The sequence below is a fragment of the Electrona antarctica genome (genome assembly GCF_951216825.1).
Source record: "Electrona antarctica genome assembly, chromosome: 11".
NCBI lineage: Eukaryota > Metazoa > Chordata > Actinopteri > Myctophiformes > Myctophidae > Electrona > Electrona antarctica.
The window spans coordinates 15205309-15310104 of record NC_136792.1 but is presented as its reverse complement, the minus strand read 5'-3'; the positions used below and the strand labels follow the sequence as shown (position 1 = coordinate 15310104).

Below are 104796 nucleotides of genomic sequence, written 5' to 3'. Positions count from 1 at the left end.
CAATACTGACAGCAGGTCAGCAAGTGGATTCGTGAATGTATGTATATAGACAATATTTTAGGCCAATAAAAAAAAGACTATACCAAATTTCGCACCCGTCCACCTCGGCTGCCGGACTATCCCTCGTTTGTGCCGAATTTGGGTTGCACATGGTTTGTTGAACTCCCTCTACTAGTGGTGTGGACTTCTTTGACATTAAGGAAGTATTTAGACAGGTACATGGGATTGATTAAATTGTTTTTATTTCAGTATGTAGAATGGGTACATTTCAAAAGAAAGCACAAGTCCATACAAAAAGTGCTACTTTGAGGACAAAACCATGAAAAGCAAGACTTGTTTACATCAGGATCCTTTTAGAGTCTATGGTCTAACGGAATGAATCGCTGCCTTATCAATGCAGACAATCTTGTATTTTGTATTCTTTATTGTAATCCCTGCTTGATTGTTTCCTTGGCCAGGACTTTTGAATGTGTGTACTACAAATGAAACCAAACAGACGTTCAAGTACTGCATGGTTCTGGAGTTATCCTTGAAATAAAATAAAAAGCTTGATAACCATTATCACACTGTTCACACACATGCACTGCAGCTTCACCAGATTTTCAGATAGTTTTATTTCAAGGTTTCAACACTAAAAAGGACAAACCTGTTCATCTGGGAGTGAGATGACATTCAGGATCATTTCCCAGTGAAGGACTTGTAACCCAGCACTGTCATAGACCAGCTGGCTCATATTAAGTTCTCCGGACCATTACATACTGTACACATTCCAATTCATTATGTGAATGATCCATCATCAACGTATTGAACACCTTTTGTAAGTGTCAAAAAGGACAATTCACGAAAATAAAACTCTGTATCTTTGATCTGGCATTCACACATCTTGATAACAGTAAATAGATTAAAAACATGTTGAATTGTGTCAGTAAGAATACTTAGACAATGTGACATTATATGGAGGCATTGCATGTCATCAATAAAGGCTCCATAGACGGTTTGATAGCACTTTTATAGTGATTATTGCCAGTCACTGAACAAGCAAAGAGGACACATCACATCCTTCTAGCATGAAGGACAGCAATCCTCCATTTCCCAAGCATCCCAGAACACAGCATATACTGTTTACATCCCCACTGTACGGCTGTGTCACTGGCCGACAAAGAACTGATCTGCAAGCTGAAGTGTGGCGTAAATCAGACAAAAAAAAGGCACTGCGGTGGATCTATAGGCTGAACCTCCCCCAAGGGAATCAGTGGCTCTGAACTTCATCATGTGCAAACATGTAAATACGTCATTTTAACAACTTGCAACCTGATGACATGTACTGTAGCAGAATATTGTAAAGTATTATGCTCTGTGAAAATAGCATATTATTTTATCTGGGCGAAAACCTGGCAAAAACATATTTGATCTACAAACTCATGCTTGTAGATCTGCAATTTCCGCTATTTCTGAAATAGGGCTTACGTGGTTAACACAGTTCCTAACCAGGTCTTAGTGAAGGAAGCAAATACGACAAACTCATCGGCAAATTCATCCTAATGCTAAAAGTAATTTTGCCTAAAATTATCCGACATACCGACAACCCAGAACAATATCTTTAATAATCAACTATGATATGAATATCGAGGATAGCCTTTATATAGAGGTTGTGCGACGTTGTGCACCTGATCACTGAAGCAAAAAGTTACACTATTATGAATCTATAAAAGGTCTCTGGAGTCACAGCTTTCAGATCAGTTCAAGTTTACTGACTCTCACCCACTGCCATTGTGCTTCCTGAACATCAACTGTTCCCATAGCAGCTCAAGTCTAATTCATACATCCCATCCCTAGTACAACACGGTCGCTTGCAAGCGACAATACCATATCGTTCCTGTCAGGCAGAAACCTCTATCTCCATATTTATACTTTTGTGTTTATTAATGCTGTACTGGATTCACAGACCCTTAGGTGAGAACCATGTATAAGCCCTTTATGGGCTTTATATTTTTCTCTTTAAATAAGGTTATCTTTTTGTACTGTTTTTATTGTGCAAATAAATAAAACAAAAACTACTTGATCACCCTACAGCGTCCCACAAAATTATCAAAAATAGCAGATCTGAAACCTCGAAGCGTGGTGCGAAGCGACACGTTTTAAGATTGTAGATCTGCCACTTTTGTCGTCCTGAAAAGTAACAGTTTTGGACATAAAACGAGGTTTCCACCCGACAGACAATATTAGGAAGCATAAATTAAAACTGACCCAGATGATGGCCATTCGGTGAGGTCAGGTGACTGCAGTAGTCGAGGCATTAATTATTAATTATTATTATTATTATAGAAACCCCGTCAAAATGACAAACAGAAATCCCATTGCACTTGGGTGTGTTGTGTTCACAACAGAAGTCAACCATACATTTCCAAATATGTATAACATATTTTCAAATGTATGTAAAACATAAAATAAAATAAAAAACATCAATGTTGTGGTGATGCTAATCATGCTATCTGTCTAAAGTAAAAAAAGAAAAGTAAAAATGTCCCAAACGTTTGCAGCAAACTAATGCTATGTTCACACCGGCAGCTCTAATCTGATTCTTGGCGTATATCCAGATTGTCATCCGAAATTGAACAGCAATAAGCCACATGGAAAGAAAATCTTTGTGAATCACATTTGAAATGCATTCCTACCGGGTGGTTTGAAATGCCATTCAAATGTGATTTCCAAAAGATGTCTCACTCTGGACAATCTGGACACGGAAGCCCGATTTCTATTTTGTCGCATGGCGGTGTCACTCGTCGCCGACGGTAGCGGTCTACGAACTCACAGAGTTGCGAGCGTCAGTATAAATGAACCCTCACCGACGACGACTATTAATCGGCACGTCATTACCACAGCAACAATAGGTGGCTGACGTCCGAATACACACGTCTGATCTGACCACTTGCAAAGAACAGTGTGGACAGTTAGCCTTAAAGATGGTGCATGCAGTTCTGAACAAGGCCTTAGATCAGTGGTTCTCAAACTTTTTAATTTCAAGGACCCCCATAGTAAGGGCATTTTATCAGGTATTTGACCAATCTGGGAACTACATCGTTACCAAGAAATTTCTTCACCAATGTGTTTCTAAAGGTGTCTAATAACATGTACTAAAAGTTTGAAATTCAACTCCCGTGGGAAATTTGAGTTATTAGCATAATATGTGACCATACCCTTAACATCCTATATAAGGCAAAAAAGTCCACATTTCATCATTCTTTAAGTAACATGTGACATATGCAACTAGGGTGATTTCATGATTCTGAATCCATTCCAAGCATTAGTTTTGCACAAAAAACACTCCTTGGGCTAAATTAGGCCATATCCACTTGACCAAATGTGCTGACCTCATCACGTTTGTGTGGCCGTTTTCCTCCCAAGGAGTGTTTTTTGTGCAAAACTAATGCTTGGAATGAATTCAGAATCATGCAAACACCCTAGTTTCATATGTCACATGTTACTTAAAGAATGATGAAATGTGGACTTTTTTGCCTTATATAGGATGTTAAGGGTATGGTCACATATTATGCTAATAACTCAAATTTCCCACGGGAGTTGAATTTCAAACTTTTAGTACATGTTATTAGACACCTTTAGAAACACATTGGTGAAGTAATTTCTTGGTAACGATTTAGTTCCCAGATTTTCATAGATTTCTCTTACTACCAGTCCAACCCATTCGATAGAAATGTCTATCTCTTGGACCGCAATCTAGACTATAAAATCCTAACTGAGTGTACAGAATGGAACCAAACTCCTCAAGGACCCCAGTTTGAGAAGCACTGCCTTAGATGATTAGAACAAAACAGAGAGAATCGTTTTAACAGCCGTATAGTCAAAATCACACCACAGGTTAATATCCTGGTTATAAAGTTGTTAAAGGAACACTGAGAAGACACTGTGCACCATAACTGGTATTAAAGGAGTATTTCATAACTGGTATTAAAGCTGCATTTCAGCCATACAGTAGTACATACATAGAAATAGCTATTATTGGTCTAAGTGTATTGCATGTACACGTACACTACAGTACAGTGTATGTATCCTTGTGATGTCACAGAGAGGGACTCGTCTCATATACTACTGTCCAGAGAAATGAGCTCATAATGTAGGATTCTTTGTGAAAGTGAGCTTCAACCGGTCTATACCGTAGGGGGTTCTTTGTGAAATTGTGACCAGTGTTGAAATGCAGTAGCAGCAGTCTGGTCTCATCAGACATCAACAGTCAAAAATCGCTGGAGCACACCCAGCCCCATATGGAACCTCTCTCTCCGAGATGAGGTCCCACGGCCTTACCATTCCTCCGCGTTTCAGAAACAGCGCATGTGTTCCACTGTACACAGAGTCTTACCCTTTTCCGCAAATCGTATCCAAAAAGTAAAGGTCGGCCCCAACGCTCTCAGATGTTTTGTTTATTAGCAGACAAGAACATCTAAGTGACGGGTTGAAACAGACGTTTACATCGCTTATTTAGTCAGCCGAGGAAGTTGTGGCAGCAGAGGCAACATTACTGCCTCCCCTGGTCAGATATTTCACCTGCATGTTCTTGGAAAATCCAGTAAGAATTGTGTATAGTGGAAAACATGCGCTGGTTCTGAAACACAGCGGAATGGTAAGCCGGTGGAACCTCATCTCGGAGCTACAGTATGAGGGACTGAGGTCCCATATGGGGCACACCTTGTCCTCACAATGTTAGAGGCGTCTGTATGTCTGTCTCTAGACACCTGGTCTGTCTCTAGACACCTGGTCTGTCTACTGTGTTCTGTCTCTCCACAGAACACAGTCCAGCCTCACAGTAACTTGAAGAGAAAACCCCACTTTGACTCGCTAGGCAGCAGCCAGTTGTTTCAGTCCAAAACGTTTTGTCGTTTCCAGCAGAAAACTTCATGTAGTTTTTTTGTGTGCCGTTTGTGTCCGAAAAACGACCTTAAGGCTGTGATGTTCGCCTCGTTTCCAGCTGAAACTTGTCACCTTTTCAGGCTGAAAGATTTTGCTCTTTCAGGCCGAGATGTGTTACGTAGTTTCACGTGTCGCACGATGGTGGCACGAAAATCGCACGAAAATATGCCACCTACAAGCAGCAGGTCGGTTATTGGGCCGCGACGCCGAGCGCAAACGTATCGTCGGTTCAGGCCGAAACGTTGATGGCGGCGGTCGCAGCAGCGGTGGTGGTGGTGGGCTGCGGCGGGGAGGGGGAGGGGAGCGTCTCGGGGGACGAAGGCGTGGATGAGGGGGGCGGGGTGTCGGGAGGCGGCGGCGGGTTGTTGTGATTGGCCGCGGCGGTGGGGGTGGCCTGGAACAGGATGTGATGCAGGGTGCGTCGGAGGTTGGGGTGGAGCCTGTCCTGTGTCTGGTAGAAGGTCTCCACGGCAACCGACCTCATGGGTCCGGCGACCAGGTCCTCGTACAGCGGCACCGTGTACATCCTGGAGGTCTGGACATTAGCAATCAATACGTCAATATCATATCAATACCAGGTCCTCGTACAGCGGCACCGTGTACATCCTGGAGGTCTGGACATTAGCAATCAATACGTCAATATCATATCAATACCAGGTCCTCGTACAGCGGCACCGTGTACATCCTGGAGGTCTGGACATTAGCAATCAATACGTCAATATCATATCAATACCAGGTCCTCGTACAGCGGCACCGTGTACATCCTGGAGGTCTGGACATTAGCAATCAATACGTCAATATCATATCAATACCAGTGGTGAAAACGCTACTCAATTGTTTTACTTCAGTAAAGTATCAATACCACAATGTAGAAATACTCCGTTGAAAGTAAAAGTCCAGAACTCAAAAATTGACATGAGTAAAAGTAAAAAAGGATTGGCAATTTTGCATCAAAATGTACTTAAAGTACCAAAAGTAAAAGTACTCATTATGCAGAATGTCTCCTTTCAAGTTTTCAAATGTATCTTCTGAAAATAGCCCATCTACAAGCTCACAATGGGTCGCCATGCGACACATTGTGAGCTTGTACATCGGCTATTTTCAAATGGCCGAAATGTATAGGGCTGAAGTGGATAATGTATGTTTTGTAATGATAATCTACATCAGTAACTAGTAACTAAAGTTAGTAACTAATGTAACTAATGTAGTGGAGTAAGTACAATATTTGCACTACAAGCATACAACGTGTCGCACCTTATACTGTAGATTGGCTTCTATGCAATCCAAATAACTAGTCGTGGCGAATGAGAACTTTAGTCAATGAGTGCATCCTCAGAGTTGATCTGTGGCTGTATTGGTATATAGCCACACAGGTGGTGTCAAACTGTCAATATAGGTGATATATATATCAGATGGTAATGGAAGCTGATAAACTGTGTGTGTTACGGTTGTGCTGTTTTACAGTTTAACCCGAGTTACTCGAGTTAATTGACTGTAAAACACTTCCCCTCCCGTTCGCGAGTTGTCCGAGTTATGTTTTCATTGATTAATCCGCGTTTTTAATCAGTTTTAAGTCATACGGGCAATCCACCGGACAGAGTGGGATAGGAGACGCGTTTTGATGACGTCATCCAGTCTGGCAGTGTGCCGTGGGTTCGACTCCCGATCTCGACGGCCTTTACTGCATGTCTTCGCCCCATTTCCTGTCAGCCTACTGTCTGTCCCTCCATAAAAAATATAAAATAAAGGCGAAAGCCAAAAAACAAAATCATTAAAAAACAAAACATCCATGTTTCCTATTTTACAGAATAAATAAATTAATAAATAGTAAATACTCCCCTGTCCGCCCACTAGAAAAGTGACATTGTGTGGCAGCGAACTCACACACGTGTGTGTGTGTGTGTGTGTGTGTGTGTGTGTGTGTGTGTGTATTAATTCCCAGTGACCAACAGTAGAAGACTGTGGTTGTACTGGTCAGTTCAGATGTGCGGTGTGTTGGTTTAGAAGGACAGAGGTCTTACGTGTTTGTGGAGGAAGGCTCGAACCCGTGGCAGTTCAGGATAGAAACCGTTCCTGACGATAATCTGGAGCCATCGGATCTGAACCTCAGCATTCAGACCATCAAACAGACCAGAATAAGAACCTGTGAGACCCACCATGACCTCTACACACGCACACACACACACACACACACACACACACACACACTTCAGCATTATGTTTCACGTTTCACTTTACAGTCACAACATGGCTCTATGGAGAAATATGACAGGATTTGATGGAGGGGCTGCCATCATGCAGCCATCCAGCTTTCCATCAGAGGAGAAAAACAGCATTGATTTGTTTTCCGTTTTCTCAACTCGCCGTTTCTCTGACATTACACTATAAGCCATATCCCCAAAACTGGTGGGTCAAACTGAACAACCAATATAATATGTCAATTTGAAGCTAGGATTGCCTGCTTTCATATGACATGACGAAAAAAAACATAAAAAACAATCAAAGAATCCAATGACTTAGTGTTTGTCAAGGTGGGTCACAAATAGTCTGCCCACAACTGGTCTAACAGTAGAGTAGTACTAGTACTACTACTAGTAATAGACTAGTGGAATAAGAGTACTACATTAATATTTACCATGAATGAGGGGGGAGTGGTCCAACAGTCGGTCCAGGAACAGGACTGTTTGGAAGGTGCTCCAGGAGGACAGGTCAAAGGTGACCAGGTGGTGGGGGTCAGGGGGGTTGGCGCCCCCCCACAGCTCACACAGAGCGCTGACGGGCTGCGTCAGAGCGCCCCCTGCTGACACGTCGGGCTCACACAGGGGAGGACCGCACTCGTTTAACCACCGCTCAAACTCCAGACCTGAAGACACACATGCACACACACATAAGCACGTAGTTAATTTACGTAATTTACTAAGCATAAGCACAGCAGGAAAGGGCCCTGGATGGAGTCTACACAATAGGAAAGGGCCCTGGATGGAGTCTACACAAGAATGCTATGATACGAATGGCACAAGGGGTCACTGGGATGGACCACATCAGAAATGTTTACTTCAGTTAAACACTTAGAACAGACCTATCAGCTATTTTTGACGAATGTTCCCCCCAGAGTGGTTAAACGTCTTAACCTGCCCTAATGTAAACTGATATGATTTCCACATGACATACCGTATCTTAGGGGTAAAAGATTTATATATTTACGTACCATAATATGACATAACTGTCGTGTTCTATGAGTAAGTAAGTCACAATGTTATTCAAGGCTGCTCTGGATGAAAAGGTTAACCCATTTTGTGCGGGAACCCCTTTTGGTGTTAGCATTATGTTATGCTTTAGCTATTGAAAAATAGCAGATCTACAAGCTCATAGCGCACCACCGAGTGGCGCGCTACGAGCTTGTAGGTCTGCTATTTTTGAAAAATCAAAGAACCACTGACATAGAAACATAGCTTTTTCAGAAAACTGTCAGGATGTAGAAGACATTTTTAGAATCTGATCTCAGGTCAAAGTGGGTTAATTACAGAGGCTGGGCAACGTCAGACAACAAAGTTTGAGAACCCCTGCTCTACTGTACCCACAGGTCACAGACAAGGTCAGAGAGAGAAGGATGAGGCTGGCACTACGGGAGCCAACCAAGGACAGGCAAGAAGCGCACCACCTACGTAGGTAGAAGCACTGCGGCATGACAGCTTAACCCATTTTGACCTGAGATCAGATTCTAAAAATGTCTTCTACATCCTGACAGTTTTCTGAAAAAGCTATGTTTCTATGTCAGTCGTTCTTCGATTTTTCAAAAATAGCAGACCTGGCCTGAAGAGGGTATTAAATACCTAGGGATTTTTATTCCCCCATCTTTGGACAAATTATATGAGACCAATTACGAAAAATTAATTCAGACTATTAGTGAAGACTTAAACCGATGGTCAGCACTTCCCCTTTCTCTATTGGGTCGAATTGAGAGTATACGTATGAATGTTCTTCCCAGGCTGCTCTATCCATTTCAGATGCTACCTGTAGATATTCCTAAGATTATATTCGACAAATTGGACAGACTTATTTCTAAATTCATATGGCAAGGGAAGCGACCGAGAGTGAGGCTAAAAACGTTACAGCTATCTAAGGAGGATGGAGGACTGAAACTCCCAAACCTGAGACACTATTTTTGGGCGGCACAGCTGAAACCGTTAACAATTTGGCTTCAGGAAACTGAGGATACTAGATGGTTAAATATTGAAAAAAGCCTTTGTTCGCAACCCCTTCATGTTGTGCCCTTCCTAGATACCCCACTGAAAGAGATCCAAATGAGTGAGTGGACTAGAGTCACTTTAAAAATATGGAGAAAAATAAAAACTTCCTTTGGATTACCTAAACAGATCTCCTCGCTAACACATATTGGCTACATAAAGGAGTTCATACCAGCTCGATTGGATGTAGGATTCAGGAATTGGACAGAATTCGGCCTAACTAGCATACACCAATTAGTTAATAAGGATGGTCTTAAATCATTTGAACAAATACAGACTGAATTCGGGCTCCCAAGGACAAACTTTTTCAGATATCTGCAACTGAGAGACTTTCTAACAAAACATAAGGACTGGGAGAGAGCCATGAAACCCACTCCTATCGAGGAGTTGTTGCTCAAATTTGAATTTGGTGATGGCAAGGTAATCAGGGAATTCTACCAAGTCTTCTTGGACCTTTGCCCGAATAATACACTGTATATAAAAGAGAAATGGGAGGCTGAATTAGGTATAGAAGTAATGACGGATACGTGGCAGGAGGTATGTAGTGAAGCGCACCTGGTAACCAACTCGAATACATGGAGAGAATTTAAATGGAAAGTAATATCTAGATTTTTCAGGACGCCTCAAATAGTGGCCAAAATGGGTCCAAATCACTCGAATAGATGCTGGAGGGACTGTGGAGCACATATTGGGAATCATGCTCATATATTCTGGACATGCCCCAAATTGAGACCATTCTGGAGAGAGGTATCTGAAGCATTAAAAGAAGTTTTCGGTCAAAACATTCCAGAGGATCCCATAGTAATGTTGTTAGGAATGTTGCCGGAAGGTCTGGAGGGTAGAGCCAAAATATATTTATTGCATGTGCTGCTTACAGCGGCCATCAAATGCATTACAATTAAATGGCTAAAACCAGCACCGCCAACATACAGTATGTGGGTGGAAAAGGTATGGGACATTTACCAGATGGAACAAATTACTTATGCCCTGAGGCTTCAACCAAACATATTTAGTAAAAGATGGAGTCCTGTACTGCCTCTACTAATGAGGTAGCAGGTTTCGGAATCTCGAGTAACGACTCACTGAATACACTTCTCCCCAGACCTTCTGATGTGCTCATACTCTTTCCTCTGTCTCCAGTCATGTCTGTTCTCGGTTTTGTTCACTTCCCATTGTGGTCGACGCTCTGTTGTTTTTGTCTCGCTACTTATTTCCTTGTTTTATGGTGAATACTTGTAGTATTTTATTTCCTTGTTTTATTGTGAATACTTAATTGTAAATGTATGTGAAGTTGTTTGTGTGTATAAGTGTATAATATATATATATAAATAGAAGGTTGTGAAGGTATGAAACAGCTGAGGTTGTGTAAAAAAAGAAAAAAAGCAGTTGTAAGAAAAATGTATGCTTTTAATTCTGTGAAGTTGCCTAAACTGAAATAAAAACAAAGTTAAAAAAAAATAAAAAATAGCAGACCTACAAGCTCATAGCGCGCCACTCGGTGGCGCGCTATGAGCTTGTAGATCTGCTATTTTTCAATAGCTAAAGCATAACATAATGCTAACACCAAAAGGGGTTCCCGCCCAAAATGGGTTAACCAACGAGAGTGTGGAAGACAGCGATTCAGGAGTCCCAAGTTGGTGTCTCACATCGCAGATCGCACTATACATTTTTTGTTGTTGCAACTTTTAGCAATTAATAAACCTAGCCCGAAATTAGTCGGTCACAGTACACCATGCAACAAAGTATAAATCAGGCAGTAGTAAATATTACCTCTACATGTCTAATCTTAAACCGAACCTGAATGTTTTCCTAATTGTAAGCAACCCAAATGGATCAGGAAAACTGTCCTCAACCCTCATAAGGTATTTTTCTCAAATTACATTTGGCCCCAAATATAATAATGCGCGCACGCACACACACAAACCTTGGGAGCGTAAGTGGGGGAAGTAATCCAGGTAGTAGTCTATTAGATCCTGAGCCAAAACACTGCTGAACTTAAACTCTGAGATATATGCCTGTTCACACAACACACACACACACACACACACACACACACACACACACACACACACACACACACACACACACACACACACACACACACACACACACACACACACACACACACACACACACACACACACACACACACACACACACACACACACACACACACACACACACACCAGCCGTTAACATAAGGCTAAGGACAGTCTTTGTATATATAATTTGTTTGCATTTCCTTCAGTGTGTGTATTATTAATAAAACAAGCACTATCTCCATTGTGCATATCTGCCCCCATTTTGTTAGTTTTTTTTCCTAACGTTTCCTTTTTTTTGGTAACGTGCATGTTTCTCTGTCACAACCTCGCGGACGTTGTTTTCATTGCAACGTTCTTTTGTTGGTTAAATCACTGTGTTTTGTTATGGCTTTTCTGCTCTACAGTTAGCCCATAATTAACATTAGCCGCTGGCCCGCTGTTGTCAGCTGCTCCGGTCAGCGTTGCAGTGACTTCCGCGGCAGCGGCAGCCAATCATGACTAGGTCGCTACTACGCGATTGGCTACACGAGTGGTTCAGACTCCCATTGGCTTAGGCAGTATGGGGTCAGACTCCCATTGGCTTAGGGGGCAGTCAATCATGACTAGATCGCTAATAAAAATGGGCCTGTTGTATGTCAGGTATCACCTGACAAAAATGTATTGTTGTTATATTGTAATATTTTTTTGGGGGGAGGGGGACTATGGATGGAATTAAGCTTTTGCTAAAACCGACATATTTACACTTGACCAAATAAAATAAAGAAATGAAGTAAAGTTAAATTAAATGTGACTCCTATTGTTAAGATATCGTGTGTGTGTGTGTGTGTGTGTGTGTGTGTGTGTGTGTGTGTGTGTGTGTGTGTGTGTGTGTGTGTGTGTGTGTGTGTGTGTGTGTGTCACCCTGAGGAAGCTGTCAAATCGTTTGGTGTCTCCACAGAGCTGGGACAGATAGTAGACAAAACAAAATCCCTTCTCGTATGTAAACAAATTCATCAGACTGCTGGGATTTGTACCTGGGGAGAGGAGAGGAGAGGAAAGGAGAAGAGAGGAAAGGAGAGGAGAGGAGACAAAACGGGGGGAGAGGAAAGGAGAGGGTACGTGTTAGGGCTGGGACGACGGGCAGGACTTGACGAAGGGTCAAGAAAGAATACCACCTCTGAGAGCCAAAACCCTTTCGGCTAAGATGATGTGCATCCTCACGCCTTTGTGTGTGCGTGTGTGTGTGTGTGTGTATGTGTGTGTGTGTGTGTAATAGGTATTTACCTGGCTCAAATTTGACCTGTAGTTTACTGACAGGGTTGTTGTCTCCTAGGAGGCGGAGCTGTCTGTGGAGAGCGTCCAATCGAAAGACAGTTTCCAGACATGTAAACGGCTCACCTGGAGAGGGCAGAGTCAGTCAGTGTTAACTTTAAGGCTGTCAAATAAATGTATTGAGCCTCATTATTCCAGCCTTTTCCTCCAGCCTGGAGGGTACATCCATGCTGTATTCTTGACTAGAAACACTTAGCAGGATAAATGACTGTACCTGCACAGTAGACCACACGACAAGCAGAACTGCCAGGTGTAACTCAGGTCAAATAAAGACATGATACTCAGTTAAACTCTGAGACATGAGACTTAAGTTCTTGAGAATTGGTGGCACGCGCCCTCTTGTGGACATACCAGTACTTACCAGTTCTAACATTACATACAGTACATAGTATGTGCATTATTTTCTGTGTAAAATATAATAACAGTCAAGGTTCCAACTTCCAAGAATCTAGAACGGAACCAGTTCTAGAACCAAAGTTCTTTTGGTGGACCACAGCGTGATGCCTTCACTGTTCCAACCTATGAACCATATGTGTTATTAGCACAAATAGCTTAGCTGAAACAATGTACAATATGGACTTCTCATGGCTGTAGTAACAATTTGGCGTTGGGTCGTCACATACAATCAGGAGGATTAAATGACCGGCGCTCCTTTCCAAAAGTTGAACCGTTTCCAGCTTGAAGCGCCCAGGGTGCTGCACCAAAAACCACTGGGATCCAGTTTGAAGACTTAACTCATTTACTGCATCTGCATCCGACATCTTTTCAAAGCAGGCTCTTATTTTGAAGACCAAAATCTCACGGGCCATTAATTGGAAGTAAAAACCGGCTGTGTAACGTGTCCCGCGATCTTACTTTAATTCACCCAAAACATACAGTTTGTAACCGCGACCAGCGGCGCTTTAGTTAGGAGCTGTGAAAAAAAAAAGCTTGTTTTGATCAAAAACACAATCTGGGAAAAGAATCCGAGATAAATTAATTAAAACAAGAATGACTCAGGTCATAACTGTCAGGTGCAGCAAGCTCACTATGGGTTTTTATCTCCCATTGGCTTAGAGCAGCGGTTACCAAACCTTTTGGGCCGTGCACCCCGTTACCTCCCGACCTAGCTGACGCACCCCCTTAGACGGAAAGGAAATATATGAACATATTTACAAGGACGTATATAAGCTATATACGAGACATATTTCATATCCATATGCACATATATGGCATGTATGCAGCATATATTCTGTTACTGTATATACTTGCCATATATTGGCAGATATGTTCATATATTTAAAATATTACCATAGCACCACTCAGGGGCCACTCAGTGGCCTTGTGGTTAGAGTGTCCGCCCTGAGACTGGGAGGTCGGGGTTCAATCCCCGGCCGGGTCATACCAAAGACTCTAAAAAATGGGACCCAGTGCCTCCCTGCTTGACACTCAACATCAAGGGTTGGATTGGGGGTAAGTCCCTGCGACATACTAGCGTCATGTCCAGGGGGTGTACTTGTACATCAAGCTGCCTCACGCTACAGAAACAGGAGATAGGCTCCTGCCCTATCGGCAAGGCTACTTACTTACCACCATTAGCCTTTTTATGTCACAGTTCACACTGAAGGGGGCGGACTTTTTAACCTCCTACCGTAGGCCTCAGTAGTGATCCTCCTCTGTGCGTAGGTGGCCAGGCCCTCGCTCAGCCACATGTCCTCCCAGGTGGCGTTGGTGACGGCGTTCCCGAACCAGCCGTGAGCGATCTCGTGGATGACGTCGATGAGCAGGAACTCACTGCTCTCCAGGATGGAGGCGATGATGAACGTCAGGCACGGGTTCTCCATGGCCACGATGGGGAAGGACGGCGGCAGGAAGACCATGTCACACCTGAGGGCACATCAATTACACTAATTAAGAAGACTGTTTTGGGGGGCACGGTGGCACAGTGTTTGCGTGTGTCGTCCACACGCAAACGCGTTTTTGTCCACTCAGTCACCTTCCCCAGAGGTACGGTCCAAACAGGTCCTCAGCCACAGTTAGCCAGCGCTCCACACTGCCCCCTAGCTTGTTCACCGCACACGACAACAGACACGGCTCCGCCCACACACGGCTCCTGGAAACCAATCAGACGAGAGAATGCGGGACATTAAAAATAAAATTGGACAATTATTAAAGCATAATAAAAATTTGAAATGTTTGCAATGTTTGAATGGTTTTCAATGGTACCCCAACATTCAACCCCTGAATTTACCATGATCCACAATTTATATAATCAATTTTTAATATGTTATTTGGGTGACCCTAAGGATCATAAAAAAGAAGACGTATGCTAGTATAATCCATAGTACAATGGTGTTTCCTGCCGAAAGCTCACATGATCACACAACAAAGTACAAATCTGGCTTTACGCCTCCAATCAATTCAAACTTAATGTGCATGTTAGAGCAGTGTTTCCCATTAGGCTTTCTGAGCTCAATTGCACCCAAAAAACCTGAACTTTTAACATTCAGTAGATTTTCTGTGGTCTGGGGTTTTCTGGCTTAGTGCTCTGGCTTGTGGACTGTGATGTAACAGTCCACAAATCCCACATAATGACATAACAATTTGCCAGGAGATGTCACTGTTGAGGGATTTTGCCCGTTTTCATTGCAGCTCAAAAGGTTTCAGAACACAGAGAAAACCAAAATGGGATATATTAAGCCTACTTGATTGAGTAGGCTTGATTTTACAATATTAAATTGGGGGTCCCAGAGATAGAAATGCTATTAAATGGGGGTCCGTAGACTAATACATGTCAAACTGGGGGTCCTTGAAATTAAACGGGTTGAAAATCACTGCTAGAGCCATAAAGATTTTCTCTTATGGGGCGTCCCTGGCCTATATTTTCAAATTTGGGGGTCCTTGAAAATGAAAGAGTTTGGGAACCACTGGCCTATGGTGTGGTATCTCAGAATCCATGTGGTATCTCAGAATCCCCCCCCCCCCCTAGAGGTGTGAGATTTGCATGCCCTATTGCGGTCATAAAACCTAAAAGAAAAACAATAAATAAGTAGTGAGAACACAGAGCTTGTAGATCTTCTATTTTCACTAAGTTGGGTCCCGGGGGGGAATGTATAATAATTTCTCTTTTGGGTCAGAACGTTTGGGGACCACTGTGTTAGAGAAGCAGACCTGGGTCCGATGTCTGCGTGCTTCAGGTCTCCTGCTACCAAGGCCACCAGGTAGGAGGGCACAGGATGCTCCATGGAGAACTGGAACACCCGCTCACTCTTAGAATAACAGCTCCGAGTGGCACTCATCAGCACCGTCACTCCTTCTGGGACCTACAACAATAACGACGACGACGACAACAACAGTGTTATTTACTATCATATTATGGATTAAAGCTAAATAAAATCATTTAATCCTGGTCTCTAAACTACCTCCCCCTGGCCTGATGGAGGGGAAGGAAGTGGTCAGAATAACGTGTTCCTTCTACGCGCTATGTCCGGCCGGGGAAACTCCCCCGTCAGGTGAAAAGAAGCAGCTTGGACTCCTCATGCATAGAAGGAAGCATGAGGTCAGCCCCCCCCCCCCCCAGGTTGGCAGAGGAAGCCCAGGATTACATTTGATAATTGACAACCCGAAAAAATTGGTTGCAAAATCGTGGGATAAAAATGTAATTAAAAAAAAAAGCTAAATAAAATCTCACAACTGAAGTTTTTCTAAGTGGTAGAAGCAACTAACAACTGCGCAAACTGCCGTTTACAATGACAACTAGAAATGAACTGTCGAGGTGCCAACTTGCGCCTTGCACACAAGTAGGCCATGTATGGCCTACTTGTACGCAAGCAGAGTGCGCCATGAGGTGCGCTCACCACTGCCAGTACGACTGCTGCTCTGAGTCCTAAAGCGCTCTGCTGCTGTCTGGGTACAACTGCTGCTCTGAGTCCGAAAGCTCCCTGCTGTCTGTGTACGACTGCTGCTCTGAGTAATAGAGCTCTCTGCTGTCTGTCTGGGTACGACTGCTGCTCTGAGTAATACTCTCTGCTGTCTGTCTGGGTACGACTGCTGCTCTGAGTAATAGAGCTCTCTGCTGTCTGTCTGGGTACAACTGCTGCTCTGAGTAATACTATCTGCTGTCAGTCTGGGTACATCTGCTGCTCTGAGTAATAGAGCTCTCTGCTGTCTGTCTGGGTACGACTGCTGCTCTGAGTAATAGAGCTCTCTGCTGTCTGTCTGGGTACGACTGCTGCTCCGAGTCCTGGAGCTCTCTGCTATTCTAAATCCTTTAGACCCGCTATTGACCTTATACCAACCTTGAAACGTACCTTAGTTACGTCATCAACCGACCGACCGAAGGACAAAAATAGATGATTTGCTCAAACACTATATTTAAAATTGTCCATTCATTATCAATGGGAATTTCATTTTTGTGTAGGACAAAAATACACACTAAGCCGATTTGCTCAGACATGACGTAATTTCTCCATTCATTGTAATGGGAATTTAATCTTTGAGTAAGACGAACAGTAGCGAAACTATCGACGGTGCAACCGGTGCGATGCACCGGGGCCCAGCGCCCCCAAGGGGCCCATGAAGGGGAAGAAAAAGGAAAAAAAAGAGTCAGGACGACGGTGAAAGCCTGGTTTCAGGGGCTATCGGTCGCAGGAAGAGTAACACCAAGGATTCGTCAGTGATGTCACTGATTGCTTGTTTATAAACAGCTTCAAGTCCATACTACTTCCGTGTTGCATAACAGTGACATCACTGTCCACTCCTTCTTGGTATTTTTACCACCTTGTTTCAACGTGTGTGTTTGTGTTCATGCGCTGCCTGTCAGCAGCACAACATAGCTCAGCTGTAGCCTATTCTGTCACGTTCTGTCGCGCTAATGAAACACTAGATGGGATTATTATGTCATGTCAGCACTATCAGAAGATGTAACCCAGGTAAAGTAATGTCACTCTGCAAGTTTAACTAAAGTTTTTTCCATCTGTCCAAAGTCATTTCTGATAGCCTGTAGGCTGCAGCCCTGCAGTCCTACAGATACACAGATACAGAATGATTGAAAGTGAAACATGCAAATTGATTGAATATTTTACTATCAGATCGCTTAGGTACAGTTCAAAGACGCATTTGGTACAATGAAGCGCTACGCATCATTTTACATCGCATCGCACCCCCCCCCCCCCCCCCCCCCCGCAGCACATTATTAGTATTATTATTATATTTTAGGGGGCCCACAAAAAATATTTGCACCGGGGCCCACTGCCAGGTAGTTTCGCTACTGAAGACGAAAATAGCCAATTAGGTCATCCACATATGACATATATTCTCCATTCATTGTCAATAGGAATTTAATGTTTGTGTAAGACGAAAATCTACACAGCAAAAAAGGTTATACTCACTCTGACAGTGGCAGTGTAGGTGCTCTTGACGGCAGGCGTGTCGAAACAGGGGAAGAAGGATCGGTTGCACACGGAATGTCCCTGAGTGAAGACCAGAGGTCTGGTCTGTCCACATGTCAACTCAGATTCCAGCCACCACATCTGCAACACACACGCGCGCGTGCACACACACACACACACACAGATGTTTTCACTTTAAGATCAGTGAAATTGTGCAAAATATGCTGCACAGAATATTTGCAAATTTTCTGTCAGTCAACAGACATACACTTGAGTCAAACCAGTGCTACCAGCGCAGACACATCATGCTAATTTATAAAACGGTTTGCCTAAAATTAAATGCCCAGAATAGAAAATCCAGGGTTAAAGTGTACAAATGTAATTCCTTGGGTATGTGACAGTAGCTTACTGGAATGTCACTTCAACTAGTGTTTAGGTGTGGTTTTTATGGCGTGGCTCTGCAGGAGCCATCTATAAGAGGGTCCATCTGTCGGTCTGTATACTGTCTGTCTATGTGCCTGAGCAAATTTCTTGGTTTACCTAAAGGTAAATGTAGCTTGATATGATATGTGCTTAATATCGCTATGGGCTACTGTATTTCCCTATTTACACGAATAAAAGGTCAACCCTTTTGCGGCCAGGGTCCAGCTAAGTACTAGGTTTTGAACTAGTCTTGTTCCTTCTGTTGTGCATTGAACATCTGTTGTTGCAAAAAATAAAGCCAAGGTGAAGAGAGAGGGGTTCTTTTAAGAATTTCTTTTTTAACAAGGAATCTTAAAAAAGCATTTGTATCTCTGCCACCAAAAAAAAGGAGGTATGAAAAGTATATAAAGTCAGGTGTCTTACCGCGGGTCCGTCCGTCGTGGTGTAGCGCACGGTGATCTGGAAGGTTCTGTCGGGCTTCATGGCGGCGGGGGGCAGGCTGATGCTCAGAGACGACCCGTAGTCCGTGAACGGGTCGAGCCGGTACGTCAGCGACACCGGGGTGGCATCGGGCCCCGAGTCGGGCAGCTTACAGTCGACGGAGTGGATGAGCAGAGACGGGTGGCTGTCCAGGACCAGAGTCTGTGTCCCTCCAGGATGAATCGAGCTCAGATCCAACACCTGCCAGTAGGAATGCTAATGATTAACCCATTTAGACCTGAAGCCAGATTGTACAAATGTCTTCTAAATCAGTGTTCTGAAAAACCTATGTTTCTATGTCAGTGGTGCTCAAACTATTTCATGTCAAGGACCCCCAGAATGATATGTATTTGGCCACCAACCCCTATCTCAAAATATTTTGTTCCAGGGACCTCCCAGAAGCAAGGATTTGAGTTAAAAACATTCACTGGGAAAGAATATATATATTCAAAGATTTGAGCCACATTTAACGGTTTTACGAAAATAGCAGATATACAAGCTCACTCTGTGCCGTGCTATGAGCTATAAAGTGGCACTCAGCAGCATCAAGGGGGGTAAGTCCCTGCGACATACTAGCGTCATGTCCAGAGGGTGTACTTCTACATCAAGCCGCCTCACACTACAGAAACAGGAGATATGCTTGGGCCTCATGGCTCGGCAAGGCTTACTTATTTCTCAAAGTGGGTGCCGTGAGTGCCATGATGCCAGTACAGAGGATTGGCAGAACACTAAGTTGTATAATTTGTTCATGTATAATATGTCCAGATGGAAGGAGGCCACGGGGCAGGCACACCAACGACCAGATGGGAGGAATTAAATCTCCATGTTGGCCTTGGAACGCCTCGGCATCCTCAGTTGGAAGCAGCTAATGGCCAAGGAAAGGGAAGTCTCGTCTGGCATTCTCTGCTGGGCCTGGGAATGTTAGCTCCATGATCAGACTCCAGATAAACTGATGGATTTCTTTTAAACTAAGGCCTATTATCTATTGCATAAGAAATCTACACAATTAGAGAATGTAGACAAATTATTTTGATCAACATTTGCCTGTTATCTCTCCTATTTTACAACACATCAATACACCATGGACACATGGACCAAACTATGGTCTTGGGCTGAAAGGCTGCCAAAATCGGGGACAGAGTGGCATTCTGACACACCACCATTCCGAATACGTGGCTTCCGCGTGCGGTTAGGTTTCTGGGTTAAGGACTTCAGTGTTCTGTACCTGGCTGGCAGTGTGTCGGAATAGCAGGCTTCGGAATGCCGTTGTGTAACCGCCTAAATCTCATCAAACATTGGTCCATGGCTCAAATGCCGAATAAATAATGGACCTTGATATGTATTAAAGGGTTGAAAACCAGTGCTTTGAAGTGATGGTTTTGAGCATGATGCCTATAGCATACCTGCCAGGCTGACATCTCCTTCATGGCGAAGTTGATCCTCAGGTCCAGGTGGAAGTGCCTCAGGGTGAAACAGCGGAAGTTGGAGGCCGAGGCCACGTCCACAAAGGGACACTTGTCCCCCGTCCCCGAACGGAACCCTCCGCCGCCACTGGGGACCGACACCACCTTGCGACAGCAGCACAGTGTGGCGGGGCGGTGGTGATGGACATCTGTCTGTCTGTTGTCCATCGTGCGGCATGCGGACAGACAGAGACTGCCGGCAGACAGACAGGCTCTCTCAGCCTCAAACCTCAACACAAGAGGGAATGAAAGGTTTAAGGGTATAACTGTTAAACTAATTGATGTAATCGTTATATGTATCGTTGATGTCGGGCAGAAACCTCTTATCTCCATATTTTAACTTTGTGTTTTTTATCGTACTACAGTGTCACACAAAAGCATAATAAGTTCTGCAAGAGGTTTCCAACAGACAGAGACGATATAATATAATGGCTTATTGCGATCGAAGGTTGCCGTTAACTATGGAATCGAGCATTTCCCGCCAGTGTGTCGGGCTGCGGGCACCAGTGTGTGTCGGCCCAGGTCTCGTGACATCATGTGACATCATCAGGGATGGAGATGTGGAGAACCTGATGTCATAGTAAATGCCTTCTGTCGCAGTTAAGCCCATATATGGAGATCCCTGATGTTTATTGGCCAGCAAATTGACATCTGACCTCAAACCCTTACATCTCTCCATGGTCCATATATGCACCTTTTGACGTCCATTAAAACTCTAGACGGGCCTGCCCCAAAGTTATTAGTGCAGCCGCGCCCGGCAGCCGGCGAAAACAGGCCCGAAAATAAAGGCCCGGCCCTACCTGGGCCCTCGTCAAACCCTGTAGCCTAGACTCAAGAGAATGTCCCCGCTACCACCCTTGAATCTCCATACTGTATGGAGCTGACTTGTTCTGACATTCCATATGTTGATCTGACCTCATCAAACCCTGTACACTCAACTCAAGACATGATTCTTATATGGTCAGTATAGAATTCATTCCATGTTGATCTGACCCCCCATGGCAAAGCGCAAGTGCTCGCCCAGCAGTCTGCCGTCAACGAGGCGGATGTGTGCACGTGACCTCGCCCTAAAAATGAGTATTATTATATTTGTAATTTTGTATAGGCAACACAAATTTTCCAAAAATAATGAAAATAGCTGATCTACTCTACTCTCAGATGTATTTTATCGATTTTAACATTTCCATATAGATAGATAGATAGATAGATAGATAGATAGATAGATAGATAGATAGATAGATAGATAGATAGGAATGGAAAAGCCAGACTCGGGAAAATACATCTATGATAGTCCTGATCCAAGGCCAACATGTGTGTGCATATTTTCTTCTGTGACTTTACTTTTGTTGTTAGTGTGAGCACCCTTTGAACCTGATCTGGGCTAACTAAAACAGCAAAACACATTAAAAACACAAGCAGTCTCCATTTCCGTGTATAATCTATCAATAGTGCATGTTGTCTACTGGTGTTTACTGCTGTGTAAAAAAAACTGTTTACCTGTTAACAAGGACGATGTTGACCAGATAATTAGCTGGTTAGCAGGTGGCTAATTAGCAGCTGCAGCAGATGTGGGCTTTATACTTTCTTGGTATAGTTAAGTTCTCCATAAGGAACGGAATTGATGAACCAAATACCAATTAATCAAACTAATCAGTACGCACTCTATGTAAAATCCATCGGGTTCCAAGTTAAACTATGCCCCCTTTCTTCTCCGAATTGAAAACAACAAAAAACTATAAACAAACTAAATGTTAGCGTCCACGCTCAACGTAGCCAGACTATAGTCCCGTCCCGTGTGTCCTTCAGACACTGACAGACAGCAGAGAGAAACAACAACAGAGTAACCTCGCCTCACCAGGCTTTTCACAGAGGGATGAAAAACAGAGGTAGAATGGAGTAAAAATGTAAATGAAAGACACACAGGTTATCTCCTAAACAGGAAGTAACTCAGCAAAGTTTTTACATAGGGTGCTTTTTTTGCCCTCGATCATGTGTTCTGGCAGGCAGCGGTCCCCTTTGCAATACTTTGCAATCAAATCGTTTTTTTGTCTTTTATAAATATTTTACATTTATGTATTCATTAATAAAATCAACACTATAGCCTAATAGATTTGTGTGTTTCTTTTTTTTTTTTTTTTTTTTTACTATTAAAATCTAAATAAAAATATACTCGATAAACATTGTAGGCTATAAATCAATGAAGCCCATGCCTTAGACTCTCTTAGATGTATTTATCGATTCAAAATGTCAGAATCGATAAATAAATCTACGAGACTCAGTCTAAATCTTAGGCTAAAATCAATGCATATTAAAGGGTAGGCGATGTAGCATTTTGGTGTTCTGTTCTGTTAGTCTAGGACCTGGCTAAAATATGTATGCACTTCATTTAGGAGAGAATATCTCAATTGTTCTTGGCTAATATGACCCCCGCGAACAACTTGGGAACTGTGAAAAATTCTCTATCCAGGGCGAAATACCCGAAATACCCCTTTTTAAAATGACCGCTAGTTCAAACATGGCTCTATTTTCTAAACTGTTGGAGCTACAGATTTTCTGAGGTGCTCAAAATGTTCAGAAAACTCATGTTTGTTGAATCCGTGCCCGAGCCAGCAACCCTGCAGGTCATCATAGTGGCCAAATCCAATATGGCCGCCAGTCCGCCACCTGGAAAAGGTTTTGTATACAACTTTTGAACCAGATGAGCTATGAATGCAAACTTGGTGTCTAAATCATGTTTTTTGACAATTAGAAACATTTTGGAATGCTTATCAGTATGACTGGGTGTGGCTGAACCTCTATTTTACCAGAGGTGGACAGAGTACTCGACCCCAGTACTTGAGTACAAATACGACCTGTTCAGATTTACTCCACTACACGTAAAAGTAGTTCAGTTAAAATGTTACTTGAGTAAGGCCTCACTCAGACCTTTACTGCATTGCTGTATGCTTGTTGGATGGATGTTGTGTAGTGTCATGGCCGCCCCAATGCATTTCCAATGGGAGTCACATGGTTTGACACAACATTTGTGTTGTATGAGGGGGAGGGGCGCAGTTGGAAATGCATTGGGGCGGCCATGACACTCACAGCATTCATACAACAAGCATGCAGCAATGCTACAAAGGTCTGAGTGAGGCCGGACATGCGCGGCTGTCGACCGTTTTGCGCTTAGGTGTGGAAACAGTGTCACACGGACAAAAACTGGAGTGTCAAGCAACGTTTAATTTGCACACGCAAGTGTGATAGCCTCGGTCCCAGGCATGCTCATCTCTCTGCGAAGAGAAAAGTGCAAGTGGGAACCCATCGTAATTTTTACTCGAGTCCAGATGTTTCCACCGACGGGCAAAGCCTGCATGGTGACGCGAGGTTAGTCCAGTTCAACGTGATCTAGTATGAGAGTGACCGTAGTGACGACACCCTAGCGTTGAGTCAAAGCCGTTGACTTCCATTGTAACAATGGAATGCGGATTCAGTGCCCATCGACTCGAGATCAAAGCGTGTCGCCACTCTCTTCGGTCCAGTTATGTAGCAGTCTTGCCAGCAGGTGTCAGTATTGGTCAATTACCACAATATCACAACTTTAAAATCAACATTACTTTTGATAATGGTTATAATCTGCTTTAGCCTTAGATTATTATCACTTCCATGACCCCCAGTTCTGTATGGGTGATTAGGCCACGGACCCCCATAGAGCCTATACTATAAACTACATGTATTGCTATAATGTTGGCAGCAAGTCTCTCACAACTCGCTGACGCACTGGACCAGGGCTAACTTCAAACCTAGAACACTAAACCCGGGTGATTTTCACCCAGATGATTATGTTTATATGATTTTCATAATGTTGTCTGAGGTGGGTTGATTGATTGATTGCTTGAAAATTGTATTCACATTTCACAGTATAGAATGGGTATATTTCAAACAAAGGCAATACAAAAACTGCTACGAGGATGAAACCAAAAGCACTTGACTTTAATTCATAGGGTCCTCCATTGGGGGGGGGGGGTCCTTGGGTGAGGATGGTCAGTGACATAAGGTATAGGTGTGTCCCTAGACTCCCTACCGTTGTAGTTTTCTTTCTTTTCTTTTTTTTTCTACAGGCAGTGTTCGGGTGAATTTCACCCGGGTTTAGTGATAGAGGGTGTCTATCACTAATAGGCATTTTTCTTTTTCACTGGACCATTCTCACATGTCCCAGGAATGGGTGGACCAAAGGATAAGTTCCCAGCTCCATCATTTTTTTAGGAATATTTACGCGCACACGCACGCACGCACGCACGCACACACGCACACACACACACACACACACACACACACACACACACACACACACACACACACACACACACACACACACACACACACACACACACACACACACACACACACACACACACACACACACACACACACACACACACACACACACACACACACACACACACACACACACACACACACACACACACACACACACACACACACACAGAGAGAGAGAGAGAGAAAGACAGACTCAACTGTAATCTTAAAATAGTTTTATTAACATTGTTTCAAAGCAGTATTACCTCCCTCCCCTGGCAGTTAGGACCTCATGCTAAGGCTTTTATAAAAATACTACAAATTACTGACAGGCAGGCAGACAGGCTGACAGACAGACAAACATGCTAACAGGCCTGTTAGGAGGTAACGTGTTTTCATTACAGAAACTTGGCCGGAGACTGAAGAAGACTAATTTATCTAATTTATCGCCAAACGGCGGTGTCACGCACTGCAAAACATCCGATATCGTTGTGGATGCTACATACTGTGATCTTGTATGTTCAATGTGTGACACCGGCGTACAGCTATAAGCATACATCGGTCTTAACTTTGACATTCTTATTCTGGTCCGTCTACTCTAAATACACTTTTTTACCAGCCTGCTAAAATATTTACAGTATAGGATTCGCAAATGATGGCTAGTTACCAGTTCAAGTATAGTGTACACAAAACAGCATTACTCAAGAGGTAATGTTGGACTCTGTACCTGTTCCATGTTAACTCCACTATTTGCCTTATATTTTGTCTCTGTCAGGTGGAAACCTCATATGTCTAAATGTTACTGTACTGTGATCGATCAAGTAGGGCATTCATTTACAAGTCAAGTTTAAAAGTTAGAACGTGGAGATAGGAGGTTTCTGCCCGACAGCACAGCAATGATTTACAACTTGAAACTCAACAGAAATGCATGTATGTTAATGTTATGTTGCTACACAGTAGAAACACGAGACCTGACATATAGACTAGATTCACTGATGGAACTGTTGTATCAACAGTTTAGTGACACACAGGAAGCACACATGTGTCATGTCACAACTGTCATTTAGAATGAAGCAGCTGTTGTTGGTCCTGGGTGGGTGGGTTTGTTTTTATTTTTCTTATTTCTTTGACACTATGTACTGTATATTCATGTCGTGTATCCTGTTTTTGTTTTACAAATATAGTGCGCATGGTTTAAGGTGTTTTTCCACACATTTTAACCACTTAAAGATGAGCTGAAAAAAATTGAACTGGGACCACCCAAAATAATCATATTTGAACGGAGTACTCCACACCCTGACAAGCACCTGAGCCATTACATGTTTGACTCTGTTTCACAGATATGAAAATAGCAGATCTACAAGCTCAAATTGTGAGCTTGTGGGTCGGCGTTGTGTTTCTATCTGACAAGTGTGGGTTCCAACTTTGGGCATGTCATTCTACCGAGGTGAAAAGCTTAAAAAGAAGTTGTATAGTGAAGTTTTGCACAACATACAACACAGTTGTGTGATTAAGATGAGATAATGCTCAAGTGGTTAATTGATTATTTGATATTTACATTTTCTTTACCATAAGAAAACGCACTACTCGACAATTCAATTAATCGTAAAAGTAATCGACAGAAGAATCACTAAGAAAATAGTTCATAGCTGCAGCCCTATGGTTCAGGGTTATCATTACATAAACATCATTAACATGCATGGATTATACATGTATATTTTCATGAAAAAGTGAAATTATTTAAACACTACAGCAAAATACCTTCAGTAATAATCTTAATCAAAATAAGATAACATTCGTGCTAGGCTTAGCAATTAATAAATGAAACAAAATATTGCAAAAAATATAAATAAAACGTAATTCAGTGTATGTCAACGAGAGATAAGGTAGGGACAAACAGCAGTCACTAGGGAGGGACAAACAAAATTACCATCCGATTTCGACTGGATTCATATATCACTTTAAAAAACAATCCTTTTATAAAAAGGAGGCTCTGTCTCCTTTATGGAAAAACACCACACAGACAAAAATATATTACACATATTTCACATGAAAATATATTTTGGACCGTAAAAATATACTTTGGCCGGTCAAGACATATTTTCACTGAATTTTTTTTTTGTTTTGTTTCATTTGACAGTTTTTGTATATTTAGAAACTGTACGACATCAAGTTCCTGATTCCTTCACGAGTAAGAAAGCAAAATAATGATAATTGGAGCTAGAACTACAATATGCACACTCGGTTTATATACACACTCTACTAGGGTTACATGTAAGACCAGTTTATAAGACCAGGTTATACTGCACTATAGGGTTATATCATGGTAAGACCAGCTTTATGGTATATAATAAACAGACTATACTGGATTTATCTACAGATTAGGTTTATATATCTCTGCTGTCGGGAAGAAACCACCTGACTCCAAAATGTAATTTTTTTAGGAAATGAAAAATATATTTTTTTCAGGAAATGAAGAAAACCTTATATTTTTAAAACAAAGCAATACCGCCTCATCAAAGTTGGTTTTGTGACTTTATGAATTGTCAATTACTTGCATGAGAGGGGGAGAGGTGGTGGAGTTAGTTGCTTTAGCACTACAGACAGTTTGAGCCGAGGGTCCAATGGAGTTAAGAGGTTTTGTCCGAAGCACGTTTTACTACTTTTTTTATTACATTGGTTTTATATTGTTTTAACCAACACACAGACGTAAAGGGTGTTCAATAGGACTGATTTATGCAAAAATAATAATAATCAAGAATCTCAAAAATGGAGTTAGGTCGTTTCCTCCCGACAGCAATGAAAATATACAGTACAAAGGTTTATATACCTACAGTACTAAGGTTTATACAATACTAGGTTTATATCCTGTATAGACTAGGTTAACATGAAGACCAGACGTACATACAGATTAGGTTTATAGAATAGGTTTTTATTGACTGTGTTTGCATACTAGGTTTACTTTATATACAGCCTATGTTTATGCTGTATAGGTTTATACTGTATAGACTAGGTTTATACAGTATGTAGACTAAGTTTATATTGTGTATATATAGACTAGGTTTAGGCAGATAGTTTATTTTCTATTTCCTTTTATGAATGCTCAATTCTGAATGGTCAACCACTTTCTTTAGCTGAAGCAATGAGATATTTTGAAACCCACAAAATATTTTTTGTTGTTACACTTTGTGTCAAGTTATTGATTGTTGTACTTAAGTACCATGTAATAAGCAGTATGAACAGTGTGGTCATTATTGAGAATTATTACATGGCTTGGTTGAATGCTTGATTCTGATTGGTCAATCGCTGAATTCAGCGGTGTGTTATTTCTTGATAACAGACCGCTCCGCTCTATAACAGACCGCTGCCTAATCAAACCCTCTGAGCACCAGCTGCGTGGCTGCGCCCACTTGATTTACTGCCGTTTCCAACATGACAGCCATGTAAACACACACACACACAAACTGTGACACACAATGTAATTTACAGCTAAACATTGCTCTCAAAAATGTTTTTGAAAACATTTGAGCGAGAAATAGACAAAGCAGTACCCGAAAATGGATTCTATTTGATCAACTTACTTCCTTGTTTTCTGACAGTGCTCCAGCCCTGCAGCTGGGTAGACACAGCCAGCGTGAACTTATGGAATACTTTTTTTGTTTTTGTTTGTTTTGGGTCAATTTATTAATTTATGTTAGGTAGCCATGTAATAAGCGGGATAATATCTGGCTAGGTGGTCATTGTCCGGATATAATTCACCTTCAGGGTCAATTATCTCCCGACAATGACCACCTAGCCAGATATTATCCCTTACATAATGTACAGTGCATATGCTCTAAGTATAAAGTGGTGTGGATATATGGTAATTATGATAAATGAAACTGAATACTGACGTGTGTGGATGTCTTCACATCACAGCTCTGGTGGCTTCAGGTTCCACTGTCTGTCATCGCCTCGTTCATACTGGACACTCCATCCTTGTTCTCCTCCTCCTCCTCCTCATCCTCATCCTCTGACAGATATCTTGTTCTCCACAGCAGCCATCATGGCACACAGTCTGGAGTTCTCATTGGCCAGCAGCTTAGCGGGCTCGTCAAACTCCACCACCTGAGCCAATCAGATAAGGAGACAGGACATACATTTTAAATTACCTTTATGCAATTTGGTCTACATCTACATCCTACTATACATACGTGTGTAAATGGCGCATTTATATAGCGCCTTTATCCAAGGCACTTTACATAGATTACTTTCACCCATTCATACACCAATGACTTCGACACTAACTCTGGGGAAGCCCGGGATCGAACTTCCAGCTGCTCTTCCGGTCACTCTACCCCTGAATCAATGCCACTTGTTTGTTTTAACTCCTGCAACCCCTTATGCTATACCTTATGATGCTACTGAGTTTTATTCCAATATGTATTATACTGTATGTAATGTAAATGTATGTATGTATGTATTACTGATTAATTGAGTACAATGGACCACAATGTTAACATTATGTGTTGTTAACCTTTTCAAAAAAGGTTATTGAACTTGTGTGACATTGAATTTACAGCACCCTGACCTGTCCCTGGCTGAGGACGATGATTCTATCTGAGTTGAGCACGGTGTGGAGGCGGTGGGCGATGGTCAGAGTGGTGACGTCCTCAAAAGACGTCCTTATTGTCTCCTGAATCAGAGCGTCCGTCTCTGCGTCCATTGCTGCCGTGGCCTCGTCAACAATCAGAACCTGGGAGGAACAGTTACAACAGGGGTGGGTAACTTTGACGATGGAGTGGGCCACTATATTTCCACCGCATATTACTCCCCAGGCCGCCAGTTGCCCAAGGATGAGTTACAATACACCTTGTATACACCTTATTTACCTGATGTACTGTAAGTAAAGTTATATCTATGTTAAACTGAAACTGTCTACCCTAACCATATGGCTCAGGGTAGAAGACTGGGTTAAGGTGTGTAGGAGGCTTAACCATGACTAACAATAACCTAATCTAAAGCCCAAACCACACCAAAGGGTCGGGTCTTTTAAGGTCAACCACTCCAATGCAACTCCTTGCAACTCAATGAGTTGCATTGGCATGGTATACCTTAAAAAAACGTTTTGTCCCGACCCGGCCATTTGGTGTGGTTTGGGCTTAAACATGACTGAATATGGGAAACCATCAGCAAAAAAAAAGGAAAAAACAGCACCATCTGCTGTTTGTTGTTAACAGGACGTTGGCCCATTTGGTACCCCTTGAGCCCTCCTCGCATTTCATTCCTTCTAACAACAATGTACACGCATTCTCAATGCCCCTGCCGACAGACTCAATAGCTGTTCTTGAGAGATTAACCATGACCTATGACTTACCTAATGATTACTTAGCCATAACCTACCAAAACGTAACCTACCAGAGCTGCAGGTTAAAGCTCATCCTACCTTACACTGTCTGAGCAGAGTTCTGGCCACACACAGCAGCTGTCTCTCTCCAACAGAGAAGTTCTCTCCATTCTCCACCACTTCAGAGTCCAACTTCAGAGGCAGCTGAGACACCTAGGACACAAGGATAGGAGACAGACCATATAGGCAGGTAATAGGACACAAGGATACAGAGACAGACCATATAGGCAGGTAATAGGACACATGGATAGAAAACAGTCCATAAGGGCAGGACTGTCTACCTCCCCCCATCATGTTTCCACCACTTTTAAGTACCAGTTGTACTGTATATCTACCCCCCCGTGATGTCGGACATCACACAAGTGTCATTTTCTTTTTTTATGTTAAAAAAGGTTCCCCTCCTATGTTAGCCTCGGTCCCAGGCTTACTTATCTGCGAAAAGAAAAGCCTGGTCACAACGTAAGGCAGAGAAGCTATCGGCGGATGTATCCTCCGGAACATCCGTCAGATGTATTTCCCCCGGGTACGATATTTTCCCGACCAATCACAACACTTGTTTAATTCGCGGAGAATGTAAACTCATTTTCTAAAGCATCAACGTCATTTCCTTGGGCGATACTTCCGCTAAAATCCCGCAACTTCCGCCCAAACAAATGATAGTCTTTTACAGCATAGGTCTTGCCCAGGGTGCTCCTGTGTCCAGCTATGAAACATTGTCCTAACACAAACATTGAATTCCATTGACAATGAATGGCCAACATTGAAGACAAAAGTGAGGATGCAAATTGTGATTGGCCGGAATGGGATGATGAATAATGATGAATGATGATAAGAGCGCCCCTCACTTCTCACAGGTGTGATTTTTCGCCTATATCCAGCTTTTGGTGTGTGTGCACAAACTTTGTCCTACACAAACTAACTAACACAAATTAAATTCCCTTTGACAATGAATGGACAATTTTACGTCATAGTGTCTGAGAAAAAAGACATACAGCTACTGTATATCTTGCACCACCCCTTACCCCTTATCCCATAACGTATTTGCCATTTTTTACTATTTTAAAACATTTTAAAATAGTTAAAATAGCTGATCTACAAGCTCACACTGTCGAGTTGAACAATTTTCAAATGTTTTAAAATTGTAAAAAAAAAAAAGAAAAGGCAAATAAGTTAAATAATCTTTTTTGCCGACAGCGGTATTTGCGCCTAGAGGTGTGGTCATGGGCGTGTTGGCACGCTTTCCCCTAAATTGCTATTTTGGTCAAACACATTTGACCGTATGCCAAATTAGTTTGGTAAAGAGCGGCGTGCACCGCGCCTCAATGGAGATGTCCGCGGAGTGCAGGGCAGGCTGCGTCATCTCTCCTTATTCTCCTATGCATCTCTTTGTAATTTTCCTATAATCAGCAGAATTGAGTGCCTGCCACTTCCTTGTGTCCATTGTGTTTATATAATTGTATAGTCAAATAAGTTATTTGTGCCAGGCGTGGGCGTGCGCGATTCCATTTGCTCATTCAGTTCATCACCCCATAGCAGCAAATGGGGTTTAATGATGTCTAAATCCGAACTTTCCGAACTTTCCTTTTCGCTTCATACCGTTCCGTAGAGACGGTCTACACGCAAGATTTGAGCGAGTTGTGATTCAATGAAAAGACGAGTGTTCTTGGCTCTGTGCGGGTGGAGAACAGGGGGGGTACAGCACAAGTGAGACTTCAAGGCAGCAGCGGGCTTAGGCTATGAAGCAATAGAGCACTAACGGGCAACGCATAAGGGATCTATTAAAGGCAATGGGACGTGGACTGGTGATTGGTCTAATTGTGTAACGCCCAAACCACACCTATGCATAATATAACGGGTAACGGAGGTGTTTAAGGGATTTAGACAGGTTACCAAAATACCAACTTTAGTGGGGGAACACCCTTTCCCTACTCCTAAATCCCCAAATAGTGGCTTTAGGAAGATGAGACAAAAATGGAGCCCATTGTTCCTGATCTCTGAGTGTAGGAGTGAAGCCAGCAGCAGGGGGAATTATCAGGGTGGAGATAGCAGCTCTGAGCGTGCTGCTTAGGCACTAGGACTAGGACTGGATAAACAGAACATTAAGAGATTAAAAAAGCATTACACATTGACCACGTTTATACCCTGCATGAAATGATATGGACAGAATGCATGCAGCAAAGTAGGCTGAACATATTTATGGTTCTGTGTGATGTTCTGATCGCTTGTAGGGGGTCAGCTGTACAGTCAGATGTGCAGTGTTCGTCGTCATATAATAAACAGTGAATCTTCAGTGAGTATAATGAGCATTGTATAACGTGCGTGCGTGCGTGCGAGCGTGCGTGCGTGCGTGCGTGTTTTACTCACACACTCTTTCATGTGTGTTCTCTCCAGCGCATCCCAGATCTTGTCTTCCTGGTATTGGTTAGAAGGGTCCAGATTTGACCTAAAAAACAAACGAGCCAGTTTGTTTTGAAATGCTAGCCTTTCAAAACATAACATATTCATCTATGAATAATCTAATTCAGTCATTATATCCGGGACCCCAATCTGTAAAAAATAAAACCCTGTAGAGAGCAATCATTTTAGCGGGGGACCTCCTGGAAGTGGTGGTTCCCAAACCTTTTAGCCTGTGACCCAAAAGACAAATGTTATGTCTCCCCGTAACCCAAAATAGTGAAAATAGCAGATCTACAAGCTATTGAACTTGTAGATCGCTGTGAAAAAAGAAATTGAAACTGTTTTAAATTCATGAAACGTTTTTTGAAAATGTTTCGAAATTATAATAACAAATGGGTCCCGACCCACCGTTTGGGAAACGTTTGCTCTAGGACACCACGTTGAGAACCAGCCCCAACCCCTGCATACCTGATGGTTCCGCTGAAGAGGATTGGCTCCTGCGGGATGATTGACAGCTTGCTGCGAAGGTCGGCCAGGCCGATGTCACAGATGTTGATGCCGTCGATCTTTATGGAACCTCCGCAAGGCTCGACCAGACGAAACAGCACCACGCCCAGAGACGATTTACCTAGAGAGAGAGAGAGAGAGACATGGTTTATCAAGGACCTTTTTGAGGGGCGCTAGCCCCAACTATATCCAGCTTTTGGTGTCTGTCCACAAACTTTGTCCTACACAAACATTACATTCCCATTGACAATGAATGGAGAATTTTACGTCATAGTGTCTGAGCAAATATTTTACGTCATGATGATGTACGATGATAAGAGCGCCCCTCACTTCACACAGGTGTGATTTTTAATTTCTCAACCTATATCCAGCCACTAAAGGCCTATTCATACTCCAGTTTCAGGTGATAAGGTGAGCACCGAAACAGTGGTTACACTGGTTAGTAAAAACAGAGAGATGTGTTTGAGTAAGCGGTGAAGTGCTTACAGTGACGCCATGTTGTAGTTTTCGGTGGTCACCTTATCACCTAAAACTGGAGTATGAATAGGCTTTAAGCCCCCACCCTCCCATCCTTCAAAACCACCACCTCTTCAATGTTGCTTTCCCTAGCTAACTTGCCTGTTTTACTGTTCCACTGTTTTAATTGATTGATTGATTTAATTGATTCTATAGACATACCCTCGTAATAGAGTTGATTATTTTTGTAAAGCGTCTTTGGGTACTTATTATCTTCATATAATTGGTCCTCACTAATGCTCATTATAAGATTTCTGTCTACTCGCTCTGTGTCTCATAGGAGGGCTGTGTCCTGCCAGGGACATCATCTCTGTGTCTCATAGGAGGGCTGTGTCCTGCCAGGGACATCATCGTTAGGCACAATAGGCAGGTCTCGCTCTGTGTCTCATAGGAGGGCTGTGTCCTGCCAGGGACATCATCGTTAGGCACAATAGGCAGGTTTGGTGATTTCAAACAAGATTTCAAACTTGTTTTAATGCTTTTTTAATGCAAGAACACTGGATATTCTATTTCAGCAAGTAAATTGTCCAGGAATCTCCACCGATGCACCTCGCAAACAAGTATAAATCAGGTACAATGCTCGCTGTGTATTTTTGTACTTTTTCTGTCTTCCCTGTGTATTTTGGGTTTCTTCCTGAAAGCTGAAAGCCTTTGAGGCAAAAGGTCCAATGGAAATACACTGTATAGAGTGTATAGTATACCTGAGCCGGTGCGTCCGACAATGCCGACCTTCTCTTTGGGTTTGATCCTACAGGACAGTCTCTTCAGGACCAGGGGCAGGTTGTCACGGTAACGCATCTCCGTGTCCTCAAACACCAGCTCCCCCTGCTGGGGCCAGTCACAGGGCGGGGCGCGGTTCTTTATGCGAGCAGGAGCCTCCAAAGACAACGACTGAAAACACATACATACATTACATGCATACACTTCTTAGAGCTGTAAAATGATTCATCTTTAAAGTCACAATAATCTTTAACCCATTTAGACCTGAGGACGATAAAAAAAAAAGTATTCTAAATCCTAACAGTTTTCAGAAAAACCTATGTTTCTGTCAGTGGTGCTCAACCCTTTTTCATGTCAAGGACCCCCAGAATTATCTGTATTTGGCCACAGACGCCCATCTGAAAATGAAAATATGTTGTTCCAGGGACCTCCCAGAAGCTGCAGGTACAGTGCTGTACCTGTATATAGTGGTGTATTCTCTCTACGGAAGTGAAGCGAGCTTCTGTCTCTGATGCCAGCCTCACAGTGAACTGGAACAGTCCTGTCAACTATACACGCACGCACGCACGCGCGCGCACACGCACGCACGCACGCACGCACGCACACAAACACACAAGAATTGCTATCATAACCAACACATGACATTTTTATTGGCTTTTTCTTTTTCCTATACCACATGAAGCCAATGGCAAAATTCCACATCAACTTTTCTATTCCACTGTACTCTGTTATATTGATTCCTATTGTGCTGTTTACTTTCTATGTAGTTTACCTTTAAGCCTTGCATGTGTAATGGAGACCAATGTTCCTTTGCCTAATTAGTAACTCTCCTCACCTGGTAGCCTCACCAGGGTATTTCATAGGTGATTAGTTTGGTCAGAGTCAGTTCAGTTCAAGCCAGCACACTGTCAAGAGCTCACTCACTGGCAGTGAGTCACTGCATGTTGAGTTAACCCTTTCTCTCAGGCCTTGGACAGGATAAGTCTGTAAGTTTGTGTTAATTGTTAAACTTTATGGCTCTTAAAGCATATCTTAGCTCTTAAAACAATATGCTTGTAAGTTGGTTTGATCATTTCTAAAAGGTTTTGTAATTTGATTCATTGAATGCAATTAGTACAGTGAGTACATGTTATTTTTGTAAGCTTGTGTGATGCATAAAAAGGACTAATGTTTTGGGTTATGATTGTACTGTATTTGACACAATTGTCTGTTTTCTGTTTTTCTGTATTGCAGTTTTACAAATTTAAGTTATCACCAGTAAAGAACCTAAGCCAAGTCACTGCTTTTTGGAGCTTTATTGGGAACTTTGTTAGCTGTCTGCCAAGCCATACAGACTGTACACCAAACGTATAGTAAGGGCAGAACACCTATCACATAACATATCCAGACGGTATTTGTCGTCGGTTAGGGGACTGACAAACTGTAAATAAATTAAATCATCTCGGGGCTCTAATTGCAACTCTTTCACTCTCATGTATAATGTTAAATTCTTAAAAAGGTGGTTCCATTTTCGGGTACTGCTTCGTCTATTTCTCGCTCAATGTTTAGCTGTAAATGACATTGTGTGGCCGTTTACATGGCTGTCATTTTGGATTGGAAACCGCAGTAAATCAGCGGAGCGCAGCCGCGCAAGCTGGTGCTCCGAGGGTTTGATTAGGCATCGGTCTGTTATAGAGCGGAGCGGTCATTATCCAGAAATAACAGACCAATCAGAATCAAGCATTCAACCAAGCCATGTAATATTATAACATGGTGTATGACAGTAGTGACCTGTACAGCGTAGGATATTATAACATGGTGTATGACAGTAGTGACCTGTACAGCGTAGGATATTATAACATAGTGTATGACAGTAGTGACCTGTACAGCGTAGGATATTATAACATAGTGTATGGCAGTAGTGACCTGTACAGCGTAGGATATTATAACATGGTGTATGACAGTAGTGACCTCTACAGCGTAGGATATTATAACATAGTGTATGACAGTAGTGACCTGTACAGCGTAGGATATTATAACATAGTGTATGGCAGTAGTGACCTGTACAGTGTAGGATATTATAACATAGTGTATGACAGTAGTGACCTGTACAGCGTAGGATATTATAACATGGTGTATGACAGTAGTGACCTGTACAGCGTAGGATATTATAACATAGTGTATGACAGTAGTGACCTGTACAGCGTAGGATATTATAACATAGTGTATGACAGTAGTGACCTGTACAGCGTAGGTGTCATATCTGTCTGTTGTATACTTTTATTATGTAGTCATGTCCTAGTGTTTCCTGTTTTCCCTAGTTACTGTTTCCTGTGTTGTCTCACCTCCCTGTGATTACTAGTTTTCTCCACCTGTGTCCTGTTAGTCTCCCAGCCTATCCCAGTGTTGATTGTAGTTCTGTTGCACCTGTGTTTAGTCTATTTAAACCTCCCTGTGTTCAGTGTTTCCTTGCTAGATTATAAATTTATGTTATGGTGTGTCCAGCCCGTGTATGTCCTGTGTTAGTCAATAAATATCAATTGAACTTCATCTGCCTGCCTTCCTGTGTGGTTCTGCACTTGGGTCCAACACTTGTCTCATGCCGTGACAGTAGGATATTATAACATAGTGTATGGCAGTAGTGACCTGTACAGCGTAGGATATGGCCAGGCCGGCGTATGGCGGGGCCACGCGGCCGTGCATCAGCAGCACCAGCACACCTGTGATGCAGATGAGAGACACGCTGATCACATCCAGCCTGACGGCGAGCCAACGCACCGCACAGCTCCACACGTACAACACCGACTGGTTCACATCCAGCAGCTCCTGGTACCTGAGATACACACACGCATGCACGCACACATCAAACCATCAGGTCAAAATATAGAGGGTATGCGTGTGATCACCATACCCGGAAGTTATGCGCGAACGCCTACTGAGTGGCAAACAACTACGTTCTGGCCTTGACGGCCCATATGTCCAAACAGAAATCTGATTGCATACCCTCTATTGTTAGTTGTGATGAATCCTACAGATCTATTCCACAACCATCCCTACAGACCAAATTACAAATAATGGGAGCTCGTACAACTTTCACCCAATTCATATTTTATAATTTTTCTTTTTTCCTTGACCACAAAGTTAAATGTAATTTACATAGCATGTTATTTAGACAGACGTCTAAATCTACAGACGGTTCATTGTTTACCTGGTATCCTATAGTTTCAATATACCTGTCAAGCTATCTAGTGTATTTTGCAGTTTCCCTGCTTGAAAGGGATGGTACAGACCATAGGGAGATTTTAACTGGGTTTCACTCATACAATGACCACACAGTTTCCTTCTTTTTACTCTTCTTTACTTTGTTTGTAGTTGAGTACAGTTGTACAGGCATGGGCATTGAGTAAGCAAGGCAGTAAGGTGAAAAACCTTAAAGGGAAAATAAAAAAGAACTATTGTAAGTATAATGCACATTAAATCAATACACAATACACATACTTTGCATATCTGTTTTAAACACCTGTAAATATCATTCTTACTTAGTAGTGTCTCTTAATCAACTCATTTCTAAATCAATTCATTTCTACTCAATTCGTTTTTAAACTGTTTTTAAACATAATAAACTCGTGAAATGTAAATTAAATAAACTGAATTAATTAGTATCATTGAACCGTTTTTATCAACCAACAATCAATTCAAATGTATTTTAAATCAATAATCATGTTCATGTCCAATTGGCCATCATGTTTCCTTTGACTTCTAGTCATCACACAACAACAACAAACAATAACAAGTGTCCATGAACTGGCATGCAACCGGCATGATCTGTAAACAAATAAACAGTTCTCTCTCACCGGCTGTCTCTCCAACTTTTATATGGCTGCACCGTTCTGCTGTGATGTTTCAGTGTGTGTGTTGCTCCTGTTTGGATCCACACTGTGGTTTCTCATGGAGGTTTGTGTAGGATTTTATCTTTCCTCCTCTCTTCCTGTGTTTGGCCAACGCCCTACTCTCAGGTGCAGTGAATGCACTGACGCTGATTAGTCAGGCAATTGGGGAGTGATTGAGTGACAATCAGCTGAGTGTCAGTGGCAATGAGTGTCAGTCATGATGTTAACCCTTTGCTCTCCATTTCTCCAAGTTGACTTCACACCTCCCACTCGACCTTCCAGTGGAAACATCTGGGAGGTCGCACGTTACAGAGGCAAACTTCTTCCGGTTTGTTCTGCTCTTCAGTGGGAAGCAGGACGACCAGTCGCCTGACGTCTCTGTGAAGCACTGTTGCTGGGATCTCGAGTTTGAGTTTGTTAGACATTCTGTGGTTTGCTTTTGCTGTGGCAGGCCTAGTGACAGGAACTGGGTAGCTTGGGAAGGTTCTGATGTTGACATCCCTCACAATTCCTTTGCTGTCTGAGTTGACACTGACCACTCTTGCGATCCTGAATTGACCCCTCAGGGCGTTTTGGTCCGCCATCCAGACTATGTCACCGACTGCGACGTTCCTCTTGGCTGTGTGCCACTTGTTTCTTACGAATAGGTTAGGACCAGCTAGTTGACTCCAGTGCCTCCAGAACTTGTTAACTTGCGCTTGCATCTCGTTAAGCCTTTTGTAGGGATAGTCACTGAAGTTAAAAGTTCTCACATCTCCACTCTGCGATGCTCGTCCGAGCAGGAGACAGTTTGGAGTGATGAACTGAACGCTGTCTTTCCGGCTCTGTGTCCTGGCGTCAATTGGTCTTTCATTCGCAAGATTAGCTGCCATGTAGAGAGTTGTTTGGAATTCACTCCACCTTAGCCCTGTCTCTCCTCCGAGACTCTGCAGCGCTCTTTTGACGATGCGCACAGCAGCTTCTGCAGCACCGTTCCGGTGTGGGGAATCGGCTGGATGAATTTTCCATGTCCATTCTGTGCCATTCTTGGCAGCTCTCTCTTCGAGGGTAGCTTTGTCAAGATTGGCAAGGAATCGGTACTGTTCTTCTAGGACTGGCTTTGCCCCTACTAGGTTGGTACCCGGATCTGACCAGATCTTCTGTGGATGACCTCTTAGCGCTGTGAACCTCTGGTAGGCAAACAGGAAACTTTCCGTGGACTGAGAGTTTACGAGCTCTGTGTGAATAGCTCTGGAGGCCATACAACAGAACACAACACCCCAAACCTTCAGTGACACTCTTTTCTTGACATCATCTCTGACTTGGTATGGTCCGAAGAGGTCTACTGTCGTGAATTCGAAAGGGGCAGCTGGTTCAGTTCTCTCTGGGGGTAGGTCACCCATTATTTGCTGGCATCTTTTTGCTTTTGTTTTTCTGCAGTGGATGCAGTTTTCGACCACTCTTTGAGCAATCCTCCGGCCCTTCACGACCCATGCTCTTCTTCTCCTCATCTTGAGCAAGGTCCCGGCCACTCCATCGTGGTTCTCCTCGTGGGCTTCTCGTGCTAGTAGCGTCGACACCCAGGCATCATACGGCAAGATAGGGACAGCAACTTTGTCTTCCTTGAAGATCTGCATACGACCCCCACAGACCAACAAACCAGTCTCTTGGTCTTTGTATACTGCCAGCCTGTCTGTCGTTGTGCTTGGGAAGGATGCACCTTGCTGTGCCGCGAGAAAGATGTCTCTCAGGGCGTCTTCTCTCTTGCACCGAGATGACTTGTGAAGTTGATACTGCCTCCCACTTTGGACTGTTGGCAGTTTGCTTTCCAACTTTAATGAACTTTTTCGCTGCTCTCCAAATCCAAGCAACTGTCTTTATGAGTCTGCTTAGGTTGCTGAACCGCTTGACATCCACAAGGTTTTGGACAGCTGATCCTCCTGCTGCTGGCCTCTTTTGTTGTGTTTGGGTTTGAGTTGGTTCCTGATCCTGCTTTGGTTCTGATGGCTTTTCTGCTTTGTCATCCTTTGGATCTGACGGCAGTTGTGCCTTGGCCTTTGCTCTGGTCAGTGCAGCAACAAATGCCTTCTTTTGCGGTCTGTTGACGCTGTCTTTGGCCACCAGGCCAACTGGATCATATAACCTTGAGACTTGACTCAGGAGGTCCCTCCTTGTCAAAGGGTTTGGGGTTTGCGCTCTTACTTGGTCTAGTAGAAGATCTTGGCCAAGTCGCATCTTCTTTCTCCTTGAGAAGTTGATAGATGACATGACATGGAGCTTATCTTCCTTCACAAGGTAGCCCAGACCAAGCGCTTTATTATCCTCGTCCCTCATCTGATTCGGGAGGACCATGTTTACTTTGGTCTTACTTGCTTCGTTGTCGCTCTCCTTCCTCCCACTTTGGCCTGAGAAGACCCAAGGCTTCCCTTCTTGAGGGGTCTTGCTCTGGGGTGCTGTTGGTGAGCTCTTCATATTTCACAGCTGCTGCTCTCATTGATCTTGCAAAGTGCGTCTTTGACATATGAGCTGACACTTCAACCTCCTCAAACAGTTTGGGGTGTGTTCCTCCAACTGTTTTCCCGAGTGGTCCATCCCACAGTACGAGGTCTCCCACGACTCTGACTCGCTGAGGAGCTAGCTGGCCTTCTCTGTGGCTAATGAGAAGTTCGACTCCTTTGGGCCTCACAAGCTCATCAAGAGGTACGTCTGGGAAGAATGGCTGCAGCTGTTCAGGTGTCACACTTTTGTGGACGTCTGCAATGTTGTCTAGCCCATAGCAAACCAGCTGATGTGCTCTTAGTGTGCCCTTGGGAGTGGATACACGGATCTTGAGGAGATAGCGCTTTGTCTTTACTTGGACCTTCATCCCACCAACTCCATGGACAACGAGCATGATGTCTTCACTCTTTAGATTCAGACGGCTTGCCGCTCTGTGAGTGATGTAATTCGTGTCAGATGCTAAGTCGATGAGTGTCCCGACCTTCTGTCCGGCATTAGCTGTGACGACAAGTAGCATCATGATCACTGGAAGCTCTTGCATTCCATTCTTTATCAGTAGACTCTGCTGGTCATTTGAGGTTTTGAATACTCTGGAGGCAACGTTTGAGAAAACCTCCCTGCACTGCTTTGCTAGGTCTGGTGGGAGATTTTTGATGAACTCCTCTTGAACCTCTGTGTACTTATTTCTGCCTTTATCCTTTTCAGATTTGACTGCAGACCTCTTTGACACAGATTTGGGACAGAGGTAGAAGTGATGCTCAGGCCCCTGCTCGTCTTGGCAGTCTTGGTTTCTGCATAGAAAGCCAGGTTTGCAGGGCGACTGGTCTTCGTGCACCTCAAGACATCTTGTACATGCACCCAGTTTCTTCACTGAAGCCTTCTTCTCTGCTGCATCCAGAGCCTTGAACTCGTTGCAGAAATACAGCTTCTTCTTGTGTTTGGCATCGCCGCAGACTACACAGCCTTGGTCATCAGCTGCTTTTGTAGACTTGGTTCTGGCACTTTTCTGCTCATTTCTGGTGTCTTTCCAACTGGTGTCTTTCTTCCAACTTGGCTTACTTGGCTCCTCATCTTGTAGCAGCTCGAGCTCCTCATAGATGGTCTCCTGCTGCTTGAGGAATGCTAAGAGATGGTCAAACCTTTCCTCTGGTGTCACACCATTCCTTGGATTGGCTACATAGACCAGCCACTCCTTCTTGAGGGAGTCAGGAAGTTTACTTTCACCGAGTGCCTTCTCCACGGCTTGAATCAACTCCACAATTTTCCTTGGTTGGCTACTTCTGACAGATGGCATCTTCTGTAGGTCTTCCACTATTTCAATGGCAATGGCCGTTCGATTGCCATAGCGGTTCTCTAAGACACGGAGAATGTCGTCTGCAGTGTTATAAGTAGTGAGGCGAAAGTCTTTCTTGATCCTGTCATCAAGACTGTCTAGTAACTGTATTTTCTTCACTTCTTTGGAGCCGGTTGGTTCTCCTTGTTTTTGGAGCGACTCCCAGTCTCTTCTCCACCTGTGAAAATCACGCCTGTAGCCAGAGAACTTGGGGAGAGCTGTGGGTTTCAGCTTAATGGCTGGGGAACGGGTAGGAGGACTGGCAGCAGCGTTAGTTGGTGCTGACCTTGCGTCTTCCCTTTATGAACTCAGCCTTCCTAGAAACCTGCACGGTTGCTCGGCTTTCAAGCTCTTTCAACCGACTGCGGACCTCTCTCTGGTCTTCCACTGGAATCCACTGTTGCCATTTGCAATGAGCTTGCTTTGCGGTCTCCATCAGTGATTTCAGGTGACTGAGCCTGAATTCGTAGGCCTCATGGTTGCCATCAGGTTGTACTCCAGCAACACGGTCACATTCTACTTCAGCTAGTTCTATAGCCATAGACAGTTCGTCTCTAAACTTTTGCCAAAGATCATTTTTAATTAGCTCCACAACCTCTTTCATCTTTAAGCCACATTAATTTGTTGTCCTTTCCATGTCAGCATTTTGCTGTTCGGTTAGCTCCACTGATTCCTTGTCTTTGAGCTTTGCCTCCTCCTCAGCAATGAGACCTGCCATGACGTCATCATTGGCTTCCATGACTTTGTCGGCTTCCATGGTGAGTTTATTGAAGCTCTCTTTGAGCTGACCTTCTGACATGTCGTCGTGATTTCTGATGATACTGTTTGCTAGTCGTGTGAAGGATCGTTTTGCTGTAGTCCGCTCATTTTTTAGCTGTTCCACTGTTATCCTGACTGTTGATTCAGCCATGTTGGATTTTGGGTCCACTTCCTGTTTACAAGGTGGATATTTTATTTTTTCCAGGTCACTGTTTTTACTGTTCCAGCTCACAGCCCCGGTTTTTCACTGCCAAGCTATCTAGTGTATTTTGCAGTTTCCCTGCTTGAAAGGGATGGTACAGACCATAGGGAGATTTTAACTGGGTTTCACTCATACAATGACCACACAGTTTCCTTCTTTTTACTCTTCTTTACTTTGTTTGTAGTTGAGTACAGTTGTACAGGCATGGGCATTGAGTAAGCAAGGCAGTAAGGTGAAAAACCTTAAAGGGAAAATAAAAAAGAACTATTGTAAGTATAATGCACATTAAATCAATACACAATACACATACTTTGCATATCTGTTTTAAACACCTGTAAATATCATTCTTACTTAGTAGTGTCTCTTAATCAACTCATTTCTAAATCAATTCATTTCTACTCAATTCGTTTTTAAACTGTTTTTAAACATAATAAACTCGTGAAATGTAAATTAAATAAACTGAATTAATTAGTATCATTGAACCGTTTTTATCAACCAACAATCAATTCAAATGTATTTTAAATCAATAATCATGTTCATGTCCAATTGGCCATCATGTTTCCTTTGACTTCTAGTCATCACACAACAACAACAAACAATAACAAGTGTCCATGAACTGGCATGCAACCGGCATGATCTGTAAACAAATAAACAGTTCTCTCTCACCGGCTGTCTCTCCAACTTTTATATGGCTGCACCGTTCTGCTGTGATGTTTCAGTGTGTGTGTTGCTCCTGTTTGGATCCACACTGTGGTTTCTCATGGAGGTTTGTGTAGGATTTTATCTTTCCTCCTCTCTTCCTGTGTTTGGCCAACGCCCTACTCTCAGGTGCAGTGAATGCACTGACGCTGATTAGTCAGGCAATTGGGGAGTGATTGAGTGACAATCAGCTGAGTGTCAGTGGCAATGAGTGTCAGTCATGATGTTAACCCTTTGCTCTCCATTTCTCCAAGTTGACTTCACAATACCGGGTAGTGGGTTACCATTGATATTGATCAGACTGATGCTAGGTTGTCTCTAGTGGCTTTAATGGCTTAGTTTTGATTTCGTTTTACATCAGTTTTCCTCAGTGTAAAAACTTTTTCATCACAGTTGCGGTCAACCAAATCAACACTGCATCGTACCTGTCCATGTAGTGGCGAGTGCGCCCGTAGGCCTGCAGCGTGCTCAGGCCCTGCACGCTGGACGAGACGTGAGACAGGAAGGGAGACAGCGTCAGGTTGTCCAGGCGCTTGAGCTCGCGCACAAAGACCCGCGAGACCGCGTGGAGCAGCGAGAACAGCACGACCAGCGGCACCGCCGCCGCCAGGAACCATGGGAAGACGCAGCCCACCACGGCCAGGCAGAAGAACACCAGCAGCACGTTCTGGATGAACATCTCTGCCTGGAACGGCAGGCGGCTGTCAACTACAGACAGGCAGGCAGGCAGGCAGACAGACAGACAGACAGACAGACAGACAGACAGACAGACAGAGGTAGAGACATAATCAGAATAAACGTTGTTGTCACCTCCATAGTACACACTCAGCATACATGGGAGCAAAATATGGTTCTCCGTAACTCATGGTGCTTGTCACATGAAAAACAACAATAGACACATTTTAAATGAGGCAAAAACATTAAAAACAAGGAGAGAGAGCAGCATTAAAACATTGGTTTGAAAAAAAAAGGTAATCTGTGTGCTAGACAGACAGAGAGGGAGAGAGAGGGAGTGACAGACATCGACATCAACACATTATTCTGATCGCTATAGTTGCACCAGAGGGAGCTCCACTGATCTCATTCCCCACAAATACTATTATGGCACCAAAATGTGGAACCAGCCATTAAAAAGTGTGAGCCCTACCCTCCTTCAAAACCGCCATAAAAGAGAACCTGTCTGCAATTTGCAGACCATTTGTAGACAGGCCCTAAACAAGTCTTCTAGCTTGCCAAAATGTATAATTCACCCCCCACTGCCTTTTCTGTAAATATACTGTTACTATATCTTGATGAACTAAACACACAGGACTGTCTGTGTTATCCTTTTAGCATTATTGCAACTGTACCTCTGTACTTGCAAACTGTTAATTAAGTATCCAATACATCATTCAAAGCAGGCAGGTTTTCTGTGTCATGTGATGTTGTGGTACTTTCATCCATGTCACAAAAAGTGGGATCTTTTCGTCCAGCCCATGGTCAATGTATGAGGAATTCAAATATTAATCTGTAATGTCTAAAAAATGTTGTCTAAAAATTTTCTTTCCATGTCTTTTTTCCATCCGTTATATACTTTCTTCTCAATAAAAAATAAGTGAAAAAGTTTTGCTGTGTCATGTGAAGTCGTGGTACATTCATCCATGTCCTTAGAGAAGCAGGTGAGTATAAGGCTGTGTAATGTTGTAGTGTTGTGGTGTGGTGGTGGTACCTTACCTTCATCCATGTCCTTATAAGGCTGTGTAATGTTGTAGTGTGGTGGTGTGGTGGTGGTACCTTACCTTCATCCATGTCCTTATAAGGCTGTGTAATGTTGTAGTGTGGTGGTGTGGTGGTGGTACCTTACCTTCATCCATGTCCTTATAAGGCTGTGTAATGTTGTAGTGTGGTGGTGGTACCTTACCTTCATCCATGTCCTTATAAGGCTGTGTAATGTTGTAGTGTGGTGGTGTGGTGGTGGTACCTTACCTTCATCCATGTCCTTATAAGGCTGTGTAATGTTGTAGTGTGGTGGTGTGGTGGTGGTACCTTACCTTCATCCATGTCCTTATAAGGCTGTGTAATGTTGTAGTGTGGTGGTGTGGTGGTGGTGGTACCTTACCTTCATCCATGTCCTTATAAGGCTGTGTAATGTTGTAGTGTGGTGGTGTGGTGGTGGTACCTTACCTTCATCCATGTCCTTATAAGGCTGTGTAATGTTGTAGTGTGGTGGTGTGGTGGTGGTGGTGGTACCTTACCTTCATCCATGTCCTTATAAGGCTGTGTAATGTTGTAGTGTGGTGGTGTGGTGGTGGTACCTTACCTTCATCCATGTCCTTATAAGGCTGTGTAATGTTGTAGTGTGGTGGTGTGGTGGTGGTACCTTACCTTCATCCATGTCCTTATAAGGCTGTGTAATGTTGTAGTGTGGTGGTGTGGTGGTGGTACCTTACCTTCATCCATGTCCTTATAAGGCTGTGTAATGTTGTAGTGTGGTGGTGTGGTGGTGGTACCTTACCTTCATCCATGTCCTTAGAGAAGCGCATGAGTATTCGACCGCTCGGCGTCGTGTCAAAGAACTTCATGGGGCTCCTCAGAATCTTCCGGAACAACTCTTCGTGCAGCGCAGAGGACGCTCTCAGCGTCCCCTTGACAAACACCACTCCTCTCAGCAGTTTGAGCAGCAACATGACGCCCATGGAGGAGGCGTACACCACTGCGTACTGATGCTTCATGGGATTGTCCCTCATGCTGTCACTGACCACCGAACTGTTACCGAGCAACACTGTCGTGTTCTGCACGCACGCACGCACGCACGCACGCACGCACGCACGCACGCACGCACATACACACATACACGCGCACATACACACATACACACATACACGCGCACATACACGCGCACATACATGCGCGCACACACACACACACACACACACACACACAGAAATTATCACTTCACTGTAATCTGGTAAAATAAAATAAAATGTGGACCTCGCTGGGGGTCCCATACGTTGACAACAGTAGTACTCACTCCACTGCCTTGGTTAATCCAGTAGCTGAGCCACCAGGTGCAGAAGGCTGAACTTCCCACGTTGAGAACAAACAGCAGCAGGATGGATGAACACACCAGGACTCCTCCTGAAGCACGCATGTACTCCTTATACACCCTCCATGACACCCCGCCGTGCGCACACTCCTCTGGTAACACACACTGACCTGCACGCACACGCACGCACGCACGCACGCACGCACGCACACACATTTCGATTTCTTTATTTGAATCCACAAATTACAATTAATTTTACAAGGAAACAAATATAACGGGGTTGACAGTTCATGTTCACTTAAGGATACACATGGCACCTCCTCCTCCACACAGACAAACTGCCTATAACAGCCGAAACAGAACAGTATTTGGACACAGACACACACACACACACACACACACACACGCACACTCCAGTTCTAGGCTAAATAGTAGGGGGGGACTTTTTACCAGCTGCTATGCAATAGCAAGCTGAGTCTATCATCGACGTGCAAGCTAATGCAGCTTGTTAATTATTTTCAACCTCTAAGGTATATTAATCACAAACGGTAGTTCAATGTTGAAAATGAGTGGTATTTCCCTTTAAGTTAATGGTTAGGTGCTGTGTTCATTCTACCAAGACAGATTGATTACTGATAGAACTGACTAAATGTTGCTTATTGATCAGTGATCAGTGATCAGTACCGTTGTCCTGGCTGGCCGGCTGATCTTTCTTCACAGATCCTGCTTTCTTCTCTGTTGTTTTCTTCAGTGAACTGCCTGGTTTCATACCCGGAGCCTGCAATTCACAAACATCTGCTCAGAACATTATCTCATCAGATATATGTCCAGTCTAATCTAATCAAAACAGGTGGCGGAGCTGGCAGAATTGAGCATGCTGTGATTCTCATTAGGAGTGACAAGGTGTGACGAGATCAGAAATGACTACAGTACAGGAGAGAGAGAGAGAGAGAGAGAGAGAGAATTTCACCCACACCTCTTTGTCCCTGTATACTAAATATCTTGGCACTGTCATCTCTGCTCACAATCTGTCTTTATCACTGCTATGCCAAATGACACTCAACTGTTTCTATCCTTCTCCCCTGTGCCACTCAGGTGGAAGAGTGCATCACTGCATGCCTGGCTGACATCTCACAGTGGATGTCTTCTAACCACCTCAAGCTGCACCCACACAAGACCGAGCTTCTCCAAGTCCTGCTCCATGCAGGAGCTAACTGTTTCCATAGACAACGCCATGGTGACTTCGGTTCCAACAGCAGGGAACCTTGGTGAGGTCCTGGACAGTCAGCTCTCATTCAAAGCACACATTACAGCGGTCACTCGATCCTGTATGTTTACACTCTATAACATTAGAAGGATCATTAGACCTTCCTCACCCAGGAGTCAGCCCAGCTCCTTATCCAGACATCAGTCATAGCAAAACTTGACTATTGTAACTCCTTCCTTACTGGCCTACCGTCATGTGCACGTAAGCCTCTCCAATTGATCCAGAATGCCGCAGTACGCTTGGTCTTCAACCAGCCAAAATTCTCACATGTCTCCCCCCTTCTCTGCTCCCTCCATTGGCTCCCGGTTGCTGCCCGTACAGTACAAAACTCTGATGCTGGAATTCAAAGCAACCAAAGGTATGGCCCCATATCTTCAAAGTCCGATCGGACCCTAGGCTACAACCCATAGCTTTACTGTACAGATGTTCTACAGATGTTAGACAGATGCTACTGTAGGTTCTTAGCTTCCTGATATGATTGTTGATGACTATTTTGTATGTATTTGATGTATTACTTTGTGTTGTTCTTGCTTACTGTAAATCGCTCTGGATTAAGAGCGTCTGCTAAATGCCTAAATTGCAAATTGTAATGTTATGCCAATATATTGTCTCTGTCGGGTGGAAACCTCAAATGTCCAAAACTGTTACTTTTCAGGATTCAAATTCAACAGTATCAAAAATAGCAGATCTACAAGTGCGAGAGATCCGTTCGAGATCAGAGCTTTGTGGTGTCCGACAGCAACGATATATAGACAGACCCACAGAGTACCGGTGTCACTGGTCCCCAAGTACTTTGGGCCTGAAACCTAAGACGCAAAGTTATACTGCGTTCACACGGGCAGATGCAAAGATACAGTCTACCATTCATTTTCAATGGAATCCAGCAACATGAAGATGCATCCGACGTTTGTAGCTGCTGCAAAAGCTACAAAGCTACAAAGCTACAAGAACGTTCAGCTGGTTTAAACTTCAGCTACAAAGATACAAATACGCTGTGTAGCTTTGCATCTTTGTATCTTTTGCATGTGTCCGTGTGAACGAACGCAGCATTAAGGGCCTTGCAAACGGGGAGCGATAAAACACACCTATAGTTCATTTTCAATGAGACCTGCGTTTTTGCTCAGAGAAGTCGCGGTGCGACAACGCAAGCATATTTACGTGAGCGCGGTCCCGTGAATTTGTTGCACGCGTGCTCGTTACGTGCACACGCCCGCGACTCACCAAACCTGGATTCTGTTTAGCTTTTTTTCTAAACAGACCTGGAGGAGACCTGTGTTGATCCAGGCAACAACGCCTGTGTTCCTCGCTTCACGTTTGCAAGGCCCTTTAGGCGTCACTCAGCTTGTGACTGAATGACGCTGGTTGTATTGGCGGTCGCCGTGGTTACCTCAGCGTGCGGCGGGTCTCCTAGCTGCAGGTTGTTGAACATGGACGCGTAATCTCCATTCAGCTTCATCAGGTCGTCATGGTTACCACGCTCCACTATACTCCCCTCTCTCATTAGGATGACGTCGTCACACTCTACCAGGTACTGAACACACGCACGCACGCACGCACGCACGCACGCACGCACGCACGCACACACGCACGCACGCCCACACACAGACACAGACACAGACACACACACACACACACACACACACACACACACACACACACACACACACACACACAGATTGTTTCTAAAGTTGTTTCTAAAAAATGTTTTACTTGTAAAACTGTGATGTGACAATAAAGATGGTTCTGATTCTGATTCTGAACAATACTTGAGGGGGTTTGGTTTTGGACTGGAAGCAGCACCAGTTGAGAGGGTTTGGTTTTGGACTGGAAGCAGCACCAGTTGAGAGGGTTTGGTTTTGGACTGGAAGCAGCACCAGTTGAGGGGGTTTGGTTTTGGACTGGAAGCAGCACCAGTTGAGGGGGTTTGGTTTTGGACTGGAAGCAGCACCAGTTGAGTATATATTTATATACCTGGAGTTGGTGAGTGATGAAGATGACGGTCTTGTGACGAAGGTGTTTCTTGATGCCACTGTTGAAGACGTGGTTGGCCACGTGCGCGTCCAGCGCGCTCAGAGGGTCGTCCAGCAGGTAGACGTCGCGGTCACTGTACAGCGCACGGGCCAAGCTGATTCGCTGCCGCTGGCCGCCACTCAAAGTGGCGCCGCGCTCCCCGATCTGAGAACGGAGAAAAAACATGATTAGTTGCCAGTGGTGGAAAGTAACTAAGTACATTTAAGCACTGTGCTAAAGTACAATTTTGAGGTATTTGCACGTATTTCCAATTTCCAATTTTACTTCAACTCCACTGCATCTCGGATCCAAATATTGTACTTTTACTCCACTGCATTTATTTGAAAACTTTAGTTACTAGTTACTTTGTAGATTTAGATTATTATTACAAAACATACAGTAACCACTTCAGCGCTATACACATTTCGGCCATTTGAAAATAGCAAATCTACGAGCTCACAATGTGTTGTGATGCGACACATTGTGACCTTGTAGATCTGCTATTTTCAAACCGATTCTGAGCTTGTTGATTGGATATTCTCACTATTGTTTGTTTCACTATTATTATGTTGCAGGAGGAAGAGATGGCGTCACCTCAGTGAGGTCAGAGTTGGGCAGCAGAGCCAGGTCCGGTCTCAGACTGACTGTACTCAGGACACATTGATACCTGGACAGAAACAGACAAAGAGGGACAAAGACAACGATTGGACCTGCTAGCGTTTCACTTCCTGGCGTTACAACCAAACGGATTAATTATAATAAGCTACAGTTATAAAGGCTCCGACCGAGCGCTTGGGTGGCGGCGTGGTGCAGTGGTAAATGTCAGGATCTGTCTCTCCACAGACCATGTCAGCCCTGGCCACTCCCACTTTCCGTTCCACACTGCAGTCCCATTTACTCACCTGTCTCCAACTCCCTCGTCATCCCACCTGTGAACTATTCTACAATCACCTTCCCCCTATAAGACTGGACTCATAGCAAGCATGCATTGTCAGTTCATAGTTTGATGTCGTCGGTGCATGTTTCCAGATTGACTACCATGTCATTTTCTGTTTGGTTCCTGAGTGAGATTTATTCCTGTTTCCTATGTTCTACTCAAGGATAAGATTTATTCCTGTTTCCTGCGTTCTACTCAAGTGTGAGACTTATGCCTTGATTCCTGAGTTCTACTTCAGTCAGTTCAGTGTAAGATTTTGCCAATTTTCCTTATTAAATACTTTGAAATCGACACTGTTTCCTGTGACTCTGCATATTGGGTTCAATTCTCTCTGCATCCTAACATTATGAACTGACCGTAAAGATGAACCCAGCAGAGTTACTAGTGTTGACAAGGAAGGTGCTGAACTTTGAAACTGTTGTTGATTGTCTTGTGGCATCTCCTCCAAATTTTCCTTATTAAATACTTTGAAATCGACACTGTTTTCTGTGACTCTGCATATTGGGTTCAATTCTCTCTGCATCCTAACATTATGAACTGACCGTAAAGATTAACCCAGCAGAGTTACTAGTGTTGACAAGGAAGGTGCTGAACTTTGAAACTGTTGTTGATTGTCTTGTGGCATCTCCTCCAAACCTGCGTGCTGAACTCCAGAAGGAGATTACAGTACACCAGCAGTGGTTCAAAGAGAGGCCATGGACAAACCATTTTGTTCCCTACCTGGATGTTGTTAATGGGAGGCTTAATAGCTTTGTGGAGACTAGCTCACCCCATGTTTCCCAGCCAGCTCCTCACTCAATTAGGGTTGGAGTGATGAGCCTACGTCCCACTAGCCTGGATGCTAACCAGCAGAACACTCACTCTGTGGATTTAATTCCCCATTTTCGCGGCAATGAAGAGGTTCCGGTTTATTCTAATCACACTCAAAATCCTTTGTATGGCACCCGTCTGGCGCGGGGAGGTCCCCGTTGTGTCAACAGGCGGGGGGGTGTCTCCCTGGGTCTCCCAGTCACCAAGCCCACCCGGCCAGCCTGTCCTGACAGTGTGGGGAACCGGGGGCCTGCTAAGAGAAGGCATGGCCGCCAACAACACCAGGTACCTCCGCCGCCCAGCTCTCCACGGCCCAGCCTGCCCAGCCCTCCTCTGTCCAGTTCTCCGCCGCCCAGCCTGCCCAGCACTCCCCTACCCGGCACCCCGCTGCACGGCATCTAGAGCACTGTGTTGCCCAGCATCCACCAGCCCTTCCAGCCTGCTGTCTCCATTGGTGACCTGCCTGTGCCCTCTGCACCCTCACTGGTGATATCTACTGCCGACCTGCCAGAGCCCTTGCCAGCCATCTCCCTAGATGTCCTGCCTGCGCCCTCTGCACCCTCGACAGCCCTATCAGCCAGTGACCTGCCAGAGCCCTTGTCGGTCATCTCCAGTGGTGATCGTTTCAGACGAAGGTTATGGAAGCTCTGGCCCTGGGCTTTTTGTTCGGCTGCTTCCGTCAGCTGCTGTCTGCCGGCTCTCCATCTCCAGAGTCTGCAGCATCCTCATCTCCTGGGTGTGCAGAGTCCTCTGGGGTCCCGTCACCAGAGTCTGCAGCATCCTCCTCCTGTCCTGAGTATGCAGTTCCGCCTGTAGTCCCGCCTCCAGTGTCTGCAGTTCCGCCTGCATCCCCGCCTCCAGTGTCTGCAGCTCCGCCTGCATCCCCGCCTCCAGTGTCGGCAGCTCCGCCTGCATCCCCGCCTCCAGTGTCTGCAGCTCCGCCTGCATCCCCGCCTCCAGTGTCTGCAGCTCCGCCTGCATCCCCGCCTCCAGTGTCTGCAGCTCCGCCTGCATCCCCGCCTCCAGTGTCTGCAGCTCCGCCTGCATCCCCGCCTCCAGTGTCGGCAGCTCCGCCTGCATCCCCGCCTCCAGTGTCTGCAGCTCCGCCTGCATCCCCGCCTCTAGTGTCTGCAGCTCCGCCTGCATCCCCGCCTCCAGCATCCCCACCTCCAGTGTCTGCAGCTCCGCCTGCATCCCCGCCTCCAGTGTCTGCAGCTCCGCCTGCAGCTCCACCTCCTCCGCCTGCAGCCCCGCCTCCTGCGTTGGCAGCCCAGCCTCCTGTGTCTGCAGTCCCGCCTGCAGCTCCGTCTCCTCTTCCTGCAGCTCCACCTGCAGCTCTGCCTGCAGCACCTCCGGCGTCGCCTTCCGAGCCTGCAGCACCTCCGGCGTCGCCTTCCGAGCCTGCAGCATCTCCGGCGTCGCCTTCCGAACCTGCAGCACCTCCGGCGTCGCCTCCGTCTGCAGCATCTCCGGCGTCGCCTTCCGAACCTGCAGCACCTCCGGCGTCGCCTCCGTCTGCAGCATCTCCGGCGTCGCCTTCCGAACCTGCAGCACCTCCGGCGTCGCCTCCGTCTGCAGCATCCCCGGCGTCGCCTCCGTCTGCAGCATCCCTGGCGTCGCCTCCGTCTGCAGCATCCCTGGCGTCGCCTCCGTCTGCAGCATCCCTGGCGTCGCCTCCGTCTGCAGCATACCCGGCTCCGCTTCCACGGTCCTCCGCCTCGTCTCGGCCTCCAGGTCGCCCTCCTGACGGCGCCTCCTCCGCCTCGTCTCGGCCTCCAGGCCGCCCTCCTGACGGGACCTCCTCCGCCTCATCTCGGCCTCCAGGCCGCCCTCCTGACGGCACCTCCGCAGCCTCGTCTCGGCCTCCAGTCCGCCCTCCTGACGGCGCCTCCGCAGCATCGTCTCGGCCTCCAGGCCGCCCTCCGGACGACGCCTCCACGTCTCGACCTCTGGGCCGCCCTCCGGATGATGTCACTGCCTCATCCCAGCATCCTGGCCGTCCCCCAGATGACACCTCTGCTGCCTCATCCCAGCGTCCTGGCCGTCCCCCCGATGGAGCTCGTTCTGCCACCTCCCATCCTCCTGGCCGCCCCCCTGAAGATCCCCTTTGCTCTGGTCCTTTGCCTCAGGTTCCCTCCTCCAGGCCCCCTCCACCCGCCCTGCTCGTCCCTCGGCAATGTTGTGGGACGTCTGGTATCCGTCCCTTGAGAGGGGGGTACTGTCAGGGTCTGTCTCTCCACAGACCATGTCAGCCCTGGCCACTCCCACTTTCCGTTCCACACTGCAGTCCCATTTACTCACCTGTCTCCAACTCCCTCGTCATCCCACCTGTGAACTATTCTACAATCACCTTCCCCCTATAAGACTGGACTCATAGCAAGCATGCATTGTCAGTTCATAGTTTGATGTCGTCGGTGCATGTTTCCAGATTGACTACCATGTCATTTTCTGTTTGGTTCCTGAGTGAGATTTATTCCTGTTTCCTATGTTCTACTCAAGGATAAGATTTATTCCTGTTTCCTGCATTCTACTCAAGTGTGAGACTTATGCCTTGATTCCTGAGTTCTACTTCAGTGTAAGATTTTGCCAATTTTCCTTATTAAATACTTTGAAATCGACACTGTTTCCTGTGACTCTGCATATTGGGTTTAATTCTCTCTGCATCCTAACATACTTCTTCCCAAACAGGAACTAGTCTCACCTCTCTTCCTGGTACTCCTTGCCAAACAGGATGTTGTCTCGTATCGTAGCGTTAAAGATCCAGGCCTGCTGGGCGACGTAGGCGAAGTCTCCTCTGACACGGACACTGCCCTCCAACAGAGACATCTGGCCACCATTGATATGGCATCAATAACTACAGTCAATCATTAGCAATGTATTTTTATATATATATATATATATATATATAAAATTCTTCCATTTGAAACATGTATGTCACTGGTGGATATTTTAAATACATTAATTAATTTAAACATTGTGGTACCTGTCCAAGGATGGAAGACAGCAGAGAACTTTTCCCACTGCCGACACTCCCACATACTCCAACCAACGTCCCCTGAACCACACAGAAAGATGGACAGACGGACAGACAGAAAGATGGACAGACAGACAGACAGACAGACAGATTCATTGTCAGTATACCTAGGGCACAAATCTAAGGGTCCAATCCGTTTGTCAGTGGCAGAAATTTTATTTTGACAAATGTCCACCACAAGCCAGCACAATGTGTCTACCTGCTTGATGCTGAGGTGGATACCGGCATAGATATTAAAATCACACCTGATTGAACTGAGTGGTGCAACTCTCCTCTCCCCTCCTGCCCCCCCCCCCCCCCCCCTCTCTCTCTCTCTCTTTCTCTCATTAGCAGGCAACAGTGCAGCACTATCTCTCTCTCTGTTTCTGGCACAACAGCGCCACTTTTGCCCCTACTGGTACTCATAGTTACATAGTCACATAGGTTAACACAGACATTGCTGTTCCTTGGAGTGGTTGCACCACTCAAATGTGAGTACTTTTCCCACCACTACCTACTTGTATTAAAGGACAACTTTATTTTTTTTCAACCAAGGTTCATGTTTTAGGTTGTTATTAGAGAAAGTAAAAGATGAGTGTTATTTGTTTTTTTCATTTGCTGCTTTCTTTAGTTTTAGGGATTGTAGCTGTTTTTGACAGGGGGGCGGGGGCATTCGAGCATGGGGCTAAATATGTAAATTTTAAAGTGATTTATTGTTTTATCATTTACTATATATAGTCCTACTAGACCCCAAGAAATTACATCTGGCCACAAAAGATCACAGGATCTACTGAATGTGAAGGTAGCCTACTGGGGGGGAAGCTCCGCCTACAGGAAATACGTAAGCTGCGACCATGAGACCCGTTTCTGAATTTGTCTATAGATCGATGCATCATTGTAAGTCTGCCCTTTCTATATGCCAGTATGCTCTTTGTATATTTGATCTGCTAGATTGTTTATGCCTATGTTGTTTATTGTGTTGATTATCCCCGATTTATTTGACATGCTGATTGTTACCTGTTCATTCCTTGCCAGTTAAAATCATCTTACACCAACCCCCTCAGTTAAAATCATCTTTCACCAAAACCCCCTCAGTTAAAATCATCTTACACCAACCATCATTCATCCTCATTCCACCAATGTCATGTCCCTAACCCCCTCAGGTCCAGTGAAGCCAACCTCCTGAAGGTCCGCAAGGCCAAGTACCGCACCTGCAGAGGGACACCTGGGGGACACACACCTGGGACACACACCTGGGGGGACAGACAGGGCCTGCTGATTGTTACCTGTTCATTCCTTGCCAGTTAAAATCATCTTACACCAACCCCCTCAGTTAAAATCATCTTACACCAACCCCCTCAGTTAAAATCATCTTACACCAACCCCCTCCGTTAAAATCATCTTACACCAACCCCCTCAGTTAAAATCATCTTACACCAAAACCCCCTCCGTTAAAATCATCTTACACCAAAACCCCCTCAGTTAAAATCATCTTACACCAACCCCCTCAGTTAAAATTATCTTACACCAAAACCCCCTCAGTTAAAATCATCTTACACCAACCCCCTCCGTTAAAATCATCTTACACCAACCCCCTCCGTTAAAATCATCTTACACCAACCCCCTCAGTTAAAATCATCTTACACCAACCCCATCAGTTAAAATCATCTTACACCAACCCCCTCAGTTAAAATCATCTTACACCAACCCCCTCCGTTAAAATCATCTTACACCAACCCCCTCAGTTAAAATCATCTTACACCAACCCCCTCCGTTAAAATCATCTTACACCAACCCCCTCAGTTAAAATCCTCTTACACCAACCCCCTCAGTTAAAATCATCTTACACCAACCCCCTCAGTTAAAATCATCTTACACCAAAACCCCCTCAGTTAAAATCATCTTACACCAACCATCATTCATCCTCATTCCACCAATGTCATGTCCCTAACCCCCTCAGGTCCAGTGAAGCCAACCTCCTGAAGGTCCGCAAGGCCAAGTACCGCACCTGCAGAGGGACACCTGGGGGACACACACCTGGGGGGACAGACAGGGCCTTCTACATTTCGGCTCCCAAACTCTGGAATGAACTCCCCAACCATCTCAGAGTTGCTCCCTCTCTCCTCTCATTCAAAACCCACCTCTTCAGGAGAGCGTTCCCTAGCTGAGGTCTGGTTAGGATGTCCCCCCCTTCCCTCGTTTATCCTTTTATCTTTTTAACCTTGTACTGTTGTTGTATATGTTGTTTTTTCTAATAAAGTCTGTTCCTAGTGTTCTTATGTAAAGCGCTTTGGGTATTTAGAAAAGCGCTACATACATTTGAGATATTATTATTATTATAACCATCATTCATCCTCATTCCACCACTGTCATGTCTCTAACCCTCTGTGAACTGAATACCGAATAAACCTTTGACTATCAAACTGCTCACATGCTCTTACAGGCCTGCGGGTGTAGTAAGGACCTCTTTGCATGGGACAGTCCCTCATTTCCAAGACTTTTCAGGCGTCCCACAAATTGAGACCCTGTCCCACATTGTGACTGATGACAAGCTCTCTCATTGTCTCTTCCTGCAAGATGTGTTTTTAAGCCTGTTAAAATAGCATAAACATAAAAATAAAGCATGATTTTCAAACAAAATGTGAGACACCAGAGGAGTTTATAAATGATATCCAATAGGCCTATGGTCGGTATGACATCAAGGCATTTAATATAAACTCAAGTAGTAAGTTGCTAACCCGGTACTCCAGTATCGCTTGTGTGGGACAAGTATACTTCTGTCCCTCAAATGAACAGTTTGGATCTGGTCACCCAAGGGTGTAGGAGTGCATACAACATATAGCCAACCTCCTTTTACCAGCCAGAATACTTTTCAACTATAATTAAACTGGCTGATGGGCAAGCTAGAATAGTGCTGTATTTATCTATCTATCTATTTATTATGTATTTATTGTTTTGTTTAGTGATCTATGATGGTGTCGTTGTAATGTCCATTATTGTCAACGCATGTTCTTCCTATATCATATGCTGTATTTATTTATTTGGACCACAATGGAATTAAGTCTTTGACTTTTTGTGCAATCCTGAAAATTCTGTACTTTTTGTGCAATCCTGAAAATTCTGTACTTACCTTAAAAATGTTACTTTTCAGGATTCCAGTTAAAAAATAGCAACAATTAATTCAGGATTTAAATTCAAATAATAGCAAAAATAGCCAATCGCAGTGCGACGCGTTTTGAGCTTGTAGATTTATGCTACGACAGTATTATGCAATGTGGCCCTCTGGAGTGAGTGGGCAAATGGTAAATGGTGCATTTATATAGCGCCTTTATCCAAGGCGTTTTACATAGATTGTGCATTACATTCACCCATTCATACACACATTCATACACCGATTGCGGCGGAAGCCATGCAAGGTACCAACCAGCACATCGGGAGCAATTTGGGGTTCAGTGTCTTGCCCAAGCACACTTCGACATGTAGACAGGAGGAGCCGGGATTCGAACCGCCGACCCATGGATCATTGGACGACCTGCTCTACCTCTTGAGCCACAGTCGGGGGAAATATTGTGACCCTCTGGATCGTCAAAGTTGCCCACCCCTGAATCTACGGGGATAATTAGTGACTGACTGACTGACGGGAAATGGACGTTTTCATAGTAAATGTGACCTGCAGTCGCAACAATAATAATGTACCTGAACACAAGCTCAATATAAGGTTGAATCGTAATGATTTAATCTCATGTATGTGCTGTACTAATAAAGTTAATAAAGTTGAACCTTGAACCTCAGCAGACAGTCAGCAGATTCCTGCCAAGCCTTTTCTTATCAGCCCAATCATTTACATGGGACAGGTTTCCGCGTGGCTTTGTCCGTACGAACGAATCAGAAAGGAGCTCTCGTCTCATGTGACCTATCCGGAGCCAACCAGAAATTATCTCTCACCTCACGATATCTCTGACGACATTTAACCAACCTGAACTCAATCTGTTAGTTAGTCAGTCAGACAGACAGACAGACAGACAGACAGACGGTCGTACTAAAATGGCGCAGCAGGGAGCTGGAGTGGATCATGAACAGTTGTGCTGTTCTATCTGTCTGGATCTACTGAAGGATCCAGTGACTATTCCCTGTGGACACAGCTACTGCAGGTGTTGTATCGAGGGATACTGGAACCAGGACGATCAGAGAGGGAGGTTCAGCTGTCCTCAATGCAGACACACCTTCAACCCAAGACCTGTTCTGAAGAGAAACACCATGTTGGCTGAGGTGGTGGAGAGCCTGAAGAAGACAGGTGAGACCTTTAAGTTCTCTTGTAAAAACAGCTCCCTGTCTGTCAGATATACATTTACTGAACCGATAAAGACATGAAACGTTGACAAAAATGTACGTACAAAAACAGCGGTGGAAAGTAACTAAGTACATTTACTTAAGTAAATCTACAGCTTGTCACTCTTTGTCTCGAGCGCTGCATGGGTCACATGACCAGTGCTGTTTTCTGCTCCCTCATTGGCTGCGCGCGCTCTCTCTCTCTCTCTCTCTCTCTTTCTCTCTCTCTCTCTGTCTCTCTCTCTCTCTCTAGTTCTCAACTCCATTGGCCAACTCAAGCGTTGGCCAATCAGGACTGTATGATAAAGTGTCAAGTCCATATATGGAGTCCCAAGGCCAGCCATGTCAACTATATGGAGTAGAAAACAGGAGATATGACATGTGATTTATCACTGTGTCCCAGAAGGTCTGGACTTTACCCAGAACTAAACAATAAACACACCACGTGTACGGCTGTCACCATTAACTAAACAATAAACACACCATGTGTACGGCTGTCACCATTACTAATTTAACTAAACAATAAACACACCATGTGTACGGCTGTCACCATTACTAATTTAACTAAACAATAAACACACCATGTGTACGGCTGTCACCATTACTAATTTAACTAAACAATAAACACACCACGTGTACGGCTGTCACCATTACTAATTTAAGTTGACGGTTAATTGAGTACCACAGACGAAAATGTCTCGTTGTCCTGATCCCTTATCTATCATTTATACATTATGGATAAATAGTGTGGACAGTTTTTCGTCTGTGGCATTCAATTGTTGTTTTTTTATTGAACTTGAACATGAACATGATTCATATTTGTATATTTTTTCTTTCCAAAAACAATAGCGTGTTGTAAGCTTGTAGATCTGCTATTTATTTCTGCTATTTTTGAAAAGTTGCACGACTATGCAAAGATTATTGTGATTATATCTGAAATGATTGCGATTAGGAGATGATGTAATAGTTGTGACAGGCCACGCCCACGCAACTACGACAGTCTCAGGAATACAATGTTAATGTATGTTTGGTAATAATAATCATTGTATATACAGTATCTTGTATACAGCGCTGATGTGGTTAATGCACTTTAATGCACTTCCCATCACAGTCAGAACTGCAGCCTCACTCCCAATCTTCCGCCGTAGTCTGAAAACCCACCTCTTCAGACTCCACCATGGCCCGTAGCACTTGCCCTAGCCTAGCCCCTTAGATAGCACATTATGTAGACTTAGATAGTATTTTAAACAGACTTATAGCTTGTTACGTAGACAGCTCTAGAATTGCACTTTATGTAGTCATAGCACTTTATAGTACACATGTATAATATATTATATAGTATATAATATATAGTATGTATAGTTTACATAGATACTCCACTGTTACGTTCTTAGTTTACACATGATTCATGATAACTACTTTTTATATATGTGATGTATGCCATGCTTTTGTTATTGCTTAAATGTAAATCGCTCTGGATTAAGAGCGTCTGCTAAATGCCTAAATTGTAAATTGTAATGTATGTTTGGTAATAATAATCAAAATCTACAAAGTAACTAAAGTAATTAGGGATGCACCATTAATCGGCAGCATAATCGGAATCGGCCATAAAAATGCCATATCCGTATCGGAACGCTCTCATAATAACACAGATTATTTAATCGTTTTTCACCGGCAAAAATAATTAAAAAATAATTCTACATTTAATTTGTGTTCTCACCTCATTCAGTTGTGAAAACAGACACTTAGAATAGAGTATAGGCTATTTATTGATTGATTGAATACTTTATTAACAGGCTTTGGGCCAATAAGCCCATATTAGTAGGGGATATTATTGTTGGAATCGTTACGCGGCGGATAAAAGCATGAAATTTGGTACAGATGTCCCTTGGGTCATCCTAAAACATCCCAGAAGGGGTGCCGAAAAAAATCTTAAACAGGAAGTGAGTAATGGACAAAATTCAAAATGGCCACCTACAGTGTTGTCGATTGGCTCAAAAGACGCCAAAAGAATCTCCAAAAAGCATACAATTTGGCACACATGTCCCTTGGGTCATTCTAAGACATCCTAGAAGGGATTCCCAAATAAATCTTAAACAGGAAGTGAATTATTGACAGAATGGAAAATGGCCGCCTACAGTGTTGTCGATTGGCTCAAAAGACGCCAAAATAATCTTCAAAAATCATAACATTTGGCACACATGTCCCTTGGGTCATTCTAAGACATCCTAGAAGGGGTGCCCAAAGTAATCTGAAACAGGAAGTGAGTTATTTACTAAATTGAAAATGTCTACAGTGTTGTCGATTGGCTCAAAAGACGCCAAAATAATCTTCAAAAATCATAAAATTTGGCACACATGTCCCTTGGGTCATTCTAAGACATCCTAGAAGGGGTGCCCAAAGTAATCTGAAACAGGAAGTGAGTTATTTACTAAATTGAAAATGTCTACAGTGTTGTCGATTTACTCGGTGGCTCAGGGGTAGAGTTTCCGGATGGTAACCGCAAGGTCGCCAGTTCAAACCCGGGCTCCCCCATGTGTCGAGTGTCCTTGAGCAAGACACTGAACCCCTAATTGCTCCTGATGTGCTGGTTGGTACCTTGCATGGTTTCCGCTGCCATCAGTGTATGAATGTGTGTGTGAATGGGTGAATGTAATGCACATGTAAATGTAAAGCGCCTTGGATAAAGGCGCTATATAAATGCACCATTTACCATTTACCATTTACTCAAAAGACAACTATAAAGAATCGCATAAAAGCATGACATTTGGCACACATGTCCCTTGGGTCATTCTAAGACATCCTTGAAGGGGTGCCCAAAATAATCTGAAACAGGAAGTGAATTATTGACAACATTGAAAATGGCCATATACAGTTGACAGATAATGCAAAAGACACCTAAAGAATCGCATACAAGCATGACATGCAAATGTCAATTGGGTGATCTTAGCATCCTACAAGGGGTGCCCAAAATGTTTTAAACAGGAAGTGAGTTTTTGGCTAAATTCAAAATGACCACCTAAAGCATGTGATACAAAAGAAAATGTATGGTTAATCCTTTTGAAGTGCTTAGGCAGGAATCAAACAGTTTTGCAGTAATTTAAATATGCACCTGTGTTCTGTATGGCAAGACAACTGACATTGAAAATGTCAATGATCTCTAAGGAAGGACCCGTTTGCTCAAAAATGTCTCTCAATGGACCATATTCCTCCCACACAGGCTGCACTTCAAAATTGAGCAGTTTACCAATCTGAATTTTGGTCCAGAAGCTGTACCTATGCTGGTCCTATGCAAGCTCTACCATCTCCTGAAAAATAGTTTGTAGAGAATTCCTCAAGTGTTGCTGCAAAGCTGAGCCCCTCTGTTTGAGAAAGTGTAGGCTAGTTGCTGGGATGCTGGGTTACCTTGCACAGCATTATATCAATGTGCTGGTAATTGTGAAATGGCACACAGTTACTAGAAGAAAATAAATAAGAAGATAGAGTCCAAAGTAGAGTGCAAAATAAATAAGATGCAGAGAGTAAAATAACAATATGCAGAGTAAGATAAGATGCTGAGTAAAATAAACAAGGATATGCAGAGTTAGATGAATACAGATTCAAAGTAAGTAAAGAAAAGGAAATAAATATGATGATGTAGTGTAAATGTAAACATAATATGCTAGGTTATACATTATGCAGTTGTAAACAGTTTAAACATCCATTTAGAATTTCTTCTAAATGGATTTTATTTTCTTCTAATTATTCTAATGTATCACCTTTAGCAATAATAGGTATGCACAGGTGCGTAGGCCTCATAGACTCATATACCCAGCAAATACAGTGTGCGGGTGTACCTTATTGCTTGTATGAGTGTAAAATAACAATATTCAGAGTAAGCTAAGATGCTGAGTACAATAAATAAAGATATGCAGTTAGATGAATAAAGAAGATTCAAAGAGTAAAGTAAAGAAAGAAAATATGATGATGTAGTGTAAATGTAAACATAATATGCCAGGTTATGCAGACGGCAGTTGTCAACAGTTATACAGCCATTTAGAATGTCTTCATCATGGTCCCTTCCTAAAAAGTTCAATAAAACAAACAAACAATAATAATCCCTTTTAGGAAGGAGCACAATATGCTTTTATGACGTCTCTTCTTTTGCATCAACTGCTTTAGGCGGTTATTATAATTAGCTTCCCTTGTAGGATGACCCAAGGGACATTTGTGCCAGATTCCATGCTTTTATGAGATTCTTTAAGTGTCTTTTTCATCATCTGCGGTCATTTTTAAATTTAGTCAATAACCCACTTGCTGTTTCAGATTATTTTGTGTGCCACATTGTATGCGATTCTTTAGTTGTTTTTTGAGATAATCACACTGTAGGCAGCCATTTTCAATGTTGTCAATACCTCACTTCCTGTTTCGGATTCCTTTGGGCACCCCTTCTAGGATGTCTTAGGATGACCCAAGGGACATATGTGCAAATTGTATGCTTCTATGAGATTCTAAAAGCTTGAGTCAATAACCAACACTGTAGGCGGCCATTTTCAATTTTGTCAATAATTCACTTCCTGTTTAAGATTTATTTTGGCACCCCTTCTAGGATGTCTTAGGGTGACCCAAGGGACATGTGTGCCAAATGTTATGCTTTTTGAAAATTCTTTAGGCTTTTTGAGTCAATCACCAATAACACCGTAGGCGGCCATTTTCAATTTTGTCAATAATTCACTTCCTGTTCAAGATTGTTTTTGGCACCCCTTCTAGGATGTCTTGGGGTGACCCAAGGGACATGCGTGCCAAATTTTATGCTTTTTGGAGATTATTTTGGTGTCTTTTGAGTCAACTGTCAACAGTTTTGGTGGCCATTTTGAATTTTGTCCATAACTCACTTCCTGTTAAAGATTTTTTTGGGCACCCCTTCTAGGATGATTTAGGATAACCCTAGGGATATCTGTACCAAATGTCATGCTTGTATCGATTGTATCGATTGTCATGCGTGTATCCATTGTATCGTGTAACGATTTGGCTATTTTTTGATGATAGGAGTTGTGCCGCAATAGAGGGCTTGATCTCTGGTCATATGAAGATTTTTACAATATATTATCTATTGGTAATCATTCATAGGGTCTTTTAAAAGTTTTTTAAAAACAATTGTGTATTTTTAGCATTGACAATATATCACTCAGAAAGGGATTCATGTGGAAGGTCATCTCATTCCGAGTGGTTTTTAAGTACATTTTTGGCATATAAAGTGGTTTAAAAAATATTCAAGACATTTTATGGGTTTGTTTTTGCCAAATCCTTTAATATTAGTGTAATTACTATAAATGTAAAGGTTATACTTGGCACAATCAGTCAAAATGTCAGAATTATATCACCTTTAGGAATAATAGGTAATTTCTGGCAGCCATTTTGGATTTTTCCCTAAAAAAAGCCTTTAATGTGTCTAAATTTTTTGGCACCCCTTCTGAGATGGTGAGATACACCCTAAAGAGTGCGTGTACCAAATTTGGTGCTTTTATCCACCGCGTAACGATTTGGCCATTTATTGCCGATAATATCCCCTACTATATACACTGACACCACGCTAGACAGGAACGCCCAAAAACGTCACATCCGGGGTAAGAATTTACCCCGGAATTTTCTATAGCTGCCAATGCAACTTGGTCCAATCCTTAATCACATACGGACAAACATCTATGCCGATGCTATCTAACTTCCGGAGGTAGTGTGCCTTGTCCACGGGCAACAGATCTTTCAACGTATGGCATTGCAAATACGTTTGATAATCGCTACTCTGCTCAATATTGTTTTGAAAATGCCGCAAATTGCATTGCAGTGAACGAGCGAAAATCACAACTTCCCCCGTTTGTGGGCGGAGTCACAGTTTGAGGCGCTGTTTACACGCCGTGGTGTCAGTGTATAGGGCCTATAGGCTTGTTTCCATTGTGGTCCTCTGTATAATATCAGAATCGATTCAAATAATGCAAATAATCGGAGATCGGATATCGGTCATAATTACATAATCGTTTACCCCTAATAGTAACTAAAGTTATCAAATTAAATGTAGTACAGTAAATGTCTCTGAGATGTAGTGCAGTAGAAGTAAAAGTATTGGATATTGGAATTACTCAAGTAAAGTACAAATACCTCAAAATGGTAGTTAAGTACAGCACTTAAGTACATTTCCAGTACTTTAGTAAATGTACTTAGTTAATTTCCAGCTCTGCATGTCTCCACTGCATCCTCACTGAGGATTTGGTCAATGATTGACCATTTTTTATAGTATAGTATTTATTACTTTAGACACAGTTGCTCTGTGCTTTATGATGGCTACACAGTAATAATTTAGTTGTTTGTATTAATTTGAGGGTACAGGCACATAGACAAATGAAATATATATATTTTTTATCATATTGATAAATAAATGCTGTATCAATCTATCAACAGGACTCCAAGCTGCTCCTCCTGATCACTGCTACGCTGGACCTGGAGATGTGGCCTGTGATTTCTGCACTGGGAGGAGACTGAAAGCTGTGAAGACTTGTCTTCAGTGTCTGGTCTCTTACTGTGACACTCACCTCCAGCCTCACTATCAGTCTCCTGCCTTTAAGAGACACCAGCTGGTCCAAGCCTCCGGAGAGCTTCAGGAGAACATCTGCTCTCGTCACAACGAGGTGAGGAAGCTTTTCTGCCGCACCGATCAGCAGTGTATCTGTTATCTGTGCTCCGTGGAAGAACACAAAGGTCACAATACGACCTCGGCCGCAGCAGAACGGGCCGAGAGACAGAAAGAGGTCGATACGAGTCAGCAGAACATCCAGCAGAGAATCCAGGAGAGAGAGAAAGACGTGAAGGGGCTTCACCAGGAGGTAGAGTCCATCAAGCACCGTGCCGACAGAGCAGTGGAGGACAGCAACGTCATCTTTACTGAGCTCATCTCTTCCATGGAGAGAAGACGATCTGAGGTGAGGCAGCTGATCCGAGACCAGCAGGAACGTCAAGTGAGTCGTGCTGAAGAACTGAGGAGGCGTGCGGAGCAGGAGGTCACTGAACTGAGGAGGAGACATGCTGAGCTGGAGCAGCTCTCACTCACAGAGGATCACATCCGTTTTCTACAGCGTTACACCTCCTCCCTCTCAACCATCAGTGAATCTACACACCCAGTCAGCAGCCATGTCCGTCCTCTGAGACACTTTGAAGATGTGACTGTGGCCGTGTCCAAGATGAGGGACAGACTAGAGGACATTCTCACAGAGGAAGGGACAAACGTCTCAGAGACAGTGAACCGAGTGGATGTTTCACCCAGGGACAGTTTATTGCACGACGCAGACCGCGTACGCAGACCACGCAGTTGCGTGGAGGTGGGGCAGTTGCGTGGAGGCTGGAGGGCTCGGCTCCTATGCCCCCCCCCCCCCCCTCCCGAGCCTCCCGAGCCCCCCCGCGGCCCCCCTCCCCCCCTCCCAGCCCCCCCCCCCCGCCGTCCGCCGTCCGCCCGCGGCCCACCCTCCGCCTCCCCGCCTCAGCTTTGCTTGGGTTCCCTGTCAACACCAGCAGAACCCAAGACCAGAGCTGAGTTCTTACAGTATTCATGTCCGATCACACTGGATCCAAACACAGCCAGTCACTTCCTGTCTCTGTCTAAAGGGAACAGAAAAGTAACATGGATGGACACACATCAATCACATCATGATCACCCAGAGAGATTCACTGGATGGCAGCAGGTTCTGAGTAGAGAGGCTCTGAGTGGACGCTGGTACTCTGAGGTAGAGAGGAGTGGAGGCTGTGGTATAGCAGTCTCACATAAAGATATCAGCAGAACAGGGTATGAAAGTGGATTTGGATTCAATGTTAAATCATTTTCTTTAGAGTGTACAGAACAAGGTTATACTTTCATACACAGAAACATTGAGACTAGATACATCCCAGGCCGTGTGTCCTCCAGAGTAGGAGTGTACCTGGACCACAGTGCAGGTACTCTGTCCTTCTACAGTGTGTCTGACGACACCATGACTGTCCTTCACACAGTCCACACCATGTTCACACACAACCTCCATGTTGGATTTAGGCTTCATTCACCTGGATCCACTGCTGAGTTGTGTGAGTACAACTAGACCACACTGTTGTTTTGTCTCTCGTGTCATCAGATCAGAATCGTTTCTTCATTATTGTATAGTTTTTCTCTCAGCCTGCTCTGTGAGCTTGTAGATCATCTATTTTATATCTACAATATGTACACTTCTACTGTATGCTGAAAGTAACTAAGTACATGTACTTAAGTAAACATTTAAGGTATTTGTACTTTCTAGATCTTTGTCATTATTACTAAAACATACATTAACCACTTCAGCCCTATACATGCATTTTGACTATTTGAAAATAGATACATCTGCTATATTCTCTATTCTAGATCTGCTATATTCTATCTCTGGGACCCCCAATTTATATTGTAAAATCAATGTTAATTTAACCCTGACAGTGTACAAATGGAACCAAATGGACCTGTTAGGGTCCACTTGGTTCCATTTGTACACTCTCAGAGTTACAGACCCATCAGGGTCCATTTGGTTCCATTTGTACACTCTCAGAGTTACAGACCCATAAGGGTCCATTTGGTTCCAATTACTATCATTTAGCTGGGGACCCCCTGGAACTCCCTCAAGGACCCCTGGGGGTCCCCGGACCCCACTTTGGGAACCACTGCCTTAGAAAGTCTACAACCTCTAGGCCTTAATGAGGATTTTATTAGCAGGCAACAGTGCAGCACTATCTCTCTCTCTCTGTTCCTGGCACAACAGCGCCACTTTTGCCCCTACTGGTACTCATGGTCACACACATAGGTTAACACATAGGTTAACACACAGTCACATAGGTTAACACGGACATTGCTGTTCCTTGGAGTGGTTGCACCACTCAAAAAAATAGATGCCATGTTGGCCGCTGCAGTTAGTTGGAGCGATGTGTGTTGAAGGAGGGGCGGAAGAATTTACACTGGGAGAGGAAGTCATGGGCTGCGTTCGAATTCATTCCCTATGCCCCATATAGTGCACTACTTTGGGGTTCCGCCATTTTGTTATAGTGTCCGAATATGTAGTGAGCATTTTTGCACCCTAATGTAGTGGACTGAAGTATCCCACAATGCACCGGGAATTGTAGGGACCATCCGATGGTCACTACAAAAACACAGCGAAGCAAATCTGCCCCATAATGCATTGCGCAAGCTCGCTCTTGAACGCACATGCACGCGTTTGCGCGCACGTGCGCTGCTTCTGCATGCATGCGCTTATTGCGCTCCAACTCAGAAGAGGCAGAAGTTGAACCAGCGAAAGAAATCAACACAAATGTACTTTTTAAACTTTCGTTTCCCCTCTCTTTTCTTCCCTGGCGGATCTCGAAGCTACAGATCTCGAGACAAATGATCTGTGCATTTATTTGCAATTGTTTTGTTTTATTTATTTATAATAAAACAATTAATTTGCATTTGCAATAGTATTACTAATCTGATTCATTCATATCACCCAGGCCCAGCGCATGACGTTAGGAGAGGAATGAGTTGCTTGCTGTAGTGTAGAAGGCCTTATATTTGAATAGTTTTTGGATTAAGGTTGGTGAGGTTGTAAAGCTATGTGCTAAAGTCCAATATATATTTTGTACATGCATGTGAGACATTAATTGTGTCTCCGAACATATGTTTTATTAATATTAATTAATTCCTGACATTAAAAAATATATGTTATCTAACATTATTTCATTGAATTGCGCTAAATACATTACAACTTCATTATGTAGGCAGTAATTTATTGGACTGCTGTTTCTGTTAACGTCCGTATTGTAATGTGAGCAGAGCTTGTAGATCGGCTACTTTTGGTAATTCTTTACCAAAAGTACCCGATCTACAAGCTCACAATACGGACGTCGCGTTGCTTATAGATCGGCTATTTTTGCCGTATCCCACCCCCCCCCCCCCCCCCCAGGATTAGCGGGGGTTCATAATCATGCTGCTGATATTTTCATATTGTCAAGGTGGTGCACTGTTTTCATATAGCTGGATAATGGATATAATATTAATGTATTGATAATAATCATAGGCCTATGTTATTTTAAAAGAATAACCTTTTTATCATCATTTCAGCAGCAGCGTTTTGACTGTTTTTTTGTAGTCAGTTGATTCTTCATATCCAAATGAGTGAAACGGCCGGGATGATTTGTTTATTTTTCATACAGTTCTTTATGAGGCGATCTGAACCCTATGGGGGATTACAATGCAAATAAAAAGTACATGAACCCGCGGACCTATAGCGCCCTCTACCGATATTGACGTCAGAGTCGGTGCTCCCCATACAGGGAGTATTGTCCGAATTAATCACTATTTGAGTCCACTGAGTCTGGGTCCCCGTATGGGGAGTAGGGAGTAGGGAACAACCCTAGCAATTCGAATGCAGCCATAGAGTATTAAAAGGATAGAGACTGAACCGAAGCAACAGCCCCCCCCACCCCCCCCCCCACTATTCATTTCAGTGGAAGTTGCTCAGTGGCGTTTTGAAGCACCTGGAAGAACCGTCTACTTCCGCGTTTTTTTTCTTCTATTTTGACACCAAATTTGGTATCCAAAATGCGGAAGTGCAAAAGGGCGCTCAATGTTAAACCCCAGCTGCACAGGGTTTCCTCATCATAACTCCACGGGTCCGCCTGCAGTCCCCGCTCTTACCACTAGGGCCGAGCGCCTCAACGTTGGAGAGCCTCACTGGGGGCTTGGAGGAAGTACACCGGAAGTGTGATTCAAGTGATTACTGGCCAATCACAGGGACTTACAGACCCGAACATGCGCTCTGTGATGCATGCTCATTAGTGGTGTCAAAAAATATCGATATGAATCGATAATCGATTTTAACATTAACGATGCGACTACATCGATGCACGTGTGTCTGGATCGGTCAAAATAGCGTCTGCATCGGACGTTGGTTCGATCCTAAAGTTGTGAATCAATATAATTCAACTAACTGCGGGAAAAACACAGATGTACAAGCCCAAAGCGCCGTGCATTGCGACGGGTAGATAACTTGTAGATCTGCTACTTCCAGCGCAGGAAGTGCGCATGCTTATGACGCTCATTGTCTCTCCGTCCGTGTGTGTGTGTGTGTGTGTGTGTCCGTCCTTCCGTCCGTCCGTTACCAGCTAATCTCCGGCACCGTTAACCCGGTCGATGCCAAACTTTGCACACACACTCCCTGGATGCCAACGATGAACCTCTGCCCCACATTTTCCAGAACGGCCTGTTATAGCGCCACCATGAGGCAGCTTTTCACATTTTTTACCTAAAACTGCACCGATCTGCGTGAAACGTTGCATGCACACTCCCTAGAGGCCAAGGACAAACCTTTGACCTGCATTTTCCGCATCTGCCTTTTATAGCGCCACCAGGAGGCCGACTTTTGTAAAACACATTTTTTGATATTACTCCTCCAGATTCTGTCCAAAAAATCTCACAAATCGTTACACAGTATCTCTATGGTCATGTGCTCAAGTTGGATCTGTCCGATATTTCATATTCCATCCTAATTGGCTATAATTGGCTTTCACAGTTTGCAAGATTGCCCCGTTTTGAACAAAAGCCTCAAATCATGAACACAGCATGCAATTTACGTGAAATCTTTCACACATTTTCTTACTAGGCTGAGGAATATATCCCACCCTTTTCACATTGGCCTGTTATAGCGCCACCAACAGGTTGATTTTTGCAAAACACATTTTTGGAACAAAATGCCTCAAATCATCCAATTGCCATCAAAGGCGTATGAAGAAATGGCACCCTTTTCACATTGGCCTATTATAGCGCCACCAGGAGGCCACAACCTGACCTGCCCTGGTGGAGACCTGTGCCCCGAGGGGCACTTTTTCTAGTTAACTATGCATCAGCAGCCAGCGACACCCGAGCAGCAGACGGGATGCACAGGTAGATCCGACACAACTTTATTGCACACATCTGTGCTTTCATCCACGCTTCCATAGCCTTTTAAATCTTATTTCCCATCCACGGGCACAAGCAGTGATATCAGCAGCTTCCACCCGATCTGTGGTGGTGTTCTGTTGTCTGACGAGGGAAGCTACTAGCTATAGTAGCTAGCATGGGAGCTAACGTTAGTTTAACTTCCATATAGTTAGAAGGAGTTAGAAGGAGTCCTCCTTAATAACACTATGTACTTTCCATCCGTTCCCCAACCCCTCACACTCGCTGCTGCGTTTACACAGGCAGACACAAAGACGAATGGGAATATCATTTGGAGCTTTAACAATGAATGATAGACTGTATTGTTGCGTCCCCGTGTTTAATGGTCAGGGTTTCACTGTCCACAGCAGGCAGAACTATGCACTTCCCAAAACTCAGAGACATGCCACCACCTATAAATTCAAACCCACCTCTGGAATATTGCTATCTCATTCCACTTTCATTTATTTTATTCCATAATCTTAGTTTTTCTCTAATAAAGTTGTTTTTATTTGTTTTCTCATGTTCTCCTTGAAAAGTGTCTTTAAGTACTCAGAGAAGCATTATATAAACTAGAAAAAGTGCCCTTCTGGGCACAGGTCTCCACCAGGAGGATAGGACGGTGTGTGATGTTTGGCAAAATGTTTAGGAGTAATATAAACATGTTTTTTTGTGTGTTTTTGTTTGTTTGTTTATGTGCAGCATTTTGAACGAAACAGGCCACTCCTGAAAACTTTGAGAAATCCAACAGACTCGTCTTGATCACTACAGAGATTGTGTGTACCGATTTGCGTGAGATTTGGATGAAATCTGTGCGACTAACATAAGCAATGTGTTTAGCAGAAATCGGCCTCATGGTGGCGCTATAACCGGCAGATGTTGAGGGATGCAGGGAAAATGTTTTTCCATGGCCTCTAGGGAGTGCGCATACATAAGTTGTATACAGATTGATGCAGTTATAGCTAAAAACAGGAATTGGCCTGTTATAGCGCCACCATGAGGCTGATTTGGAAAATAATGAGTGGCATGTCATCCTCGGCCTAGTGGAAATGTGCGTGTATAATTTCACGGAAATTGCACACTGTTTTTGTGATTTGTGGCATTTTGTTCGAAACGGACCATTCATGTGAGCTTTGGAAGCCAATATTAGCCAATCAGGATGGAAGATGGGAAATGGTGCAAATCCGTGTTGATCACATGACTATGTAGATAGTGTATACCGAATTGTGTGATGTATGGATAAAATGTGTACGGGTAATCTACAGAAATGTGTTTTGCCTAAATCGGCCTCATGGTGGCGCTATAACAGGCCGTTGAGGAATATTTGGGGCAGAGGTTCATCGTTGGTATCTATGGAGTGTGTGTGCACAGTTTGGCATGGATCGGGCCAACGGTACCGGAGATTAGCTGGTAACGGACGGACGGAAGGACGGACGGACGGACGGAAGGAAGGACACACACACACACGGACGGAGTGCAAAACATACTCTCTCCCCATGCCTTCGGCCTGGTGGAGACAATAATATTATTATCACTATTATTATTACTACTTGTTTTATTGCCTATGCTTATGTAGTCACTATTCATTGATTCACTCATATCCAAATCCATTTGAAAAAAAAAGCTCACTGCTCAGGTCAAATAGGCCTATTGATATGCGATTAAAATGTGATTAATTGAGATTAATTAATCACAAAGCCTCCAATTAATTAGATGTTTTTTAATGAAGTCCCAACCCAATTCTTTATAGATCTAGCTTCAAATAAAAAATCTAAAAAAGGTTAAATGTGTCAGATCGCACCGTATCGTATTGAATCGCATCGCATCGCATCAAATTCCATGAAATGAGGAGGTGGATACAGTGCAGTGTGCTCTGGAGGCGTGTCTGTCTACCTGCTTGATGCTGAGGTGGATACAGTGCAGTGTGCTCTGGAGGCGTGGGGGCGAGAGGGGAGCCGCCTCCTCCTCATCCTCCGGGCTAGAGGCTCCTCCTCTCAGCAGGGAGCCTGTGGACTCCTCCTGTGACCTCCTCCTGTGTGGAGACCTGGAGGAGAGGAGAGGAGAGGAGAGGAGAGGAGAGGAGAGGAGAGGAGAGGAGAGGAGAGGAGAGGAGAGGAGAGGAGAGGAGAGGAGAGGAGAGGAGAGCCATTGAGCAAGGGCTCTTGACAGACAGACAGACAGACAGACAGACAGACAGACAGACAGACAGACAGACAGACAGACAGACAGACAGACAGACAGACAGACAGACAGACAGACAGACAGACGTACAGATGGAGAGATGATAGAAGGATGGATGTATTACTTTCTCCTCCAACCGCGCCTGGTGGCCGTGCCCACAGCGGGGGTGCCACGGGGAGAGGGGTGTGAGCTGTGACCCCCCTCCCATGCCAGCCTGGCACCTCTCATCTCTATGGCAACCTGGGGGTCACTGGGGGTGTCACGGACGCTCTGGACCTCTGGCTGCAAGAATAGACTCTGAGAGAGGGGAGAGAGAGAGAGAGAGAGAGAGAGAGAGAGAGAGTATGAGAGCAAAAGAGAGACAGAGAGAGAGAGAGGTTATTATAATAATTTTATAGTAGCCAAATATTTTAAGGCTTTTCTCTACCAATTTAGCTATTAAGTCAATTACTACCTCGACACTAATGTCTGTGTTGCCACTGCTGCTGCTGATGGCATGCTCCTGATGTCTGATGGAGTACGAGTACGTCGGAGGCTTTACATTCCCCGTTGACGGGCTCCCCCCCCCCGGCCCGTAGGACACTGGATGGAACCCCAACCTCCCAGTCTCAGGGCGGACACTCTAACCACAAGGCCACTGAGCTGGTCCGTAGGGCACTGGTGGAAAGTAACTAAGTACATTTACTTAAGTACTGTACTTAAAGTACAGTTTTGAGGTATTTAACTTTACTGGACTATTTCCAATTCAATGCGTCACGATGCAACGCACTGTGCGCTTGTAGATCGTCTATTTTAAAAATTTTATACATTTGAAAACTTGAAACGGGACATTCTGCATAACGAGTACTTTTACTTGTGGCACTTTAAGTACATTTCGATACCAATACTTAGTATTTCTACATTACAGTATTGGTACTTTTACTTAGGTAAAAAAGTACTTTTTCCACCACTGCCATAGGAGTCACTAGTGCCGCGACAAAGACGCCCGACCGAGCCAGACGGCGGTGGATTAGAATCCGCTGTGGTGGACTGCATCTGTGGTGGACAGCATCTGATCGTAACTCATTTGTTTTGTTCACTTGCGTTGATGCTATGAATTGTTTTAGCTTTGACCATTCACCATGATGGACCATTTGGTTCAGCTTGGTTGTTGTAAACGTGCTATATGAACAAAATAAGACAGACAGACAGACAGACAGACAGACAGACAGACAGACAGACAGACAGACAGACAGACAGACAGACAGACAGACAAGACAAGACAGATACCTTAAATCTCTCCATGGCGACAGAGGCTTCAGACAGTGACTTGACAGAGAAGGGTGTGACCTTCAGCGCAAAGGTCATGGCATTGAACACGGTCACTACTGTAAACGCCTGGAGGACCATGCAGAGAGAGAGAGAGAGAGAGAGAGAGAGAGAGAGAGAGAGAGAGAGAGAGAGAGAGAGAAAGGGGCTGTAAGTGCTTTACACAAAGCATGAAGCATTAAGACTTATTTAAGATTGATCAAAAACCTCAGTAAAAGGCAGCAAACAGGAAGGTCTTCAGCTTTGACTTAAAATAACTAAGAATTGCAGCAGACCTGCAGTTTTCTGGGAGTTTGTTCCAGATATGTGGAGCATAAAAACAGAGCACTGCTTCTCCACATTTAGTTAGCTGGAATGGATGGTTCATGATATTGCACAAGATCAGAAATATATTTTGGCCCGGCCTAAACCATTTACTATAAACCGGGAGGCATACTTTGGTTAGACATAGCATTGGTCCGACCGGATTAAGGTTGGAGAGGTGTGTGTTAAAACGACCGGATTAAGGTTGGTGAGGGGTGCGTTAAGGGTTGGGAGAGGGTTATGGTTAGGTTTAGGTGTGCTGCCCCGTGGGAGGTTAGGGTTAGGGTGAGGGTTTGAGAAGTTCTCATCTTTGAACACTGTTTCGCAACGTGTACAATGGTTGCAACATTGTCATCAAATGGTCCCAAACCGAGCTACATTTTGTCCATTTCATTTTCTCTATCTCTCTCTCTCTCTCTCTAAAACCTCCCGGTGGGGTAATACGTATTTTAAAGATATTTATTTTGCTGCTGTCAGGTCATATCCTAGCAACATGTGGGTGTCTACCTGAGCTGCTGTCAGGTCATATCCTAGCAACATGTGGGTGTTTACCTGAGCTGCTGTCAGGTCATATCCTAGCAACATGTGGGTGTCTACCTGAGCTGCTGTCAGGTCATATCCTAGCAACATGTGGGTGTTTACCTGAGCTGCTGTCAGGTCATATCCTAGCAACATGTGGGTGTTTACCTGAGCTGCTGTCAGGTCATATCCTAGCAACATGTGGGTGTTTACCTGAGCTGCTGTCAGGTCATATCCTAGCAACATGTGGGTGTTTACCTGAGCTGCTGTCAGGTCGTATCCTAGCAACATGTGGGTGTTTACCTGAGCTGCTGTCAGGTCATATCCTAGCAACATGTGGGTGGAGAATGTTGCCACACTGGCGATCACCACGACAACTGGAGCCACGCCCACAGTGATGCTTTGGAAATATCCGGTTTTCTCCAGAATGCTCCTCTCCTCCGCTCTGATCCCTAGACAGAGAGACACACTGATTAAACTAGTGGTGTAAAAAGTACTCACATGTTTTACTTAAGTAAAAGTATCAATACTGCAATATAGAAATACTTTGGTGCTTGTGATTTTTTTTATTACTTTTGTCATTTTATTTTTGCTAAATGAAAAGCATCAGGGAAAGAATAAAGGCTCCATACAAATAAATCAAAAGAATTATTGAAAATAAATGGACAACGTAATTAACAAAACATGGCCCACTCACAGGTCAGGTGTTTTCGATTAATCCAACATGGTTAAAATGGAAAAATAAAAAGAGGTCCAAGGCACTATGTTCGAGTCAAGTGAAAAAGCCTTTATTGTCATGGGACCCTGACGAAGGCTTGTAGCCGAAACGCGTTGGTCTATTTTAATGATCTTTGCCATGCCGTTACAATAAAGGCTTTTTTCACTTGACTGGAACAGGACCTCTTTTTATTTTTTCATGTTTGAACCCTCGCCAACGAGCACCTGTTTTCAGTTCACAACTACAAGGACCACGGCAGCACTTCTTTCCTCTATTCAATGGTTAAAATGGAGTTTGGGGCAGCTAAAATGAATATCAAACATCGAAATACTTAATCGAGCAACTTAAAAACTGTCTGGGGTGTTCACATACGCCTGAGTATAGACAAGTGAAATATCCCTTTAAGTGAATGTGCCTGAACGTACGGTGGATGTCCTGAGAGAAGGCTTTGAGCCAGGCGAACATCTTGATGAACTTGATGTTGCTGATGATCTCACTCATCTTTTGAACGCGCCTGTCCGTCACCGACACCGCCTGCCTTCTGAAGTACGCTGTCAGTCTGGAGCTGAACATCTACACACCGCACGCACGCACGCACGCACGCACGCACGCACACACGCAGTGTTGTGGAAGGAAACAACAGCAGACTAAGGCCCGACTCACACCTTTCGATCTAGCATACAACATTGATGCATGCTAGATGTAAGCAAGATGTAAGTGTCATGGCCGCCCCAATGCATTTCCAATGGAAGTCACATGGTTTGATACAACATTTTGGACTACAAGCTGTTGTATGGCTTTCGGCTGTGTTTGGACTGCCCCCCTCCCCCTCATACAACACAAATGTTGTGTCAAACCATGTGACTCCCATTGGAAATGCATTGCGAGCTTGCATCAGATATACATCTCATACAGGTACATACGTACCATGGTGGGGTAGAATAGTATGAAGACAGCGGATCCCAGCAGAGATGTTGGTCCCAGTATAAACAGGTTGTACGCTACTCCCAGTATGGCCACCAGAGGGCCTCCGGCTAACAGACTGCCAACTGATGCTGCTTCAAACATCCTCTGGCCATCATTGCAACACATGTTGATCAGCTGCACACGCACACACGCACACACGCACGCACGCACGCACAAAAAAATAATAATTGTTAATCATTTGCTCTCAAAATACAACAGACAGACAGGAATTTTGAATTCCTCGAATTTCTGATTTTTTAAATAATAAAATAAAATGTGGCAAACAAAACAGGGATATTTAGTTGTGACTGCGTCTTTGAATGGATCCCTACCCATAATGCAAAAGTCAGATTGATGGATCACCTGTCACAATATGTCTGATCGTAATTATTTGTGATAATCATCATAATCGTTTCCATGTTAAATGGAATCAATGCATCAGTACCTGTCTTAGACTCATGTTTATTGGATCAATGCATCAGTACCTGTCCCAGACTCATGTCTATGGATGAATCAATGCATCAGTACCTGTCCCAGACTCATGTCTATGGATGAATCAATGCATCAGTACCTGTCCCAGACTCATGTCTATGGATGAATCAATGCATCAGTACCTGTCCCAGACTCATGTCTATGGATGAATCAATGCATCAGTACCTGTCCCAGACTCATGTCTATGGATGAATCAATGCATCAGTACCTGTCCCAGACTCATGTCTATGGATGAATCAATGCATCAGTACCTGTCCCAGACTCATGTCTCGGACGCTGCGCAGGCGCAGTGTCTTGTCGAAGGCCATGCAGAGGACGGCTGCCCTCAGGCGGGCTCCCGTCCTGTAGTTCAGACCCCAGGTCAGCGCCAGGGACCAGGAGCGCACCAGCTCCGTCACCAGCAGGCCCAGGACCAGCAGGAGGCCATAGGGGAGGTCCGGCTCCTCCTGCTGTGTGTACTCCAACAGACGCTTCACTACGAAGGCCTGAAGGGGAGGCAACACATGGAGAAATAGCATTTATTACAGTGATATTCATTAACGAGTCGAGTTAACATAGCCCCAGTGGCTCTAGTATTGCTAGGTTTTATATCCTACCAGGACCTCTAGTACTGCTGGTTTTATATCCTACCAGGACCTCTAGTACTGATGGTATTATCTCCTACCAGGACCTCTAGTACTGCTGGTTTTATATCCTACCAGGACCTCTAGTACTGATGGTATTATCTCCTACCAGGACCTCTGGTACTGCTGGTTTTATCTCATACCAGGACTTCTGGTACTGCTGGTTTTATCTCATACCAGGACCTCTAGTGTACTGCTGGTTTTATATCCTACCAGGACCTCTAGTACTGCTGGTTTTATATCCTACCAGGACCTCTAGTACTGCTGGTTTTATCTCATACCAGGACTTTTGGTACTGCTGGTTTTATCTCATACCAGGACCTCTAGTACTGCTGGTTTTATATCCTACCAGGACCTCTAGTACTGGTGGTTCTATATGCCATGGATGCGCTAGGCTAGGGACTGATGCATTAAGACTGTAAGGGAATATCAATCAAGCATCATATCATAACACATCATAACTAACAATGTTTACATTACAGACAACTGTAACATCTTTACTGTTTTACTGATTGAAGTCAAGTTCTCACCATTTGACCTCTGGGTGACCTTTCTGTATATTTAGAGCCTTTGAAAGAACAAAAGAAAACACACACATAATGGATAATACTGCAAGGTGCCTTTGCCATGTACAGATAGTCTCGCGAGACAGACCTCCCACAATCTCCAAACGCTTCCGTCATACAATGTGGAGCAACGGAAGCTCCGAAAATGATCAAGTGATCAAGCGGATGTGGCACCTCCTTCCTGCTTCTGTTTAATCTTTACAGTCGCGTAAATTTGTCCTAATTTAAATCTAAATCATTACAAATATAATATAGCTTGCTTCTTAGCAGAAATGGAAATTTAAAAATAAAACGTAAAGATATTTTCAAAGATATTTTCATGAACGAACGGAAATGACGAACAGAGATTCCTGTCTCTGCTTTTGGAAGGTGTAGTTCCAGGCCATATAGCATTCGGAGATCGTGGAATAGTTGTCTGGCTATGCAAGACTATTGTACAGAGGGTTATCATAGTTCATAAGGCTGTAGTTACCCTTGTCTTTTCAACGTGCATAGTATTTCAGTGTCAACAGATATACTTTGATGTGAAATACCTGTTTGGATGTTGGGAGATGGAGTATGTCTGATTTAAACCGTCACACCTGGCCTGAGTCAAACCAACACTATAATCACCCTCAGAGCTAGGTGTGACAGGTGTGCACACCTGTTGCCATCTCCACAACAGACATTCAGGGAGAGCCACTGTCCGGACAGAGCACTCTCCCCTGTGAATTCTGACATAGTCAACATGTTTACAGCTACATGTCTTTCCATGTACCACAGCATGGCAAGCAGCATACTGATTCTGTATGGCTACTTGGAAAATAGAGAGAACTTTGTGATCTCTAAGCATTGGCTGTAGTCTGTCTTTCAACTGTGAGCCTGTCCCAGATGTATTTATAATTGGATATAATGTTGCTATGTAATATGTCCAGGCATGTGCTGCGTGGACATGTTATACATGTAAGTGTGTGTGTACGTGCGTGTGTGTGTGTGTGTGCGTGCATGCGTGCGTGCGTGCGTGTGTTACTGACCGGTCCACTGAAGCCAGCCAGCTGTGTGACGGTCAGACAGAGGATGGACAGGAGAAGACGTCTCCTGCAGAACCTCCACACAACAGAATGAAGAGATGCTTCTGAACCACGGCACAAAAACTCCTCCTCCCAGAGAGAACACAACCTGCACGCAGACACACACGTCCACGCACACACACACGCGCGCACACACGCACACAAATAAACACTTTAAAAAGGACAGACAGACAGATGGTTTGAAGTGGGATTAGAATTGACCCATTATCAGCCTTCAGATTGGTCCCTGTAACTCCCTGACCGACCAACCAACCGATAAACTCCTTCTGTAAACGCATCAACATCCCGTTTTTGAAAGAAGAAAAGCAGATGTTCCTTTTTACCAAGACCACATTTTAAATGGTAGTGGATGAAGAGAGAGCATTTTTGTCCAATCATGCAACAGCAACTAATACTGGGCATGACATAATAATGGGCATGACATAATACTGGGCATGACATAATACTGGGCATGACATAGGGGCAGGATCTTAAAAAGGGCCAATTAAACAGTGAATAACAAGTTACTGTATGAGGTTGGGGGTTCATGTTTCTTGCTCATGGACACTCCGGGCTTGTTTCTGTCATCACTTTTCCCACTGACCTGTCCTGGTTGGCCCGGCAGCTCTCCAATGGTGACACGGGCCAGACATTGTCCAATAGGAGCTCTCCTTTGCGGTAGGCATGTATGGCCAACGGTGTCAGCCAATTAAATGTCATGAAGGACAACAGACCTGCGCTGTCAACAGGATGTACATGTCTGAGAGGAGAGGATAGGATTCTATTAACAAACAATTTACAATTACAAATTTGCAATTTAGGCATTTAGCAATTGCTCTTAACCAACAACTTACAATAAGCAAGGTAAACACATCAGATGCAGAGAGACACAGTGTAGTGCCTCAGTAAACTATAGGATCACGAGTATACGAGTCGAGTAAACCAAGAACCTAGCATCAGTCTAACCAATTATTTTCAAAATAATACTTAATATGTAATAATATGTACATTGAAACTATAGGATACCAGGCGAACAATTATCCTAGCACCTGTCTAAATAACCTGAAATCAAAATGTTGTGGTCAAGAATAAAAGTAACAAAAACATGACAACAAAACAACAAATGTAAGGTAAGTCTAAGTCTGCATGGTCGTCATAACCAGTCAAGTGCGACGGGCTACGGTGAAGTCTGAAGAGGTGAGTTTTCATGGAATGAATCTGCCGTTAAAGATGGAGTGCCACAATATTTTCCAGTTTTTCATGTGTCTATGAGGTGACAGTACTTCATTAGACACCCTGGAGTCGTTTTTATGTGCAATGATGTATTCCCTTTGTATTTAGGGTTTCTTCCTGGAGGCTGAACCCTTTACAGTCAAACGGGCAAATTAAATAAACAGTAATATAGTGACATCACATTATCAGCCCCTCCCCTTTATCATACAACTACAGCTGTAAGACCTGATTGATCATGTTTTAGGGTGGAAAGAAATCACGGCACTCCATCTTTAACTAACTGCAATGTGGAGTTTATTCTACCGTTTGCAAGGCAGAAGGTATGTTGTCCGGGCTGCGTGTTTTAGGGAAGGTTCAGACAGCTTCCCTGTGTTAGATGATCTGAGTGGAGCGGGAGGTGTTGTAGGGTTCAAGTTCAGATCATGTCTGTCTGTCTGTCTGTCTGTCTGTCTGTCTGTCTGTCTGTCTGTCTGTCTGTCTGTCTGTCTGTCTGTCTGTCTGTCTGTCTGTCTGTCTGTCTGTCTGTCGTCTGTCTTACTTGTTGCCAGTAGATGTGTTTGTCTCCTTGTCAGCAGAGCCCTCCTCTGATGGTGCATCCTGAAACACGCACGCACGCACGCACGCACGCACGCACGAATGCACGCACAAACACACGCACACACACACACACACACACACACACACACACACACACACACACACACACACACACACACAAGTTTTAGCATTTAACCTCACAATTCAGGTAATTCATTCTTCTAATTCACTTCATGACTGGTCATCAAGATATAAAAAAAATAGCAGATCAACAAGCTCACGAATCACGACGCATCGCAATGTGATGTGTCTGGACTCAGAAGCTTGTAGACCGGCTATTTTTGTCTTCTTTTTATTCATCTGGTTTAAGTTGGTTTTTTTTTTGCACATCATCAGGGTGTGATTCTGTTCAATAACCTCTGAAAACATGAAAGCACACATGAACACTTCTATTTATAAATGTACAACGATAATAAAGCACACCTTAAATAACGGTTCTATTTATAAATGTACAACCATAATAAAGCACACAGCGGGAAGCTTTATGAGTGGCTGCTGAGCACGTGCAGAACAACCACCCTCTCACTCACGTTTTCCCTCTCACATTGGGCGGGCTGGGCATGCACGCACGCACGCACGCACGCACGCATGCACGCACGCACGCACGCACACACACACACACACACACACACACACACACACACACACACACTTCATTCACACATTGCCAGCCAATCACCCACTGCCCCTCAACGCATCCTCAATTGGCTGTTTCAACTGTCAATCAGACAGTCAGCGAAGGGGGAGGGGAGTAGTTATGTAAACAACTGCAGCATCCAGGAACAGAGAGCAGATGAGAGGAGAGAAGGGGAGGAGAGTGGGTAAGATAAGGGTAAGATAAGGGTAAGATAAGGAGAAGAGAAGAGAAGAGAAGAGAAGAGAAGAGAAGAGAAGAGAAGAGAAGAGAAGAGAAGAGAAGAGAAGAGAAGAGAAGAGAAGAGAAGAGAAGAGAAGAGAAGAGAAGGGAAGAGAAGAGAAGAGAAGAGAAGAGAAGGGAGGGGAGGGGAGGGGAGGGGAGGGGAGGGGAGGGGAAAGAAGGGGAGGGGAGGGTAGATGATGAGAGGAGAGGAGAGGAGAGGTGTACATTCAGACTTACTTGTTGTATGTTGACCTCTGCCCTCCCTGCCTGGACCCCGATACACTGGTATGAGTTGACCTCTGACCCCAGGTAGTCCTTACATAAATCATGTTCTTTCATCTTCCAACAACATCAGGAGATGTGAGCTTTTATTCTGAAATACAGAAAACAACTTACAGCCTATGTTGATAAGTATGTGTTAGATACATCCTATTATGTTTAAAAGCCTATAAAATGCCAAAACACGTTCCTTCAACCCTCGTATTAACCCGGTCGATGCCAAATTTTGCACACTCCCTGGATGCCAACGATGAACCTCTGCCCCAAATGTTCCAGAGCGGCCTGTTATAGCGCCACCAGGAGGCCGACTTTTGAAAAAACTCCTCCAAATTCTGTCCAGAAATCCCACAAATCGTTACACACTATCTCTATAGTCATGTGTTCCAGACGGATCTGTACGATATTTCATATTCCATCCTAATTGGCTAACATTGGCTTCCAAAGTTTGCAGGATTGGCCCGTTTTGAACAAAAAGCCTAAAATCATGAACGTGCAATTTACGTGAAATCTTTCACAGACTTTCCTACTAGGCTGAGGAATATATCCCACCCTTTTCACATTGGCCTGTTATAGCGCCACCAACAGGTGGTTTGCGAAACACATTTTTGGAACAAAATGCCTCAAATCATCCAATTGCCATCCAAGGCAAGAAATTGCACCCTTTTCACATTCGGCCTATTATAGCGCCACCAGGAGGCCACAACCTGACCTGCCCTGGTGGAGACCTGTGCCCTGAGGGGCACATTATCTAGTTGTTTTTGTTTTGTTACTATTTCTAATGTTTTAGGTTATAGATAGTTAATATAGTTATCATGTGCAGACGTTAAAAACAATGTTGTTCTTAAAGAGCTGCTTGTGTAATAAACTATTTTTTATTCACAGGACAGAATTAAAACATGTCATGCTACAATTCAACTCAATTCAAAGAGAAATACTGACTGTCAAAGCAATATGGATGAATAAAACAATATATCAAAAACAAATCGATAAATTGGAATAAATAAACGCGTAAACAGAGCTGTGTTACATTGGAATTTGCAACTTAGAGAAAACTATCTTACAAAACCATACGAATTGTGCATTTCAGAAATTATAATACATCCACAATTCCACATAAGGTTATAGCTTCGGACAAACTTTCGAAACAAACGAAAGCAGTATTCCCAGTGTTTTACATTCAGTTGATATAAAACGTTACCTTTGGTACAAAATGCAGGCAGCACATTTTCCAAATGTATTATGTAGGCTATATTTAAAGGTTTGCTCTGTTTGTATGTAGCCTACAATCACAGTAGCTAAAATGAATCATACCAGAAGCGTTATGATGCTTCATAAACATTGATAACGGACATGTAACACTGATGCTGGAAACATTTTGGTTGTCAACAATAGAAACACTGCCAGCGACCTGCAGGATTATGTTTTTTTTTTCTTTTCTTCTTCTTTCTTTATCTTTTTTTCTTTTTTTAACAGTAGAACTGGATTCGTGATGAGACACAGCACACAGTTATTATCAGATGCTACTGCGTGATGATAAACGGGGTTATTTATGAATGTACTGTTATGTTTGAATGTTGTGATGTGAACCTTAAAGTGTATTGTTAATTGTTAGGATGCTGTTAATAATCAACATACCTGCTCTCATGACCGTCAGTAGCGACACTACAGCATCACTAGAAAAACATCCATCCACACGTCCCATGCTCCGGGGGAACGGCTGCGCTGTGATTGGCTAGATCGTTGTCAGGGAGACACCAAGGTCTGAAGGTAAATTTATGTTCAAGGGAAAAACTCTTGTTTTTTGTTTTGTTTTTTGTTACTATTACAATTGTCTAGTGCTGGTGAATAATGTTACAAAGGTAATGTTACAAATAAGGTTAAAGAAGAGAGCACTTGTATAACCACCCCAGACACGCTCAATAACAGCCCTCAAAAATTGTATTAACAGTTTGTAGAATGGGTAGGCCTACATTTCAACCAAAGTACAGGTCAATAAAAACTCCATTGTACTAAATTATGTTAAAAACAAAAAATGTTATTGCATTTTTGTGAGGGGAATCTGTAAATCGGGACCTGGGGGGTGTAGAAGTTATTTTTGGTGTTATATTTTGAATTGTAGAAGTTATTTTTGGTCCAACCAGCAGAAATGGACACTGAGCAGTGCTGGCTCAGGGGTAGAGTAGCTGGATGGGAACCGCAAGGTTGCCAGTTCGAACCCGGGCTCAAAATGCAGCCATCTCTGGAAAGCGTGTGGTGATATGGGTGCCCAGTGATTAAACTGATGTGATTGTCCTGTTGATTTATTGGGGTGTATCAGGAGGACCTACAGTGTAAAGAACAGATTGGGATGGGACAGTCCTGTGCAACCTCTTATACATTAGGTCAAAGGCAAGATCAGAGCACACAACACTTTGCTGGCAGGGAACTTCCAAGGCTACCCTGATGTGTTGTTGGGTAAGGTGGGTGCCTCAAGTACATTTTCTCTGCCACAGGCCCATTTACAAGTGATGTTGTGGTAAGTGGCAGACCAACCTGACAAGTTAGTTAGTTTAATTCATTGTCCACGTGTGGAAATTTGTCTTCGGTCTCAAACAACAGTAAAAACAAACAGCAACAACAACAGCAACAACACTTACACAATTATTTTCATGGCAGAAATGCAGGACAACAGTAGCAAATACATTAAAAACAAATCTAGCGAGACATGGTATCATTTAGTGCCTTAATGGCATTAGGAATGAAGGATTTTTTAAAGATGTTATGGTTAGCTTTTGGTACTTTGTACCGTCTACCAGTAGTTCGAACTCCCTGCAGAGTGGATGAGAGGGGTCATTTGCTATCTTGACAGCCTTTTCGAAGTACTTCCTTGTAGATACAACTTAATTGTTTGTCTCTTCCCAAAGATTTGAGGCTAGTTTCACTATTCGCTGCAGCTTGCTTCTTCCTTTTACATTAAGATTGCCATACCACATTGCCATGTTAAAAGTCAAGATTCTTATAGACTGGTTCTTATAGACGGTTTCCATGATATGCTTGCTCACTCTAAAGGAGTTGAGCTTGCGTAGGTGGAGGCGTTGGTTACAAGTTTTAAAAGTATTTTCACTGAAATCGAGTTTGCTGTCAATAGGCTATATGTGCCTAAATATTTAAAATTGTCTACTATCTCCACTATTTGTAATGGACTGCACAGGTTCCTTTTCATGAATGTTATTCAATTGTTTTTGTCACATTGATCCAATCCCTAAGGAGCTTTTATCACACCAGTTCTGAAGAGATGACAGATGTATTCTGTATGCTTCCTCCCCCGCTGTGTCAGGCAACCAGGGCCATATCATCCGCAGTCAAATACTTGAACAAATGAAACATATCCTGGTCTAACTGGAATTCATTTGTGTACAAGGAGAAAAGTAAGGGGGATAAGATAGTCCCCTGCGGAGCACCAGTGTTAAGCTGCACAGTGATGTCGGACAGAGTATAATTAACACAGACCTGTTGAGGACGGTCAGAGAGGAAGGCTCTGACAAGATGGATAATACCTCTATTTACCCCTGTCAATGAGTCTCTGCAGAAGGGTGTGTATCTGCATGCTGTTGAAAGCAGAGGATAAAACAATAAAAAGGACCCTGGCGAAGTCGTTTGATGTCACAAAAAAATTAGGATAGTAAGGCCTATCCCTGTTCCTGTCATTGCTAAGGTTGCCCTGGCACCACCAGAGCTACTTGACATATGGTGCAACATTAATGTTAATGACAGATTTCACGAAAATAAATCATGAATAAAGTAAACCATGAATGTTCAAGTTGTTTGTGTTGTTCTCCCAGAGATCAAATTTAACCTTGACCTGACCTTTAATGTGAGATTGACCTGATATTAAAAAATAACATCAAGAACGATACTAGTATTCTGAAGTTGTCATAATACAAAATGCCTAATAAAAACAGTATTTAAAAAAAAAAAAAAAAGAATGGATACTAGTACTACATTGTGAAAGCCCCCCCCCCCCCCCAAAAAAGGTTCTATACAGGCCTTATTCTGTATTTATTGTGGACGTGGACTCAACGGGTTAACATCGTTACTTCACAGCCAGACGTCAACCCCCCAGACAATGGGATCTACAGTTCTACTATTTTTCTTCGTCACACTGCCATCTAGTGGTGAACCTTAAATCCTACAAAAGAAAATAAGGTCCGCAAACGTCATGTCCACTTTGAGTGGACATGCTTAAATAATAGCTTAAATACATTTTAAGCTTGAGTTTATTTTACAGACCCGATTTTCTTTTCTATTATTTACCTTGGCCCGGTACCTGGCGTTTAGTTAGTGGATGTACATGCTCTATTGTATTTTTCGGAACCTTAAAGCCTCTCCTACTACAATAAGACTTTAGACAAGATTTTGGAAAGAAATGTAAAAGACATTGATCAAATAAAAACGATAGGAACAGAACAGAGCTTACATTACAATTTAGAGAAAGCTATCTTACCTAAAACATAATTGTGCATTGCCAAGTGCCAATCTCATGGCTGTACATTTCACTTGTTTCCTCTCATTTATCATAATCCAACTGTCCAACCACACATACAGTAAGTAAGGGCATATTCAAAAGTTTTAAAAAAAAGGGAAAAATGAATTTATCACCCTGGGAATTATTAAATCAGATCACACACACACTCGGATAAGATATTATAAGTTTTGATCACTGAGGATTAATGGACTGCTGGAGCAGTGGTGTTTCAGTTCTCTCCTCTATACACTCTTACATTTCACCAGCCAGTCCACAAGACCAGTGGTTCCTAAAGTGGGGTCCATGGACTGCCTGGACTGACCTCCAGACAGCAATAAAACCTGTTAAACTACTATTATAAAAAAGTAATAAACAAATACATACACATGGCACTAAAATGTAAACCCCAATGATGACAGAGCCAGTCACATCTGGTTTTTGTGTTTTTATTTATTCTGTACAACCAACAGACACTCAGATTCGGGAGGGGTACAGCATCTGAAAGACACAAAAACGAAAACACAATGTCACAACCAACAGATGCTCAGATTCGGGAGGGGTACAGTATCTGAAGACAAAAGCAAAAGCCACCCTTCATGTCTCAAGAATATTCTATAATGAACAATATGTGGCCAAAAAATAATAATCTTGAATTGGCATTTATGACACTGACCACCTGTAAAAGGTTTGTGTGGTTGTCACAAAACACACATGAGGATGAACCACTGTTCAGGTAAACTACTTAAACGTTTTTCAAAAATCAAGGCTCACAATAACAAAAAGTTAAGTGGCTAACAGTAGTATTGCTAGATATAATTACCACTCGTCCCTGGTGTCCAATGGCCTTGGACAGCAGGTTGTTCAAGTTAACAACAATCCAATGGTCTCTGTGCATAAGTGTAGTTCTCAGGTGGCATCGCTTAATTTGATTAGCTCAGCAGCAGATTTGAACCAGAAACATTATGAAGGTGTTGAGTATTTGCGGTTCAAATCTACTGCTGAGCTTGTGTGCTGGAACAGGGAATGTTTATGCCACCTTCTGGAAATACCACTCGCCTATTAGTTTGCATTGCGCAGTGGGCTCAGTGCGCTATTTCCGAACGCGCCCAGTCTATTGCTGTGGACAACATGTGGTACTAGGTAACGGAAGTATAAAGGCCTCCAACTAGTCAAAGGTAATTCGTTTTAATTACCACTCTGATTCGGTGTCCCATGGCCTTGGCTGGGAGGTTGCTGGTGAATTTGGCGCGGACCATTCCACTGTTTCCATGGGCGCGAGTCACCTTACCCCAGATAACCCTGGTCTTGTTTGGTTTGCCACCAGGAGTCACTGTGTTTCTGTAATAAAACAATATAACAAAATAAACTTTAGTTACTTTGGTTTCACTACAGTAAATCCAAGAAAATGTACATATACAATGAGTCAAGATGATGTTGGGGGTCGAATCCAAATCGACAGAATTATTTCCAAATCTAATAGTAATTTAGCATGTAAAAGATGTGCCATTTACATTTGTGAATGTTTGTCTTTGTTTCAACTAAAACGTTAAGTTGTTTAGTGCCTTAGGGCCGATTCATACTCCTATTTTAGAGCCGAATAAAAGTCGGTTCGGCACTGTAGAGCCTACAATGTCACGTCATTTGAGGTTCGGGGGGGCAGGTACCGTCCTAAAGTCGGCTCTTCGGTGCTACTGAAAATTTCTGACGAGCCGAAATCATTTCGGCACTACAGCGCCGAAACAGCGATAAAATAGGAGTATGAATCGGCCCTTACAAAAGGTAGTCAAAGAGGGGAATAAAAATTAAAAAAATTGAACCAATAATCAGTTGGTTCCTCAGAATTTGTGGGTGATTCACTTAAAACCAACATTGGAGCTTGAAACCTGATTTTGTAATTCGTTTTCCTGTGCACATGTGAAAAACAGAAGGGTAAAATGCTAATAAAATGATTAATGTATGTGTTAGATTTAGGTGTGCCAAAGTGCCAGCATCGACAGTCAGTGTTGTTGCTTGCACACTGGCAGACACCTCAGTGTATTAATCCCCATTCAGATCAAAGATTTGCAATTAGAACAAAAAAACATTTTGTAAAGTTTTAGCAGTCTGAATCATCCCATCGCACAAAGAGGATGCTCATTTGCAACATGCATAAGACATTAATATGTCAATCTCTCTCTCACAAGCTCATGCAGTGTGCATGGTATAAAAGTATGTTCAAGGACAAACTTTAATGTAATTAAACAAAAAGGAAAGGTTCAAAATCATGCCTGCACACCACAAATTTGACAAAAAGGAACCAAGCCATAGAAAGTTAACGGTAACCTTCAATGTTTCACAGCATGTAATAGCGAGGCCATCGTGTTGCCAACCAAACTCAAATTAGTGAGTTCAGAATAGTTACAATTTTCCCAGTTGGCGATTAACTAACATTTGTTTGACAGCCTCATTTAGACCCTGCATTTCAACCAAACAACTGTCAATCAACACTTCAGAGGTAGAACTTCAGCATACAGATACATGTATGGGAGTCATTGAGTGAAACTCACTTCTTTGCCTTGTAGACGTAGGCACAACGTTTGCCCAGGTAGAAGTCTACCTCATCTCTGGAGTAGACGCCCTCCACCTTCAGCAGAGCTGTGTGTTCACGCTGGTTCCTCAGACCTCGCTTATAGCCGGCAAAGATGGCCTTCGACCACAGTCTGACAAGAGAGACACCATTCAATTCAAACAACTATACAACAGATAGTTTTGGGGAAAGCAATCTGATTGTCTAAACTATAAACAGCTTTCTAGCTATGCTTTAAACAACCATATTAGGACAGCGGCTACATCCATCATTTAAAAAAAAAAAGAAAAGATGTTTAGCGTATATCTGAGTTTTAAGCATAACTTGTATAATTGCAATTACACTCAAGGGTGTTATTTAATGTCATTAATGCATGTCTGCGCTGCCTTTCGGAACTCACCCTGCATCACAGGCGTGCATTAATGATGGTAAACAACACCCTCGTGTAATATTGCTTAACTCAAACATCTCTGATCAGGACAAAGTTTACCATGCAAACTAGTAATGTGTGTCAAAACGGACTTGAACATAACCCATTTCAAACATAGTGAGAACAGCTGATTTACAAGCTCACAAGACAGTCACAGCATGTGTCAAGAGTTTGTAGATCTTACCTTCCTGGCATTTTGAGTCTTCTCCAGGTGTGAAACCTAAAAGACAAACACAACTTACTTAATGCAAGACGAGCCTGTATCATAAATTGCCAGCCCAGGTTGACTTCAGCCCATGTAGTTATTTAATACACCCGATTCAGTTCTATCACCACGAACTAAAGGACTACAATAAGTAAGCTCTTGAGCTTTATTATATTTCAATATGCACGCAGAGATTTATGCATACATTTTGTCAAACATATCAATTAAGACAGAAGTGCAGAAGATGAATTAGTTAGCATCATTCATCATGGCTGCTACAGCAGATAGGTCATATAGGATGTTCACGTGAACCGTTAAAAGTAACTCAGCTAAACAGACGGAATGCATATTATAAAACAAAGTTATAAAGAAAATTGTTTAAAATGTGTAAACTTCATGTTCGACGGTGTAAACATTGGCTAGCTATGCATGATCCTCCGTTACTTAGTTAGCTGCTACCGGCTATTTGGCAAGCAATGTGAAGTCAATGTAAAGTCAGTTTCCACAGGAAAGTTAACATAGTGGGTTCGTTATGTTGTTCGTTATGTTGTTACTGTTATTTGTATTTGTAACAGTCGCAGGGGGTTGAAAAACGCTGTACTGCTATGCGTGAGTCAGTTAGCGGTTAGCTCCATCCAGCTCATATCACTCCCATCTTTATAAATCCATCAATAAAACCAGCTGTATTTCATACGTAAGATGTGATTAGATGAGCGGGGATGTGAATCGATCAGATTAATAACGTATACAATGATTAAAAGTTATATTTTAACGTGGTGTTTTCATCTCATACCTGCACTGTGAATGAAAAATGGAGGAAAAGGAAGTGCGTGAGGGCCGCTGGGAAATTATTGGTGACGTGGGGTGGCCGATGAGATGCCTGATAGCACAACATGTAGAAAACGTGTATTATTCTTATTCTTGTACATATTCACATTATTTCACATTTAGCGGAATATACTGGAATATACTGGGTAATGAAAATACAACGGTTGACTTGATTACAAATATAATATTCGTGGTGAAAAGTAATCGTGCAGACATGATTTAACACGTTTAGTGCGTGTGCAGTTTTATATGCATTTAAAATGTAAAGAATAATTACCTTCATTCATTGAGTCAACTATTTTATAATTTGATGTGTATGTTATTAAAACTTAGTTTGTCGGTGTTGTCCATAGTGTTGTCGGGCAACTGAATGACCAATCACGGCGCTGATCTACAAGCCCACACCGCGTAGCACCGCAGTGTGTTGTGGGCTTGTAGATCTACACGCGATACCACCGTCGTACTACGAAGTACAACCACGCCCGATCTAGATTTAGTTGCCACGGTGACCAATATAAACAGTCAGACAGTAGAAGAGAAGTTCATGTGCATACTGCATTTTGTCACCCAGTAATGGTTTATTCTTAAAATAATAAAAGACAAACGTGTGTTCCACCCAAAACGTGAGTAATAATGATTATTTATTTATTTAATAGTATTTTCCCTTCATAGATGTACATTATGTTCTCCGAGTCTTTCTTTCTTTCTTTCTTTCTTTCTTTCTTTCTTTCTTTCATTACCAACATAAATACCAGAGATTTTACAAATTTAAATTTGTTGTGAAATGTAGCCTACATTTAATTCAGATTATCAAAAATCAAGAGGGGTTTATTTGTCACTCACAAACTGTTGCTTAGGTTAGAAGTTAGAACCCGCCGCAGTGGTGTCCAACTAGAACTTAAACCAAGATGCTTCGCCTTCTGCCTTGAGCAGACCTCTATTATATATTATCCGATTATGCTTTGTCAGGATGACTGAGCCAATAAGATCCATATATGGGTTCTACCACATCGATCTGATATCAGCATTAGGTCAACCCGGACCAAATATAGGAATTGTCATACTAGACGTGTCATATGTCATATAACCCAACGTGCTAGTCGGATATGTCATAGCCCGACGTCCTAGTCGAATATCCCCATTACCCATATGGAGACTGTCCAATGACCAACTCTCCCTCCTCCTGATATGAATAGAAGTGAGAGTCTTCGTTACACAAACGATACAAGAAGCAGCACAATGTTGGTGTGACATAATGTTAAAATAAAGATAAATATTGATAAGAGAAGTAGCCTACAATTTAAGTAGAATGACGGGTGTGATAAACCTCCTGTGTGGTATCTTTTAAACAGTAATGGCGATTGTAAACTGCAAGAAGACAGAAGTCATGCAATACCAATATCAATCTATCAATCTTGTGCAATGTATACAGCACATTGCACAAGTAACATTTTGAGCAGCTCTTACAGTTCTATGTATTTATTTTTTCATTTTGTGTGTGTGTGTGTGTGTGTGTGTGTGTGTGTGTGTGTGTGTGTGTGTGTGTGTGTGTGTGTGTGTGTGTGTGCGCGCGCGCGTGCGTGCACGTGCCAGTCAGGATGTTGTGTGTAGAGGAGGTACTCGGGGTGTGTGCTGTCCTAGAAGACACTGCAGACCAGCTGGACGTGTTGGGGAACATCCTATGTGCCAGAGGACACTCTGTGGTGACTCTCTCCAACCCTCAGTACTTCTCAACTTCTCAAATCTGTTTAACTACTTCACTTCACCCAGATTTTATGCTTTGGGCTATTTTAGCAAAATTTGTTTGAATAATGTTTAACATGTTTAACACAGATCTTCTCTTATGTGGGTCCCTGGAGCAAAATCCTTTCAAATGTGGGTCTTCGGACAAATATCAATTTGGGGATCCTTGACATGAAAATGTTTGAGAATCACTCTCTTACAAGACTCGCCCTGTAGGGCGAGGTTGCTTCTCGCCCCTCAGGCGTCTTACTGGTTATTATTATTATAATATTATTATTATGTGCGACATGTGCGTGCGTGCGTGCGTGCGTGCGTGCGTGCGTGCGTGCGTGCGTGCGTGCGTGCGTGCGTGCGTGCGTGCGTGTGTGTGTGTGTGTACGTTAGGTGCTGGCAGACAGCAGTGGGATGCTGGGCCAGCAGAGACACACCCGTCAGAGCCAGGGGGCGGGGCCAGACAAAAGCCATCATCTGAACAGAACTAAAGATTCAGAACTACTGAAGAAAATACAGACAGACAGGTAGACAGACAGACACATACAGTAGAACTACTGAAGAAAATACAGACAGACAGGTAGACAGACAGACACATACAGTAGAACTACTGAAGACAATACAGACAGACAGACACATACAGTAGAACTACTGAAGAAAATACAGACAGACAGGTAGACAGACAGACAGACACATACAGTAGAACTACTGAAGAAAATACAGACAGACAGACAGACAGACACATACAGTAGAACAGACATCTCAAGAGCTACCAAGATCAACCTGTTCAAAGCCTGTGTGGAAAGTATCCTTCTTTATGGTGCCGAAACATGGACAATGAATAAGGAGTTTCTGGATCGTCTTGATGGAACATACACAAGACTCCTCATGCGTGTCCAGAACCTTTCATGGAAGGACCATCCCACTAAAGCTCAGATTTATGGAGGCTGATGATGATGATGATGACAGTAGAACTACTGAATAAAATACAGACAGACAGACAGACAGACAGACAGACAGACAGACACGTATACAGTCTGAACTAATGAAGAAAATACAGACAGACAGAAACATACAGTGGCATTAGCAACCTATGTACAAAAACTATTAGAATACGTAACGCACATCACTTGGTTGAGGTGCTGGGTTAGAAAGTGACATACTGTAAGAAAAAGAATAACCCCGGACACTCGAGCCAAGGCTCTTCATCAGCTCAAACACTGTTTTTTATCCCACGATTTTTGTAAACCATTTTTCTCCCCCAGTGCCAATTGCCTAAGCTGACTGTAATCCTGTTCACTTTCTCCTTTCCTCTGCAGGCTTTTTGTGTCTACGGTGATTGATAGGCTGTTGGCGGAGCTGAGAGCCAATCAGACGTTTGTTAGTCTGTTGGAGTCTGTGGAGGAGGAGAACGACAGGAAGTCCCAACTCTGTGATGTCATCAACAGGTGACATACTTTACTGGTATTAGGTGTACCTGGTATATTATATTGGTACTATGCCGTACTGGCACTGTACTCTATACTGACATGTTGTGCTGGTGCTGGATTGATTGATTGATTGAATATTTTATTAGTCAGAAATGTAAACAGCAGTTACAGCACATGGCACAGTAAGACATTAAAGCTAAAAGAATAACACAAAAAAGTCCTGGGGACTTCCATTATGGACAAAAGTATTCATTCAATTAATCAAATATGGCATACAAAAATAGGGTATGGACATTACTGGACTGGTAGTGCTGTAAAATGAGTGGACCGGTTGTGTTGCTGTTGTGGAGAGTGTAGAGACGGTAGAGCGGCAGCACGGGAATCAGAAGGTTCCCGGTTCAATCCCTGGCTTCCCCTGGCTTAGTGCAGAGGTTTCCTTGAGCAAGACACTTAAAGGGGAATACCACTCATTTTCAACATTTTACTTGCTCATTAATATACCATAGTGAAAAAAATAAAAAAATTAAAGTCCCCCCATGCTGTGTTTCCTAGAACTGGAGGTCTGAAAAAAATCATTAACATGGTGAATCACATCTTGATGATGTCATCAAGATGTGATTCACTGGCCTGGGCCGTGGCTCAGCGGTCCAGGCGCCTTGGCCAGTAGCCCGGGCCTGGCAGTGTGCCGCGGGCTCGACTCCCGATCCTGACGGCCTTTACTGCATGTCACTCCCCCATCTCTCTCCCCCATTTCCTGTCAGCCTACTGTCTGTCTCTATAAAAAAAATATAAAATAAAGGCGAAAGCCACAAAAAAAACCTTAAAAAAAATGATATATATATATATATATATATATATATATATATATATATATGCGATTCACCATGTTAATGATTAGTTACATAGTAAAATGTTGAATGTTCACCGCTGGAAGAAACTGCTGATATAAATGTTGAAAACGTGTAGATTGGCAATTTTAACTATTCAAAAATGTTTTTCAAAATAGTAAAAAAAAAGTAGAAGGAGTTTAGGGATAAAAGGGTTTAGCATGGACAAAAATAGAGCTCTCAGAGAGCCAGACAGAACACAGAGCGGTTAAAGCATGCAGTAGCTGCAGCAGACAGGAGGGGGGGCTGTCTGCAGGAGGAGGATCCCTCCAACAGAGAGTGTGTGTGTGTGTGTGTGTGTGTGTGTGTGTGTGTGTGTGTGTGTGTGTGTGTGTGTGTGTGTGTGTGTGTGTGTGTGTGTGTGGTGTGTGTGGTGTGTGTGTGTGTGTGTGTGTGTGTGTGTGTGTGCGTGCGTTGTGTGCGTGATACAGATGCAATATGAATCCTCCATTTGCTCTTTTTTTTTTACCAATGGTTTAGAGAGGAGGAGAGTTGTAGAAGGATCAGATCTCTGCAGAAACACCTGACAGACCTTCACACACAGAAGAACATGGAGCTACAGGTATCCCTCTGCTACACACTATGCATACAATTAAAAACATATCCAGACACCGAAAACACATTTCCATTGGGATGTTGGTGTTGTTGCAGAGTCGTGATGAGTTGACGGCTCATTTAAAAGACCAGCTGCAAGAGCTGAAGGTGAAAACATCGCTGGAGAAGAAGTATGTGAAGAGCAGCTGCAAACAACTGGTCTACCAGACGCACAAACACAACAACCACAACGAGAGCACACTGCAGCAACACATACAGGTGTGTCCACACCAGTGGTTTCTCACAGTGGGGTGCAGGGACCCGCAGAGGTCCGCGGGGGTGGGGGGGATGGTATAGCATCAAAATCAATTTAACCACTTGTCTTTAACCATATACAACGGCTATTACTGAAAATAGCCAATCTATAAGCTGTCAATGTGTCGCAAAATATCTGTTTTTCATTGGTTAAATCTGATTTACTCAGATTAGTTTTGCTGTCTGTCTGTCTGTCTGTCTGTCTGTCTGTCTGTCTGTCTGTCAAGCTGTTAAATGACAGATTGGAGGAGGAGAGAAGAGTTCATCAGCACATGAATAGCTTTCTGAAGGACCACCTGATGGTAAGGATTCATTATAATGACATAATTAATAACGCTGATATCACATTGTTATTACTAGACCTGTCCCTACTTGGGAACGATGCAACTTGGGAACCTAATAATACCCGTTGTCAACTTGTCACCCATTTTAACTATCCGTCTGTGTCCCTTTTGTGGCCATACTGTATATGGAGATCTCTGTAGTATGCAATACCCGTTGTCATAGCACCCATTTTAACTGTCTCTGTCCCACATGGAGATCTCAGTAGTCTGTCTGCCTGTGCCTGACTGTGCAAACTGACTGTGAAAAGTGGACTGGTTAAGTAATCAAATGGCAGGTGTGGGGTTGCCATGGCAATCAATTGGCTGAGGCAGAGGCTGGAAATTGCACAGGTGAAGGGACTTGGGCTCATTAGGTCCACTGGCAGAGCCTGACCAGAGCTGACCAGGCCGGGCTCTGTTGTGGTGTGGAACGTGTATGTCGAATTTGAAGTCGGTGGGGCAAACGGTTCTCGAGTTACGTGCACACACAGACACACACCGTACACACACGCACACACACACACAGACACACACACACGTGAGATGTGGCGCATATAGTTAGATTATTGGGTTATTGTCATAATAACGCTGATATCACATTGTTATTATTATTGGGTTGTTGTTTCTGCAGACACTATCGGAGCAGGATGAGTGGTGGATGGAGAAATATAACCAGGACATGGAACGCAAACAACAGGAAGCAAGCACCTTGAAACACAGCAAGAGCAGCAATGTCACTATACTACAACTATTGTCTAGCAAGGTAAGAACACGCACGCACGCACGCACACACGCACGCACGCTCTCACACACGCACGCACGCACGCACGCACGCACGCACGCACGCACGCACGCACCTTTTGGGTAACCTCTAAGGTTGTCCCGATCAGATCGGGTGATCGGAAATCGGGGCCAATCACGTCGGAATCAGATCGGGAGCCAAAAAACGTGATTGTGACATCCCTAGTATCAATATTATATCCATATTATGATATTAGACTGGAAATTGTCTGTGAATCGGATATTGTACTATTGTGATATGGCATAAACGTGTTCTATAAAATATAAATCTCGGATCGGGAAAAATCGGTATCGGATTCAAAATCAAATGATCGGAATCGGATCAGGAGCACAAAAACGTAATCGGGACATCGTAATCCCCTCTTTAACTGACAGTATTTTGCCTAGATGATTATGATTTGACCACTCAGTACAAAGAGTGTGAAGGAGAATTATTAATAATAATAATAATAATGATTATGATTTGACAGTACTACAGAGAGTGAAGAGTTGGTTTTGGATGATTAATAATAATAATAATAATGATTTGACCTTTGACCTGTCAGTACAGGGATAGTGAAGAGTTGGTGTTGGATGACAGGGTGTTGAAGGAAAACCTCCGCAGACAGCTGGGGAAGGACAACATGGAGAGGAGCGCTGCTACCATGGTAACCACTCAGATAGATCCCATAATTATACTAAATTGGGACTTGAAGGGGAGAAAATGTTTTTCTTTTTTCTTGAAGGGGCATGTTTTGCACAATAAGTCTTTTCATTATGTCTGCCCACGATCTCTTTGATTCATACAGTAGGCTACGTTTATTTACCTCAGTCACTGATACTAAATCTGATATTTTATTTTTTCTATATATGAACCTGTGACTATGAACCTGTGACTGTTATAAAACGGAAATAAAAAGATTTTGAAAAGAAAGATAGATCCCATAATAACCGGAAAAGAAATACAGATATTAACATGTTTTGTAAAAATGGCAAATAGATTTTTGGAGGAAAGAAACAGCAGTGTTCCTCATCTGATCCATCGTCCACGGCTAGTCTTCCCATTGGCTGTGGAGTTTTAATCTGTGTTTTTGTCTTTGTAGGACAGACAGACAGACAGACAAATATGTCCCAGTGGAGGAAAGTAACTAAGTACATTTACATAATAAGTACTGTACTTTTTGGAGTCACGGTGTGACTCATTGTGAGCTTGTAGATAAGCTATTTTCTAGAGAATCTTATACATTTGAAAACTTGAAATGGGACATTCTGCACAATGAGTACTTTTACCTTTGGTACTTTAAGTACATTTTGAGGACAATACTTTTGTACTTTCACTCAAGTACATTTTGAACTTTTGAACTTGACGGAGTATTTCTATATTGCGGTATTGATACTTTTACTTAAGTAAAATAATTTAAGTACTTTAACCCACCACTGATACCGTCCTGTATGACTCCATGTTGTCTCAGGTGCAGGCGTGGTGGAGAGGAACTCTGGTCAGACGCTGTTTGGGACCCTTTAAAAAGGGGAAGAAAGCCAAAGAGACCAAGAGAAAAGAAAAGAAGAAGAAGAAATGAAACGTATCTCTGTCGCCTGGAACCAGAACTCTTCCTTGTCTGCTCTACTTCTTCATCAACTGTGGCTCTCCTTACTGTTGCACTTTGAAGTGCTATATTGCTCTTTCTTTTATCACCAAATAAAATCAATCAATCAATCAATCCAAAGGTTTTAACTTCTTGTCCATATGTTGATCTATTCTACAGTAAACCCTTTAATCCTCATTCCAAATGGTTTCTCTGTTTAGACTTACCACAGATCGAATCTAGAGCAGGGGTCTTCAAGGACCCCTTAGCTGAGAGAGAGAGAGCGATGAAGCAGGGACCACCCCCCACCCCACCCCACTACATATTGTATAAAATTCTGCTGCAAAATAACATTTTCATAGATTTCATAGACTTGTTTGACAGCACTATAATCACTGTACATTTATGTTTTGTTTGTTTACACATTATCTTTTCTATTAATATGTTGGATTCATGTTAGTAACGTTAATCCATGAATGGATTTTTAGACATTTAACCAGTTAAACCCTCAATATTTTATTAAGTATTAGCCCTGCATTTGGTCAGCCTTTTCCCCATCTACATCAAACCTCTTTGCTGAAAATAGCCGATCTACAAGCTCACAATGCCTCGAAGCAGCACGTGGCAGTGAGCTTGTAGATCAGCTAATGTTCCCTAGAATAGTGGGAAATGTCAAAACAAACACACAACACACACACACACTAAAGTATGAAACGTATTCACATCAGTGACTCAAATTAGAACTTTTATTCAATGCACCAAATATTCAATCCAGACATGTTCAATGTTTTTATTTGTGTTTTTTTCAGGGACAATTCTCAGCAAGAAATAGTGAAAATACAAAGTTTAAAAATGTAAAAAGGGCATTGTGTTGCTGTAAGCAGGCAGGTCTGGAGCGGGATAGTTCTGTCAGTCAGTCTATTAAATGCATCTCTGTAAACATACGGAATGTTCTGTCTTGCCTTTATGACATAAAAACCAAGGGTGAAAATAAAAAAAATAAGTCTCCTTGACAAAGAGGGAGCCCGGCAGAGGGGCCAGCACTGGACCATGTGGAATTCAGTCAGTAACCGTGGTTGTTAGGAACCTCTGGTCACATGTTTTATCACAACTTTAGGGGGGTGGGGCAACATGTCTGTAGATCACCAATAATAATAATAATAAAATAAAAAATAAAAACATTTACAAATCTCTTGTTTCAAACTCCAAACAGTAACTTCAATGATAAAAGTATCAGACATCTGGAAAATACATGGCTTGTTTTTGCTTACATATGAAAAAAGAAAAAAAAAAAGAAACTATTGCAAGGCGTTTTAAGGTCCTTACAAACCGGGAATGTTCATGTAGTGCCATTAATTTATTTTATTTAATCTGCGGTTTGTGTCATGAGTACCCACACAGAACGCCAATTATAGAAACGCGCCGATAAAGCAACTTCCTTTTAAACAAGGTCAACTTTTCGCTGTGACTAAAAAGCACCCAACTTATGATTTGAATGAGGCGCGCGTTTTCGGATGGTATATTTGTCACATTCCCGGCGTGCAACGGACCGTGAAACAGCCATGCTGGGGAGGAGCCCAGCGATAGGAGGAAAAACATGTCATTCAAAGCGTCCCATGGTCAGCTTAGCCACGGCTATTAGGCCACAACAAGAGGGGCTAACCCGTCATTGCTAGGGGTCGTCATTAGAACACGTGGGGGAACCTCGGTCACCAAACCAGGGTTTGAACAATCTTCCACCCTAAGCCAGCCACAAATTATGTTCATCTTGAAATCTTACTTAAAAAAAAGAAAAAGTGTTATCTTCTTGTCCTTTGACCAGCGAATAGGGACAGCGTCTGTCTGCGTCGCCATGGGAGACCTTGCCTTGTCGTCATGGCAACAAACAGGAAATAACAGCGTCATATATATATTTATATATTTACAGTTAACATGTACACACCAACAACACGAGTTGAAACAAACAAGACAGACGAAAAACTAGGATGTGGCACTGTGGCTACGTAAAGTCGGACTGGTGCACTCATAATGGGAGTGGAATGTGGATACTACGATGTAATATCCATACTGAATACCACGTAGTATGCAGTATGGTTTCTGCATTTATCCTTGCTGCATATCATCTGTCAGGTGGAAACCGCATGTCCAAAAAATTGTTAATCTTCAGGGTTCAAATGAAAAAAAAGTAGCAGATCGACAAGCTCAAAACACGTCGCTTCGTGCTGTGTTTTGAGCTTGTGGATTTGCTACTTGTGTGTGATGCTGTAGTGCGATCAAGTATGGCGTTCATTTATGAAACAACACACTATCTATACTGCATACTACATAGTAACCATACTGGTAATTACATAGTATGTATCTAATGTAATGCACAAATTGCACATTGTAATGCGCTTTGGAAAAAGGTGCTATAGAAATGCAGTATTCACTTCATACTACTTAGTATACAACACAGTGTCCATACAGTCTACTGCATAGTAGTATTCATATACTGCACATGTAACATGACCTTTCTCCATCATTTCCATTCCAAGGCATAGTTCTGACCAAAGATTGGCGACAAGATGAAAACAGCCGGGGGTCCCAAATGTTTTGGGCAACATTATTTGTAAAACAAACCGTTTAAACACTATGAAGTTGATAATGGCACTTATTTAGTTAGCGAGTTTTGGAAATTCCAATCTGGGAACCATGCATTGGATTTTTTTTTAAATAAAACAAACTTTTGTGATAGTTACTGTACTGTACTATACAGTTTTGTTAGTTACACTTTTATTGTTATAGTTATAGTGCTGTGTGAATGGGCCTATAGGCTGAAGAACAGTGCCACTTTAGGTCACCCAGTCGTAACGCCGGCAGCTGTTCATACCCCAAACGGACATACATAGGCACATACTGTAGACACATAGGGACACGAAGCCAGTTATTGGAGCGGTGTGCACCGCTGAAAGAAAATAAACCGCGTCCTCTGCTTGTTTGTTTCCATTTGAATTTGCCTCTGGGGGCGCCGGCCAATGGAGGATGGCCTTTTAGGTCGGCCCTCAGCCCTCCTCTTCCGGTGGGGCGCTTACGTTTTCATTCCACTAATCCCCAACGTACATACCATTCTGAATGCCCCTGCCGACAGATTCAGTAGCGCAGCTAGGAATCTGTTTTTTGAGAGATTATGGAACTTCAGACAGAAAGTGACCGTAGTTTTATATATTAAGCTGCATGGATACGGCTAACCGTTTTATCTGGCCGGAAATGACAGAGCAGGACAGTAACAGGATCAATACTGTGTGTACTGCAGTATTAAGCACTTAAACCCCACTATCCGTATTGTGGGGAAATAGCAGATCGACAAATCTCGCAAAGCGTTGAGAGCTTTGTCGATCTGCTTTCAGCGAAAACTTTCCCCACAATAACAGAAATAGAGACACTAGAATAGAGCTCTGCAGTACTCCGGTCGACCATATGGCGCTTAATCCATTAAGACCTGACGACGCATCTGTGTCTAATGTGTATATAATCACCTTATAGCTTTTAACCACCATTATTTTAAACTTTATCTGTAAAAATAGCAGATCTACAAGCTCATAGCATGGCAGAGTGCCGCACTATGAGCTTGTAGATCTGCTATTGTGATGTGTGCAAATATTTGAATATATTCTTTCCCAGCTAACTTTTTTTTTTAAAGATATATATTTTGTTGCTTTTTCTGCCTTTATTGAGAGGTTGAAAGTAGACCGACAGGAAATGGGGAGAGAGATGGGGGTGCCCAGACGGTTGAGCTAACCGTCCAGGCCCCCAGCGAACATTTTTAACTCAAATATTTGCTTCTGGGGGGGTTCCTGGAACAACATATTTTCAGATGGGGGTCCGTGGTCAAATACAGATAATTCTGGGGGTCCTTGACATGAAAAAGTATGAAAAGTACATATACGTTTTCCAGAAAAATGTCAGGATTTTATAGAATCTGGTCTTAGGTCTTAATGGGTTAAGTGGTTAATGCCGTTTAAGTGGTTAACACTAATTTATGTTCTGTTGCACGGCGGTAGAGGTGCAACGGAACATAAATGGTGCTTTAGCGTGTACTGTCTGCAGTATTCCATGTCCATTAAGGGCCACTTTACCCCTTTTGCAACCAGTTCTTATTTTAATGATGTTTGGGAGACAAGAAACACTTTCCTGTGGTTTTTATGTGGGTAATATGTGTTTTTAGATATTTCAGTATTTCAAAGTGTCACTGGGCTCACTTCCTTCCTGGACTACAATTCCCATAATGCTTTGGTCCACTGCTCCTCCTTGTGGATAGGGGGAGGGCTGTCTTACTGAGACAACATGTAGTCCAGGAAGTAAGTGAGCCCAGTGCCCATGACATCATGGAGTCCATGGACACTTTGAAAGACTGAAATATCTAAAAAACACATATTACCCACATAAAAACCCCAGGAAAGTGTTTGTCTCCCAAACATCATTAAAATAAGATCTGGTTGCAAAAGGGGTGAAGTGTCACAGGAATACACAAGGTTTCCCCCCTCAACTGACTGACACTTACACAACTAGTTACCGATACGATGATGGAAACATGATTCTTTTTTTCTCTTCAAACTGCTTTGATGGGTTATGACTGTAGCAGTCCACCAGCTGGTGACGCCACACACAAATCACCTGACAACAATGAAAATAATAATAATAATAAACTATAGCATATTAATATGGTGCAAAATTACCAAAGCGTATTGCTGCCACCGAAGAACGAAACAATAAGATCAGTATCATGTTGTAACGTGAAAAAGTGGTTCTCAAAAATAGCAAATTTACACTCACTTTGTGCCGCAATGCAAGCTTGTATATCTGCTATCTTTGAACATTTTAGAAAAATCTTGAAAGGCTTTCTTTTTTTACTAAATGTTTCTCTTCTGGGGGTCCCTGGGCACAAAACGGTTTCAGATGGGGGTCCGCAGCCAAATACAAAAGTGATTTAGATGGCATTTGTAGAAGAATGTCCTAATGGGTTAAGTTTTAATAGTTTATTATAACAAGATGCTTTTTGTATTATTATTATGGCTTGTTATAACCTTTGTTTCATTATAACTATAAGTAATTTCATTAATAAGTGAAATGGTATAATGTGATAAGGTTTATATTGTTAAAACAATTTCATTAAGATAATATAAGTTATCACATTAAAATAATATAGCACAAGTTATCATGTTTTAACATTAAAACAATAGAAGTTCCCTCACATAAAAACATAAGTTACCAAGTTATAACAAAATGTTTTGCCTTAAGTTACTACTAGGTTACTCCGTTATAGCGTGAAATGTTTCACATTATAGCGAGATGATACTGGAAACGCTGCAAAATCTCTGCTGTACTTGTATCGCTGTCAACATTTCAATCACTCAGTGAGGTGCCCTGATGATGGTAAAATGTTGACAGCAGCAAAAAAAGAAATACGGCAGGCCACGGAAGTGCGTGCAACATCTTAAAAACAAATCAACGCTGTTTCCCACTCTTGGGTGGTTAGTTTTTAATCGTGTCTTTCGGCAGCGGAGGACCCACTGCTCAAAAAGCTTTCAGAGGACACGCACCTTCTCTATATCCAGACATGTCACATGGCAAGGCGGTTTTATTTGTATAGCATGAAAAGCATCTTGTTATAACAATACACGTTTCATATTATAACGTGATACTGATGATTTCTTCTTTTCGTGCCCAGCAATACGCTTCTGTACAAAATAAAATAAAAACCCAGTGGACAGAGAAAAAGAGGAAGTTACTGTCTGTCTGTGGTCTATTTGACATCATAAAATGTTCTTTCGTAAGAAGAAAAAAGTTAAAAAAAAGCAGTTGGAAACGTTTGATCACTTCCTGACGATGCGATGGAGGACTCGAGGAGACAAGATTTTTCGTGTCATTTTGTCTTTCTGGGACATCGGTCGGTTGATAGGTGTTGTTGTCAGGCAACGTCCCGTAGTGTGGTGGGCGGGTCTACAAGGCGAGGGGGGTGGTTGCCGCGGAGACGCTGGTGGTGGCGTGTTTGGGTGGGGCCAGCTCCAGCAGAGCGCGCACCGTTCCCGCCACCTGGGGGAGCCCTCGCTCCTCCAGAATACACACAGGAAGACACAACTGAGTCTACGCACACAGACACACACAGATAGATAGACAGACAGACAGACAGACAAACAGAAAGAAAGACAAACGAGGGGGG

The 104796-nt window shown here is 43.3% G+C and overlaps 6 protein-coding genes across 10 annotated transcripts in view; 2 read left to right on the top strand and 4 right to left on the bottom strand.

Moving 5' to 3' along the window:
• Positions 1-3558: 3558 nt before the first annotated feature.
• rnpepl1 (arginyl aminopeptidase like 1) lies at positions 3559-22231 on the bottom strand. Its single transcript, XM_079515024.1, has 13 exons — positions 21756-22231; positions 20199-20487; positions 18739-18996; positions 17893-18033; positions 15674-15825; positions 14499-14615; positions 14154-14389; positions 12476-12589; positions 12113-12225; positions 11095-11185; positions 7559-7786; positions 6945-7087; positions 3559-5458 (listed from the first exon to the last, which is right to left on the bottom strand). The coding sequence occupies exons 2-13, from the start codon at positions 20424-20426 to the stop codon at positions 5153-5155; spliced, it is 2127 nt and encodes a 708-aa protein (XP_079371150.1). The 5' UTR covers positions 20427-20487; positions 21756-22231; the 3' UTR covers positions 3559-5152.
• A 6182-nt stretch (positions 22232-28413) lies between these two features.
• abcc5 (ATP-binding cassette, sub-family C (CFTR/MRP), member 5) lies at positions 28414-81572 on the bottom strand (the record flags this gene model as incomplete). Its single annotated transcript, XM_079513710.1, has 27 exons — positions 28414-28661; positions 29125-29289; positions 29980-30093; positions 32305-32383; positions 32806-32965; positions 34062-34251; positions 34539-34628; positions 36706-36892; positions 43846-44128; positions 45915-46191; positions 46431-46615; positions 47130-47223; positions 49100-49243; positions 49684-49887; positions 50317-50389; positions 54171-54295; positions 54453-54524; positions 72676-72826; positions 73088-73260; positions 74233-74340; positions 75397-75545; positions 76237-76384; positions 76739-76912; positions 77521-77754; positions 79472-79616; positions 80112-80267; positions 81559-81572. 27 exons carry the CDS (start codon positions 81570-81572, stop codon positions 28560-28562), a joined length of 3996 nt encoding a protein of 1331 aa, XP_079369836.1. The 3' UTR covers positions 28414-28559.
• On the top strand, positions 58485-66932 carry LOC306932904 (E3 ubiquitin/ISG15 ligase TRIM25-like). The gene is made up of 2 exons (XM_079514879.1): positions 58485-58776; positions 65247-66932. The coding sequence occupies exons 1-2, from the start codon at positions 58527-58529 to the stop codon at positions 66908-66910; spliced, it is 1914 nt and encodes a 637-aa protein (XP_079371005.1). The 5' UTR covers positions 58485-58526; the 3' UTR covers positions 66911-66932.
• Positions 81573-87411: 5839 nt separating the features above from the next.
• On the bottom strand, positions 87412-91060 carry rpl35a (ribosomal protein L35a). Of its 2 annotated transcripts, none has more exons than XM_079514008.1 (5): positions 90974-91060; positions 90160-90195; positions 89526-89678; positions 88173-88317; positions 87412-87477 (listed from the first exon to the last, which is right to left on the bottom strand). In XM_079514008.1, the coding sequence occupies exons 2-5, from the start codon at positions 90168-90170 to the stop codon at positions 87454-87456; spliced, it is 333 nt and encodes a 110-aa protein (XP_079370134.1). In that variant the 5' UTR covers positions 90171-90195; positions 90974-91060; the 3' UTR covers positions 87412-87453. The 2 variants fall into 2 exon arrangements, with proteins under 2 accessions (XP_079370134.1, XP_079370135.1); XM_079514009.1 differs by lacking the exon at positions 90974-91060 and adding an exon at positions 90875-90898.
• Positions 90228-98609, top strand: drc9 (dynein regulatory complex subunit 9). Of its 3 annotated transcripts, none has more exons than XM_079514003.1 (10): positions 90228-90331; positions 92606-92711; positions 93136-93269; positions 94062-94190; positions 95540-95621; positions 95711-95872; positions 96136-96210; positions 96863-96994; positions 97578-97679; positions 98484-98609. In XM_079514003.1, exons 2-10 carry the CDS (start codon positions 92607-92609, stop codon positions 98589-98591), a joined length of 1029 nt encoding a protein of 342 aa, XP_079370129.1. In that variant the 5' UTR covers positions 90228-90331; position 92606; the 3' UTR covers positions 98592-98609. The 3 variants fall into 3 exon arrangements, with proteins under 3 accessions (XP_079370129.1, XP_079370130.1, XP_079370128.1); XM_079514004.1 differs by having other exon boundaries at positions 92602-92711; XM_079514002.1 differs by lacking the exon at positions 90228-90331 and adding an exon at positions 90979-91154 and having other exon boundaries at positions 92602-92711.
• A 5489-nt stretch (positions 98610-104098) lies between these two features.
• Positions 104099-104796, bottom strand: part of lrch3 (leucine-rich repeats and calponin homology (CH) domain containing 3) — a 36826-nt gene continuing 36128 nt past the window's right edge. For both annotated transcript variants that reach the window (XM_079513610.1, XM_079513611.1), the window contains one exon: positions 104099-104720. In XM_079513610.1, coding sequence (XP_079369736.1) covers positions 104577-104720 — 144 coding nt within the window. In that variant the 3' untranslated portion in view covers positions 104099-104576. The remainder of the gene's footprint in view (positions 104721-104796) is intronic.

Coding starts and splice junctions, on each gene's coding strand:
- rnpepl1 (XM_079515024.1), bottom strand. CDS start 20,426: ATGGACAACAGACAGACAGATGTCCATCACCACCGCCCCGCCACACTG. Junction 11,186..12,112: donor GATTTGACAGCTTCCTCAGG/GTGACACACACA, acceptor TTGTGTGAACAG/GCATATATCTCAGAGTTTAA. Junction 7,787..11,094: donor CCCCCACTTACGCTCCCAAG/GTTTGTGTGTGT, acceptor GTGTGTCTTCAG/GTCTGGAGTTTGAGCGGTGG.
- LOC306932904 (XM_079514879.1), top strand. CDS start 58,527: ATGGCGCAGCAGGGAGCTGGAGTGGATCATGAACAGTTGTGCTGTTCT. Junction 58,777..65,246: donor GGAGAGCCTGAAGAAGACAG/GTGAGACCTTTA, acceptor ATCTATCAACAG/GACTCCAAGCTGCTCCTCCT.
- rpl35a (XM_079514008.1), bottom strand. Junction 88,318..89,525: donor TACGTCTACAAGGCAAAGAA/GTGAGTTTCACT, acceptor GTTTTATTACAG/AAACACAGTGACTCCTGGTG. Junction 87,478..88,172: donor TGGGACACCGAATCAGAGTG/GTAATTAAAACG, acceptor TGTGTCTTTCAG/ATGCTGTACCCCTCCCGAAT.
- drc9 (XM_079514002.1), top strand. CDS start 90,992: ATGGAGGAAAAGGAAGTGCGTGAGGGCCGCTGGGAAATTATTGGTGAC. Junction 91,155..92,601: donor AATATACTGGAATATACTGG/GTAATGAAAATA, acceptor TGCACGTGCCAG/TCAGGATGTTGTGTGTAGAG. Junction 97,680..98,483: donor AGAGGAGCGCTGCTACCATG/GTAACCACTCAG, acceptor ATGTTGTCTCAG/GTGCAGGCGTGGTGGAGAGG.